At 40.2% G+C, this 130,320-nt stretch overlaps 1 protein-coding gene and 1 long non-coding RNA gene across 5 annotated transcripts; one reads left to right on the forward strand and one right to left on the reverse strand.

Moving 5' to 3' along the window:
• Positions 1 to 632: 632 nt before the first annotated feature.
• On the reverse strand, positions 633 to 65,432 carry LOC146552344 (uncharacterized). 2 transcript variants are annotated; one of them, XR_014889994.1, is made up of 4 exons: positions 65,410 to 65,432; positions 65,211 to 65,277; positions 64,687 to 64,816; positions 633 to 1,003 (listed from the first exon to the last, which is right to left on the reverse strand). It is a non-coding gene; the product is annotated as an uncharacterized LOC146552344 (long non-coding RNA). The 2 variants fall into 2 exon arrangements; XR_014889995.1 differs by lacking the exon at positions 633 to 1,003 and adding an exon at positions 1,234 to 1,380.
• Positions 65,433 to 65,572: 140 nt separating this feature from the next.
• cdin1 (CDAN1 interacting nuclease 1) lies at positions 65,573 to 116,203 on the forward strand. 3 transcript variants are annotated; one of them, XM_085257633.1, is made up of 12 exons: positions 65,573 to 65,656; positions 65,932 to 66,032; positions 75,951 to 75,996; positions 77,012 to 77,076; positions 77,883 to 77,943; positions 80,971 to 81,043; positions 88,179 to 88,258; positions 88,635 to 88,684; positions 90,107 to 90,174; positions 91,432 to 91,497; positions 91,659 to 91,764; positions 114,758 to 116,203. In XM_085257633.1, exons 1-12 carry the CDS (start codon positions 65,654 to 65,656, stop codon positions 114,924 to 114,926), a joined length of 888 nt encoding a protein of 295 aa, XP_085113759.1. In that variant the 5' UTR covers positions 65,573 to 65,653; the 3' UTR covers positions 114,927 to 116,203. The 3 variants fall into 3 exon arrangements, with proteins under 3 accessions (XP_085113759.1, XP_085113761.1, XP_085113760.1); XM_085257634.1 differs by having other exon boundaries at positions 65,579 to 65,636; XM_085257635.1 differs by lacking the exon at positions 75,951 to 75,996.
• The last annotated feature ends 14,117 nt before the right edge of the window (positions 116,204 to 130,320 follow it).

Below are 130,320 nucleotides of genomic sequence, written 5' to 3' on the forward strand. Positions count from 1 at the left end.
AAACAAAAAAAACCAAATAAAGGCTCTAAAGATTCATACTGTAATGCATAATTTACTTTCTGTAGTCATGGCAAGCTACCACTTCTTACATAAAAATTCAATGTTTGATTCACTGTAATGTAAATGGTTGGTGATAGAAAATACTCCACTTTAGTGCCATAGGCTAACTCCCTGTTTATTCTTCAATAAAATTATCACATACCACCTAGCCAGAATTATAGATGACCCTATTATTTACTTTCGACTGCATTGGCAAGACCATCACCATTCTCAAAGTCACAGCTAATGAAAAAAGATAGTTATCAATCTATAGACTAAGTAATAAAGTTGTAGGAATTTCCATTATTGTGCTGAAAGATGTGTATAACTGAACGCTTATTTTTGGTACATAGTTTAATTTTATTTGAAAAAGGTTTTAAATTTATTCATTGGTGTTACCATGTTTGGAAGAGTGTACTGGTACCACTTTTTCAAAAATAAGGATGATGTGCAAAGCTTTAGTAACTACAGAGAAGACATATAAGACGTATCATGAGGCTATGGGAAAGAGTTGCTGAAGCTAAGTTAAGAACTGACGTGATGATCAGCAGGCAGCAGTATGGCTTCATGCCGAGAAAGAGCATTATGGATGTGATGCATGCTTTGGGAGATAGAGAAGTATAGACAAGGTCAAGAGTTGCACTCTGTTTTTGTGGATCAAGAGAAAGCATCTGATAGAGTGCCAAGAGAGGAACTGGTACTGCATAAAGAAGTCAGTAGGGTGGTGCAGGACATGTATGAGGATAGCAAGATACTGGCAGGAGTGAGAGACAGGTTCAAGATAGGGGTGGAATTACATCAGGGATTGACTGTGAGCCCCTTCTTTTTTGCAGTGGTGATGTACAGGTTGTCAGATGAGGTCAAACAGGATTCTCCATGGACTGTGTTGTTTGCAGATGACATTGTAGTCTGCAGTGAGAGTAGGAAGCCGGTGGAAGAGAGTCTGGAGAGGTGGAGGCATGCACTGGAGAAAAGAGGAATGAAAGTCAGTAGAAACAAGACAGATCACATATATGTGAATGAGATTAAGAAAGGTATAACAGTGAAGATGTTAAAGATTTCAGTTAGGAGTGACAAGGATGAATGAGATTAGAAACGAATACATCAGTGGGCCATCACAGGCTGGGCAATTTGTAGAGCAAGTTCGAGAGACAAATCTGAAATTGTTTAGACATGTGCAGAGGAGGGACAGTGTATTCGCTGGGCAAAGGATGTTGCATATGAAGCTACACTATCATACAGAAAGAAAACAGGAAGACCACAAAAAAGACATGCAAAGTCTGCTAGGGATAAGGTGAGACGGAGGCAGATGATCTGCTGCGGTGAGCCTAGTGGGACCATCTGAAAGAAAAAGAAGAAGCAACAATACCCTTGTTTCTTCTGTCCTAGCAAAGACATTGCCAAATGGTAATTACACACTTTCAGAAGTGTGGCATTGCACAGGGGGCACTGAAGAGCAAACATTAACACACACTTCACTCACACATTTACAGTTCTTGCTATCTTGTGTACCAAGTGAAAACTGCAGGAGGCACAAGCACACTTTTGAGTCCAGGAGACTCTTGAACTTGTTTAAAAGGAAATGTATTGTGGAGGGGCCTTGAATTTGGACTTCACAGAGGAGTTGCTCCATATTATTGGTTTTCTCCCTGGACCCTTCAACATTAGAAATATAAGTACACACACACACACTCACTTTTGTAACTGTTACAGATGCTTGATGGGCAAGAATCAGTAAGTTTCAGAGTTGGTTTCAGGCCTCTCTTAGCCATTTTAATTCTTCTGGTCATTTTGCTTGTGTGATTGTGATTGGATGACTTGCACAGAAGGACAGAAGGAGAGAAAGAGTCTGGCCCTAAGCCAACCTATATTTCAAAGCTTTATACAGATTACAGTAGAAGATGTCTAATCTGTCAGTTGTCATTTCCTCCCACTGAGGAAGAAATCTGCCCGGATCAGATCTTATTTATTTCACATGGGGGGTGGAATTCAACCACACATTTGACATAATCTTTATCTTACTTCTTGGCCTCATCATCTCACTGGTAGGACTAGATTGGTGCTTGTCAGAGCTTGGCTGTTTTCCCATAGTTCTATAACCCCCCCAATGTCTGATTGGCTTTTAGGCTTTACTGTAGGGTTGTAATTCTTTCCATCCCACAAGGCTATACAACACTTAGCATGAATGGAACAGTTCCAGAGGAAAGATAGTTCATGTGAACTTGCCTTTGCCAGTTCTAATACTTGGAAGAAAGATTTTGCCATCCAACGTTTAAGCAAAAAAAATGAGAGCGAGGACATACTAGATTAAAGACTTGGTTGATACAAAATGTACTTTTATCTTACAAAATGGGAACTAGTTTCAATAGGTTTGCACCACAATTCAATAGTATGTTTGTTAACCCATTCACACACATGTCCATACAGTGTATCATCTACCACATTCACACACTCACATACCAAATGACATATCGGGGAACGTCTGGGGTTCAGCATCTTGCTTAAGGATGTGAAAAGGAGAAACTACGAAAGACTCACAAGCCTTTAATGCCCTATAACTCCAAAACTACAGCTATCCATTTTCTTGGCAAGGGCATTGTTTTTATTGGTGCTCAATCTAGTTCATCACTATCTTTATTTTATGCTAAAAACTTGACATAGATCCTTCACTGATTCATGAATAGTAGGTGTGATATAGCGATGAGTTATTGACCATATCTAAATACAACAGAACTAGAATTCAGTCTCAAGAGATGGAGCTTTTTTTCTCTGGCGTTTAGAATGAAGAAAGAGATAGCTATGCAAATTGAATCCCAGACACGTGGTCTGAGAGTATGGCTGCTGTGCTCTGACAATACATTATATTGACAAAGCATGACATCTTCATTCATATGATCCTTCCTGTGAGTCTCACAGAATTAGTTAAAATCTCATCAACCACCTCCATCATTTGGGTTTTTGACCATCAAGGACAGTCCCTGAAGGTGAGACCCACCTACCAGGATGTGCACCCAAATACCTTTCCATAGCCACATAATTCCAGGCATTCCCAGTGTTTGGAAGTGAGGGAGCAAGGTCTGTCCCCCAAGGCTGTTTGCCTGCCTGTCTGACATCATAGACTGTGGCATCTTCTGATCCGCCGGCGCAGAGAGACGATCTGACAGGCTTAATTTACAATGTCAGGCCTTTCAAAACCATTTCCCCCTCATGCTGACAGCAATCCTGCATTTATAAATTAGCAGAAACATTAACCTTTAGACTGATTATAACGTGTTCTGAGGGAGGCAAATTAACTTCCATTTGTTAATGTCAGATTTGGGGTTCAAATGGTACCGAAGAAAATGAAGTAAGGAGATTGAGAAGATAATGTGATGCACTACGTGTCCTAGAATGAAATGTTTTGTCAGCTTTTGATGATGAATATGATATTGTTTTTGAGGTAATGTGAAGCGTGTTGCAGATAGGTGAGGCTGGATAATTGCAGTCACGCTCCCATCCCATGCGGCACAAAGGTCTTATTGTTTTTAGAAAACACGCAAATCTTTTTTCATTTGACAAGATTTGACCTTATGCAACCTTAGACTGAAAATGCAGAAATTAAAAATAGAAAATGTGCAAGTTAAAGAAAGACTATAATTCTGCAGATGCGATCCACTTCACGGGAACAATGCCAAATTAGATAAATATGGAATCTTCTGTTCGTTATTAAAATGGTGCATTGCTGTTCAGTTACATCAGTGTAATTGCTAACTTGTGCCTATCAAACCCAGAAAAGTCTTCACACATTGGCATGTAACAGCTTGTCATGAGAAACTGTTGCAGTAATATTTGCGGCTATTACCCTAATTAGAGGAAAGCACACAGATGGTGTTGTTTCACAAACTCACAGACTGAGAATCAAAATGTCATCACTGCCAAAATTAGTGATGGTCTGAGAAAAAAAACGACATCGCTCTTTCTCACAGCCCAGTTTGCATTTTCAAAACTTCTTTCTTCTCTCCAAGTGAAGCTGACATTAAATGGCCTTTCTTCCATGATGAAAAAACAGGGTCTTTAGTGGTGAAACAATGGTACTTTGGTACCATATGCTGCATTTAAACGCTGTAAGACAGCTGTGAATCTGAGTGTTCCTGGATGTGGGCCAGCTCCCAGAAGAAGCCCTCACTGGTTGGAAAATGTTTCCAGTGAGAGCAGGAAGAAGCCACTTTTCATGGAGCAACTTCCAGATGCAGGACACAGAAGATGAGTGTCTCTGTGTGTCTGAAAATTTTTCCATGTGTGCTCCAGTAGTGTACCACATTGTAGAGCACTTCTACGTTGATATCTTTAACGAAGCAAGCAAAAGAGGTCCATTTTTTTGCAGGTGGATAATATAATTGATTTGATTTTACTCATTTACTTCACATTTTTTATTTTTTTTTGGCTGAAGCTTGTGAAATCTGATCTCTTTAAATGTTACTCGGCTTTGCCTATGCTTAAGTATCAATCACTTTTTAAAAACTTTTTTTTTTTTATCAAGAAAGTGCATTTTTCACCTTTCAGAGAAAACTGAAAAAGAATATCTTGTATTTCTGTTCAGCCACACAGGAGGGGGTAGGCAGTTATGCTGCTGTACTGTTTCTGACTCTGACTTTATTACTTACCCCCACAGAAACTGTCTGTCAATCAAATCATGCTCCTTCACAGACTAGCCAAAGGGTAGAGTGCTAGTGCACCTTCACAACAATGTTACATTGTTCACTACATATAGCATATCTACCACAGAGAGGCACAGAATTCAATAAGGAGACCATAAGGTAAGATGATCCCCTTTGTTAAAAAAAATGCTGAGGATTTTATATTGGTGAGGTGAGCTTTTATGTGATGCTTGAAAATGGTTATGATGAGGTGAGAAGTTTCCAATAACTGTATTTTGCCTTCAGCAGGGATTAAACTGAATCTATGCCCAATGCTGGAATCTCAGATTACAAATCCCGCCAAAGGGCTTTTCAACTCATCACTGTCATTCCAGAATAATCTCCTCACATAATACATGTTTTTCAGCGATTTTATGTCTTAAACATAAATACAAGGCCTTTTTTTACTAGACATTTTGCAGTGGCTTGTTCAATAGTTTGGGATTTGTGAGAGGACTTTGTGTGAGATATTATCAAGTTCTGACAATTCTCCTTATCTTGTTTGGAAGACATTTGTGTTTGTTTGTTAGACAACAAAAGGGAGGAATTGAGGCACTTCTACCACCTATGAGCAGAAGGTCTAATAAGTAATGCTGCAGGTAGATGGAGAATTAGAACTGAAAGAGAAAAAAAATGTGTGAAAGAAAGAGAATGGGATATTTTCACTGGGAAACAGGTTGACATCAGATTCACTCCTCAGAGCTTTAATAAAATGTGCTCAGTTAGCCCCTTCTCATTACTATACTATGAGTATTGACTTTGGCCTAGAGTCATGACCAGATAAAATGGTGTAAGGCCTTGTCCTAAGTGATTACTCTGAATTACAAATCTGTCTGCATGTAACCCAATACGACCTGTCTGCTGAGCAGTTTAACTGGCAAAGAACACTTCTTCTACACGTACATAAACACTTACAACTTGAACCCACTTACAAGGGGTGGCTATTTAAGAGCATGCATGGACACGAGGGCGTCATGTACACCTTAGGACACTGAAATACACACATCCTGTATACAAACAAAAACACACAAGTGGCTTGAGGAGAAAAGGGTTTATTCATCAGCTAATGATTGCATGAGCACATGAACACACACACACTTTCTCTCTGCTATCTCACAGTCACACTCAGTCACCCAGTGTTGGTATAGTGTCTGGTCCTGACAGCTGAGTTTTAATTGGCCAGGGTGGTGCAGCATGGGCCGCTGTCATGCAGCTGGCAGTTTGAGGGGTTGTGGGACAGGCCCCACTGTGGGGGCTGTCAAACGGCCCATGGTCTCCACGGGAACCCCCACCGTGGGTGTCCCGCCTCATTTAGGAGCGTGCAGACAAAGCGCCAATTAAGAAGGGCTTTAAACAATCAAACAGAGTTCCTCAGGGCCCACAGACACTCCACAGGGCACTAAGAAAGACAGACAGACACACATTTCCACGGCTGATAGTGCACATACACACCAACATAGACAAAGATTTTTTTTTTTAAAAAAAGGTAAAAATAGACTGATCATGACTTGATCTGAAGACATATTTAATGCTTGTTCACAGGACTGTGCAAGAGAACCTGTGCGCTGGCATTCCTCTGAGGTAAGCTTGAAATGAAATGGGGCTGACAACAAATTAATCGAATTAAACTGAGTATTAAAATAAAACGTAATAGTAGATGTGTTCTGCAGAAGGCCTCATAATAGTCCTTTTTCCTGCTTGTAGAATATTTTTTACATTTTCAAACCCAGTTCATAACTCCAAACAATTATTTTGGCAAGAGAAAACTTGCTCGAATCACAAAAGGACAAACTCTTGCATCTGGTTGTGTTTGTTTGCCTCCACGGAAGGAAGCATCACTGACTGATATTCCCCGCTAAACTGATGAACCCTGCATTTTTAAGAGCAAAACAGTGTCTTTAATGTATATCTCTGTCACTCCCCTCCTTTTGCCCCATCCTCTACTATGAGCTTCCATATGCCACTTCCATATGGCCCTGCACCCTCTCCTGACAAGCCTATGGCTAAAGCCCATCCATCATTCTAGGGAGTGCACTCACTTGTTATCAGCTCAGGCTGGCGCTGGGGAGTAGGTAACACAGATGAGAATGGGGTTGGGAAAAACAGAATTCAGGCAAAATGCCCGAGTCCCTCCTAAAACTATTTTGTCTCTGAACAGAGCATCTATTGGCTGCTGATATTTCATTTAGGATTTTTTTTTCCTGCCCCCTCTGGTGATTTGAAAGACAGATTTCAGAATTTGAGGATGAAGATGGAGAAGGAGATGTTGTGCTCCAACTGCTGCTTTCTCAAGCCTCAGTGTTCAGGGAGAATGGGACCATAATGCAAGTTGTCCTGGAGGGGGAGATACAGGCATGCAATCGAGCTGGAGCGCTACAGAACACTACACCATACTATGGTGGAGAAAAGAGCAGAGACATGGTCTGCACCTCAGTAAAATGAAGCGTATGCTTGCATATTCTTTAAAAAAAAAAAAGAGTTGATATTAAAAATAGATTACGGCTATATTATCGACAACAATAATAACAGTAGGAAGACGAAGAAAAAAAAGAACTAAAGGAATCTGAAAAAAATAGATCACCCTTCCTAAACTGTAGAAAAATAAACACTGTCCTTAAGACCAGATGCTGCCTGAATTCATGATGTTTATCAATGCTAGTATAAACATGGACCACAGACAGTTTACATTTCTATTAGAGAGAGCATGTTCTGCGCTCTCTCAGTATTAGAAGAAAAATATATTTTCAAGTGCAAGTGGGTAGAAATTGAAGCCTGTGTCTGCATCATATTTTAATTATAAAAACATTTCTGGAAAAAGACATCATAGCAAGAGTGGGATGTTTATGAAAAGCACAATATCCAACACACAAAACATTTCTGTATTTTTTTTACATGCGTGAGTAGTATTTTTATTTTTTTTTAACATGAGTCAAGTGGGGCTATAAGTGTGCCTGATGCATATGTTCCAAATGAGAAAAAAAAACATCTGGAAAGAAGATAAAGAAAAAGACATCTCAAGAATATGAGCACTGGTGGCCGCAGGTGTAATGACATTCAAACGCTGATAGAAATCAGCAAACACTCTGCAACATAAAAATGAAAAGCAGCTCTATATACAGGCAAACAGTGGAGGAAAAAAAATCTATCGTTCTATCCTCTGGTGACAAACAAGCACCTTGAAACTACAGAAAAGGTGTGGAAAACAAGGGAAAGGGTGAGGAAGACGATGCAGAGATAACAAAGATGACAAGGACGAGGTGGAAGTGGAGGCATAGTGGCCATTATGTGGTATCAGTGGTGCCAGACATTCTATCTGGAGGACCACGTAGCCTCCATGTGCTTGTATGCCATGTATGTGGTCACACTAGTAGTCTGCAGGGTAGCAAGATGAGTAATTTTAAACCCCATTAACAATCACCATATTTATTTATGAGGCTGGGGTTGGCTTGGTATATATTGTTGCCCACACTTTCTTACTTACAATGAGTCCAGAGGACAGATGATCCTTGTCTGAGGCTTTCTCAAAGGAAGAGAAGCCTCACTTCCTTGTAGACACTGTGATAGCATGAATTATTGAGTGGGTGCAAGGAAAAGAAGGAACTTAAGTGTAATATGTGGCCTTGTTATTGGCTTCCACCTTTTGCAACCTTTCAGCTTTAATTAACATTGTGGGGATAACGTGGGGGCCGGTGTGGAGAGTGCAGGTTGGCAAGTAAGTAGATGCCTGACAATAGCAGTGTTAGCAATGCAAAAAGCATGTTTGTCTATGTGGGTGTCCACGAGGAGTAACGATGTTCTTTTGCTTTTATGTTTATAGGAAAATTGCTGTCAATAAACACACATCTGGGGATATTCTCTCCATATTTTCTGCACGTTCCTGTCACTACTTCATATCAATTATAGGGTCAAAAGGATCATGGATTAGCTCATGTTTTTATGACAAAGGATGGTTCTTATCCCAAACATGTTGTTGAAATACGCCTGTGCCAAATACCTCTGCATCAACCCGATCATAAAACAACAGCCTCATGCTCATCCTCTTCTGCTGTTAAGGTCAAAAACTTTCCCCAGTCAAACACTCTGTGCCTTATTCTGCCCATGTGTCTCCAACAACAAGTGCTCTCAATATGGTCACCTCTCTTCACGCTCCCTGGGTGGGACATTGTACCATCGCCCCCCGATAACTTCAAAAGAACCCATAGCATTGCGCATAACTGACAGTCGGGCAAAGAGGCGGCCTGATGTAAATAAACACGAAGGCATTTTACCATCAAAGAGGCTTAACTATTGTTGTGGTCAGTGTCATCTCACGTGTCATGTCGGATGATGTGAATGGAGTGCGTTGGTTGTTTTGATGTACAGTGGTGCTTTTTATGACCTCTTAAAGGATTGCGGAGAAGGGGGTATGCGCTCAACCACACTGCTGAAACTCAGTCGATCAAAGTCAAGTGTCAAAACAGTTGGGTGATATGGTATCAGTGAGTGTTTCTCTCCTTAAAACCATAGAGAAAAGCTTTCGATATATTTTAGTGGACTTTTATTCCTGAGAACCACAGATAAACAACATACTTATATTTTTTAGCTGGTCCACTGAAGATGTTCAACTGTAAAACAAAGTGTGGTAATATAAAGTACTGAAAATACATGATAAAAGAAGCAAGAATAAAAACGCACTCACTTGGATCTCGAGTCAAAGTAGAGAAACTATAAGATATACACAAAACACATTCTACGGCATTCAAGTTCTGAAAGCACGGTCCGGGCTTCCTGCTTTAGGCTGTCATTCAAAGAGTTTGTATTGTAAGCAATTTTTCTTTTGCCCTCTTCCAGTTTTCTTTGTGCGCCACTGGCGACCATCATAAGAAAACACCTTTGTTTATGTTTTCTCTCGCGCAACCGCCTCTTCTCCCTTTTGCCCCGTTTCTTCAAAAGATGTGTCATCTTTTTTACGTGATAGATCTGGACCTGCAGGAAAGCCCTCCCTGTCCAGCTGTTTTGTTCTGCGGGCAAAGTCTGGGGAGAGTGATGGGGGGTCAACATGGGGGAGAGGGAAAGAGACAGAGGGGAAGTTAGAGCTGTGTTTGAAGGGCTTCTCCTTCTTAGCTCCTATCATGTTAGCCTGTGTGTGTATGGGAGGGAGAAGGAGAAAGAGAGAACCGGGGTCTGAATATTTCCACACGGCCCTCACAGCAAAGGCATTTCCATAGCAGGTGGTCTGGCTCAGCCGCCATCTGGAAGCCTCGATGGCCAGATAACCTTCGCTATTTACAAACCCCAAACTTTGTTTAGACAAACCCTCTAAAAGCCATGTGATGGCCAAAAGAAACTTCAGGCTCACTTTTGTTTTTAACCATTGAGACCTGGGAAAAGAGAAAGTCATGCTGAATTTCCCCAAGACACAAAGAACTGGGAATATGTAAATAAATAGTGAATTAGAATAAGATTCTGTAGATACCTCTCAGATGTCTTGCATACCAGAAATCAAAGCCCATAAAGTGGAAATTCATGGGGCTGCACATGAAGTAGTTTCTTATTATATCCCTGACAAAGAGTAAAAATAATCATTTAATTTACATGCTATTACATATCAGTCTTTCTCTTCCGTGATATGGGAAATGATCCGGCAGGGAAGTTAAACAAAGAAAAATATGTCATTTTTAAGACGGTTTTCCTAAATCTGAATTTCCTTCTGTTCTATTTGCATGTCTTTCTTATTCTGAGACAACCTGGCAAGAATGCAACAGATCATTCCAAATTATGGTTAAAAAAATCTCCACCTCTAATTTCACTGCCAGATCTCCCTACGCAACAAATTATTTTCATAGACTACAGCAGGTGCAGAGCTGGTTCAGGAGTTTTGTTAAAAACTAGGTCATTTGCATTGTAGACAAACCTGAGTTCAACACTCTTTGAATTTAGTTTGCACATTTTTTCCCCCCATGCAGCACTCCTCCTTCCCAGTGATTGGGAGTGTAATACAGGCCGACTGCATTAAAGCCATTTCCGCTAAGTGAAATATGTGTCCCATCAGTGCGGCTCATTCATTATTTATCCGTTTTCTCACATCTGAAACAAACCTGGAAAAAAACAAAGCTGTTTATGGCCCTGTGGGTTGGAGGAACACTCACTGATGTCATCCAGGGGATGTGCTGCATGCTGATTTATTCGGAATGTTATTAACCTTTCCCTCCCTGGAAGGTTTGCATCACCTCGAAGTAAGCAAGAAAGGTAGAATACTGAAAGAGGAAAAGTGAATCGAGGATTGGGTTGCTTCACATTGTTTGGGTCAATCTGGGCAAACCCTGTTTTTTCAAGTTCAAAGCAGATAGCATGTGGTTTTTCACTGTCCTGTGAGTAATTATGGATGGTAAAATAAAGTCACTATGATATTGTCATAACTGAGCAAGCAGCTGTGGATGATTTCCAGATGTCCTTTACGCACAAATGCATTTGCTACAGCAATAAAAATACTTTTGATTATATTTTCATTTTAAGAATAGCTGGAGCTATCATTGCAACTGGAACAAAGGCACATGAAAAGCCAGAGGAAGATCAGAGGGACATGATCAGAGGTCGGGATTCCAGGAAAATGGCATTATTGATAGAATTTTACTACGGGTAAGAGAAAGGGAGAGCTTGAGAGGGAGAGAAGGACTTCGGCTCTCAGTGTGCTCAGAATTTATCGCCTGATTGCAGGAGCAAGCAAGGAAATTAAGCGATAAGAAAATCAATTGAATACTCCTGGATCCATATAAATGTTCCTAATGTTCAAACTTCCCAGTAAAAAGCACAGAATGCAGCAGGAGAGGAGGGGTGGGGTGTGTGTGTGAGGGGGGGACTTGGGAGAAGTAAAGGGTTGCAAGAGAGGATGTGGGTGGGTGGGTGAGTGGGGAGGGGTCGAGGGGCGTGGAAGAGAAGGTCATCAATCACATCTGGGTGACACACAATGAAATCTGACCGCAGCCCAAGATGTTTTAATACGGCATCCATTAGAGCCCTCAAATAAATTGCAATTTGGAAAACAGAACATAATACCAGCCAAGTTTTCCTCATCCATCTTGCAGTGTGTCATGTAATGTAATTGCGTTGTTAATTTATCCAAGAATTTCCTTGGTACACCATTTCATCCGCATTGGTTAATTTCCCTGTAGAGTATATTTTCTCCCTTTCCCTCAGTCAGCCCTCCCCTCCTCTAGCTGTATAGCTAGCGGGGCAGAGTAATGTTTCTGCTTAGCATGGCATTAGTCGAAGGGCTAATCAAAGCACTGAAGTCTGTGACACTTTATCAATGCCTGGCTGTGCGCCGGCCAACCTTGCTGTAGTGCAGATCCAATCAGGCCTCCACTGCCTGTCATTATGTCTCTGTGACAGCAGGATCACTCAAAAATGCCCGTGGATTACATCAATATTATTGACAGAGTCTGGGGCATTTAAAGCTGGGCAGCAGCAGCAAATGCATAGCAGGGGGCTGACACTTCCTGTGTTTGGGCCGAGGCATTACGGCAAGCTTGGGGGACCGCGAGAGTGGGAGAGATGTATGAGCAGAGCCAGAGTAAATACAAAAATCAATGCAATGCCTAAAATGAATCAGAGGAATAAGACAAACAGATGGTATAATGACCCATTGTTAACTTTGATATGTAAAATTGCAACTTCCCAAGCAGATCTGCCATGCTTAAATGTGCCCTTCCCTTTATATTTTGAATAATTCCCAATAACAATGACAAGACAAGCACCTGGGTGGTTTAGCTGTCAGTGGTAATGGGCTAAAGACTTGTTAATGCAACAATAAAACCCTAGAAATTTTCTTCATTCCTAAAATGGTTCAATCTTGATAGGGGATTGGCAAGTTTTGACTTCACTTGACAGATGCGTGTCATAATATCCACAGGTGTGGACCCATGTCTTAGTTAGAAGGATGCCGCGGATGGTGCACGGAGGGAGACTAATATAGGCCTTCTTGTGTCTGAGAAAAAACTTGAGTGTTTTCATACCTCCTGTCACCTGAGTGAGGGTCTTGAGGGGAAGGGGCTGGGAGGTGACAGCAGAAATTGCCCTGTGGGGGGAAAAGGACTGGTGGGAGTGGGATACCTTTGTCTCTCTCCTGGCAGAGTCCTGTATGTATATATCTCTCACATCAGACCTATAAGGGTAGACAGAGAGTAAGGAAGAGAGCACGAAGTCTGATATGATCAAAGGATGACAGGAGAGTTAGAGGAGGAGAGTCGACCAAAACAAAGGCTCATTCTAAAGTTCCCTGGTGCTGGGTTCCTTACTATCTGACAGAGAGGGAGAGACATGGACTCCACCCCTCAGGCAGAACTCATTTCTACTTGGACACATCACAGGCAACCCTTATTTGATTCATCTGCATATTTTACAGACAAGGAGCATTCACTCAGGTCCAAAGTATGCACATATGTTCTGAAGAATTGCAAAGTTCCATGAGTTCAGGAATTTAGACCGTACTTAGAACAAGTAGAAGTTCAGTTATGTACACCCATTCAAATGCTGTAAAGTGACCCATTTGAGTGTAGAGTCCCATTTTGAAGTGTCAGTTTGGCTCATCACCATCTGTTTTAGGTTTTTATTCATATTTTTAGAGTCAGAAATGCCTTAACCATAGGTGGCCGAGTGCCACATTGCTAGCTTACTTAGCAAAGTGCTTTGTATGAGTGCATCACAAAGACCCAGATACCTACTAAGTAGTGATAAGTTACATCAAAATAAAATGTTCATTAATTTCTTGGATGGTCTGTCAGTACATGTAACCACACTGCAAGCCATAAAAATTGCATGAAAACTTCTATAGAAGTGTTTGTAAGTTACTAATAATAATAGAGGGTCTGGCACTTTCAAGATCCAGAGGTTGCTGCTTGTACAGTATATAAAAAATCTTTAGCAGCTATAGATGCATATAATTCTGTCAGGAGAATATTAAGAACAAAACAGGAGGTCAAGGAGGAAGGATTATTGGACTTGCATTAATCGGGTGGATATAAATAAATGCCAACTGCTCACTAGTTTAACACATTATTTAAATAACAAAAATATTTCAGTGAAACTGCATTTACTAACTAACTATGTGGAGGAGTATCGGGTACAAATTGTACCACTTCCTTCTAAAATGTTAAATAGAAATATCAAATAAACAGAATAAAACACTGAAGAAAGTATTACTTTACGACCAGTGGCTGCACAATCAGAAACATGCAAAGAGTGAGTGTGCAGCTGATCTGCTGATGTCTATTTAACTTGAAATTTAAATTCTGTTTCATAACTCACTTCATGGTTTAGCTGAGCTGTCTTCCCCATGTTCTACAAATATATCATTTATACTTCAGTGGTTTACACAGAGAAAGTCCCTATTTTCAGATAAATCAGTGAAATAATGACAAAACCTTGCATGCATGTTGAAAAATTGCAGCCCTCCAACCTTACAAACCTCAAAGCCAAGGCTGCAGAAAGACATATTTATTTTCATGGTTTTGAGACATATAATCTGATGTCATTGTGTGGATTTGGCTTAGCCGAACATATACATTAGAGAAATGGTTAGACTTTTGAAATCAGCACTGAAACACATGGAAGTTTTCCTTCAGAGGCCTACATCTCGGCAAGGAACTGCAATGTTTAGGCAGTAATCATTTGATTCAGTTTTGATTTTGCATTGAACTAATTTCTTCCGGAATTAGATTTTACACATTACTAGAGATCAAATACACATTATACTTTTAAACTGTCACATCCGGAAGATTTAAAGGAAAACCAGAACACCAAACATCTGGTTTCACTGATTTAGAAGGTTGGATGATTTTCTTTAGGTTTTTTTCCCCCCTGTTTGCCAGCCCAGTATTGAACATCATCTTTCCTGAGGTGGAGAACTGTGAGAACTGAGACTTTTATATCCAGCTACAGCTCCGATCACTTTTTCTTCCACATTTTTCTTTATAAGAGTAAATGATGTCTCAGGAGGAAGAAGACAAGGAAGAGTTACTTGGCCCTCCAAATCCCACACTCTCATACGAAGCATACCATTAAGAGGTGTGGGGTCCTTAAAATCTGCTCTCTGTCTATTTCCTCTCACAGCCTATGTGGCTAAAGACGTCAGAGGGGCAAACAAACCCTTGTATGTCCGTTTCCATTCTGACAGGTAAAATAAAAAGTTGACAGCACTGAAATCAAGCTTGGCCCTGAGACAAGGTATCCTCCGCTGTTAGTCCAGTCTAGGGAAAGATGAGACATAAATTAGTAATAGTTCTTTTTGTGTCAACTAGACAATCACTCCTGGTTGTCGACCCATTGGTGTGTTTACAGAAAGCAAGTGAAACACATTCACCGTCAGTCTAAAACTTAACAATATGCTCAAAGTGGTTGGATGAGGAAGGAATCAATAAAACTTGCTCACTTATAAGGCACCAAGGTCAGTGGCAAACTTCACGTGTCTGTCCACTGTTACACTGCTACATCTACTTTCATTTGTCTTCTTCCTCAGTCTGTTAGGTAAAATAAATGTGTCATGGTCCTGGGCCATGTGGGCCCAGTATTCTTAGTTTTCATGTATTTTTGTATTTTGTTCTTTATTTAGGCCATGCTTCCTGGGTTGATCTGTTACGTTGTTCCTTATGTGTTTTCCCGTTGTGACTCTCACCCCCTGTGTGCCCCTCTGTGTATCTGAGCCCTCGTCTCTCCTTATGTTTTATTCCATGTTTCCCCAGCCCGTTATGTCTGTGTTTTCCCCGTGCTCTCTCTCCTCCTGTCTGAACCTCTGTGCACTTCCTGTTTACTTTGTGACTCTCACGCCCGTACATGTCATGTTCAGTTCACCCCGCCCTGTCTCGTTATGATTATCAGCGTCACCTGTGTTCCCCGTGTGTTCAAACTTTCCTCGTTTACCCTCTGTGTATTTCTGTCTGCGTCTCCCTCTGTTCGGCGTCGCGTTCTCCCTCATGCCGTGTGTGGTTCTCCCCGTGTCTTCCGGTATATGTTACTTTAGCTTTTCCCAGTTTAGTGTAGTTTTGCATTGCTTTTGTATCATCGTTATTGTTTATCACCTGTCAGCAATAAAGCTGCATTTTGAGTTTATCCCCCATGTCTGTGAGTTTGCAATTTGGGTCCTCATCCTGCCTGCCACACGGCCGAATCATGACAAAATGGGTCTATGTTCTTCTTAAAAGAATACTTTATAGTTGGACTCGTATAAACTCAACAGTACATTTTGTTTCTCAGCTATCGACTGCTTCATAGATGGAGCTATTTGTAATGCAGCATCCGTGGTACATTTTGTTGGCCTTTTGCAGGCTTCATTTTTAACCATCAGGCTTTCATGACCCCTTAAATCTTTCTGTGGAATTCTACAGGCTGGTAAAATTGTTATGACCTCTTTATCTGTTTTATGGACTCCCTGGTCATTTCAGATGGGTAAAAATCAATGCCATTTTTGACCGAAATCAATCGAATTTACTGGTGGTAATTTGAACATGTAGCCGTGTGATACAACAGAATTGTGGACTAGAAGACCATTGATGGGGCGATTTCAGCCCAATCAATAAATACTATAGTTGAACTTTAGACTTTAGACCTTCTTTACCCTGAAGGTCCCTGTACTGAGAACAGAGACACAACTGCCACTAGCTTTTAAATGTTACCAAGTATGGACAATCAGTGCAAAGGCCATTTGATACTAACTTTGAACTGATTGTGGTGATTTGAAATCTTCAGAAATTTGAGAAAGAAGAACAAGGGCTTAAAACATTTTAAAGGAAAAGATGCTAAAAATAGCTACAACCTTAAAAATCTTCATTAAAAGAATACAATTATAAATATGTCTGAGCTTATATTTAATGATAGTTTGCTGAAAAAGTCATTTAATTTGGATGTACTGCTTCATAGAAGAAGGAATACACCATCTTTTCTTTGACAAGACATCACTGATTGTTTTGTTGTGAACGCCACATCCTGGTAATCCCGCTCTACCTCTTGCCGTCACTGCACTGTCTAATGATGCACAGATTGACACAATAGCCCCTCCTCCTTTCCTTTCCCCCTCTCTGCCATCTGCATGAGAGATCCTAGCACACAGAACTGCTTCTGCATGTTCTCTTAAATGTGTCTTCCAGGCTGGGAGAATAAGGGATTAATGAGATAGATTTATCTTTTCTGGTAATACACTCGCCATTGTTTTCTCCATGCATGTCCTAAATGCATCTCAGAGTGGCTTGGAAGAGAGCTGCATCATTGAGTCCCATAGATCAGCAGTGAGGCTTTCTTTTCCACATTCCCATATCCATTTTTGAGAAATGAATGTATCTACGTATACATATAAAATTCACTTAACATTTAACCTGTTAAAATATAGTGCCTTTTACACAGGGAAGCTAATAATCTACACTTTTATAGTGCATTGAAGTTGATCCAATATGTATAATTACAAGAGACAAATTACATAGTTGTATATATCTATTTGCCAATGTGTTAGTATTAATAATGGAACGTATCCTCTCCTGTTCATTTTGTCAGTCACTGCACTTATTAGAAAGAGCATAAATAATTGGATACAATTATAGAGAAATTAGTTTTGAAATGCTGTTCTGATTACCCTTCAGTCCATGATTGTACAGTTTACTGAGACTACACACATGAACTCATCAAACCGCAATCTGATACAACCTAGAGCTATATACATATAGACAATTATATTGTCCTTTGGAGAGTAGTTAAAAAAGGCTAAGAGTCAATAATGACGTACATGTTCTTATTTGGTTTCATCAGAGCTTTTGCCCTCACTTGGAAATTGTTTTGCTGCACTGCCTCAAGGATGATGTAAATTAGGTAAAATTTTGCATTACTGCCGCACAGATGAATATGCGAAAGCTTTATCTTGGGGGACAATTACAGCATTTATGTAGATTGTCAGTGCAGTGCCCATTTACACTTAGAGGTATTTGTTTTAGAAAAATGGTAAAAATTTTATTTATATTTATCTTTTGGGAATCAAGATTAGCGTTATAAGTATTGCATCAAAATGCAATTAAAATATAAACTCATGTCCACATGTCACAGTCTATCAACAGAAAAGCACAAATCCTTCTTAGGGCACATAGCATCTGTTTGAATGCCGGTAGTCAGCTGCTAATAATAAGAGGACATGCACTGTAATTATCAAGGCATGAATCACACACACTGTCCTCCCACTGAAATGCAATGCTGCCTGGGTGGCAAACCAGAGCAAAATACACAGTGACCCCAGAAACTAGTGGTTGATCTGCTAACAGGTGAAGACCCAGCTTTCAGCACACCACAGATCAAGTTTCTGAAGAAACCTGGGGTGGGTGTGAGAACACTGATGGGTGTTCAGGCTCCACATTCAAAGTGTGAGTATTTTTTTTCCCAAACTGCAGTGACCCAGGCCAGATCAGGCACACATTTAGTCCATGACCTCACAGAATGAATGGCAAATGTTTTGGAAATCCACAGTGGATGATTGGGTCATATTTAAATGCAGCTTTACAGTTAACTTTCTGAACATTTAAAGCAGTGAAGTATGTAGTTGTTGGTATTTTGGTGTCCTACTGGAAGCTTCCTAAGTGAGTAGCTAAGGGTTTTCATAATTATTGAGTTGGAACTTGGCATTTGTTCTTGCCCTTTTTGTCAGACTTTAGAGTAAAATGAATGAGACTGTATAGACTGTATATCATTACAGCCCCCTAGACTTGCAGTCATCTGAAAATCATATTTACAATGTACGTTTTGTTTATTTTGTCTCCTCTTTATGTCCTATAAGCTTGGTGTGGAAAGATAGCCATGTTCCTGTTTAATCCCTTGTCTTATGTTTTGAAGGTGAAGAGAAAAGACAAGGCTAAACCTGCAGAACAAGCAGCTACCACAGAAACAAATGAGCGATCACTCGACTTGATGACTTTAGGCCCAGTGTCACAGTAATGTGCGCGGCTGTCTTAACTTGAAATGGCAAGGCAACTGAAGAGGGCTTCCTCCCATGAATCCCTTGCTCCACTCCACACATGCACAGCCATCAGCAGGTTAATTAACTGTGAAAGCTGCTCACTTGAAACCTTAAATCACTCATTCAGCGTTCTGTCATGAGCCACCAGCTTAGCCACGCTGACAAGGGTTCCGCCTTGTTTACCCAACACTGGAGACAGAAGCGTGGAGATGGGGAGGGTTGAGATTTAGGTGGTGTGGCGAGGTACTGCACGACGGGCATCAAATCTGGATTGTAATGATGGAAGTAAAATGTCAGTGAGTGATCTAAAACCACATGCAGAAATATACCCCTGGGTGTGACAATAAATGTGTTGCTGCTGTTTCTCATACTCTCCCGGGAAACCAGGAATATGTCTTCTAGTTTATTTTTCTTTTTTGTGAGTTCTTGCCTATTGTGGGTAATAAACATGATTATTATTTAGACATTTGTAAATCTGATTTTATTACAGATTTCAGTGCTTGGTTAAGTACTTTGCTGTCAGAATGAATCTAGGAGTTTGTAATTTGCAACATCAAAGAAGTGAGTAATCACACAAAACATCAAATTCTTGCTCCTGTTTGACTCCCTTCTTGCTGTTTGACTTTCTCGTCATTGCTGATTTTTGTACATGGATCTTTTATTTTTGTTTTTTTGTACCAAACATGCCCCATGCAAGGCAGAGGTCATCAGCACTTGACTATTGTTGTAGCATTTAGCAATCTTCCAAGGACTGAAAAGAGTGATGAATGATGAAATGTTTCTGCCAGTGAAAATGCTTTGTCCTGATGACTAGAATCAACTTTCTGGGATTTCCTTACCTGGATTTCTTAACATGCAAAAAATTATTATTGAGCCTCCTTTTTCTTTTTCTTCACATATTGAGATTAGTCTCATCTCTCCAAAGGATAGGATATTTTTATGTACAGTGCAAGTCATAAATAGGGGTACTGCTTTAAAATGCTATAACACTAAGAATTAAATACATAAATACAGTAATAGTAAAAAGAAATTACACCCCCTGTTAGTTCTATTATGTTCTGATTTGCTTATCAGAACATAATAAATAATCTGGTGTTTGATTGGCAGTTATCTTGAAAAAAATGAAGAGGGCTGCCAGTCTTCCCAGGAGTGGACATCCCAGCAGATTTTCCCAAGATCAATCCCCCGAGAAACTGCAAAAACCCCCAAAAGCTACATCTCAGACTCTACAGGCCTCATTTAGCATGTTAAATGTTAAAGTTCATGACAGCACAATAAGAAAAAACGACTGAACAAATATGGCCTGTTTGGATGGACTGACAAATAATCTCTCTAAAAAGAAGACAGCAACTTGACTTAGGTGTGCAAAGTTGAATCTAAACCAAATCACAAGACTTCTGGAATAATTTCCTTTGGACAGATGAGACCAAAGTGGAAATGTCTGGCCATAACGCACAGCACCATGTGAGAACCAAACATGGTAAATCAGCACAAACACCTCATACCAACTGTCAGCACAGCAGTGGAGGGGTGATGATTTAGGCTTGTTTTGCAGCCACATGACCAGGGTACCTAGCAGTCACTGAGTTGACCATGAACTCCTCTGCATTAAGTATTTTAAGCCCATGTCTCACATAGTTGAAGCTTGGACAGAGTTGGGTCTAACTTTAAGACATGTCAAGGGCCAGATTGTCTTTTGTCTTTGGACAGTCTTACAAATAGGTAAATACAACCTGTATGTATAACTTTTCCAAATCATTCTCTTTGTTGCAAAGAATGGTCTGGTAACACAATGTCAAGAACTTCAGAAATACCAAAGTAACTGTAATTTCTTGGGTGGTGTTGGTCTTCTAGGCATCCATCCCCAAGCTGAGCCCTTTCACACCCTTCAGGGTCTGTATTATTCCTGCCTCTATAGGTCATCCATTATATTCAAATGTGTTTGCTTAGGGAAAACTGTGACATACACCTATTTTCCCCCATTAGTCAAATAGCCGTGGCCGTATAGGACGCTCTTTCAGAGCAGACCCAACAGAGAGGTTGTGTTCTTGTCTGCTCATTTCTCCTTTTAACAGGTTGGACATCTCAGAGGCACGGGTTCATTTTGTTCTCACTGCAGGGGTATTGAACTGTAATGGCACCCTGGGGAGGACTGGACTAATATGTAAGAGCTTTCAACAAGAGCAAATATCTGGGACACAGATTTGGATTCACGTGTGCCATGAACAAATTCGTTCATTAATAAAGAATAAGATGAGCACAGAATTACATTTTGAAACGCAGCTTACTGCTGAAGTGATGATAGCACTGACAGGATGACCGGCCCCAGTGTGAGAATTCTTCCCCTCTGTGCATTAGCCTGCCTTTACAATCCTCTGTCCTTTCTTTGAAGCATTACCGTTGAATATGACATCCATAAATCAACTGCCATCCAAATAATCTCATAAACTAGTTTACAGCGTAATTCATGCTCATCAGCATTCTTTGTTTAACATTTATGTTTATTGATAAATGAAGATAGGTTTAAATAATTCAAACCAAACATTAGCTATGAGCAGAGAGATTAATAATTGATGGGGTGTGTGAAGGGCTTGGCCACTCTGGGAATAGATAATATTAGCTTAATGCAGAGCTGTGTGAACAGGGGAAGTGTAATGGACCCGCCGCCTTTAACTGATGATGGTTATTGTGGCCTGAAAGTTGTTACAAAAGGGGAAAAGGGGTCTGCGTCGTGCTGAGGGGGGGAGGGTTGCAGTTTGGCCATAGATTTGGCTCATAGGAGCTGACAGTGCAAATTGTGGTTTTAATAGCAGGAGGTTTACACATTCTACCGAGAGGCCCTAATGGCCAGGCCTGTGCTTTGCGTAAAGGGAGAAAAATGGCCCTGCGCTATTAAAATGAAACTTGAGAAGGTCCTTGCTCTTAGTTTGGTGTTTTCCTTTTTTCCCAGTCATACTCTGTCTCTCCATCACTCATTCTGATCCCCTCCTGTCCATTTCCTGCTCGGGCTCTCTCTTAAGTTTGCCCACACACCCTCAACATGGTGGCTTGCAAAGTGATCTAATGCACTGACCCTGTGTGCGGCAGACAGGCTCATTTTACACAGAAAACTGAGGACCAGACCAGGTTATGTATAAGACAGCCTGAGCCTGTGTGGCAGATGATGCTCAGAGAATGATATCTCATAGATATTGCATTAAATAATAATATATAAATGTCTGAACCACGAATTGGAAACATTCTCTGTCTAAATAAAACCATACAGTACAGCAGTAAAAGGACCCGTTACTGCATATACAATAAAACCATATCATTAAGACACTCTTATCTCTTGTACACAAAAGAAGAATGCAGCAATGTTTGATATTACCCATATGCTTATGTTAATGGCTGCTCAGTGCCTGCAGGTCAGCCTGCAACAAAAGGGCCTTACTCTCCAAGGGATACTATGCTTGTTGTGCCGGGCTAGTAAAAAAAGATGCCGAGAGATAATGTGTATCAAAGGCAGAGGAGGACCCCTTCATTCCATATTGCTATCACAGCAGCATATTAGCATCTAAACAAAGGAAGCAGAATCCCCTGCAGCGCAGCGGTGTTTCATGTGGTCACTCACTGCTTTTATTTATTTCTCAATCCAACACATTTTATGCTGAGTAGCAGAATTCAGCGCACTCCCCTCCCACCCCCCCACCCCTAAAAAAAAAAATCCTCTTGTGTTTTCAGCACAAAAGTGTTGAAGTTGCTGCTTCTTCTCTTTTTCCTCTCTCCTTCTCTCTGCTCTCTCACTCTCTCTCTCTCTCTCGTTTGACTTTATTGCACAGCTATGACAGCTGTCATCACTCCTCAGCAGGCTTCAGATCTGCATTTCAAGGTTTGCAAGTTCACAGGTTCACCAGGTTCTGCTTAGGCAGACAACACAGGCAGCCAGTCTCCTGATGAGTCCCTCCCATAAACAATAGGTCATGCATACACTCACAGCAACAGGAAATGCATATAACATTTGCCCAACTATTTTTGGCTCCGTATTTGCAGTACGCTTTCTATTAGATAAAACAGTTTCTGCAAAAGAAGCTAACATGCATTCATATGGCAGTGATAGGTTGCATTATGTCTATTAATCAGGAAGATACATCAAAGTAGAGTATGAGAGAAGCAGTATATTAATAGAAAAACATCTCATATTGGTAGGAAAAAATACATCTTAAAGGATCTGGATTTGAAAGAGGACAGTGAGAGTGCAACCATTAACAGACAAGATTATGAGTGCTGTATTACCTAAAAAATTATTAAATAACATTTTCTAATCATCAATACTAATTAAAAATAAACTTCATGTCAAATTAAGAGACGGTTAAAGGAATTCCATGCATATTTGCATTTTTTGCATACTGCTGCGGTCTAACAAGAGAAAGATTGGTGATTATGCAGTACAAAATAAAAGATTACTGTGATAACATTAAATGCACCTTTGCATTGCACATCAGTTCTTCAAGTTCTTTAATTTTCTTGTCCCATTTTGCCTTTTTCACAGCCAAAATAGGACAAATACATGATGGTAAACTGCTAAGCTCAGGTTAATTAGATCAATTATGTAACAATGCATCTCTGGTGTTGCTGCAGAAGTAATGTAGCAAGTAGTGTGACAAGTTATTTTTCTTAAAGGTAACAAGTAATACTTTAAATTTCGGGGGAAATGTTCCAAAAACTGGTAACAAAATGTAACGATAAATATAAGAACGAGGCTTTTTGCAGCCATAATCACACAACACTGCTATATTATTGGGGTTTTTTTTATTCTATATAAGAAAGACATGTTCATAGTTATATTTTACCAAGCACAATGGTTTCCTGCAGGCTCTTTTGTTTAAGATCCTAACAGCAAATTGTAGGTTATTGTCATTTCCTTTTCAACATTAATCAGCATCTCTAGCTTACAACAAAAGCTAAAGTGTCTCAAAACTATTTCTAAAAGAAAATGTTGCATGTAGCATACAAACATGACAACCACATTTCCAGTTGTTTTAAATTGTTAGACTATTACTTTAACATACTTATTGATATATCTGTGACTTTAATGCTCACAGTCCATCCTAACCAAACTAAACCATATATCTGTTCAAACTTGTACGAGGAAGTGCTTTAAAAATTGATTCTTCTGGGTTTTGGAATGAGCAATCTGAAGCAGACAAGACTCTGGTCTCTTGTTACAGCCTTGACAGACAGACCTGTTTGTTTTTGACCCTGGCTGCTCTCCTCTAATGCTGTCACTGTCAAAACTGAAATGCCCTTTAAGACAGATATTTGACTGGTCAGCTGGTGACCTGCCTTGCAGCTGCTGGATGGATGGACAGCATGCTAAGACCAACTCTGCAATTTGCCAGATCTAGCTTTGACAGCAAATTGAAAACGATCAATAATAACCTGTCAGGAAGAGGCAGCGTTTCCCTCTCATTTAGTGATAAAGGTGAGTTTGTGTTTGATGAGTTGCAAGTGGATAGACAGGAGAAGAGCGAAACAAGAGATTGGACACAGATGTAGTTGGACAATTTTCCACTAAATTGGTATAAAAAAAACACATAAAAGTAGGCCATTTTGGTTATATTTCTGTGGTAATTCGGTTGTCCAAGCAAAAGCTGTCTGAGTGATGCCATCATTGTCCTAAGGTTGGTGTATGACCTCTGGGCACGAGGATGACTGTGCATATGTAACCAGGCTAATTTAGACAATGCTCTGAGCAAGCTTTACTCCATAATTCACAGGCTTGGGGTTTTTTTTAACCCCTTTTTCCCCCATCAGACAAACCCTAGGTCTGCAGCCATGCACAACTTCTGCTCCCCAGCTCATCTGGATAGCTGGAGGCCTAGTCAGAGACAGATAATGGACCAAAGGTACAAAGGCGCACATATCTCAATACATGCATGAGAGGAAAGTGCTGGGTCGTTATGGTAGTCTGAGATAGCCCCAGTCTCATCACTTTCTCTGATGTGTGTGTACATGAGTGACATGTCATTGTCCTCACATCGGCCTAAAGCAAAGCTCCTTTGTTATCATCTCTGAATGCATAAACCTTTCTAGTCTGGACCTCAAAACAGAGGACAGGGCAATTAAACACCATGGTGTCGCTTGAAAGAATTTTCTGTGCATTTTTTTCCAGTCCCTTTTAAAAATGATGTCCCATAAAGGAGAACGAATTGCTCCATGGAACTGATGCATTTATTTATGTTTTGTTTTGGGGTTGTTGTTTTTTTTAGCTTTTTTAAAAAAATAATAAAAAACATTGATTGTTATAGAAATAACTTCTGAAGCACATTCATTACAAATAAAAATGATAAATTAGACTTCAAGGTAACTATTAATAAAAACCTCTGTACAAAACATGCAAAATACATCAAAGTATTTATTTGGTCTCTCAGCTACAAATGGGAGACTAAAGAAAAAAAAGTCTTGACATGGTATTCCAGACTAAAAGCAAAACTAAAATTTCAGATCACTTCAGCGAGCCTTCAAAACAAACTTCACTGCCATATCGGAGAAATGCTACCACGGTTCCTCTGTTCCTCTGTGATTGTGATGACGAGTCGTTCTCCCAGTTCAGAGCCCTAATGGTGTCTGTGGAAGGAATGTAGAACTGAGTTCCAGGCTGGCAGGGACGTGCTTAGAGCTGCACACTTGTCACAGTATATGATATGAGCACTCCTCTGAACTACAGCCGTTAATAATTTCTTCAAGATCCAAAAGTCTTTTTCTTTTTTTTCTCTCCACACTGTCTTTACAGAACTAGCCACCAAGTCCCTGTAACTATTTCAACACTTGCAGTAGAGAAAGCAAAGAGATGGAACACTCTCTTTGTTTAACTGAAGAAAGTTTGCAGAACCGGTCTCAGAACTTGACATGAAAAGAAGAGCAGTGTGAGCAGTCAGGCAGACAGATAGTCAGGGTGGCAGGCTCTGAAAGGAATTCTGGGTACCAGTTAGCTTATCTAATTGCAAACGAGCACAGAAGTGCATGGACACTCATCACACGCTTGTCAAAACATAGCTGCCCAAGATTTTGCTCTGCTGTTTGCTAAAGATTTTGTTTACATCCAGACAGGCGTTATCTAATTCCACTTTGAGAGGACAATTGTAGCAATTACTCTCAGATAGGTTTGGTACAGCTGGAGAAACAAAAGAATGAAAAGATTTATCAAAAGCATCTCTTAGAATTATTGCGTCATCCCTGGGCTTTATCTGGAGTCTATGTGCATCAGCTTTGAACAAAGACTTGAAGATATGTGTTTTTTTCCTGATAGTTTAACATCTATGGTAAGGATTAACAGGCTATTAAAAGTTGTGTGTTATTGATGGAATATGATAAAAGAAAGTTGTTAAAGGTTCAATTACAAAAATGAGCCTATAAACACTGAGTAAAATCAAATGGTTTCATATGGAGAGAAGTTAATGTGTCTTTGTAGTTGTAGAAAACAAATTTTAGAAAACAACAACTGCTATACCAACCGGTCTGTAAGGCTTCAATCACAGAGACCTAGAAACAAATTGGTGGCTTCAGGGGAAAAATTTGTATTCCTTTGAAATGTGTCTGTGAGTGTTTGTTGGCTGACTCGTCAATCAGAGTGAGTGTACGTGACATCAGTTAGCACTGGGACTTTGGGACCTGCCGGTAAACTTCACCAAATACTTGCAACCAGTGAGGGAACACACATTATTTCCTAGCGTCCCGTGGTTGCTAGGTGCTCGCTAACCATATCTGATGACGGATTCAGTCGTCTGCAGTGAATCTTGGTAGAACCTATGATGTAATCTACGTAAGTGCTCTACACTGTTGCCAGTAGGAGGTGATAATATAAGGTAACATACATGCTAATTATGCATCAGGTTACGCTGAAGTTTAGAGTGCTCTGTGGTTACAATGTAGCTATGGCATAAGTCTCCAGTAAACCTGTGTAACATCAGTCTCCTAGCCTGCTCCCAAGGTCAATACTGACATGCTTTTCGAGCCACTTCAATATTAATACCTTTTTTAAAAAAATTTTTTTTATTGTTTTAGTTTAGCATACTAGCAGGGTAACATGTTCTAGTTATCAAAACTAATTAAAATAATTTTAATGTCACTAGTTTGGAAGTTAGCCTGGTAGCGCTGAGGAAAACATTGCAGAATGGCAATCTGTGGGACCGTTTGAAGAGAATTTTTTCTATTGAAAACTACAAGTGCCACACTCATGGCTGAACTAGAAGAAAAGACAAGGAAAAACCGAAAAATTCCCTGTTATCCTCTGGGTGCTGTGGATAACTGTACCAAAATTCACGGCAAGCCAGTCTAACAGCTGTCAAGACATTTCAGTAAAAGCAGAACATGTCAACCTGCTGGTTAAAAGTTGCTGAAGTATTTCAGTCTGGAGTCTGAAGTGGCCTTCCCTAGAGCAATCCCCTAGCATGGGTAAAAAAAAATGGTGACAGGTGTCTTACTTAAAGGAACACTGCTGGTAGTGAGAACTAGAAGAATTTCTGAAAGAACAGGAAGATTAACACAAACACTGAACTTAAGTTGATCTTATTTTCACAATGCTGAGGGAAAGAGAGAAAAGTCTCCTTACACAAATATTCAGGATCCCCTTCTAACACTGCAACTGAATCACAGCACACGTCTTGTGGTTTTTCCAAACATACAGCGCATTAAGTAGACATGTTCTTTTGAATTCAGTGGAACATCCTCACTCACCAGGTGTCACTAGCTGAACGGGGGTCAAAGTTTAAGGAAGGAAGAGGCCATTTTGTTTTTCACCATAGACCTGAAACTGCTGATGGATGCACTTCCTATGTCTTTGCATCCACACACACATACTGGAACAAATGGTGTGACTGTATGCTAATGTTCTTGCTTGTGGCCATGCATTATCTGCTCAACAGAGCAAAAGATTAAAAACAACCACAGATCACTTGTGTTTTGAAGAAAAAAAAAATATTTGTTCAACAGCATTTTGCACTTCTCTCTTAATGCCACAAGGCATTCGTGTTGAGTAATGAGTCAGACTAATCCCTCATTGGTTTCTGTGGCTTTGAGCATTAAAACATGATGCGTCTCCTCACTTCACTGTAAATGCCTGTGGACCTCTTAATGTAGCCAAATGCCCTGCTGGGTTGGATTGACCGTAATGGATTTGGTCCAATGACAGATATCCCGCTCTCATAAATTGATTTGATCTCAGAGGACATAAAATTAGAGAATTTTTACAATTGAAACATCAATGGGAGATAAACCACAATGGCATGAAGAAAGTCAATGCCTGCTAAACTGGCACTGGAAGAATCAAACATGTTACTCAAGTGACTGGTTATTAAATACTTCTGATCTGCTTTTATCTTAATTTTGTGAGGTCGCTGATTTGTTTAATAGATGAAATACATCTTTCTAATTTAAATCCAAAAGCAGCTGCAACTAGTAAATAAAATTTCTTCCTAACTTCCATTTAAATTATTGTCACTGGAATGTTTTACCTATGATATGTGGACTAAAAATAACATGATGCTAATTCCAACTCCCTTTTTTATTGTTAATGCCGGTATCAACATATTTTAGCATGAAAGATGTGTAATCTATCACAGGGTCTATTTTTAAAATCAGTCACTCAGCCAGAGTCCGATTGCTCATAAATTCAGCATCGAATAAAGTGATCAGATTACATTTAATGCATTTTTTTTGTTTCCGCGGGCCTCGGCTATAAATTAAAACCATCTGAAAGCGTCTAGAGTGCATTTCATTTTGCCTTGATTCATGCGCTGTAATATAACCCCTCTCCGATTCCCTGTGTGGCACAGGACAGCGGGGCGAGTGAGCTGAGTGCGTCAGGAGATTAAAACCTAACCGCGAGATTGGACTCAGGATGTAGGCATCAGATAATATACTAGAGATATAATGAAAGTGCAAACAAAAACCTGGCACAAGAGAAACGCCTGCTCATAAAATCTCTTCTCTCACCATTGTCTTTCTGACAAAAGAGATTCCACAAGCCTGGCGCCCTGCGAGTTATTAACAGTTGACTGAATTACATACTTCAGAAACTTAAGTGATTTGAGTTTTGCCCTAGCTTTTCCATTGCCCGACAGTGTGTCCTTATGAGGGCTAAGTACACAAGGAGCACATTGTATGAATGTGCATGTAATTGAAAAACTGACCCATCAATGGAATAAAGGTGTCAGAATATTGTGTTTCCTACACAGACAGGGAGGTCAATGAAGCAACTTTAGCAAATGCAGTTCTGCGAGAGGAGATCATGACGTGTAAAGCTCTTGCACTCTGTCAGTGCAGTGCTGAGCCCCTCTTCTCGACAGGCTTGGTTTACACCTTTGTGTCCTTGTGTGCCCGGCTGCTGTAGTGATAGATTGGTCGTCGCTTCCACGTTGGGAGCAGCACTGAATGAGACGCCTGCCGGACAGCTGTGCTGGCACACACTGCCATCCTTGCTGCCAAGTCGCAGAGCCTTTTTACCCCCTCTGCTCCCTGAACACTGCTCAGTGCTTACCGTCAGCCTCTTCCCTGTCGTGCTTCAATGACAAAACACACGTCAGGCTTTAACAGCTCACTTTGCACTAGCTTGGCGGATCCAGGCCAGCTTTTGTGTTATTGGCAGGGTCGCTGTCTGAGGTGTGTGCTGGGCCAGTGGAGCATACAAGGTCATATTTGGTCTCTGCTGTTCATGCTAATATATTAGATGACTGAGATGATTAGTGCAGACATACGCAGGCTGCAATTTCCCGGCCTTGTGGGAGCTGTTATCATTTTATTTAAAGTCTAAAACAACTTACATTAAACACCTTCCTGGGAGAGGCATTACAGGAGAATCCTGAAGTACCCATCGCTGTCAGGTTCTGAAGGCCTTGAATTGAGATGTACTTTTAGTTACAGTAATTGAAGAAGTTAACATGGAAGATGTAGAGGGGTGTAATATGTGATTAGCATTTTGCTGTGGCACCAGACTGCATTAATAAGAGATGATGAAAAATCAATAGCAGTCATTACACCACTATGCAGGATAAAATATTAACTAGTTTGGAAACTGACCTGAGGAGATTTCTTTTCCTCCAGCAGAGAAGGCTTGATGTGGTTATTGGTAATAAACACCTACAGGAGTGCAAAAGCTAGCCGAGGAAACATCATATCTACCAAAGAAAGGGATGATGAGCAGTTAACCTTCAGCATAATTAGATCAACCTGGCCTCGTATGTGTTTTTTGCATCAGTCAAGTAAAGGAAGGTGAATGTATTTGAGCAGAGAGAATGATAAGTAATACAAATGCACACTGGCAAATTCAGTTCCTGCATTTGTAGGCATGTATTGACTCCAGACTTCAAAATGTATATCATGGCTTTGTGGAAACATCTGTCAGTGTCATTGTACGGCTTCACAAATGGCTTTGATCTCTCCAAGCTACTTCAAGTGCGAATGCAGAATCTCTTTCTAAGGCATGTTATGATTGTCTGTATTAAAAGCATAAATTTTAAATGGGAAGCAGATGATGTTATTAACCAGATCCTCCATATTGTTGTTACCATTCTCACTGAGGACTGTAGTCTTCCTCTTTCTGTCTTTTCTGAATAGATTCCCAGTGGAGGGATCGACATGGATTTCACAAACAATTTATCCCAAATTGCAGGAAAATTGACTGCAGATCTTACAGAGAGGACAAGAAAAAAAGAGAGGAACGAGCTTACGATGATCCACAGGGTATTTATTCACCAAGGCTCTCATGGTCGTTCCACAGGGTTCTCTCCTTTCAAAATAACCCACGGCCCCCTTTTCAAACCACCCTCCAACAATCACCACCCCCACCCATTCGTTCGCCGTTTCAAATGTATTAATGGGCCGGAACCTTCCTGGATGATCTTGGCCCTCTCCCTAATGAAAACACTCTGTGGCTGGATCCCAGTGCAGTAATCAGGATCTGGCCTCCAGAGCACTGGAGCATGCAACATGCAGAGCAGGAAGAGCCCCCCAGTGACCCCACACTGTGTCCTTCAGTCACCCCATGTTGCCCTGTGCCCTCTCTGGCCTGGGCCTCTTCTCTTCTAAAGCCCTCAATGCCTGAAGCCACAAGCCAGGACCTATACAGTTTGAGGAGTTTGATAGGCTAGAAACAGCGCCCATTACCGAATTTACTGTTTATGTAATGTCAATGAGGTGTAACGCTCTGCAGTATCACAGTTTTGTAGGCAATTAGAGTTTATGGATATTCAAAAGATTTTGAGTATGTGTTGATATATTATTATCCCGTGGTAAGCTGTTCGTTTCGAGCTCATTTCTAGACAAAATGTTAGACAATATTTACTCTGACATGCATTCAAATAATCTCAGTATGTACCTCAGTGAAGAAAAGTTGTTGTTACATGTTTCAAAATATTACATCATCTTTAACTGTGAAAGCTGTGTATACTGTGCACTCTGCTTTGGGCATCTCTGATTCATCATCAAATCAGAGCCCTCAGCTACCATAAACAGAAGCTAGCCGCATATTGTAAACGGTGAAATAAAAGCCTTCCACTTCCAGGGGAGGTGTCATTTTTAAAGGCTGATCGGGACAAAACAGAAGCAGAAACCATGTCTTGGGCTCTCTCTGTGTTTAGCCTGTCGGTAGCCAGAAAGACTTTGTTTGGTCTGCTTTGACAGGCCTCCTTTAGTCTCCACTCTCTGTCCCCCCCAGGCCCCAGCCTTCAGCCTCGAGGTAAGCCCAGCCAGATGTGGCGACCCAGGGTTCTTTACAGCTGCACGTGTAGAGGGGCACTAGAGTGATGGTGCAGTCGCTGGGACGTGCATCATCTGTTTTAACTTGTCTGTCTTCCCTGACAGACCTGCTGAGTGCTGTTTTCATTCCCCTTGGATAATATCTTTTACAGTTTTGCGAAACTGTCAGCAACCTAAAGCGGTGATCCCCACCTACCTGTACTGTTGCCCATCACCCCTAATGACAACCAGACACCCTCAAAGACAGGGCACTAAGGTGCTAACTACCCCACAGAGCTACAGTACATCTCACACACTTCCCAGCTCACATTTTCCAGATAGAATGTAAGGTTCAGTTTATTTAGCTGAAATATCTGTTACGTGATTTTACTGTTGTCTTTTACTTTTTAGTGGGTAGTTTTTCTTTTTTCTACTAGTAAACATGCACCATTTCTAATATTGGCTTTAAAAAGAACTTTGCGCATCGTAGGGGTGTGATAATGTAATAGAGGGTTGATGTCACTCAAACTCAGCGACACTAGATAAATTCTGGGGACCATTTTTGCAAATTGTGAAAAATGCCCCTCTTACTTTGGTTTATGCGAGAGACATTTATGTGTGAGCACTTCTTCAGGGCAATTTATTTGAGAATAAAAGAGGAGCCAGCCTTCACATGTGTTAGTGGAGCGTGTGACAACTACACTATGGTCTGCATTTGTTTTTCTTGGGCTCTTTCATTCTCTCCCTCTGACCTTGGGGGAACAAGGACCAGTGGGCAATTGTCTGGTGTCTCGAATAGTTAAGTCAGACATTTTGCTGCTCTACAAAGAACTGCAGGCCCGCTAACTACTGAAGAAATTATAGAGGAAAAAATAATGAAAGAAAATCTGTCAGATATGAAGAAGTCTCAGCTTTTTAGTGTCAATGCTCAGCCAGGCATAAAATGCTCCATTTAGACCCCTGTTCCAGAAACAAAGCTTTCTGGCACAGCCTCACAGGTAGTGATTGTCTGAGAATGTACAGAAAGATTTCCATGTCTCCCTTGCCCCCTCCTTTCTCCTCCGCTTCCTCCAGCCCTCCCTCTCTCCTCATATAAGACTGTAGCGTTCAGCAGCTCAGCTACGAGTTGTGAAGCAAACTTGGTGAAAAGCAGCAGGAGATGAATCTCTTTAAGTCCCCTTGAACAACATAAAACAGTCTGGGCTTCCATTATTCAGGGGCCTATGCTGCTTGTTTACAGTAGACTGGGCCCCGGTGCACCTGCACTCCGGATGGCCTGACAGCTTGATGGGCCCTTTAATGGTGATTCACTGGCCAGATATATGTGGATAAAAATGGAATTCTGGGAGAGCAATCTAATAAGAAAATAAAGCGCTGAATGGTTGCCATGGCTGTTGGATGAGCTTGTTGGGCCCTGTTCACCAGACCATGCTGGCTGGAAATCAAATCCAAACTTTGATCTTGGGGCTTTATTACATGCTATCACCTCAGCTATGGGTCCCTTCAAATAGAGTGTCACAGGGTCAAGTAGATGGTACTTTAGTTTTACCTTTTAAAACTCAGGCTTTAACCTTGATGCTCTGTAAACAGGAATTCAATCCCAGCGTTGAACATTATTTGGGTGTCTGTGGCAGTGTGCCCATAGTAAACTGTACAGTAAATTCTACACAGAAAAGAAATAAAATATCAGGCTGGTATGGAGCTATGCCAGAAATCTGACTCTAAACATAGCACTCAGAAGAACAGAACAACAAGCCTCACAGAAATCAAAGTTTACTAACTTGATCTCTGGAGGAATATTACTTTCTAAACAAGCAACTTAAAACACAGCCAATTTTATTGTAATTATATTATTATATAATGTATATGATTACATTATAATCTAATTAGTGGATATGATCTTTTGAAGGCATCTGACCCTGCTATTCCCAGCCTTTCGTCAGTGAGATATAAGGTATCCAGAGGCAGTCCAGTCTCTATGATGTTCAACAGCATGTACCCATTAAATACAGAGTGCATGACATGGTGCACGCACACACACATGAAAGGACACACATGAACGCATACAAACGCTCGCACTCACACACAAACACATATCCAGGATTCTAACGTGAGGTGCATTGATCTCCCTTGTCATATATCATTAATGAGGGTATTAAATCCATGTTTAGGAAGCAGAAGGCTGGCTTTAAGCTGGTTTTGCTGGAGTAATGCAAAAGACCCTTGCAGAAATCTCCCCCAAGGAAGTGCCGAGCTCTGGCTCTCTGGCTGAGGAGCACATTAATGGAGTGATGTCATGGTAGCTCATATAACTTGCTCTGTCCAGGGACAGGGAGAAATTTCAAGTCTCTGACCCATAAAGTGACCCTAAATCAGCAAATGATAACGTGCAATTATTGAAAGCATATGTTCATATAAATACCAAGACCAAAAGCTGGAAACGTTTCTTTTTTGTGAGAAAGAATATTCAGATTGATGATAATGTAGGAAGCGAATAGCATATGATGCATCCTTATAAAAACCTTGTCATACTGTATACCAGCTCTATTGATCTGGCTAAAATTCTCCCCTGCGTGCCTCACCCCTGGGTTATCATCGCATCATTACCATCCGGAGTTTGGAGAGATGCTACAGTATGATATGGCAAATGGACTCACTATTGATTTTGTCAGAGAAAGACAGAATGGCAGATGGAGAGGAAATCAAGAAAGAACATCTGGAAGGGGACAGGGAGAAAAGGGTGTACAAAGGGCCTCAGATGAGAGATGATACAGGAGGATGGGGATTCGCATAATCCTGTTGAAATTTGCAACTGTGCAACGCAGAACAATTTCTGTGGAAGAAATATTTAAAGTCAGTGGACCTAAAATAGGCAGGATATGTTTATTTCACACTCTTTGTACTTTCATTACACGTGATTTAGAAAAAAGAAAGTCAATTTTTTATCTTGTATTAAAGGAAAATAGAAGGCTGTAGCACATTAGAAAATAGCAACTTTTCTCTGACTAATCCCATTATAAGAGGGAGTCTTCGCTTTGGAGCAAAGCTGAGGTGTTAATGTGATGAGCAGCATGAATGCTGAAAAAAATGGGACAATCCTTCCTTTCGGGAAAGGGATATCCTGAGGCACAGCTATATAGACCTTAAGTGCTGACAAAGAAGATATTGTATTTTTCCAGTAATCCTTTTAAACACCACAAGGCAGAAGCATACAGTTCATTTCAGAGTAATGCTTTTAAATTTCATTGAGGAAAGACTTCTTTTGTGATTTTATCAATCATTTATTACAAGCCTGGCAGAAAAAGGTGAATATTCATATGCATAAAAGTCACAGTGTGCTTCTACAAAGAGAAATACTAAGAAAATAAAATAATCGCAGCAGTTCCTCCTGAATCAGGTCATCCACACACACACACACACACACACACACACACACACACACACACACACACACACACACACACACACACACACACACACCAAAAGACCAGTATTTTTTTCTCTTTCTTCCCACTGGCTTGGTTTGTTTTGTTCTGCTTGATTAACCGAGAATGCTTGAAACTGTATGTATTGTTTCCGCACCATGAGCAGTGTCTAAAATATTTGCTGTGCATTAAATACTTTAGCAGACAATCAAAATCCTTTCAGCACTCCCCATTACTGTGAATAGGCTTAAGGGAAAATAATGGGCTGGGCATGCTGGTTTCGGAAAACATGTCAACAATTTATCGTCAGTAGAGTTTCTTGCTGTCAGGTGGAGCTTACTAGGGGCTACGATTAGTGCGGATTTGTGTGATGCACCATAACCTTGACACTGAACTGTAAGACAGCTTCACGCAACATTCCAAAGCACCTGTCAATCACCTCACACCTACAAGGATAAATATCCATCTGCTAGGGCAGCGCTTTGAAAGATGTGTTAAAGTGAGTTCTGTGTAGCTGTTTTAGTTACATCGGGAATATGTTTTAAGATACATTCTTGGCTGAACTTTCTGTTTTTGCACAACAGCGGACATTGTGATGTGCAAAGATCCACTAAATACTCAGGAAGACTGTGTGGTATAGTTATACCTTGAGATGGTACAGCCAGTTGCATCGGATGTTGCCAGGTCCCCAAAGCGAGACTTTCTGACCAGACAGTCTTCTCATTATGACCAGCACAGGTGGATCCTTGCTCTAGTCTGCTCTATTGTTCAGGCTTTGGACACTATGAGAGTACCATTAACAGTAGAGGTTATGTGAAATGTGAAGGTGGGAGGAAACACATTTTTCAATACATTAATTTTTAGGAAGCATCTTTCACAAATGTCTCTGCTATTAGCTGACCTGTGGGAAGCTGCTGAATGAGTTTCACCCAGCGTTCAAGGTAGGATGGCAGCTTTTAGGAAGGGCAAAGGTCAGAGAGCATTTGCTTTCATAAAACTGGTTTTAATCACTCCTTTGCATGCATGTGTGTGTGTCTTTCTTCTCTACCTGTTCAAATCTGCTAGCTTCATTTGCCCTTTGAAGATATAAAGAGAACTTAGTTTATTTATTGTAAAGTCACTATCTACAGTAGCCAAGGGGACAGCAAAAAGAGCATAAACCACTTAGCAGCTAGAAGTCTTTTTGAATTTATTGCAGGATTTTTAACTGGTCATTTTCCTTGCCAACAACTGCACATACTTTATGCAACATCTCATGGCTGAGAAATACAGGAAGTCTGGCGGCTTTACCGGGGGAAGCTGGAAGTGTTGCAGGGCATCCCACTGAGAGGAAAGATGGACAGAGGTGTGGTGGAGTGGCCAGGGCACCTCACAGGAGACCAAAAAGGATTTCACACCAGTTGTGGCCAATTGTTTTGGCTTATCTCAGAATTTATCCCAACTCCACCTCAGAGGCAGAAATATGGATATAAGAAACCAATAGTTCTACATAACACATCAGGAAGTAAAAATATGTTAATTATTCAAGCTCGCAGCAAAATAATAATAAATGAATTCTCTGGAATGCTTTTATTATTACACTGATTACCATTTGTGTTGTTAACAATAACGAGATTAATACACCGGCCTCACCCCCTGCCATTCCTCCTGGATTGTGGTATTGGCTGGGTGGTGAAGCTGTCAGTCACCAACATGTCTGGACGCATCAACCCCTAATCATCAGAGTTTTAACAAAGTCCCTCACTTCTAACAGCTTAGGATGACTGATACATCACAGGAGCGGGCACCACTGCCTCAACATGCACCTTAATGCAGTATAAGTCTTTCAAAACCGAAACAGGATGACATGGCCACACTCCTAAAGCATGTTTTAGAGACCAATCCTCCTTTGGGTAGATTAAAGAATATATTTTCCTGGTTTGTACCTTGGATTCACAATGTAGAGTTTGACAAAGGCTGGCATTCCCTTTGACATCCCTTCATTTGGTCTGTGGCTCTGTGCCATCAGGCCTCTTGAGGGTGGGAGATGAGTGGCATGGTGAGGTCCAGTACACGTTTGCCTGCTGGTGTGATGCAAGGGCAGTGTTTATGCGACATCATAAATATGCATGTTGCTTTGTGAAGTGCAGGGGCATTTATGACAGTAGAGTGACAGTATTTGCACTTTCAGAGGTCATTTACCTGTCATCTACTGTGACAGTGGGGATGAACAAGGCAGAGGACAACTACGCATCACAACTGATAGGACAGTTTGAAAGGGTTTAAGTGACTAAGGGGACTTAGTTTTAATTAATTATTATGATGTAATGTAACATTTCCCCTAAATTATAATTGCTACCTTACATGTAGCTGAGCAATGATCTGCATGAGATGAAGTGTACTTTAAGTATTTATAAAAGAAATCGCAGAAGACATATTAAGACATAGTGTTTTTCTTCTTTGGTCTTTGATTGTTCTTTCTAGCTTGAGGATACTTTTCATAAGCTGATTGGGGTTAATACACTAGCCAATAGCACAATGCTGCACTTCTGTTCCACTCTGCTATTTTTGGGGGTGTTGCTACTTTGGAGTGTCTACATCAGCCCTAGCCTCAAAATAATGTTTCCCAGACCTGAACACTGGCCCCAGCATGTGGTATCACTTTGATGGAAGATTAGCAAGGCTGACATCATCAGGCCTTGTGACCTGATGCTTGTCCTGTGGCTGTATAAAAACATTATGAAGATGTCTTGGCTGTGAGGTTGTCCCAGAATTTCTTAAATAATAATAATTTCTTAAAATAAGTAAAATTACAGAATATATTAGGTGAGGCACCCTGAGGTAATTTGGCATAGACACTTGGGCATAGAGACATTTCCATTTACAAAATTCTAATTTCAGACTAGAAGTTGATGAAAAAACATCAACTGTGTGATGTCATCTTATAAGTAAGATTAGGCAGCAATGGTTGAGTCTTTTCCTGGAATGACACGGGGTTGGTCAGAGGAGGTGCTCATCAGCCAGGATAAGCTCTGGATATCTACGCGCCCCCACCTCAGACAGATCACGCGATGTGGAGAGCTATGTCCAAATGAACACAGGTGCTCTGATTCGTCCTGCGTGTTCAAACACAAATCCAGGCCTCTAGGGAACCATGCTATCCTTCCCCAAAGAGCATCTGCCTCGAGGGATCTAATGTCAACAATGAGGGGATGTTTTGGAGCTATGGTGCATTTTATAGTTCTGAGTCAGATGTGTATGGGGTATGTGTATGAGAAAAAAGAGCGCAGGAAAGGGGCATACTGGACACTGGATAAGCATTCCTTTTAAATCACTAAAAAGGTATTTCACAATATTTTTCATGAAGTAAACAAGTAAAAAATAAACAATGTTGACCAAGGGATATTGAAAGTTTTACAAACTGAGTCCTCTAATTTAGACATTGTCTGCATAGATAATGTGTGAAGTTATAACAAGAAAACAGCCAAAAGATTTGCACAAACCACAAAATCATATGTGTCAGTAAGTTGAGAACCTGATAAACCCCATCAAAACCAAACCCTGCTGTGCCGGGACTCACAATAGCTCACTATTTCCCGTCTTAGATACAAGTCTCAACAACCTCCTCTCACTGGGTCAAAGTGCTATATGGCACAAGTCCAAACACAGGCCTACAGTAAATAGAGAGTGTTTCAGAGTGCATAGAGTCTTGCTTCAGAGGGACAGTGTTTGGATAGGCCCTCCTCTGTCTCATGCACATGGACTTAAGTTGAAATAATGTGCTCACATGCTGCATGCTAGATTTATGTACCTGAAAGTGCTGCTCCATCTTCGCAGCTTAGTGCTCTCGGGTCTTTCACCAACATGCAACCTCACATTGATAACTCTGAAGCAACAGCAAACAACTGCTGTGGCACTTGTAACTTGAGTCCATGACAAGTATAAACATACATGATGTTGTTGCCTTTTTTGTCAGTTTTCCTTCCTTCCGTGTTTACCGAGCTATAAGATGAAAAGTGTTAGCCCCTGGCTTTTCCTTGGAGTTTGTCCATTGTCAGTGTGTTATAAGCTCACATGATTAGTTATGTGTGCTTAAATTACTAAAATTCAAGTAATGACAATGCCTATGGCAGAATGAAGTAATATTTATGCATAGTGTTTACTGTACAAAAATATGCAGGGTGGAGGTGGATGCCAAAAAAATCAAAACAAACCTATTTCCTACTTTCCTCTGACTGCTTGGATCTGGGCTGATCTGTCCCTGGCATGAGCCCCAGGCACAGAGACTGAAGATATACTCCCTAAAATGATCGTCCTGTGCAAGTCTTACACGGCTCAGCTAAAAGATTCATTTGGGCTGGAAGGACAGAAGAAAGGCGGAGGAGTCTGGGATGTTGCAAGTTTGTTTGCGTATGAGTATGTGTTTGGGCAGAAAGGGAGTACGTATGATCAAAAGCAATGGGGAGGCAGGAAATGATGCAAGGCTGTAAAAAAGAAAAACTGCTGGTGGTGCTTATTTTCACTACACTCACCACTAAAAATGGACCAAGGTCTGAGGGCCTGAAAGGTTAGGGCCGATGCCTTGGAAGTGACCAAGCTCTACAAATAGCCCCCCTGCCCCTGTCTAAATGTCATTGTTTGAATTCCATCTGGAATATGGATAGTTCCTACAGGGTCAGGATCCCAGGAGATGGATATTTCCCTCTTGTCCAAATCTACAGAGGAAAGGAAATATTAAACAACTCCACTGCACCTTGATGTTTCTGCAGACCAATTTTTTTTCTGACAGAAATCCTTCATATTAAGGAAACAGACAAGATGCAGTGCATGCTCTTACCATCTCTAAATTCTGCACTGCAGCATTAAAATGACACGGAGAAATACAAACTAAGAAAAATAGAGGATAGTGTAGCTGCACTCTCAAACAGGAAGGTAAGGGGCAGTAGACATCAAACTGTCACTGTCAGTCTATATGCGGCATCTCCATAAACTGCTGGATACAGACTGGCTCAGCATGAGGCCAGGGCCCCCATTCAGCAGAGCGTTCCACTAGAGTGAGCCCAGGGGAGCCCTGGGCCAGGTAAAGTACTATCCCAGTGCCTGTCTTCTGCATCTAGAATCACAGCCCATCTAATGAATGAGACAGAGCACTTCCACCACTGACTCTCGGAGTCATTAACAACCTTCACTCACAAAGATTTATAACTTCATGATAAATGCATGTGTGACTAACTACAATAAAGACACTTCCAAGGATAACAGTTTATTTTTGGTCAAGCATGTGTGTGTGTGTGTGTGTGTGTGTGTGTGTGTGTGTGTGTGCGCCTTGTGTTTGGCAACAGCGGAAAAAAAAAAATCGCACCATTTAACAAAATTTGAGACAAAAACAAATTTTGCAGATCATTTCCATTTTATAATGATGTCCTTTGTAGTGTGCACTTTCAAGATAACTTCAACAATTTTCCAAAACTGATATTTCTAAATACATATATTTATATTTATAATATGTCAATCTAATATGAATATATTAAATGTAATCTGTGCTAACATATGAGCTACACCTTGAAATAGAAATAATAGAAATAGCCCTCTACTGACCGTAATAGAAACCCATAAAGTGGATTATATGCAGAATGCATGTGAGGTTTAAGTAATCTGATAAAACCATCAGTTGGAGCAAATCGCCAACAAACTTAAACTGTGCGCAGAAACACACACAGCTGCACACGGGAACAGACGCACGGCACTATCTGGTAAAGAACACAGCAGGTAATCTGAAGCAGTTCCAGGACTGTGCTGCTTAGATGGCTCCATGCCTTGAGGGCCTGCTAAACACTACTCCCTTGGCGAAAGCCCCATAGAGGAAGAATCAAGGAGAAATCAGTGTCTGAGATCATCCAGGCCTACAGCACAGAGAGCTAATAGTAAAGCTAACCCTCACCTGTCCATGAAGACTCCCACCTCCATGTGTGCCGTGAGTGTGTAGTGTGTGTATTTTGCATGATGGAATTGGGAGAATATCTGTGCTTGTGTGTGTGTGTGCCAAGAAAGTCCTTGCCAAAAGCACAGCTGCCTTCATTGTGACGCATGGTTCCATCCCATCTGATCTATCTATCCAGAAAATGAAAAACCCACTTTTTTTTACTCTGATACCACTCCGCTGCTACCTCTCTCTTTCTTTTAATTTTCTCCTCCTTTTTTTTTACTCCATAATTTCTTCCAGTCATGCCGTCTGAATGTTCTCTCCAGACTCACATGGCAGGACAGAACCTGGAGCCCCAGCTCTCCTCTTGGAATGTCATTAATTCCAACATTCCCATCTCTGTCTAAAGTTAGATGATTAGACCGAGTTAAGATATTGTTCTGATGAAAACATTCTGCTGTCTTGTCCTCCTTTCTTTCGCTGCTAGTGTGAGCCAGAGGTTGAGAATGGATCCAATAGAAAGAAGGTAAAACTTGTTTAAAAGCACTCTTTTTATACCCCCAAACATATGCAAACAAATACATTTTTCTGCACATTATATTTCTAATGATACGTATGCTGGACGTTAGTAGAGAATGTTATGATGATACTACTTGAAAAAAAAAACTATTATTGTATAAACTATGATCTTTGGTGCAAGAGATTTGATTGATCATATGCATTTAAGTCTGCAAAGTTGGAAAGAGTGCATACTCAGGATCAAGTGAAGAACAAGTCAGTCACTTTTAAACTCTCACAGGGAAACCAAGGTCAATACAGCATACAAGTCCGATGAATTCGACTCATTGAATATTGATCAGAATGGGGGAAAAGTAAATGATCGATGGGAGAGGTAGAAGACTGCTGAAAATCTGGAGGTCCTCATCTACTGTGAAAAAGATTCCCAGATTATAGAGAAAAGGTGAGAACGTGGTCGGACGGCTCAGGCTACAGATGTTCGCTAATGTATTTCTCAAGCGGCCTTTCATTTTTACTTCTACTACCTTTTTTAAACCTACATAAATTAAAATATGGTTTCAAACAACTTTATTAAGTGCATTCACACAAATTAAACAGTGTCCTTCTGACTAGAGATGGCACGATACCACTTTTTTATGTCCGATACCGATACCGATATCATAAATTTGGATATCTGCCGATACCGATATGAATCCGATATAGTGTTTTTTAATCAACAAAACTGTTTTTTAAATATCTTGCTGCATTTTGTATAAGTTCATACTCAAGTTTAAAACAACAACTACACTAAAGCTATTCTGTTATACCTGTATGCAAAAAAAAATATTTCATATTTCAGCAATACTGATCAATCTAATAAACTTAAACCTACACCATCCTCCCTATTCTGGTATTTTAAAGAGTACTTAGCATAAATATTAAGCAACCTAACTAATAGGGTTCCAACTCCCAGCAACAACAAAAATAAATAAATAAAAAATAGGGAACCACCCCTCACGCTCCACCTCATGATGCTTAATCGCCGTAATCAACCTTAATTTGATGCAGTGTGAAAAAAAATGCACAGAAATCAATTATTTTTCAAGAAATATTAAATAGATTCAACATCTTTCTTCAACAGAATTGCAGACTGCACAGATGGTACCTTCCCAAAGGAAAAAGTACTATAGCTTACTAGGGTATATATATTAGACTTAATAGTTACTATATACAGTAATGGACTTCTATTCATTTTGCATCAAATTAAAACTTTGGGTGTCAGATAATTATTTATTAAAAGCTAGACATTTTAAATGAGAATAAGAAAGAAAAGTATGTCTTTGTGCCCCCTTTTCCCTGTTAATGCCCTATCGGCCCCCCTGGCTAAACTTTGCTAGATCCGCCCCTGCACAGTTACCAGTCGTCAGCTACATAGAAAAAGATCCTGGAGTAGAAAGTAATATTAAATACATTCTAACAACAGCTTATCAAGCTTAAACGTGCTGCTGTTGTTCAGCCGCTGGTTTCCTCTTTCTGGTGCAAAGTGGGCCAAAAGCAAACCAGAGAGACGGACTCGCGACAGAAAAGCCGATCAGCTGATCGTTAAGCAGTTTCATGATTGAAGTAGCAGCAAGAAGAGGCAGTCGTTTGTTAAGCTTAACGCAGGAATGCTTTACAAACATTCAGAGATGGACTTACACACTTGCTTTACTTCTCTCGGGATAACTTTGTCGGAGATGAAATGCCGGGTTGCTAGCGAAGCTCCAAATGCTATCCAGACCACCGACAGGTCCGCATGCCACAGCCACTCTATCACGTGATGCATACTGCTCCGAGTGCTAACGTTCTGAGGTGAGTTACGGCGTGTTGCAAGTTTTGTGAGATGCTTTCGTGATATTTAATGGATCGGATTAAATTTTTTATTTTTCTCCGATATCCGATCCAGTAATTTAGGTCAGTATCGGACCGATACCGATACGTAATATCGGATCGGTCCATCTCTACTTCTGACCAAAGGTTGTTGTGCAATCTGACTCAGGCCAAATGAACAAATAAAAGCCTTTAAAAGAACACCTCGACTCAATTAGGCCTTTTAACCAAACCACGGCAAACAAATCACTTTGTTGATCAATCTCTTCAATAATTAAATGCCGGGCAATAGCTTTTGTGTTTGGCTGCTGTCAATACAACTGAAATTTATTTCTCACTGCCTGTACAGGAAGTCAATTTTTACAACCTTTCGATTTTTGACTGTGAAAGCAAATAATCTGAATGCAGCAGTGAGTGGGGTATTAAACAGTCAGTGGTGTAACTGCAGACGATGATGTCTTTTAAGGGTTTTTTTGGTTTTGTTTTTTCCTGCTGCAACATTAATCAATAGATGAATTTAGATATGCCCTGCAGTGCTAAATCCCATGCACTATGCTCGAGGAATTTTGGTGCACAATGCCAAGATATACAGGATATGAATATGATATAACCATCCAGTAGTGGTACTATCCACTGCAGTAATCTAACATGATGAAATACATCCTCTGAAAGCATTTCACAAAGTTTTCTGCAAGGGTTTGATTGTGTCTCATGCTGTAGTCTCCCTCTGGATGAGACTGTATATCATTATTTTTTCCTAACCTCGGGCTATTTACTACTCTTTACACTGACGAAATAACTTACTTTCAATCGGCAACCCTTGCCCTCTTTGTAAGGTAATTTCCCTGGCTGAGAATGGAGCAACCAGAGGAGGAAGCAAAGGGACAAATTACCCTCTGTGTCTAGACAGGTACATGGGCAACAACAAAGGCTAACCTCTACAGAGAACAGATCTGAAGAAAAGACAGGCACACGGTCAAATCTCTAGGCTGCAACCCAAGGTTTTCAGAATGGCGAAGCAATGTACAGTATTTTTAAGTGCACAAAAGTAAATAATTATAACAAACAGAAATAAATAATAAAGTTGTCAGCCAATGGAAGGAAGAGTACGTGGGGAACATAAATCACACAAGTATCACAATGCAGCACCTCCTTTAGCACAGTCCCTAGAGAGAAGGTCTGGGCAGACTTAGATCCTGGACTCTCTCACAGCTATGTAAATCATACCTGCTGTATTAGACCCTTCAATAGACCCCAACAGCTCCCTCCAGACACTAGTCACAGGTCCCCTGCTCAACTGTTAATTCAACCCAGAAATCACTACAGCCACTGAGCCCGTTGCTCCAAAATAAGTCTCAGAGGAAGTGCTCTAACCCCAACCACAAAGCTCCAGACCTCTAACCTCAGATCCTCCAGGTACATGAGCTCTTAGCTTGAGTCACAGTTGTGATGCTATAGTGGTAAAGTCCATTTTAAAGTTATTCTCAAAACTAAAAATAACATGACGACAACTCTCAGTGCTCAAAAAAATGAGAATAAAGAAACTTGCTGGATTAAAAAAAAGGAATCATAATGATAATGGAAGACATCCATGTGAAGAAAGCCAAAAAAGCTGTTAAAAGCTTCACTTAAGAGGCCATATTTGATCCTTCCAGACACTTCATTGGGAGCCCAGCAGGAGGAAAAAAAAGAGCAGTTGATGGAATGCAGCCATTTGTTTGACCCCGTGGCCGTCTCGGGGAGGAAGGCCGGAGACAGGTAGATATATGGCTAGTTTGTTATTGTGAATTCCAGATCCTGTGATTATCTCTGACTCTCAACCTTCTGGAGTTTTTTAATCTGGGGATTCTTGAGACAGTTCACTTGCAGCCGCTGACGTCGCTTCACGCTCACCTTTTTCTGACCCCCTCTTCACTATTTTAACACTGCACACACAGCACACATATGCAAAAGCTACAGGATTCCCTGTTTAAGAGAGAAGAAAAAAAAAAGAAGTGGGGAAAAAAAGCAGTACCTTACAGAGTCCAGGGCCAGGGTCAGGTTTCGTTTTAATGTCCGTTGCATGAGGATGGGGGCCTGTGGAAGTGGGTTGCTGGGCATAAAATGGGGTTACCATGGAAGAGTGTGGGGTTAACAGGAGTTCCCATTCTGCACATACAAGCCTGCTGATGTCACACACCGCTACTTGGAAGCTGGATGACGAGTCGCAGCTTTTTTGCTGCCACTTAAATCGCTTCTCTTACTGCTGATGGGGAATTGGAAATAATGTTAGCTGTAAAAGATGGTGATAGACAAGACAAACAGGAGACCCCCGATAGCAGAGACTTCTAGACAAAAGGAATCAAGTTTCTGCGCCTTTCTCCAAATGAGAGGTGGCTGATTGAAACCAGATAAGGTTAAAATGGAACTGTTAGGTCCAGTAATGAGATTCCCTGAGTGTATGTTTGGATTAGGTGATTACAGAACTTGCCTTCCTCCTTGCAGTCACTCAGACATGCACACTGACACAGTCTGTATGTACAGACACCTACACGTATGCAGGCGCACACTGAGCACTAGGCTATCATGAGGGTAAGAGTTCATGAAAAAGGTGAAATACAACTCTGTCTTCCTGTTTCTATACTATAAGGAGGTGTAGCAGAACAAAAGGGAAATGGGTTATGAAAATAGACACAGCTGGTAGAGCCTAAACAATGGGCCAGCTGGTTCTTTTTGAAAGTAATGATCCTCATGACTTCTAACACTCGTGACAGGGTGTGCAGAGTTACCAATAAAAGTAAAGCAGAAGATGAAAAGACAAGCAAAACTCAATAGAACCCGAGCGTCAGACTAACACCTGCCTATATGCAGGTTAATGTCAGATTTGGGATAAATCCAATGCAGACTGAAGCTCAAAAAACCCCAAATTAACAAACAAAAAAATCCCAATTTTATTTTTCTCCATCTGTGGAAAAATCTGTTCAAATGATCATTTTTTAAATCGCATTTAAGTTTTCCCCCGAAATTAAATCTTTCATTCTACCGACGCGCCTGTAGTACGCAGGGACTCTAGTGAAGTATACTGACATATGTTGAAAGTTTGTTGGCTTAAGTATTTCGATAAAAAATATGGCGTGCATAATTAGGTGATGTTTCCATTTTTTAACTGCTGGGACAACACTGTCAGACAGGCTTGCAGCCGCTCACTTCAATAACGGTGTGTGTGTGCATTGTTCTTTTGAAAAGTTTGTCACACTGACAGCGTCACCAGGGTTTTTGACATCGCCTGTCATGCTGAAGATCTCTGCTGCCTCTGTTGCTGTCACTCCTTATCAGCACTCATTTCTTAAGTTTATGCTTGCAAATATTCAAAAACCATATTACCATACCTAGAGCTGCCAGGGGGGCAGAAATGAAAGGAGGCAATAATCTCTCTCTTTCTTTATCTGCAAGCTATCCTTCAGCAAAGTATTCTGAGCTAAGAATTTTCAGCAGGCTTATATGACTGAGAAGGATATTAATGTTTTGATTGTCATCTTTTTTTTTTCTAAAATGATCCAGCTTGTGTTCTCTATGGCAAACACTCTAAAGTTATTCTTTTCTAAATTATTCTATTTTACCTCAGGTTAAATGGCAATGTCACAAAAGAGCGTATATAAAATTATTAAATACGGCACACAATAGTTTGGGGAGTGTGGGGGTGGCTTACATGCACATTTAATTGCATTACAAGACAAACACTTAGCACCATAATGCAAAATCACAGCAGTACAATTTCACAGTGCTTCCACACAAAAACATGCTGCCTGGCATGCATTTTGGCATATCCATCACAATGCTCCTATCTGCAAGGTGCAGGGTAACCTGATTTAAGGGCAACTTATTGGATTTGTGGGAGGGACTGAGAGGGGTGGAAGGGAGAAAAGAAAAACAAAAGGGAAGGATTAATCACGATGCAGCGGGATGACAGTGCCTACAAAGGCGGCCATGAAACAGTTGCTTGACGAGAGAATGATTGCAGCATCTGCAAGTAACCGGCTGCCACTGGCGATGTTCTTCCTCCAACTCAACTTGTCAGGTGTAATCATTTTGTTAAGCTTAATGTTTTATGCAAATGCACTTGGGGAGAGTTTTGTCAGGGGGCTGGTTGTTGTTTTTTTTTTGTTTTTTTTCCCTCAGTGTGTGATGTATGTGTGGGTATGTATTGTGGTTAAAAGTGTGTATGATGTGGCGTGTGTATGTGAGCATGGGGAGTGGGGTGGAGGTGGTCCATATTTGGCAATGTGTATGTGTGTGTGGTATTGTTTCTTAAGCACTCTGAAAATATTTGCATTCCTCTGAACCCTGCCTGTGTTGCCCTGATTATTTCCTGTATGCATCAGGGTTTTCTCTCACAGAGATCACACAGCTCAAGTCACATCACACATGACTGAAGAGGAGGGAGCCATTGCTCACGAGTGCCTCTGCACTCTTTCAATAGAGAGGAAACAATAAAAGGATCAATGAGGAAAGGAAAGAACTGATATGTTTATACACTTCCTTGGATGTAGATGGCAGCTGATTTTCCACAATCTATAGACTCAAAGCTGAGTATACTGGCATGATGTCGTTATATTGAGTCACATGACCTATTTTTATATTTTGGAAAAAACAGACTTTCAAGGTCAACAAGACAATTCCAACAAATGTCTCCTTTGTCCTTCGTATTAACTGAGGCAATTTTCCAATCACTTTCCATAAATTCAAATAAGACTTTTCTTCCCCATTTCTGTTTATGACAACAGCAATGACAACTATATTGTACTATACTGTAACAGTTAATAGGTCATACATCTTTCTTAACGGACGCCACTGTAACAGCCTCATGGGACCCGGCAGACACAAACAGCCAGCCACACTAACTCTCCCAAATCAAAAAATGTTTCATCTATAAATAACTAAGTATAATCAGCTCTAAAAACCAGCAGAGGGAGAAGAAATGCATTGGGATGGACCAAACCTAACATGGCCCCCAGGTATGCTTTATGAACTTGCACCTTTTTGTACTTTTATTGAGCTATATCATTTTTTATGGTTCATCACCATCATCAGAGGATCTCATGTGAAGAATCAAAGTCTAATGTCAGTGCAGAGGAAGGAAAGAAGTCGGGCTGAATGCGGTCTTAGCCCGGGGTTTCATTTTCAATCGTCCTTTTTTTTTTCCCCACACATGCCTTAATTCGCTGCCAGATGCAATAAAACGGATGTAGCCTGTGGAAAGCGGGGTGGCTGTCTTATCTACAAGATGATATTCACTGCCTTGCCTTTTTCTCATCACCTTTAAAACTCCCTCACACTTTTACACAGCTGCCTGAATCCTACGGAGCAGGTTCACTCTTCCACGTTCTCTAGTCAAAGACAGAGGAGAGATTGAAATTTACCCATGCTTAAAAACCTCACTGCTGTGAATGAAATTTGACAAATTGCTCATTTTAATTCCCCAAAGAGTATATGCCCCAAAGCTTTCACCCCTCAAGTTTGGGTTACATCTTTTTCATCATTGTCTTGAACTGAAACTGTTTTGGATGGGAAGCTGAATGTTGATGATTCGTGACTTTGAAAATTATTTTTGTGTCCAAAAAGGGAAAAGGCTTTGTGACTTTTAACCTCTGGTTCTGTAGTGCATCTCCCATGTGCATACAAGTCAGAGTGAAAATATTTGAAGATCCTGTTTAAACTGACATGACCTACAATAGGGAATAATAGCACAAAGAGGAAAGGGGGAGATCTAGAAGCTTCGTATAGTTTAGAACTATTTTCACAGCTTTTTTTTTTAAACAGAGAAACTATATCTGGAGCAACCAACTTCCAACTTATAATGCAACTCTACAATAATCCAAATTATGCTAAATGCTAACAGAACAAAAGCTATTTGTTGTTCGGTGAAAATTGATTTAGACATTATTTCTGACGCAGTTTTGACTAACAGCCACTGGACCGAAAGCTCCTGTAAATCTAAATATCGCCAGTGGAAGTTGTGGAGTGCACACTGTTCTGCTTTCTCTTTGAGTTTAGCGATAATATGAGGGTTGTTATGGAGGAAAGGCAACCATGGCAACAACAGATGGCCTCCACGTGCCGTTTGTCTGTCCATTTGTCTTGTCGGCATAGCTCGTGGGGTTTTTCAGAGACTGGACTCAAGGGAAGCAAATCAACCAAGTAAAAAGACATTCAACCTCTGGAATCTTGAATGTGCACTTCTTCTCTAGGCTCCTTGTGTAATCTGTGATGTAACTATAATTGCCTAATGGTTAACTCCACTGATTGTACCACAAACTTTGTATAAAAGATAAATATCGCCACCATTATGTCACAAATTGGTTTGAGGACTGCCGTTTTGAAGTCGCAACTTACCCATTTTTTAATTTTTTTATAAGCACAGAAAAGGAAAGACGGGATTTGACTGAGAACTTAAGGAAAGTGACTATCATGCATTGAAAAAGACCTTAACCTAGAAAACGAGACAAAAACTTTCATAGGAAAGAAGGGTAATTTTTTCAAAGACTTTGACGTAATCAGACTTCTTTTTGCAACCAGACGGTTATTCTTCTATACTGGTAATTAGACAACACAGATTTAAGGCACTGCATTGGATTTAATTTGTAGATGCAGAAGCTAAGCCCATTTCACGATAAAGTCTAAAGATTAATCTAAAGATTAGGACATTAAAGGTGGCTGAAGAACACTGCTGTGAATAATTCTTTTCTAGGCTAAAAATATTGGACAAATTGGACACAGAAAGTCTTCAAAGTGCAATGCAACACTGGACAATTAGTGGCGTTTTGGTTGTTTTTTTTCTAATAAAAAAAAAATGCTAGCAATGTTACAGATCTAACACAGAAAAATAGACAACTTATAACCAATTTAGATCTTCCAATTAACCTAATCCCAGGAATGTTTTTGGATTCTGAGAGGAAGCAGGAGTACCTGAAGAAAACCCATGCAAGCATATGGAGAACATCACACAGAAAGGCCTGGCTAGCTTGTGGATTCAAACCCGGGCCCTTCTTGCTATGAGACAACAGTGCTAAACACTGCACAGCCATTGTGCCGTCTGCTCATAAGTAAGCCAAGGAAAAACTTCAGTTTTCAGTAAACACTGAATAGTGTCTTAAAATACAGTAATGTGTGCATTTGTGCATCTCTATGTGTGAAAGTGGACCACCAAAACAGAGCAGAGAGGACAAGCAATATTGCAAATGACAACAAAGGACTTCAACACTGCTGCACAGGCAACAATAAAGTGGCATCCATGGGTGCAATTACAGAATTACTAGAGTGGTGTAGTAGCTCTTTCTCATTAGAATATTACCTCTGGCTCCCAAAAAACAAGTTGAACCCCATTAAGATGACCTTCACTGGTACAGCGCTCATTAAAGAATGCTGAAATGCTCTTTTTCATCTGTGGCCGTAATGAGGGGACCGGTGTACATATCAATATTGAATTTTATCAAGAAGGACCCAGGCAGCAATTATAAGGACCTTTTTGAAAAGTTCACTTCTATTATGCCCCTCTACCACTGGTAATGACATTGTGGCCATAATCGCTCCCCCATGTAGTTAATATCAAATATGAAACCAGATATCAGGGGCCCCAGAGACTGTGAGTGCATGCTTTGTGTGTGTAAATGTGTGTGTGTGCCCGCATGTAAGCACTATCACAGTGTAAGAAGGTGCGTCCTTCATTGCATTGTGCCTTTAATCTTTTGATATTACAAGCCATTCATCATTTCATCCTGACACCTTCATAAAATAAAACATACAGTAATTAATTTTGGTAGATGCAGAGACAGAAAAAAAACGTAGACGAGAGGAAAGGATGATGAGAAAATGAGGAGAGGGTTATAGAGACAAGGCTTGAGAGTCCAAAATAAAGATTAGATTTATTATATTTTATGTGTCACATTCAGTGCACATTTTGGATGTGTCAAATCAAAGGAATAGAGCTAATGGAGTTTAACAAAAATTTAATCTACTAATTTTATGCTTGAATCCAGAAATACAGGCGATTTCTCTTCATCAGTATGACTGTATAAGGCTGTGTGACTGCTAGATTCAACCACTGATAAATGTCAGTTCAGAACAAAGATACTGCAACATCCACTCTATTACTTTACATCATTCTCCCCAACACACATTTTCAGGTTCATACTGTAGGCATCTGGCTTGTAAGTAGCTTGATACAAATTTTAGATTAACTATATCAACAACCTTACTCCTGGGCATTAAAGCTAGACCTAAATGTAAATACACAAAATTTTAACTTAAACTGACATTTTTGGATTCTGATACACACATGTACAGAAATAAAAAAGATAAATAAAAGAAAAAACTGCCAACAAAATTTACAATGTGGACCCGCACACTGCGTGCAGTATACAGAATTTTTTTTTTCTCCACAAACTCATTACTCCATTGCAACTTGGTTCTCCCTGTCAGTCGTGGTCTACACATCAGCCTCTATTACACACAACTACGCTCTGAACCCTCTAACACTGCTGCAGACAGTGAAGATGGATGCTTACACGGTGGAAAGTATGAAATTAAAAGGAAGAGTCTGATAAATTGACAGCAGGCACCTCAGGATAGAGAAGCATGAGATGGAAAGATCGACATGACTTGAGTGTGGAGCGTCGGGCCGCTGAGGAGAGGCTGATGGATATGCAGTGGGGTAAGATGTTTGGCTGTGAAATTGATGCTGTGTTGTGTGTTCTTTATTTCATTTGAGATTTGCATGTTTTTACTGTATACACTTTCTTTTCCACTAGGCTAGATATTCTTCAATAAATAAATAAAGAAACAAACAAACATAAAACTGAAATGCCTGCAGAAATTGCCCTAACACTTAAGCAAGTTTAACCATTTTTTGTTACAAAAGTAAAGAACACGACAAAAATATTTCATGCCACTTTAACACAGTTTTGTAAGTAAATTATTTACTTTTTATTTATTGTGGTTGTAGTAACTTCTGGAAAGTCCTTCCTTAAGATATTAAAAGAGTGATTTTTGATCAAAAAATTATTTATGGATTAAGTCACATATTTCCCATATTTTTTCCCCCACCATTACAAATTTTTTAATGGTCTTCACTAACTAGTGCTGTGCACACTCTCTTCCAGGCTGAGACTCTGGCTCACTTCCCAGCACATGTGTGTTAAAATTTAAGTGGCAACAACCAAGACATTACTGTAACTAATTTCCTTCGACCTCCACTTCTCAGAAGCAAATGTTGAGGATGTAGTGGCCTTTCGAACTGGCTTTATACCTCCCTCTTGCCTTCCCTTCCTCTTCTAACAGTGGTAAAGTCCCTGCACCCCCCTAACCCTACGCTGCCCGGCTGCTCACCCCAGCACAGGTGTTTCCCATTGCCAGTCACAGTCTCTCGCCCCAACACCAACATTGTTTTAAGGCAGAGGACTCTGGGCTCCTTCCAGAGACATCTGACAAGCCCATGTTTATCTGCACGCATAAAACCGCATGCATCGCAGTGTCTACTCGCTCAGCCTCCAGGGACAACATATGGTTTCAACATTAGTTCATCCCACTGAATGAAGTAAAAGAAAAGCTGTAAGGCCTTTGGTGGAAGAGGGCTGAAACGTGGGAGAGAGGATGAGTGTTAGCATCATCCACTGTATACAGTAGCTCTTTCACAAATGCTATAGAGAGCAAGTGCAGTGCGATTAGGCTGTTACGATACCTGCGTTAATGGGGGCGGCATGCATGCAGTCATCTTGATAATTTAATTTGAGTGTGCCCTGAGGTGGAGCAATCTTTATTTCATCAGCTCAAAGCAGTTTATTTCATTAAAATGTCTTCTTGTCCATCAGTAAGAACCTGTTCCTTTTGAGATAAGCTGGCAGAGTTCATCATAATTGCAAATGTTTGCCCATAATGTAAAGACCTTGTGGGGTCTAGTATTCTTTGAGATGAAAAAGGTTGCCATGCATACAAATCAGGACAAGTGACAGTAATTCCTGCCAACATTTTCGATTAGTTGCAATTCATAAAAAAGTGTCAGAGTTGCTCTCACCTGCGGGGCTTTGTAATTTGGCCGCACAGTTTCCTTTAAAACTCTGCTTTCCTCTCCATATAGTTTTCTCTAAAAACTCCCAAACAAGTCGAGTTCATTTTATTGAACTTAAAACAATTAGGTATGAAAATGAGTCCCTTTGTGCCATCATCTGTAATTTAAGTTTCATACTTTTCCTCACTCCCACGCATTTCCAGTATGTTAATATACACTCGTACGAGCACACGCTCAACTCTTGCCTACACCCCTCCCACACATCCCGGCGTAGCCGCTGAGAGGGACTAACTGACAGAGATTGCTGGTAATTCAAGCCAACATGATTGACTTTGTGATCACTTTAAAGTCCCAACTGGTCTTTATGCTTTCAAGAAATGCCAAAAGTTTCCAGCACAAAAGTGGCAGGGAATCAGGCATGAAGGAAACAAGAGGTAGAGAAACTGTACAACTGCTTTCACTTCAGAGCCCACCTCCCTCATTCCTTCTTCCCTGACTCTTTCCCCCCTTGGTACATTTAATGGCATAAAATTATGGGCCTGCAAGAGCGACAACAACTGTCTAGGTTTAAAGCATAATACGTTGACAGATGTGACACGGCCATTTTCTCCTCCTCCATTAGCGTTGAGACGTGGCCACCTCCTTTTGCTCTTAAAGAACCAACCACCGTGGCAGGCTATAGTTGTCAGACGTCACTTCCTCTGTCATTAACCGCCGACACACTGACTGCTGCTGCTTTCATACTGACAAACAGAAAAAAAATATATCAAGGAGTCTTAAAGTATTTCAAAAGTAGTTTCTCCTTATTGTTACATAAATTCACATTAATCACAAGGGGGACGTGATTTCAAAACCGTGCCCCCTAAATGCACAAAAAAGTATGTTTGTTACTTGGGAGGAGTGCAGAAAGGATCCCGACCATGAAATCTGTCCACAGAACAAAGGATTCAGATTCTAAAAACTGCATATCTCTTATCCAAATATGGCGGCCACATTCTGTACACTGTGCCTCGGAGAGCCAGAGAAGAGAAATATGATTTGGATAAACAGGAAGAGGATTATCATTCATAAGCTTCTGAAGAATCTCAGTGGTGAACGCCAGGTTAGCTGAAACCATAAATAAACAAGATCTGTACAAACAGAGTTTTGGTGTCGACTGTGCCTTACATAATAGCTTCGCTATTCTACAACTGTGTCGAAGCCAAGGTCTTTGTATAACTGATACCCTGTGCTGGTTTCTGACTGGTCTAAATAACCTATGACACCTCATTAGCTCTCAAGTTGGACACTCAGCATCATATTATTAATGGTGACATTCAAAATAGTAGCCATATTAAAGACCTCGCACTTAATGGTGCTGGTTTTGATTAACATCGCCTAAACTAAAGTGGCAGTGAGGTTAATGGGAACTTTGAACACACTTTTAATACACACGCTTTAATACGACATGCTTATTATTGGCCTTGCACACAAACATGTATACACACACACATAGATACGCACATATTTTCTCTATCTTTGCTCATATTGTCTTGGTAGGGGGGGTTGGGTGGTTATCATAGCATATGTATTATAGCACAGAAAATAAGTCTGAGGGACTCATGAAGCTGCCGCTGACTTGTCTGTATGAGCCTCATTAGGGACATTGATGGATGGGCTATTGCCACCACTGGGCTCACCAAGAAAAGCTCTGGGTATTATTAGTGTTTGTGTGTTTCATAAACTGACACTTAATTACAGGTGCAAACTCATACAACATACATTAATGAGTGTATGGCCCACTGAGTTTAATGCAGCCTGGATACTTAAAAGAAAGAACAAATGCAATTTAACACTGTGATGAAGAATTGGCCATATTATACAACATAAGGAAGGACAAATTATTGGTTTTATAAAATTGTAAAATTATTAAAAGAGGAAATTAACCTAAAATGCTTACACTGGAAAAATGAATAGCGCATAACTAGTTGTTTTTAAATATATGATAAGGGTTCACCTTGTGTCTTGTGTCTTGCTTTTACCTTCCAAAAACCACAGAAAAACTGTATAATTTAATTAATTCTATTAAAAATCACAGTTTAAAAACTAGATCACTGCGAATATGTAAGAAAGCATTAACTTAAAAATAGAATTAACTTCATAAAACAGTTTTTTTTCATTTACTTATGTTGCAGTGAACTCAATTCTCTTCTTTTTCACACACGCAAAACTGTAGTTGTGTATCAGATTTACAGCTGATAGTTTACTTTTATACCAGAGGAGGTCATACGATATGATATTTTCTGTTTCCCAAAATGGCTTCAGCCAAGAGCCCAGACATATAAAACATACTCCTGACAGCGATACATTTCATGTGATGACACTACTCTGAAACAATCCTGATATTGCCTTTCTCTGTCATAAACAAAACCTGACCACAGTTCTGCTTGCTGGTGTGTGTTTGTGCACTGCTGTCAATTTGTCCATCTGGTGTACGAATGTGTGGAAGGGGAGGAAGAATAGAGGAAGAATGGCAGAAGGACATGGAAGGGAAAACTCTTATTCTCAGTGGCAGAGTAAGTAGATGGGTTCACTCTGGGGAGAGCAGTGCGGATGGTTGTAAAATGCACAACTCCATGGTAACTGAAGGAGATGGTGGCTCTTCTGAGAAAAGAAACAAAGCGAGAGAAAGGGAGGGAGACAGGAGTGAGCGAGGAGCGCTAAGAAAGAAAGGAGGAAGGAAGAGTGAAAGAAGAAAAAAGAAAGCAGGAGGAAGGGAAGTGAGCAGACAGACAGAAGGGGATGGAACAGACATGGCGGGGGGGGGGGGCACTCTGGCAGGTGCTTCATCATCTGCTGAGGCATTGTCAGGCCGCCCGTAAACAGTCATTGGGCTTCTCGAGGGAGCAACCTTCTTCATAACTAGCACAGGTATAAATCTGCCTCTTAGCCACTAAATTAGACACATTCTTGAGAGAGTCTCACTCTGCAAGTGCTCCACAAACCTGAGGGAAAAGGGAAGACAGAAAATTAAGGTAATCCACCGAGAGCAGTAAACGAGGTGCATGAATAAGGTATAGCCTGTGTGAATTTAACCAGATGGCCACTTTGATCCATATGAAAAATTGTTAATGTTTTCTCAAGCAAAAGCTGTTATGAATAGATTCTTTACACTGAGCAAGAATTAATTTCCCCACCAACTCAAAGAGCTGTCACTGCATCACATGTAAGTACCTGCTGAGGCTCAAAGCCCAGTGCCAAGTCCAAGTCTGCACTCTGTCACTTCTTCACTGTTTATCCTTCATTAAAACTCTAAAAACAGTGACACACCTTTTTTTTTTTTTTTTTTTGGATCAATGAACTTTTTTAACCTGTAACGTGGTGACACTTGGATATCACTGGCAGGGATTAGTAATGGGGGGAAAGGTCAAGACAAATGAGCCTTCTGACCATATAAAGTGTCTACTCGTCTGTGAGAATCCCTGTCATTCATCCTAAAAATAGCGGGATAATATTTATATATGCCCATATTTCATTTGATAAAAGGCAATATTATTAAAGTCTTTATCGAGAACAATAATATCCTTTAACATAACATGTAATGCTCCCAGCTAAAAGGAGTTTGTTGACATGGTGTACACTTACATACCACGTCTCCTCATCGGCTGCTTTGAATGAGTTTTCTGAAGTTCAAATTTGTCATTGGGAAAAACCCTGCAAACACGAAACTAAAGTGTGTTGCTATGTGTTGTAACAGGATACTAATCTCCAAAACACTCCATATATATATTTGCTAAAACATTGCCTCACTCGCAACGTGTTTGCTTAAATAGCACTTCACTTAGTCATGTTTTCAAAGGGTATTCTATGAGTCAGATGAAGGGGAAAGTAGGTTAATGTTAAGACATTTCAGTACAAAATAATGAAAATGTCATTTTAATAATCATGTAATTTACTATAAATTTGATAAGGAAAATTAACTTTTTTGTAAAATGAGTATAAACAGGAAATTAAACAACAAATGAATAGCTTAATAAAAATTTGGGGTATAAAATTTTTTTTTATACATTAAAAAAAGGCTTAATGCATGATGTAATTAACACTTTAACTGCAAAACAATGCATGAGTCTGTGTTTGCAGTCTCAGCCAAGGCTTTGTCAATCGTCCAGTTTAGGGTAACTGTTTTACTAGTTCCCCTCTCACTGAGCTCTCTAAAAAAATAAAATCCCCGCAGGACTTTTTAACATTCTAATAAAACGATTTTACAGAGTGGCGTGGGTGTGAATTTTGGGGATGATGCCACGAAAAAAACATGTGAGCACAGGATTGTTAGTGACTGAAAGGAAGAATAAAGGGAAGGTGTTGAGCATATTTAACTCATAAATCATGACGACACCGTATCACACAAGCAAGTTACATTTAGTTCAATTATGCAGGGCAATGTGAAAGTGATGCACTCTCTATATGTTAAAACTGCTCTGCATTTGGTTAAAATCATTAAATATATTGTTGTGAAAGTTTTATATATATTTATATAAACTCTAGAATTAAGTGAAAAAATTGTATTTGATGTTTTTTTTTTAATTCACATTTCGTTTTTAAGATTTATCCTTTTGACAAATCACACAAACAAAAGTGCATGCTAAATTAACACAGCCATAATCAACCTTTGATACAATAAGCCTTGTGCTGACAGAAATAATCCACTGGCCACTTTCTCAATGAATAATTGATGCCCATCTTAACGGACTAATGAATGAATGTGGTTTGGTTTTGAGTGATAGCCCACTCATTGGAAAGCTATCCCAGGAGGGACGGGGCACTGGAGACGGAGGTGCCATCCTCTATAACCTGTATAATTGGTCATTTGACATGAGTGACTTGACTGTGTGTGTCCATGCACTGCCAGTGGAGGCTGACCCCTTTACCCTATTGTTTATTAGCACTGTTCCAGGTTATCACACCAATTAGAGCTGGAATAACAGTGATCAAGAAAGCAAAAACAAAAAGTATAAAAATGCATACTATTATCTGCGGGAATAGGAGATCAACTCGGTGATGGCAGGCATAAGAGAGTACTCTTTTGACCTGACTAAAAATAATTCTAAAACAAATAAATAATCGAGGAGTAATTTTAGAATCATGAAATAAGCGACAGATGCAAAAAAGGGTTTTTGTTCTATAAAGGTTCCCGCTGCGTTGCTCACTTTAAAAACAACAGCGTGGAAAGGTGACAAAGCTCCAAGGCTGTTCCCTGTATGCATTTGTGCTGGGCTTGTCCAAACAATCATACTTACATTTTAGCACTATTATACGCACACCCGATTTCCACAGGTCTGATAACATTCTCACTGCCGTTTTGGTGTGGCACTCTGACTAAACAATACCTTATTGACACGAGCTCTGGCCTCACAATAGCCACAAAACATCAGGGTTCCTGTTTTTGTTGACACTGTTTGAGCCCTCCATTGAAAGCAAAGTCACTGTGGACACAGCAATGCATAATTGGAGCTCCCTGTCATACAATACTGCAAATCAACCCTTTAAATGTTTGAGCATGATAAGGCAGAGAGAAGGCACACAGAAGGGGAGCAGGACAAAGACAGGGGGAAGTCAGGTGAATGGAAGTGTGGAAAGTTGATAGAAATGGAGAGTTAAGGGATTGTGGACTCGAGCACCACTAGGGGACAGTAGTAAGTCATGGACGGCAGCAGAAGCGCGCGTGTATGTGTGTGTGTGTGTGTGTTTGTGTATGCATGTTAGTGTGTGTGTGGCAAACAGTGAACAAAAGACTTTCTTTGTTGCACTCTCAAATAATAAAAGAATTCAGAAATAGCTACTTGACTGCTTTAGAAAAGATCTTGACAATGCATTGGCCCATAATGCACAGGAACAGCTCCAGATTTACATAATCATATGTAATGTAAACCACTACGAGGCTCCACAGCCAATAAACAAACTGACTGGGGAGAGGGTGAAACAGAGAGAGAGGGATCCACTTTCCCCTATGGACTTATATACTCACTTAAAGTACATTTTGCTTCATGCGCTCACAACAGTAGCACAACGTTTGCAAATTTTGTGGACACGTGCGCTGATGACAACAGAAAATACGCTTCTTGGGTAAAAATCACAGACAGCGAGGCAGCTATTTTGTTTGCATTTTACTTAAAACTATTTAATCATTGCAGTTTGCTAAGAAAAGAAAGACAGTTGAGTGTTTTTTAATCCACTGCAATAACAGTTAAAATAACACAAATTATATCTGGTTAAAAAAAGTCTGTGTTTTAAAGGCACATAAAAATTGTGGAACCTTTTCTTTGATCACGTATCCAGATGAATGGCCAAATGACTCGATGTCATTACTTGTGGTATACCTACTTATATCTGGTTTCTTTGTGTGTTAAAAGTCATTTGTTTGGTAGCTGGTTTAAACTGGAGAAGTTAACACCTCCACGTACCTCTGACGTTAGATATAACTGTCAAGAGGGAGCCTGTGTTTCTTTTTTGCTATGGTAACCGAAGACGTATATTCAAAACACGCTGCCTCCTCCTCCTTCTTCTCCTCCTCCTCCTCCTCCAGCAATTAAAAGCAGAACAATAACAATATTCACAGATGACAGTGGCGTCTGTACAGTAGTTATGCCCTTCGTTAGTCTCAAAATGTTCCTCATGAATTAGTTAAGTCTGTTAATTGCACATTTATTGCACTCAAGGCCACGGAGAGAAACACTAAACCGCTCTCGAAAAAAAATAGCAGTTAAACACGTATATAAATCATGAAAAATGAATCAAGCTTTTAAATTAAAGCTTAACATTGTGTGTGTTTGTATTTTGTTTTTTTAGTCCTACAAATTTAATTTACTTGCTATTTTATCTTTCAGGATAAAATGGAAAATTCTCATTGATCTAATCAAAGGGGCTACATTCACAGTTATCATATTTTACTTTATTAAAGTTAATGACGTTATTAAAAAACAAGCATGCTTCACTGCTTGAAAATTAGCGATGGATAAACAATAAAAGGGAAATTCTGGAAACTTTATTTTGAAAGAAAAACAAACAAAAGTAACAGGCCTAATTATTCCAGTGCCTACATTTTGTGTTAAGTGCTTCCAAAACATCACGGTTACGATCATATTTCTTCAGAGACAAGAAAATAAGGCAAATATCAGAATCATCCGGCAGCATAATCTCTTTGTGTTTACACTTTATCATCGCCTTTTCTGATCTCTGGCGTGTTTCATTATGGAGTGATGTTTGAGTGACACTGTGCCGGCTGTCACAGCCATGTGCTGAGGTTCCCTCTCATTTCCAGCAGCAACAATAATAATGACTATTCTAGTGCTAGCCCCACTGTTTGTGTTATTGTTGTGGGGTGTCAGACACAGGCCCTGACGTTTGCTATGCTATCAGCAGGAGTGTACAAATACAAACACATTTGCCTGAGTTATTGACCTTTATCTCCCCACTTTCTTGACAGCCTTCTCCAGTTATTGACAATACAAACACATGGGACGGCGCATAACCTTTCATTTACAGAGCACTTTCTCTCTTTTTGTCTCTCTCTCTGTCTCCCTTGTTCTTCCTTTCCCTCAGTCTGCGCCTCTCTGCACTTGCAATTTGTTTAAATAAAATGGGGGCAGACAATGGTACTGCTCATTTCTGCCATTTTTCTTTCACTCCAAATTTCAGAGGATAATATCATTAGACTGATACAATGGCTGCTATTCAGCCTTAGATACACAGATATTTCAAGTATTCAATATAGTTTTGACATGCTGACATTAGGGGAGATTGTTGTTTCCCTATTTGTTTGCTTACAATGATGTTGATTCCATCATAAATCTTGGGTACCTAAAGCAAGATGTTTGTCTTTATGATGTTCAAATTATCAGTGAAATATATGTGGTCGGTAAAGTGAAAACACAAGGAATAAGCAAAAAGATGTACAAAAATAAAAACTGGATTTGAGAAACAAATATTTACACTGTAAATAAGGAACGTTAAGTTTTTACACTGAAAAGTATACAGTGAGCAGTTTTATTAATGCAAAATAAAAAACAACATAATTATTCTGAAAATTGAACTGAATCCACTAACCCATAATAAACAGTACAATTTACTGCATCTCAATACAGCATTGAATAACAATGGTCATAAAACCACTAGTATTCCACTAATGATTCTCCTCCAGGATTTATTGTGTTTTTCAATGTGTGTCCTCTTGCATTTCAGCGTGAAAAATAGCGTACATAAAATACGGGTGTCCCCACCAGTCGGCCCTCTGCAGGTACTTCAGAGCCCCAAAATTAAATTTTAAACAATCCAGACCAGTGTTTGGTGACCATGGTTAATCATCAAGAAACAAAGACATCAAACAATATTTGATAATGAGAAAAATGCCTCCAGGATATTAGGGGATGGGGGGAGAGCACAGCATGAGCCTCGTCAGCAGAGCTAGGTAGAGAGGCCAGACCAGACACAAGCCGCATTCACGTGTCTGTGTGTGGTGATGGTGGGTGTCTGTGTGTGCGTGTGTGTGTGTGTGCCTCATACACAAAAAAACACTTATGCACGCACGCACACATCATGGTGTGTCGCACACACCAACGCTTGTACACACACACCTCGTATGGACTAGAAATAAAAATTTAAAAAGCCACTTTTTTTTTTTCAAAGTTCCTGACGAGATAATTAGAATTCAGTGTATGGAGCCATTGGTGAGATTAGAGCGTTGTGAAATTGTGCTTCATTTTGAACTTCACTGCATCACGCCTCAACCCAATTATCTACAGTTAAAATGGCTTAGTGAGGCTCCAAACTGTGACTGACAAAAATACAGAGCAACCTAAAAAGTTTTCTTTATAGATAAAAGTAATTACGTTGCACCATAAAAAAGCTAAATAGCTAGACTTCTATTTTCTCTGAAAATACATGCAACGTTCAAATCACACTTTGACATCTATTAATATACATTAAGAGGTTAGTGATGGAAAAATATTTTATTATTTTAAATATTCAAGTTTTTTTAAATCGTATATATTTTTTTAAATTAGGAATTTATGCTTTCAGTAATAGATGCAGATCCAGAATGGCTTCATTTTCATCAGGCCAGTATAATTAGTCCTAACTAAAATAAGAAGTTGGGTAGCCAGGAAGAGGGAGGGAGGGGAAGTGGTGTTGGGTAATGAGAAGAAAATGTTTTTTCCCCTCTTCCTCTGTCATACTGTTATTGGGTTATCCTTGATTGACGCAGCGTTAACGGCCGGGCCAAATCAAGGCAGATCCAGCAACCTAGGCCGAACGGCAGCATGTGCAGCCACCTCGGTCATGCAAATTGCACTCGGGCAGCCCGTTGACTATGATTAATGAGTTTGGGCTGCAGCCTTTGTTTCCGCATGCAGCCGTTTAGAGTGAAATACAATCCCAAAATATTATGAATCTCCTATTAATCCAGTAAATTTGCTCACATTGCACATGTTGTTTTGGGCGATTTACAGATTTACAGCCAAATGTGTGTGTGTATGTTTGCACATATGTGTGTGTGTTTGTGTTAAGGGGATGAGCACAATTGTATTTAATTACATGTCCTCTAATTAAATTCATTAAAAGATAATAAAATAAATGAAAGAAACAGCTTTGAAAGCTTAGGTGAAACACATGTGTCTTGTCTCCCATGATGTAAAATATGGATGTGGGATTTTCAGGGGCAGTCATGCTGTACAGGGGGGATGTATGAATCCGATACCTTGCTAATACTACAGGCATTTCCTGGTTATGGTTTGCCTCATGTTTAAACTGTGATTTTTAGAGCTAAGATCCCAGACTCCCTGAAGATTGGAGAGCAATTCTGTGTTGCAGGGGAGTGAAGTCACTGGCTTCAGTAATGGAAAAAAAGGAACATTATGACAGTAATGCTGACGATCTAGTGTAACAAAATGCTCTCTTTGTAACGTGAGTAATATCACTAGATATGGTAAGGAGGGACTATGTGTAAGACATGGGAGGGCTTGCAATTTCCTTAAACTATGTGATGAGTAAAGGAAATTACACAGCCTCACAAATCTTCAATTCATTGTCAGATACTGTTGATAAAAAACACTTCTTATGCATGCACGCATTTTCCTCTTCTCCACAGATACACACTTTCCCTCTGCTGCCAGCAAAATGTAAATGTTTTCCAGGCATTAAGGTATATAAGTGCCATTAGTGGAACAGTGCTTAGCACTACAATGGTGTGCCGAGAGCAGTGGAGCAGAGATCAGTGCAGCATCTCCTGGATATCAGAGGGAGACATCCTTTGTAAATTCATCTCCTACTGTGAGACGGCTTCACAGCTGGTTAGCGACACTGGGTGTACAACTGCCCTGTTTACACGCAGTCTCCAAAGCACTCATCTTTCACCCGGTATCTTTTCCCTGCATCCTCTCCATCACCTCGCTCTCTCTTTCAGCTCTAATCACAGCCTGCTGTGGCTTTCTTAGCCATCAGTAAATGCATACAGATATAAACTTATTCAATACAAAAATGTGTGCTTACACACACACATAGGAGTACATAGAAGGGCAAGAGTAGACACCTGCAAACAACAAAATCTCTGATCCCCTAGCTTTTGAAGCCATTACAATACACAGCCTTCCAACCCCTTCTCTGATTTTTATCATTTTATACCATTGCATTACACTGGTCCTTTTATACCTATTACACACACGGCTCCCCACCAAAACCCCTGATCCTCTGATACCTAGATGGGTAAACTGCTCCTCCTGCCCCTGACCTCAGCCCTTTGTAGCAATCAGACCAGACTTCCTCAGTTGCCCTGATCTTATCTAGCTATACCAATCCCACTACACAGCTCCCTTTTGTAACAGCTACAGAGCGCTGAGCCCTTTCAGACCCAGGCACTATGCCGGTGAACACAGAGCCTAAGACCTCAGCTCATCTCAGACATCATACTACACTGCCCAACAACAATGACTGCTATTTTCTGACACAGCACAGGTCAGATAGAGCCTTTCTGCTCACTGATGCATTGTTCACTCAGAATGCAGAAAACCAAAAGAATGTTTGACTCAGCCATAGAAGAGACTAATATAATTATACAGGCATACAGGTGATAATACAGATTAAAAATAAATAAATAAATAAATAAAAAATACACATTTTGAGTCCTGTTATTTGTGACAGCGATCATCTTTCATTTTTTATTTTTTTAGGAAAATAAAAATCAAACAAAAATGAACTGAAGAAGACAAAAGATTTAAAAGAAAATCTATTAGTGAATGAGCTTTAGCACTATTCCACAGAGACTAATTATACAGTAATGCCATTGTAAAATTATATTGATCTCAAGGGATGTATTTGGTCTTAAAGAATTACTCCAATCTTACTGTTGTTTAAAACAACCAATTTTTAACTGTTAGATTCATAATCATTAAAAGACACACAGCTTCAAGTTAGAAATGTTACAGAAAGCAAATGTTTATCCTTCAAAGTTTCACAGTTGTTTCTTCTATACAGCAATCCATTTGAATTTTTTACGTCTAATTTATGTCGTGCAAATTGAACCAATATACCTTTACTGCTGAGAGAGGATGCTGGTGGATACTGGGGGAGCCCAAGACTGGAGATGACCCACAACATTTCCCATAGGAGGTAATTGTGGAGTCAAGGGGTAACAGATGTCATATGACTCTCATTGAACCACTATAAAAAGGTGAGAAAATATATTTAGACACTTTAATTTCAATTACTGCGCTAAATACGGAAAATAAGAATTTTTGAAAAACGATGGACTCAGCTATAAAGATACTGCGTCTTCAGTTCTTTAAAATGTAAATAACTATTTTTAAAAATAAATCAGAAGTACAAACAAAAGAGCCATGTGTCTGAAATCGCTGCATGAACCCTTCGCTTTACATGAGACTGAGTGTTGCGTTACAAAATATAAACTTTATGGTCAAAGCTAAAAACTATTTGTTTCAGCCATCGTTTTTTTTTTCATCCCCAGTGAGTGCCATAAATGTAAACGCAGAACCAAAACCATGGCTAGAAATGTGTTAAATCTGTCACGCTATTAGTGAAACTGTAGTTCACATACGCATTAGGGAGGCGTTCCCTTATTTCTCCCAGTCACCGTGCCTCTATTTCTCCATTACAACCTTTCCCTTAAAACAAAAGAACAAAAAACATAAGCGTTTTCCCTAACAGCACAGTTCATGTATTCCAGAGCCGCTGGACTGCAAAATACTTGAAGAATGTAACAGGAGAGCCTGTATCTTATCATTACTAATACCTACTCGTTTTTGCGTGCGTCGTTAACAGCCGACGAGAAGGCAGTTCCAGTGACCAACACGTCTTAGCTAGGCACCGCCTTCGCGCTACAAAGTAACCAATCATCTGTCGGCATACTCAGCTCCTTGGATTCTTCTACCAATCAACTCGGTGTTCACATGAAAGTAACCCCCTTCAACTTCCTAGCGGGAAGCAGCTATCGGGGACGGTACTAGGACTGCAGGAATTAAGAGTAAAGATCCCTTTTTCATGGTATTTATTGCTTTTGAGCTATTTTTTGCAGCATGTTGCACACAATAGACATGAAGCCGACTAATACCTTGGTGAGACCGAAGGTTTTACGTTATGATATGCCCTTAGTGTTTCGCAGGTGTAACATAAAGCTAGGTTTGGTTAGCGGTGCAGCTACTAAAACAGTAAAACAGCTGTTTTTGACAGCTGTCAATGACCTGACACCCTCGCAGGTCGCGTTGTCACAACTTTGTGCAGAAGCATGTGTTGATCAGATTCTCTTCCCCTCTTCAAAGATGAGACTGTCCCGAGCAGAATATAAAGAGATAGTGCGATGGACTGAAAAACTGAGACCTACACGCCGATGCATGAAGATACTGAAGGACAAGTTTCCAAGGTGAGTGTGTACACACTGGATTGCATTCAGTGTGTGTTTCCGTTGCATTTGCCAATTGACTGTTACTGTACTCCAAGTGCATATTAATGTCTGACATAGAAAGTAAACACCAAACTGCTGCGTATGAGCATCAGTTACCACACATTATAAAACAATGAGTCAAGACCAAAAGAAGCCCAAACAAGATGTCTTTGGATTATTGGAAATTAATTAATGTATCAGAAAGCTTGTTAATTTAAATTATATTGTTATCATCTGAGTACAGCTCCCCATAGCCAAGTAATCCCCCTCCCCCCCTCAGTTTTATCTCCTATTTTTCAGCATTTGTGATCCTATTTAATTCACTTGTTAAGATCACTAATTAATTCCACACAGGTTTCTGTATTGGCTTCCACCACAGCATTAGCCAGCGTTTTGCCATGCAGGTCCTGCACATCCAGAAATCGAAGAGAGAGGTTAATGGTTGTATTTGCCTTTCTCCTTGACACTGAAGGCCCTCCTGTTATTGACTGTAACATGTGTAATCCCCCAAGGCCTCCAGGACAGCATGGCTGATCCCGTCGAGGTCACTTACAAAGTCGCATGTATTTGGAGCTTCCTACTTCCATTGTGCCCTAATCACCAATCTAGAAGAAGGTATCAGGTCCCCAAAGGGGATGCCATGGAGTTTCAGTTTGCCTTTGTTCTCACTGTCAGCATTTTACGGAATATGTCATGCATATAAAATGCATCCAATATTGCTCATGTTTAAGCACTGAAACACTGAAGTCTGTCTAGCGTTTATTTCTTTTTTGTATTCTCACTCAAACTGCCTTTAACAAACATACCAAATGCCATCTTTTGTACTGGAGTGTAATAATTAAATGAAAACACTGCACCGTTTTCATTCCAGTAATTCTTCACAGTCTTCCTCTCCCAGAGGTGCTTGCTCTTTTGTTTAGTCTTGCTGGTTATTATTTTTACGTTCACTATAACCAATCTCGGGGAGGCCCTTGCTCTTTAAATCCCTGAGTCTCGTCACTGGGCCTGACAGACAGGCACGGCAGCAGTGTTTTCACAGTCTGCGAAATTATTCTGGTTGTCCAATCAGCTGAGCTGGGCTCTGGAGGGTTAGTGATTGGACTGGCAGGAAATCAGGCTCTTAAGACATAACATATCGACTAGGCCATCCATCATCTCTTAGCATGCGCTCAGGCACAGCAGTCAGCCACCCCCACCCCACACACCCCCTGTCCCCTTAGACTGTGTGGGAGCCCTGCCATTGCGTAAATATTGGCCAGGCTGGGCCTGGCAGTGGTTGGGTTGGAGGGGGTTTGGGCCTTTATTGTGGACAGGCTTGGACTAAGGGGATGGGCAAGAGAATTGGTTATTACAGTCAGGAGAATAGACAGTTGCATTGATACCAAATCATTTTGCAATATACTATACCTGTTTTCCAGGGGATGGAAACTGTTGAATAAATTGTAAATTCATGTGTTGTTTACAAGTATAATAGCAGAGGCATGAAGTTTATTTAGATAGTGATATTATTTTGCTACCCTGTAATTGTATTTTATTCAGGGTTTCTCTTTGGCCAACATAGCCAGAGCCAGCACTGTAATAAATATATATATTTTCAAACCTCATTTTGTTAATTGCAATATTATTTACTCAGTTAAAATCAATATTGAGTAGAAATGGCATGAAATGCACATATTTCTGTCAAAGAAAGTAGCACAGTCAGTGCCTTAATTGTATGCATGTAGTTAACCACTAAAGGCTGACTTTGAGTCAGTAAACACCATATAGTTTTCTTTTATGCTACATTAATCTGATTTATCCAATAAGTATATGAAAATACTTCACAGGTGAGCGTAAAGGCATCCTACTGATGTAATATATTTAGGTCTAGGGAGTTATTAGTTACTGACTTTAGGTGAAATCATAAATGATTTGATGGTCCTCTGTGGTCATTTTACAGTTCTGCTCTGGCTGAATTCATTTTTTTATGCAATTAAAGTTAAAATGTATTAATAAAAGGAGTTGATATAAAAAGGATCTTTCATCATATATTATAGCTACAGATCTACAGTAGATAGATGTTGACTAGGTTGAAAAAAATCTTTATTTGTTAAATTTCTTACAGTTCTTTCCCCTTTAGTTGTTTTTTTTTTTTTTTAATTCTGTTAAAATAATCATTACCCCAAAGGATCTGAATGCTGTATAGAGTTCAAAATCATTTCATAGTCATTGCTTTTGATTGGGAACTTAAATGGAAGAGAATTTAAACTTGGAACAAAAAGATTGTTATAGGCCATTTCAAGGTAATTTCCACAGAGAGTCTGTCGGTCTTTTGCTTGTATTATGAAAAGCGTTTGTGGGAGGAGAGAGGGAGTGTCCTATAGACAGACAGAAAGAGAAAGATTGTGATGTGGAGTCCCTCATCTGTAACGGCTGCATAACACAGATGTTGGGAGTCATCTGTCAGCCTGGCCTCTCTTGCTGGGCCCGAGCTGCTCTGGGGGGAAAAGAATTGGACACGGTGCTGTCACTTTTTACCCCCACTCACAATGGAGGGACATGCAAATATCAACCCCCGTTCTTGCCCTCTCTTCTTTGCCCTCCTCTTAGCCAGTCGTGGTGTCCTGTCTACTATCTGGACTGTGGCTAGGCAGAAAAGGGGGATGGGGGGCCGATCGCAGGCTGGTGTGGGGGGAAATGTGACATCAGTCCCATCAGGTCCTTCTCTTGCCACATATTAGAATTGGAAATGATGGGCTGCTCTCTCAGGCCTTGCCTGTCTTCCCATGGGTCTAGAGGGGACCCCAGTCCTTCTACCACTTGTCCCCCGAGAGAGTTGGTGCAAGAAGGGCAAGATAAAGAGGGAGGGAATGTGAGAGTCCTCTGTGTCCTTCTGTGCTATATTATGAATGAATTGGGATGTAATGATCACCCCCCTCTTTAAAATGCCATTCAGCTCCTTATATGGCTTTCACAGTGATGAAAGTAAAAGAATGAGCAAAACGGGGCAGATGCGGCTGATTTGCAAAAAAGAAAAGCTTAAACAGTAAAGTGTGAAGCATCTTTCCCCACTAAACACAATCAGCACCTCTCTTTTATTCACACACACACATACACACACGCACAGACACAGTTCCCTGGTGAGGAGTCCCTGAACGTTTTTCGAATCGGGCCCTAATGTGCCGTTTTCATCAGCACTGAGGCGGGCTGCAATATGGTGCTGGAGCTCGCTCTGGGAATATGAATGTTGATTAAGCATGCGTTCAGCCTTTTGAAATTCTGAAGAAGTGTCAGAATAATGGATGTTGAGCAAATGTCAAGCATTTGTTAATTTCTCTGTTATTTGGGGTTTATCTAGCATGATCTTTGGAAGGAAAGCGCAGGGCAGGGTTGTTGTGGCATGTGCCATTGATATGATGATTTCTTGGCTACACTTTGTTTTTGATGGTAATATCTCAGCTCAGCATGAAGCTCAGGGAATTGCTCATTGATTATTTATTGTAGTCATATTGTTTACCTCTTTACATGGCGGTTAAAGTTAAGGATTTGATAACAGGTATAATATGGTGGAGAAAAAAAACATTAAATATCGCTTTTTTTTCCCAGTGTGTGGTATTTATTATTTGTTCACAGCTTTCAAGGGCTCATTGCCCACATTTTAGGTATATCAAATTCTTGGCATATATGTATTAAATTCCTGGCTTGTTTCTCAGTTTTAACTTTGATTTCTACGATTGTCCCTGTGGAATCAATTGATTTTCTCTTTCCAGCTGCTGTGCTGTGAAGGTAGAACTCCACAAGTATTTTGTAGGCTGGAAGTGGCAATGACATTACCCAGAGACTGATCAAGTGCAGAGCCTGTGGGGCCAGCCCCGACAGCTTCCAGTGCATGGCCTCACACTTCTGGCTGCCCATATTGAACAAAACACAAACTGGCAGTTGGGGCTTAGGGGTACAACCCTTGAAGGCTGGCTAAATAATTCCACGCCTTTATGTGGTTAGATGAGCACTGGAAGGGTGAAGGGATGAATGAAGTGTTAGCAGAGAGAAGGTGTGGAAAGAAGAGAAGCTGAGTATACAACTTCATGTCAGGCTAAGGAGTTCATGAATAATAGATGTAATCAATTACTTGATTAGGAAGCAAAGGAATGGCTACTTCCTTCTCATATCAGAGGGATGTTGTCCAAGCACATTCCATAGAGTGCAAAGCCTTTTTGGCTCATTGGTCTAAAAACAAAGAGGTAAGCAGCTTGTTTTTGAGTTAGGCCTGATAGAAATTACATGGTCCCTTATCGTGAAGGTTAAAAACTGCATTTACTGGAGCGATAGACTGAGTAGGTCAATATTAGTAGAGTAAAACTATTGATATGGTACTCTAAGAATAAGAGCAGCATCTGCTGTACTGTATGCTAGTGTCAGTAGTAGTGTTGTCACTGAACCCCCCCAAAAAACATATGTACTCTGAGGGAAACCTACAGTTCAGCTGGGCAGTTATATCAGAGTCTCTAGCCTGGGGTTCTCTTTGCATACTGGAATCAATTGCAGACGAAGAATGAAACAAAATTGCCCAGAATGGTACAAGTTCCCCAGCTGCGCTTGGGGGAATAGGCAATTGGTCAGTGTAATGTGTTTCTTTGCCAGACCAGTGGACACTCGCCACTTGACGGATAGCATGAACCTCATTTTCTGTTTTCCATGAGAGCTTGCAGAAGCAGCAGTGACAGTAATTATGCTTTAACAATGGCAAAATACTATAGTTATAGCACGTCTTTGCACAGACGGAGTGGTGAAGATCCCTTGCTTTCAGGAGGAATCACAATTAGAGTGGTGATTGTAAAGGTTTTCTTGCTCTTTTTACCGCCATTATATAACAGCTCTGACAACTCAGGGCACCTCAACAGACAGAAATTTTAAAGATTGTAATAAAGTAAAGGAAGCTCAGTAGGGGTCATATTGTGCCTCTGCTAAAACCATTTCTGTCCATGGTCCCCTACAGCCTTGTAGGTTTGTATGGCCTGCTGCGGTAAGATTGTTGGGGGTGGGGGTTTCTTCACAGTACAAACTGGTGAGTCTTCCTTCAGATGGAGAAATATCTTGAAAATATTGTTTAAAAGTGACAAAAAAATTGCACAAAAATTTCTATAGCTTTCTAAAATGCAACAGTCATTATGTTAATTGTGCTTAAAAGGAAAAAAAAGCCTTTATACTTGTTTTTGCAGAACAAAAATTGCAAATATTTAAACTCTAAACACGTGCGCTCATTGTGCAAGTATTTGTTTGAAGCTAAATGACACACTGAGATTTGTGTTTGTTTCTATCCGTTGTCAGAATATATCACATTTATACATTAATGTATAAAGATTTTTTTTTCAACTCATTTGTTTGGCTGCTGATGACGCTAGGCTTAGCTGAGAAACAGATGTTAGCATTTTGCCTATCAGCATGTGTAATTAACAACATTTGCATATCCAGCGTTTTAGCCCGTATTCAGCTGTATAAAATACTGATCTATAGCAAAGTAAGTGCTTCATATAGTATTGTCAGCACTCTTGTCTGAATGAGGTGTTTTGATGGTAAATAAACCTAAATATGTGAAAAAATAATGGAATTAAACTTCAATAATAATGTAATGTAGTATAGGTGTAGAATTTAAACTAAGCCTTATCCTCTCAGATTTCCTTGCACAAAATATTTCTTCCATGTCATTCCCTTCTGAAAATTGTTTCATCGCCAGCAGTAAAAATATGTGCTATTAGACAGTTCCATGCCCTGAAGAGTCACACCATTCAACACACTCTGCATGCAGATCCACCAAATGCTAAATACTGTCGCAGCATATGATACCAATGCCATTAGCCAGGTGGCTTTCATTACCCAAATTACAGCTATTGTTTATAATTAATTATTTGTAAATAGGAAGTTTCCAAATATAATTGATAGTTTGAATTTCCCTCATCTCCTATTAATTAGGTTGATGGGAATTTCAAGGCTTTTCACTGTGTTCGTGTTTAAGGCAATGATACAGCCTGAATGCACAAGAAAATAAGTTAATGCAGCACTCAAACTTGAATTTATCAGATTCACAGCCACTGGGTAACCTAGCTTAATAGAGCCTGAAGTACTGACCAGACAGCCATACCAGTTCAGTGACAAAGTGAAAGTCCCTAATTGTTTTTAATTTAATCTGCTGCTTTACTATTTTGGGTGCCAGTGCATATTAATGCTCTGTCTTATGTTGTAAGGAAGGGTAATTAGGTTGAGAGTGAATGATTCCCTAACCACTCTTCTGTCTCCCAACCTTCTGTTTCCCCATGTTCTAAATTATATCCGAAAGGGCAGATTTTTTATTTTCTGCTTTTTACATAAAAGCCACTGTAAGTGTGCACTGCAGTGTCACAGACTCTTGTCCGTGGCTCTTCAAATTATATTTTGTGTGTTCTTTGTTTGATGAGATTGATTTTTTTTTTTTTTTAAGTAAGTGAAACAGCGATCAATGAACCCATATGTTGACCTTGGCAAGTGCATTAAAAAATAGCTTTCTTTATTTACACAATTCACAAAGGGCTCACGACTTCCTAGCTTTAGTCACAGAACTGTTTTAGGCTTCACTTTAGGAAGACAAGTGTCTAATATATGTTATTTTAAATATTCGTAGTCATTGTCAGTTACAACCACATCACCAAGAGATATTTAAATATTAGAAAAGGTGGAAAACCTTGTTACCTTATCATCTTATTTCAAAAAAATGTTCAAAGCTGTTTTATCATATCCTAACATTTCCATGTGTTGCATATTGACACTAAGCATTTGGCTGTGCGTATCATGTGTGCAATTCATAATAAAATGCAAGCTACAGGATTTGTTTAAGGCTAACAAAATACAGTCAGAAATGCAGCTGGTTTTAGAATAGTTAACAAATTGGGTTCATTTTTATAACCACTGAGACAGGACAGAGTTTCACAAACGCTTGTACTGTGTGGCAATGGGATACATGAATTATAGTAAAAATGTAATACTCCTGTTCAGTAGGCAGATCAAATCCTCGCTGTAAGACGGCAATTGGCTACATATTTTAGCATAAGGTGAGCTTACTGCGCCCAAGAGAGGACAGGCTGGATATACATTAATGTAAAGTCTGCAAAAACTTATTGTTAATGTCTGTTAAATAAAAAAAGGGGGATTATAGCAGCATAAAACTTGACAGACTCTATAAAATGCAAACAAGTCTTGGTTTTAATCCAGATATCTGCATTCAGCTCTTCATTTTGCCCCTTTTTAATGTTTTTCCTTTTTTTTTTAACTATTTCTTCACATCTCTAATTAGTTTAGTTCGAGTCTTGTTTTTGTGTCAATCTGCTTGAGGTAAAAATGAAAACACAAGTCCCCAAAGTTCTTAGTGTTTTTGAAACAGATATGTTTTCATAGATATTAAGCGTCGTTTATGTCCCTTTAAAGTTAACAGGCTATAGATTTAGCAATTAAGCAGTAATCATGCTCATTATAGAGAGTAATCCATTTAAAACGTAACAGATGTCTGGTCCGACAGGGGGATCATGATGGTCCCATGCCAACAATAAGGCTGTAATACTGTCGAAATGCTCAGGTGCAAGGTTGAAGTGTGGAAGAAATTTTTTCCCTCCCTTAAGTGTCCACATGTTGACAGTTGACCATTTAATGGCCCACTTAATTGCGGTGGCCCCTTCACCCCTAAGCATCATTATAAATTAATGCTGAGGGGGTAGACAATTTTTCCCCTCACACTCTGAGAACTTCCTTTGTCGTCTTCTTTACTTTTGTAACTTTGTGTGTGATGAGAATCGGGCTGCTTTAACATGTGGTGCTCGATTACACCAAAGTCTAGTATGTTTGATATGTGTGAACACTATATACTGCCCCACGGGCATGGTACGATGATTTGTGTCCTGCTTCTTGATGAAGAGCCAAACTTGGGAGTGCACGAGACATACTTGAGTATCGTGTGCATCAGATGAAAAAATCTGTATCAAACACATGAGATGAGGTTTGAAGGATTGCACGACTGTGTGGACCGTCTTCATTTGCACACCCAAAACAAAACCACCAGTGACGTGAAATACTGCTCAACTTCGGAATACTTCAATAACATTATCAAGTTGTTAGAACTGTTGTGTCAGTAAGATTTGGTGCATGTTTTATTTTGCATATGGTGGTTGGGAAATAAGCAGGGAATTGGGGGGGGGGGTCGCAGTTGTTCTTGGACAGTGTACAAATTAATTGTACCTAATGTGGAAGTATCCTTAGCTGTTCTTCAGCTACAGGATTAAAATTGTTTAAAAGTGGTGTCTAGGGATCCCAAGAGGACTTCTTTGGTTCATCATAACAGGCTGAACTATTCTAATGGTTAAGATGCTTTCTTTAAAAAATGGTCACAGACAGACATTCCAGACAGAAATCAGGATTTGACATTCTTCTGGCTTTGTTTGCATGTCACAAGGGTATTTTACGGTTTCTAGTGATTGATGTCGGTGTCCTGTGTAGACTCAATATTTTAATACAGATTGGAAGCTTCAGCTTCTCATGAGTATTTACATACCATTCCCAGGTGACTTGTAATGAAAAGTCCATTAAATTTAACAATCAAGTGTACTGAGTGCAGTATATGGAGACATAAAACCACTTGTGAAAATTACGGAGCAGTTTGTGGGTGTGTGTGTATGAGAGCACACATGTTTCTTTTCTTTTTTTTTTTGTGATATGCAACCTGAAGACGTGCACAGTCCAACTCCTATAATTTGTGTCACTCATTTAAATATCTGTAACTCTAAGGACACAATGGCAGCTAAGGTGGGTATCGAATGGGCTGCAAGTCCCTGTTGGAACTGTCTGTTTTCCGGGTTTGCCTCTTTGCCAGGTGTTTGACATTGACTGGAGCTGGAGATAAATGTAGCTTATGGCAACCCATGGAATTGACTGACTCTCGGGAGTCACATATAGTGAAAGTTTCCATTTCAAAGCCCATCCGTTGCAGTGGGAATGATATAGAACGGTCCATATGCTATCAAAGAAAGTACTTTTTTTTTCTTATGCGTGTCTACATGTTGTCATACACAAAAAAAGACACTCACAGTAGTCATCCACTTTGCAGATTAAAGTAAAAAGCATACACTTGGGTCAACATGTTTCTTGGAGAAGAAGAAGATTTTCATAAAAAATGTTTTTACACCACAACAATGGATTCACAATAAGACAATCCAGATATGATTGTGTAGCATTTCAGCTTTAATTTCATGGGTTTACCTAAAGTATTATATAGGAATTACATCCACCATTTCCACAATTGGTCATTTTTCACAAGCTCAGAAATCTAGCATTTGGTTATGTCCAACTGTTCCAGCTTCCACATATTTATAGTCATGCTAGTTTATCCACTTACTTTTAAACCTATGAAAACTATGACTGTAATTGCTAGTGAATACCACGCTTTACTCACTAGTTAAATATTGAACTGTGTCAATTATTTGCATAGATATAAATTTCTCTTCAATTTTGTTATCTTTAGGTTGGTTGGAGTTTTCTTGCCATCGTGTTACTTTATAATAGCAGACTCTGCACTTGAATTAAGATTAGTTTAGCACTTTCCTGGAGAGACAAAGGATAGAGGAAGATGCTACGTATTAATGACTAAATGAAAAAAACAAAAATGAGCTATATTTTTCTCATCTTTCATACCCCACACAGCCTCCCTTTTTTTCTTCCCCCACACCATCGTAGCAGGAATCCTTTTGTCAGAGGTGTTCATCTGGAACAACTTTGCCACACTTGTTTTCATGTTCTTTTAGATTACAGGGCAGCTGGCCCTAGCTTTGAAGCTCCCTTCTCCCTTTGTCTCTGTGCAATGCACTCTGGTAATTAACTTTGTCCTTCTTTTATTTGTTCCAGTCACTCGCAGTCCACTCTTCTGAGCATCTTCTCCCTGGAGTACCAGGTTAGAAGTTTTCTTCCTTTGTGAGCCCTGACAGGTGCCTAATTGAATGATGAATGTCCCTTTATTTCTTTGTAATTGAACTGCCAGCTTTCTGATTGGTTTGGAGGATGTCCCCCCCTCACCATACCCCCGTTTATTTCGCCCCACACCACCACCCCCTCCTCCTTCTCACGTTCACGTTGAGGGCCTTTGCCTGCCTGAGCCTCAGTGGATGTCTGCCAAGCCTTCCCATCCATCTGTCTAATAACATCTAGCCCCTGCTTATTTGGTGGACCTGTAATAAATTATGCTAAACCATTATTATTCTGACAATAATAATTTCCCCGTGTAGTGCGGCTGTGTGTGCTAAATGTTTGCTGACTCGCACTGTCACTGCTGCTTTCCACGGCTGACAGTGGATGATGATAAATGGCCACTGCCGCCAGTGGCAGAAGGCAGCACAAGCAGAAAATGGAGTCATTTATCATCCCACTGACAGGTGTCAGTCACACTGCCCGTCTCTGTGGAATTACATTTTTTTGTGTGTAGTAGTTTTTAAACAAGTTGTTTTTAACCAGTGCTCTTCCGCTATATCCCCTGTTGTCCTTCTTCTCGGCAACGATGGCAATTGAATTGCATAGAAATGTCAGGGTGTGAAATGTGGAATAATGTCATTGTTTGATCAAAAAAGGAGAAGTGAATACAGGGTTTGAATCAAGAAGGTAGATGGAGATAGCTGGTTTGAACGAGAGTGCCTTGGCACAGTTTGACCCTTACCAATATCATTGAAATTAAATTGCTGCTGCAATTGTTCATAAAGAATAGAGCATGGAAGAGAAGCCAAGGGTGAACAAGTTAGCATTTTAGTCAGGTCAACCGGAAATGGAAAGCACTTTGTGCCTAAAAATAGTACTAACTTAAGAGCTGTATCTATGCCTATGTGTATGTATCTGTGTGTATGTGTTAATTGTTTTAGCTATTATGATTATTATGCCATTAATCTTCATTTTTCTTCATATTATTATTACATTTAAAGAAATGGATCAAAAGGACATTCTCAAGACACCATGTGCCGGATGTTATTGAAAGCTACTACCAAAGGTATTGTGTTTCCGTGCTTTATATTGTTTTGTTTTCTTCTGTTTTCTTTCTAGATCGTTCTCCTTCTTTATCGTTTTCTCATCTCTCTTACTGTTTTTCTTCTTCCTTTAAATCGTTCACCGACCCCTGTGTGTGGCCTCCATGACAATTATAATCTCTTACAAACAAATCACCACCCACAGGATTCATTCCCGACCCCCACTTGCACCTGCTAGGCTAAAGCTCTGTTCTCCGTGTCAAACTGAAAGCAGGAAAGTAAATAAATAAACCAACCATTGGACATTTGCCTTACACACAGGCTTATGATGGGATGATTATCTGTAATTCAATGAGCATGGTTAAATTTAAAAAAAGAAAAGAAAGAAAGAAAGAACTGAAAACAGACTGTATTGGGAAAAGCCTCTTTGCATATTGCAATTAGCCTTTATCTAGCTTATTAGGCCACTGTTCTGGAGAAAATAAAGCTGGATAATGCACTTCTAATCTACTTACAACAACAAACCTCTGAGATGATCTGGGTAAGATCTGAAGTGTGTTGCAGGTTTAGCTGGCGAGGGAAAAAAGGCTTTTTGGGCGGCAGGGGTTAACTAACTATCATATGCTTGTCTGGCTTCTTGGAAATTTGAAGCCCTTCAAGCAGTGCTGTTTTAACCACACGGAGCCTGCCATATGCCACCCAGGGCAAAGTCATCTGGGACATTAGCATGTCTTGGCTAGCCCGATCTAGCCCCCTTCTACCCTTCTGTCTGCCTTTGTGGGTCATGTTTTTTTTTTCACTACTCTTGTTATTCTTTGTTATAATGAAGGTATCTGAGTGAAGCCAAGGCACAGCCTACTGCTCCTGTCCTGCTTGAATTGGCCAATGAGGTAATGGCATAACTTTTTTTTTTCCTGTCTTTTTACTTGCCAATGAAAAACACATCTGAGTTTATCCTTTATTTTTTCTATAAATGGATAGATAGCAGTTGGCTGCAGTTTTTGATTTTCTTCCTTGTCTGTTAGTCATTATCAAAATTGGTAAAATGGTTGGCTCAATTATCAATTATTTAATGTAATTAGCGCTCGGCTCCATTAAGCAGATGTGAAAATACTTTTTCTGTTTTATTATGTAATTTTCCAAATTGCAGTTGAGGCAGAGTTGATACAAACTGCGGACAGGTGAGACTGGGGTCATTAGTTAATTCCTCTCTTTATTATTTGATCTGTTATTTTCTTTGCGAGTTCAGTGAAGAATTTGTAGTCTTGTTGATGTAGCAGCAATTGTTTATGTGCAGCTTAAATCCATGTCATTCAGTGGTACAAAACTCAGGTAGGTTGGAAATTCATGCTGTAAGAAACCTGTTTCTTTCAGAATTTAAGTGATCACTTATATTTATTATATTTTAAACCTAGTTAGTAAATGTTTGCTATTTTTAGGGTAATGCCAAACTCTTGTTAAGTGTTCCAAAATATAAATCCAACTATACTATAGTCTCAATACACTACATCTTAGATGGTTACATTACTTCTTACTGAATGAATGAAAATCTTTGCATTCATTTTTTGTAAGTTCACGACATTTTTCGTCTTACAGATTATAAAGGAAGAGAAAAGGCCCGATAACCTTTTTAAACATTTAAATTTGCATTTGAATTTTGATTGGCGCGTGCACTAGGCAATGAAATTCGAGGGTCTCTTAATCTAAAATCACAGTAGTTCACATGCATCAGTGGTACCTCAAAGCCAACTGCCATTATTCATTCTCCGTTTAATTGACGCTTGATTTTTTTTTTTTTCTTGAAAGGATCCAATTCAGCTAAGAGATAACTGTCTATGAACCATTTAACTGTCATCTTAATATGCTACTTAACATCTAAACCAAGCACTCATGGTCTCCCAGACTGCTAATTGATGTAGTTTCATGTCTTTATGAGACAATATATCTCCAACAGAGGAAAATGATTAACAGTGATGAAAACTATTCATAGATATTTTTTTGCCCTTAGAAGAAGCTCATGAAACAGAGATGGACTCAACATTCACTGTTTCTATCTTTATGGGAATTTTATGCAAATATTACTTGAATATGGCATTAGAACAGGTGCAGTTGTGCTGCACTGTGCGACCCATTTTGGTTTACAGTTTGATAAAACCAGAGTTTTAATAAAAACGAATTCTTTTTAGGCTCTGTGATTCTTAGTCACATGTTAAACTCATGAAGGTATGTGTTATGACCAGGGAATGAAGATGGACTCATGATTAATATGAAAATTAGGGAGATGCATGTACCTCAACTAATCAGGTAGTCTTTATTCAGGCTGAGCCTGCATTGGTAATGTTGCCATTTTTCATGTGTCAGCTCTGATGCAGGTTACCAAGAATCTGATTTTCTCTGGTTATTCAGGGTTCGATGGTTTGAGTTGTGAGCCGGCCAGGAAGCACAGAGAGAAAGGAGGGAAGGGAGAAAAGATAGTGAGGGGAAATTAGAAGAATTAGAGAGAAGAAAGAAAGCTACTGTAACTGCAGGTTACAAATGCTAAGTCAGAGTCAGTACTATCAGAGGTCTTAATGAAGATGTAAACTCTTTGCTCACCCCTTAATTATTATAGACATGTTAAGCTTTTTTTTTTTTTACTAGCTGCCTTCTTAGTGCAATATTATGGAGATGTTAACAAATACTACTGTGGGTAAAAAGACATTGTTTAGACAGAAGCATCTCTGCTCCCAGCGTTACAAGGAAGCATCACAGAAAAGATGAAACACTCCATTCTCACTGCAAGCTGAGGGCAAATTCACTTTTGGTCCCCAATTATGCTAACAAGAGGAAAAATGATCTTTGGCTGGAAGAATGTTGTTTCGTAATGAGCTGGCTAGGAATGGCAAAGTCTTCAAGCAATGTTTTAATTCCCTCTATACTGAGTAAGCTGTGAATTTTAGTAGTGAATGACTTAATGCATCTTCTTTTATTCGCCGTATATTGTTTCAGCATTAGCCAAATGTAGACCTTGGAAAAATATATCTTATGCTAATGCACCCATATATATTTTTTGTCATGCTGTTCTTTATAATAACTGTTGTATTTTTTTAATATGTTAATAAAACATTGTAATAATAACAACAATTTTAGTATGTAGGAATGTATTGCACTGATCAGAGAGACACATTCACCATCAGTCGTTCGTGCTCTCTTACCTGTCAACTTTTCTCCTTGCACTCGACCATAAACACTGCTCACCTCTAAGGTGTGTTTGTGTTCAAAGAGTGCTGCTGCCATAGGTTCTTTCCTTCCTATTAAGGACTACATTCCCACCATCCCTCAGGTGTGTCCTATTGGTTCCTATAGTTTTGCCTTGGTGATCATTCTATGATTAAAGCTCTCCATTGTCTCTTGCCTGGGCACAGTATGTGCTGCTTTTTCTTTCAAGATGAGAGACTCAGGTTGTCTGTTTGACAGAAGGAAAGGCAATTCAGCCAGGTAGCTTGGCTGTGTAATAAGCGATCTCTTGTTCCTGTGGGAAAGGTTGATGCAAAGCAATGCTTTCAAAGACCAATTTGCACGCGGATTGTCAAAAGTAAGGTCAAGGTTTTGAAACGCAATAATATAATTTAGAGCCATTACGATCATTATTATCTATGTGACATCAGCCAAAGGTAAACTGGCTGTTCAATTTCAATGTCGTAAGTCTTAGGCTCTTTAAAATATGTTTGCACTTCCAGCTGGATATATGGGATTTTTTTTCTCAAGCAATTCTTCAGAGAGGAATATAAATTCCACCATCTTTTAAGTGAATATTAATTCCTCATTGATAGTAAAGTCTGTTTTTATTTAAGCTGCTTGTCTTTTCTGTTGATTTTTTTCTTTCCTTTTATGTTTTTTTTTTTTTTTTTTTTTTTTTTTTTTAAATCTGTGTAAAGGTGGATCTGTCTCCTGCGCTGATGGCTCGTATCATCCTGGACAGGTTTCTTCAGGGCCAGGATGGTGGAATGCGTGAGTAACACTTTTCCATTTCTCACTCTGTCCTTTCTATCATTCTCCCCATCAGTCTTAATTGTAGCACTTTGTCTTTTTAATCCCTTTCTGTTTGAGTCCCAATTCCAGTCTAGCTGCTGTATTTTCAGCCTGTCAAACCCTAATGAGAGATAGACCACATTTAGTAGTAGCTGCATCCCAGGGCACATGACTGGCAATTAAGTACTAGGAGGACCACCCACCTCTCAACTGCAGTGTGGATCAATGGTAGCTCACCTCATCAGTGTTATTTATAACACCCCTGATTTCTTCCCTCAGCCTCCTTCATCCCCCAATGCATCCATCTATCGCTAGCATTCTCCTCTTCTCTCATTCCCTTCTCTTCCTCGCTGCCTGCTGGGGTCTGCAGAGGAAATTGAGTTGAGGGAAGACTGTGGCAGAAAAAGCAAACCATTTCTAGGTAGTGCTGATGGACACACTGTGGGAGAACAAAATTACAGACACAAATATTGTTGTTGAATGTGTCAAAGATCTTTTCCAGAAATTGTGGGAATTGTTGCCCATGTGTAGTCTGGTTAGTGTCTTTCTCCTGTATTTGTCCAAAATTCCTGCGTTTTACCAGTTTTAGTCACATTGTTAATTTATAACAAAAAATAAACAACTCCCCCTCCTCTCCCCTCCCATCCCCACACTCTGGAACTTCCAGTATCACACATATGCATATTATTTTAGTGGGTCTATCCCGAGGACTTTCTGTCTGTGCAGTAGTCACTACTTTGAGAGCGAATCACATGATGTCAAAAAGACGTGCTTCCAATTTAATCAAGAAAGAGATTAAAGTGGATGTGTGTTATTTTCAACTTCGCCACAGCACAGCCATTTGTCAAAGTCAAAGATGTGATTGCTTTGGACCCACCGTTATCCGCTGCCTGTCAAAATACTAGTCTGAGCTGCTTGTAGAACAGGGCATTCATCCACAAGCACTATGTCTCAGATAATGGCACACTGCATCTGTCCATCTCCATACAGTGAAAAAATGTTTTATTATTGCTCAGAATAGATTTGTACCAGATGAAATGTTCTAGAAAATCCTTGTTTAATTTTGAGCAGAGTTACAGGTGTACAGCATCTCACTTTTTTGGATGCTAGCAAATAATATCATGCTCCTTCAAAGAATAATTTCACATGCAATGCATGTTGTAAATATTTGCATAATATATTATCTAGTGAAATAGATAATATATATATTTAATATATATATATATATATATATATATATATATATATATATATATATATATATATATAGTGCAGTAATTTGTTTCCACAAAGAAACAATGCAAGGATAATTGTCTTTCCTGACAATTAGCTAACAGGTTGGTTCAGTGCTATTGGCAGGCATATCTTTCATCCTCCCTCCAGCCTCGGACAGATCTCCAGTGTGCTTGTGTGTATTTGTGTGTTTTAGTCAGACTCTAGAGGAAGGGCAGGCAGGCTCACTGCAAAGATCAATAGACTTCTAAATAAGGGACATTACCTCCAACAGGGTGAGTGGCTTGCCTTTGCCTACCATTGTCGTTGTTTTTTTTTTTTTTTTATTCCTCTTCTCTTTCCCCTTGCATTTAAGAGACACATGAATGGGGCCTTTGGGACTATGGAATATATGTACAATCACTAGTGCCGGATCAATACAGAGTTTTAAATTGTTTTTGTACCTTCCTAGTGTGTGGGGGTTTTTTTTGGTTTGCTTTTTGCTTGCTTGTTGCAACCCCCTATCCCCCACCAATCCCACATCGTCCTTCCCACTAGCTACCCACACTGCCACACCTCAACATGACAACAGCACCAGCAAACTCCATCCCCCTTCCTTGAAGCAGAAATATTGGAGAGTGTTTCAGTCAAGCAAAGTGAAAGACTATCTGGTGATGCTTGTACATGAATCAATACAGTCAAAGCAGTTTTATTATGTATTGAATGCAATATCAACATCCATAATGGTCTTTGCTTCTTGTCTTTTGAAGCTGGGCAATAGGGAGGGTCACTTGTTCACCCAAATGACACAGCTTTAGTATATACACCAGAATTCCTTGCAGGGTAGTACTTTCTTTGTTTTTCTTTCCAGACTTGTATCCAGCTTATGTGTCAGGGTTGTGAATATGATAGAAAAGTTTTATGAAACTATTAATAAATTTAAAAAAAAACTTTTTTTAAGTCAAGTGGTTATTATAAGTCTTTTTATTGGTTAAATCTATGTCTGTGTTGTTTATATAAATATACTGGATACTATATTTCATTTTATGAAAGTATACATAATGATAATAAAGCAAAATTGTATTGTTTTTAAATATTCAGTAACCTTGAGGAATACATTTTTAAATGATTACATTTTTTGTAAATATTTATACATTTTCAAATATTTCAAATAAGTGATTGAAAAAAAAAATGAAGATAATAATTTCACTGAATTTCAGTGAGCATGAATGTGCCAGCTCCACACAGAGAATCCCTCGCTGGCTGATGGATTCAAGTCGAGGACCTTCTTGTGAGGTCACAAGGGGTCATGCCTGCCAGTGCATGGGTCCTCTCATGTACTCCAGCTTCCTCTTACAATCCAAAGATGTGCATCTTAGAGTAACTGGTGATTGTAAATCGGGTATACATGAGAATATGAGCATGAATGGTCATCTGTCGCTGAGTTAGCCCTACGACTGACTGTCAACCTGTCTAGGGTGTGCCTCATTTCACGCCCTGATACCTGGGATAGGCTCCAGTCCCATCGCAACCCTGAATTGAATAAGCAGAAGAAGATAAATGAATGTGTGGATGGATGGAATTGCAGTGAATCCCAATAACGACAATTACTAGAGCTGAACTAACAATTGTGCATTTTAAAAGGTTTGCATTAACAGGAGTGGTAGGGACAGATCTCATGAAAACATTATTATAGGCACAGCTAACACATCTCAGCCCAATGAAAAGTTCTGTAAATGAAAGTATAACACTGCAGAGAGCTATACTGTCATTCCTATTCTGTATCATTAGATACAGGATGGTCGTATCTAGTAGTAGATTCAAAGTCACAGCAAAAACACTGGGGGAGCCAATGCTCTGTCTTCTCCCCCTCCTGCTATCTCTTCATCTTTCTTTCTATTCCTCCTTTGACAGGAGTTGATGTGCCTCTAGATTTAGACATACTTTTTGAGGAGGCAATTTTGCTAGCTATTTGACCTTTTCCATTTTCCCAAGGCCCAGCTCCAGATTAGATTGCTACTCCATGTTTTGTAACTATGTGATTCGACCGCCTTTAAGATTTATTGTCACATTCCTTTACAGAAGCCTTGTACGCAAGGTTATAAATGTCCCGTGTTTGATGTTAACACTGTGAGAATCTTAGTGTCTACTATGATCCTTTGGTTACTTGACAGGATTTATAATAACTTTAATGTTTCTCAGATAAAACGTGTTGATAACTGAATATTGTACTGGGTCTTATCGGAGCAAATTTTCAACGTGGTCGCTATGACTGTTATGGTCCCTTCCCTCTTGTGTTCAAGTGCTCCTCTCTTCTCTGTTACACCTCTCCAATGTGCAGAGATGGGGTGTGTATATGAAGCCTTTTTTTTTCCAAATAATGAGAGCAAGGGCACTTCATTAGCAAGACGGGAGGGAGTAAGGAGGCAAAGACAGCATGAGTGTTAGTGTGTGCATGTGTGTATGCAAGGGGGCGGTTGCGAGGGAGGTAAGCAGCACCGTGGTACTTCACTTGACATGTATACTAATTACTCCTTTTCAGCAGAGAAGCTCCAGTCAGCCTCTGCCACAGTCTAATGGCCTGACCTGGGAAGCCTTTCTCCATAGCAGTGCCTCCCCAGATCTACTATTACTACACACACACGCACACATACACAGAGAAATGTGGAGTCTCATCTCACCGCTATCAGAAGGAATCAGGTGGAAGCAGATCAGTTCTGCCCCAGTAACCTCTTCAGGGACCGAGTTCCTCTTGCACAGGAGATACCACCTCATATCATCAACTAGCACCTACACACCACCACAGATAGTTTAAAAAGAAACACATACCCCCCACCCCCTATCTCCCACTCTCTCTCTTTCCCATCTTCTGTTTTTTTTCTTTTTTCTTTTTTCTCAGTGCGGGGGGATAAATTTAAAAGGAGTAAATTGGAAAATCAAATGAGGGCTTTAGGCAACCGCAGAGATTTGCAGAGCTGTCGGCCAGTGTTGGAGAGCCTCATCCATCATGTCCCACAAGTAGTCAATTCCTCTAGTATCTGTAAATGTTTTCAGATATTAGCCAATTTATATGCTCCGAGATTCATCATGGAAAATCAGCTTTAGCGGTGCACATTATCAGGACCTGTCTCTCCCTTGCTCCATGAAGTTTGATGAACGAGTGCCCCTCCACAGCTCAATGGCTTGCGCATGGGGAGTATGCGGGGGTGTGGGCATATAGAGGAAATGGGTAACTGCCCACCCCCACCCCGTGGAAAATAGTGGGTTTTTTAATTAATAAACAAACTTACAAAGGAGCTCATCAGTGTCAGGGGTAATAACAATCGTCATCCGTTATTGTTTATTACAGTCCTCCCTCAACAAATGTTGCTATTTAATGAGGTTTCTCTCTGTTTTTTTGTGTTTGCGATAATGACTTTTTCACCCTAGTGGAGAAAAGAGGAGTCCCAGTAGTTACAAATGAAAGAAAGTAAGCAATGAGAAAACATGCCAAGGTTCTGTTGCCGTTACCTTGCCTTATATAGTTTATCTTGTTTTGGAGTTGCATATGAAAACAGGCCTGCGATTTGTTTACACTGGTTGTTTTCTTTAGCAAATCCCTATGGAGGTGTAGCGTTTCACATCTATTATTCCCCTCTTCTCTGTTCCTTTTGTTCAGATGTTGACGGTGTGATATGGTGCCTTAGTCAGAATTTATACCAGCATGGGACAATTACAGTAAATTTGGTGAATGTTTACAAGGTGCAAAGTTGTGCTGCAGGGCTTTGTTCTCCGTGTCTAGTGTTCTACAGATTGTGCTTTTTATTTTTCTGCACGCATTTTTATGTGTGCCTCTGTATGTGCTTTGAGCGTGTGTATTTAAAGAGCATTGCTTGTGTGTTTTTGTTTCTGTGTGTGTATGTTTGCATATAGCAGAAAGGAGCTCAGGGTGTTCTAGAGGTGTGCTGCCGTGCAAGGCGGGGGCGTCTTTAATAAATGTATGCTGATGTTGGAGGCTGCAACGATGCGAAGGATGCAAGGGCCCTGTTGTTATTTACTGCTGTGTTTGTGCACAGCAGCGAATCCTGGGCCTGCAAATGGCATTACAGCCCGTGATGAATGAGCATTAGGGTAAACTCATTTTAAAAGCATCCTGATTTATTAGCAGCCTGGCCTTCCATTTTCATCAGGTCAATGCTTGGCTGAAATTCCACAATGTCAGCGCCAAGGTCACCTCTTTATGGCTATTTTTAACCCCATCCCTCAAAAAGCGCAGACGAAAGAGATCCTGGCACTTATTATGGCCGTCGACAAAAAAATATCAAAGAGCTTGAGAGACAGGGAGAATTCTAGTCCTGAAAGTGTGTGTTATGTGAGAGACCAAAATGTGGTGGTGGTCAACCTCCAATTATGAGTGCTAGTAAGACAAGAGCTTTAATGGCTAACGTTTGCCTTCAGGGAGGTTTATTACACACTACTGTTTTGCAGAAACAGCGTCAAATCTATAAAAAGACCATTAGGAAGAGGGAAAAAATCAATCAAAATGCCATTAAAGTGGAATACGTTGCCAATATTGCTGATGTGGTTGCGGGTCCTTTGATTTTCCTTCAGATTATTAGGCACAGTCGAGTAGTGACTTTGTTAAGGGAAACCAGTGTTGTTGGGGAGTAATATGTCTCCTGGCTTCATAAAGTTTGCTGCCTCATATTTCCCACTTTATTGATTATCCATTATCATTTGTCATGAGGTGTCCTAACTCAAGGGGAAAATATAACCCTCTTTCTTCACCACCGCCCGCATTGCACAGGAGCATGGTATGGATCTGCGTGTGAAGGTACCAATCTCTGAGAAAAATGAGCAGAGAAATAAAGCACTGCCCTGTGCCTTGCAGCTCTAAGAGGGAGTGTGGGGTTATGGGATGGGCTGGGGGAGCACTGTAGCTGGCTGGGAGAGACTAAAACAGAAAGCAGGTTGCACAAAACAAGAAAAAAAAGCCTATGCAGGAAAAGATAGAGACGAAGAAAGGAGGAGGCGCTTTTGTTCTTCTTCCACCTCCTCTACTTTTTATTTCATCATAAGGTAGATGAGGGATCATAGCAATGGCTATCTTGTTTGTGGTAGTTTCCCTAAGTGTGTAGGGGATGAGAGCATAGAAAAGAACAGCCCGCCTTTCTGTGGGTGAAATTTATCTAACAGAGGCCTAATGATCCAGATGGCTATCAATTGATTTATTACATTTTTTTCTAACTTTTTTTTTCAAAATTGTATTAATTTTTAAATAAGCCATCGTGTCTATAACCGTTATATACTGTGTGCAGTTTCCTAGATGCGCTTGAGAACTTCTGCGATGTTGGTATAGGCACCATCCATGCCTGAAATGTGAATAGAAACATTCCATGTATTGTCTCTAATGCGCCAAATCTGTCAGGCGCATGTGTACATATATATCACTAAAATGGTGTGCCTCAACCATTTCGTCACACGGTGATACAATCCATTTAATCCAAATCTTTTTTAAGAAATGATTTAAGGAATTTTTTGCTGTTGCAGTAACAGCGAGTCGATTCGCAGGCCTCCCTTTCTGATTTATAATGTTAGTAGAGCAAGAATAGGGATGAGAGATGCAGAATAGTCAGCGTTCATAACATAGATAAACTACATGAAGCGCCTGTGCTTTGGACTGAAACATTTATCTATAGAAAATCTGTACAGACACCAAGCAACCATCTAATAGGCTAGTGCAGAAATACTGTACACAGGTTGGTGGGTTAGAGGCTGTCCGGGCTGGTTTTGTTTATAACACTAACTGTTTTGCTTGGTTAAATCCAGCAGTTAGACATTTTCTTGAATAAAATTATGTGGTCATTATTTTTTTTCCTTTTTCTGTCTGTCTCCCTCTCTTCTTTTGCTGTCTTATTCTCAGCATCTAAATCAGTCCTCAACAGCATGCTGAAGGAGCCATCTTTAATTCCAGACCAAATTTTGGCCAGTAATGTCTACCAAGTAAGGGTTTTAAGTTTTGTACTTAATTAACATTTTCCAGAGAACTGTTTAATTGCCTGAGAGAGAGAATTCTATTTAATTATATGAAATGTTATTATTTTAAGGCATTTGCTGTGTCTCTACTTAACAAATCGAAAATTGCTTGTGCACAGTGAGTTTTCAAAAAAAAATGGTACTCTACACCTGGCTGACAGACGGCATCAGCGGCTCATGTTTGCTGATGAGGTCACGTGAGAGCCGGCGGTCATGCCTGCCAGTCTGCCAGCATCTCCTGTGTTTTCTCCTTTTTTTTCCAGCAGTGTATGGGCTTCCCTCACCTCCCTTACACCCACCCACCCTTTTGGCACGCCATAATATTTCTTCCCCCTCTTTTCAGTGCACAATAAATGACTGCTGTTATGGACCGCTGGTAGACTGCATCAAACAGTATCCTATCCCATAAAATTTTAAGCCTGAAATTGACGAGGAGCTATTGAAGGGGATGAGATGTGTCTGGCTTCACCTGACATAAAAGTTCTGCTTCACAGAGGAAGTGTTTCATCCTGCCTGCCATCCCAGTATCATCCATACAGGGGCTGGAAGGCGATGGAGGGAAGAGGAGGAGAGGATAGGCTGATCTAAATGCATCTCTATGTGCATGCTGTGAATCAGACCCAATGTTCTATGATACAAGAAAAGAAATATAATTCAAAAGCTTTTTGGAACAGGAAAAAGAGCTAATACTGTTACATACATATTTTTAAATGCATTTTAATTCATTACTATTTACTTCTGATCATTTTATTCAGATGTGCACTACAGAAAGTTTTTACTACATTTGTCTAACTTAAGGTAATGATTTATTATTCATTTATAATTAATTTGTCCACCTCATTACTATTCTTCCCACACACTTTCCCCACCTACACACACCCCTACTCGTCTAGTAGGACCTTGGCTGTAGGGGCAGAATGGAGCTCGGGCTTTTTTAGGGGCAACCAGCTGGGTAGCAGATCAGCTATTTTCAAGGGGAGGAGAATTATTTGAGTCGGTGTACACGTGCACGTCCGTATGTTATTGTGTCTGTCCAGGCTTTCTTGCCCGTGGTGGGGCTGTGTTGTTCTGTTCATAGCCAGTCAACCTTGTCCCTATACCCTCCTTCCACATCCCCCCCTTTTTTAACATTCTGTGGCAGTCCTCTCAGTGTCAACTTAAAATCAGTTACTCTGCCACAGAGAGTTCATTATAACCACCGCACTGCTATGTTCTTTCAAAGAAGTCATCCACACATTGAATCAGTTGCGTGGCTACTAGTTACAGTATGTATAAATATATATATATTTATGTAATTAGAAACCATTTTGGTTGTTTTAGTTTTTAGAGGGTAATATATTTCTATAAGAGCTTCTTTTTCTCTTTCAAAAATAAAACCATCATCATTGCATATTTCCTTTTATGTGCCTTCAAGCTTTGCACATCCTTAATACAATATGGCATTTATTCTAAAAGTATTTTTTCTTCAAATATTATAAAGTACTAGGCAGAGTATCTCATCTATGCACTTTATGCATTTTGTCAAATTGGCATTTGTTTTTTCTTTCTTATTTAGATAATGCACTTCAGAGATTTGTTGTGAAAGCAGATTTAACTTGACCCGAACTCTGATTATGCTTTACTGTATGTTAGCATGAGGAGAAATGGCTTTTGCTTTGCATAGTAAATCAATAATGGAGAAGAGCAGATTCTTAACTGTAACTGATGGTAAACATGTGCATGTAGTCGAGCACTGAATTTTCTGGTTTCCAGAGAATTTAAATTTAAAAGTCAAATGTATCGTAGTATTGTTGGAATCCTTGACTTGATTCTCAGTGCCATAGGCCATGAGCATGAAGTGCTGCTCCGGGAAAAACTGAAGGAGAAGAACCTTTCCTTTCTGGGTAAGCCATCCTTTGACCTTCTCATTACATTTTAACATGAAAATGAAAACAACTCATAAGTCATATTGGAACCATATGGACATTCTTGACTGCAAATATTTTTTATTTATTTATATTTCTCTCTGCGTAAAGCTGTTTTGGGGGATTTGATGTTTACAGAAAATCAAACAGATTGTTCTCTGAATATCATCTATTTTTCTGATGCTATTGCCATATTCAGATCAAATTAAATGAAGATGGAATGTTCAGGTATGGAACTATAGAATCCCCCCATCCTCATATCACCCCATCCCATCATCATTTACTAGGTCAGATGAGTGATGAAGAATAAGAATCATTCCCACTGTCATTACGGCCGTATCATTTATTTGGACATGGAGTGCTGACCTTTCTTCAGGGCTGTACAGAAGACTGTTCTAAAGCTGTCAGAGTTCGAGGGGCACGAGGGCCACTGAAGCAGCCTCACCCCATCTGATAAATGGATTGGAAATAAGCTACCCAACAGCAGGAATGGACCATTAATTTTAATCAAAGCTGATCTAAAAAAGGCGATCAGAGCCACATGAGAATGTCAACAGCCCAGTGGGTGTGTACAGAGGTTCCCATCCTTATACACACAAACACATTTCTACACCGACATTACAACATCTTGGATGCCTGGATATCTACCACAGTCCTCTGGTAGCCTCGGTGACCTCTCTCTGCTCTCTTTCTTCATCCGTGGCTGATGCTACCTCCTCACCAGCACTAACCGCCACCCTCCATCTAGCCACAATTCTCTTCCATGCCCCATTAGTTGAGCTTGGCTGAAGACAAAGAGGCAGGCCTTCGGAACTGAATGACCTGGTCAGTGAGATTTAATGGAGAAATCAGGTGTTGGAGGGATAATGGCTAGAGCACGCCAGAAGTCAAGGACAATGGCTACAGCTTGTGCAGGCAAGGGTCAGGCTTGCAGAGACTATAATGCCAGCCTTGTCTCCTTTCTGTATATTTTATAAAGCACTGCCAAAGAGAGCAATACTGTAACTGGAGTTTAGAGTATTTTGTGCAGTGACAGCAAATACGTGGCAGATGTAGATAATGGTTTAACTACACTGGCTGTGCTCTACTGCTGTTTTTCTGCTTTGCTCACGCTGAGCGGTTTGTTACCAGCATCTTTGTGAAAGCAGTTAGATCAGCAGCCTGTGACTGATTGTTCATATCGAAGGTTACTGCAAAACAGCAAGCATAACATTTCTAAACTTTTATTTTCAATAGATGAAAACCACCTGAGAACTATGGGCTACGACAAAACACCTGATATCATCCTGGAGGTTCCAGTTGGTTAGTATTTACATTATGAATGTAACCTCACTTCAACCTTAGGCATCTCTATTGTCAAAAAGTTTTGGGATTTTTTGTATATGACTGAAGAAACAAACAAAACAAATGACCTCGTCTAACTAGTTTTCTTAGATTTGCTGTGTTTTGTTATTTATGAAAAGCTGTGGAAGGACACATTGTACACTGGATTGAGAGCAAAGCCTCTTTTGGAGATGATCAAAGCCATCAAACCTATCTCAATGAACAATTCTGGAGCTATTGGAACAGGTGAGCCCTCTCTTTTTTTTATCTGTTTTGTTTACTTTATTGGCCATCAAAAATTTGCCAATGTTATTTTATCAGTTTTCATATTCTTTATAACTTCTCCTTTTTCACTAGAAACTATGATCAGGTATTCTCAGTTGTATAAAGAACTCCTATCTCTGTCCGCCAATGCTTACCACTTCCTCTCTGGCAAAGGCCACTTTAACCACAGGATTCCACATGCTACAGCTGCACATTACACTACTTCCACATTCACTCATGTTCTCTGAGACCTTTAGAGCCTGAATGGTCTGCCTGTGAGCTTGATTGTTTTGTTGAATAAACACATTGTGTTGGAAGGGAAGCAAGGAAATGGGTGACTAATGCCTGGCCTCTGTAGCATGAGAACTTTTGGACAGGAGCAGGTCCTGACGGTGGCGGGACAGAGGTATATGTGCGCAAATACATTTTTCAATGAATCTTAGAAGTGATAACCTGTAGAACATACTGACCTATTTAATATTTAATTTGAAACCTGAATAGAGTGGACACAAACAAGTGGAGTCCACATCTTAGCCTTGGCTGACACCAGGTTCCCATATCACACTATAGCCCTGATCCTCCACTAATGGTTAGCTGACATGGTGGTGCAGGTTCTCGTCATTGATGCTGTGTTCAGTGAATTATGATAACTTTATTTGTATGGCACTTTTCAAAACACAGAGTAACAAAGTACTCAACAACGGTCACCTTAAGGTGCTTTATATTGTAAGGTAAAGACTCTACAATAATAGAGAGAAACCCCAACAAGTAAACTGCCCCCTTTGAGCAAGCACTTGGTGACAGTGAGAAGGAAAAACTCCCTTTTAATACAAACAAACTTAAACCAGGCTTGGGAGGGGCAACCATCTGCCATGACCAGTTGGAGGTTTCTCTCATGTCTGTATGTTTTATTAGAATGTGTGCAGTACGTGATATAATGAGATTAGTTTGAGATTTGATGTATTCATAGAATTAGGTCTAAAAGTATTTGGACAAGGACACAGTTTTTGTAATCTTACCTGTGAACACCACCACACTGGATTTTAAATCAAACAGTCAAGATGTGACTAAAGTCCAGGCTTTCAGCTTTGATTCAAGAGGTTTTTAAAGTGTTGCATTGGACTGGACTGGTTCTTATATAGGGATATTATATAAGGATATTTGGCATGCAGACTGGAGAAGCCTGGGATTGAACCACCAAACTTCCGGTTAGTAGCTGATCTGCTCTACCACCTGAGCTCATCGACACTGTGAAATGCTATCTGATCAGTGTTGCAGCCAAATGCTGATCTTTCTGGAATACTTGCAGCTTGGTTGGATAGTTTGTGTTAGTCTGAGCCTTATATATTTGCTCATATGTGTCTTTCATTTATATTCACAAGGCTAGCCTTGTCCAAGTATATTAAGGTACTGACAAAGTAGATCCTATCACGTCAACCAGCAGCCAGTCAGACAAACATTCTGTGTCAAAAAAAAGAGAAAGGAAAAAATGTCAGACCCCACCTTTTTCAGCACCCCTGTAAATTTTATTTGACATTTACAACTGACATTTCAAAATGTGCCCTAATCTTTCTGTTAGACCATACGCATGATCATTTGAAGTACAAGTGTAGTCCCTGATGTTCATGTTTGTGTTTGGAAACGCAATGACACAAAACTATAACCTGTTAAGAGCAGCAGGTGAAAAGAGAACGGTATCATTACCAGCTGAAGGCAAGGCTGTTTTTTTTTTCTTCCTCTGATTCTGTTAACATGTCAAATGCGGTCTTGGAGACTTTTGTTTAAGCAGTGGCAACAACAAAGACAATGTTATAACAGTCCTCTGTTAGTCGGTCTGGATGTGTGATGTTGACCGTGTGTTAGTACTGCAGCATGTACAGAATTAGGTGTTTTGTTGAGATCCAAAAGAAGGTTGAATTTAGCCATAGGTGTGGGCTGTTTAAATCTTTATCTGTAAGTCCCTACTCCATATACATGATATAATGTCTCGTGTTTTTGGTTTAAGAACTCATTCGCTTTGGGCTAGATAGTGTCTACTTCACTTTTCACTTCATCTCTCGTTAGTTGGTCTCAGTTTCAAACATCAACCAACAGGTTGATGTTTGAAATATTTGTCCATTCCTTCATTGCTCAGTCCGATTTCAAAGTCTAAACTGTTCAGTTTCCTTTTTGACCACCCTAAGAAGGGCACACCAGTGTTTGTAATTACTTCATTGCCTCTGATTGACATTTCCAGTGATTTGCTTATTTTTCATGAATTCCTTCTTTGCTTTAACTGAGCTGGGTTACCCAGAACTGTGTTAATTGTTCTTCACTTGCCCTCAAGCATTACAGAGTAAGGATGTGTTTTTGTAGACGGATAGAAAAAACATAACTAATTTTCCCTCCAAAGCCCTCACCAACTGCATTTATCATCCAAACAATAGTCTTGCCAACACAGTAACCCCATAATGAACCCCTCTTCAGTGGAGTGAGGGGTAATGACGCTTCACCTACAATGCTCCCAAGAAAAAAAGGGAGAGGACAGAAAAAAATGGAGAGAAAAAGACAGTCTTCTGCAGAATCAGACAGCGTGTTCAGGCCCAGTGCCTGGATGAGATCGTGAAACAGCAGCTATTGGTGTCTTCCAGCCATCAATCTTAGCTGGTGGCGTTCCAGAGCCAGTGAGCCCTCTGCTCTGACGGATGTTCAGATAATTGAGTGATCCATCTCGCGCAACTATCAGAGTTGCATAAAAATTATTCACCTGCTGGTGAATATTAAACACATAATGAGCCTCTTGTGTGTTTTAGGAGAAGTGGATAAGGTTAAACACAGCATGTAATGAAATATGGACTCTTATGTGGTAGCACCTTAACTGCCCCTAGTTGATTATGGTGTACTTATATCAATTACGCTTGGCAAAGTTCCTTCCATAACTCTGCAAGCAGCAATTCAAATTCTGCTCATGCATTTGTCTGTCTAGGTGATCTCATACTTTAATCCAGAGACCATGGAGATAATTATTATTTGCTGACTTCTTGATTATTTTTGCACTCAAATATTGTTGAAACATTTGCCTAAGTTATGTAGCAATAGAGATTTGGGTTTTTACCATTTGACTGAATAATAGTTGACATAATTGGATAATTAAAAAAAAAAAAGATTATAGTTGCTTATTAAACCACTTGTAAAGGCTACTTTTTTAGAATGAAGGACAAAAAAAACTAAATAAGTTTTTATACTTGATGGAGCTAAAGTTTAATGACTGGTCCTTATTATCAGGAGAGCAGAAAACTGTCAAAACTACAATATATCCAGGCTCAGAAACCTTATTGCATGCTTATTGTTAACCCGCCAGACTTTTTAGGTTCATTGAGGTAGCTAATTGCCTTTATTGCAGCATTTGTGTACCAAAAATAATCAATCAGGTAAATCAGAAAATGCAGCAACCAAGAAAATAACTTTTTTATTGTGTTTTAGTAGATTAAACATGTAAATGTGGGTATAAACGAGTGTAATTCAGAGCTCATTCATCACTTTTCAGCTCTTTCCCTTCGTTCCCTTTCCCTATTCCACCCAGCCGAACACAATGAAAAGCCTGTGTGACAATGAGCGTGGACGCCAGCTCCCCTCCTCCCAAAGTAAATCAGCTGTGCGATTCGTAAACTGCAAATGTGTCAGACTTGAAAATGTTAGCACTCTTAATGGAGGCTTGAAAAGGTTAGATCTGATAAAAAGCTGTCAGACGTCCACAAAAAATGATTTATAGCAAAATAATGGGACAGTATGCCTCATTTCTCCCTCATATGAAATGGGGGTTAAGACTTTTGGGTTTGCTATTATACATCATCTGGCTTGACCACTTGCAAATTTAGTGAGACTTGAATGCACACACACGCATTATGTTTCATCTGGCTCCTTTGTTTCAGTAATTTTGAAGGCCTTGTTGTAATGCTGATAATTTATGTCCCCACATAATTAGTAGCATAAAATTCTCATGCACCAAAAGCACTCATTGATCTCCATTCTTATCTGCTTATGTGCGTCCTTTGTTACACTTTTGTGATGGAGGAAATGGTAAAACTAATGAGAAAGTCATAATTCCAAAGTCTCACCAGACCGTTCCTATAACATCAATAATCTGCTTGCTGACACATTATCTCATAAATAGACATACCTAAGATTTTTGTGATGTTTTATATTAGTTGACACGACCACAATTAGAAATCTCCAGTTCTTTGTGAACTTTTTCTAGTTATATCAAGGGCTGCATGCTGTAGGTTTTACAGATGAAATTGCGCATTAAGCCTGTTAGTCTCAGAATGTCAATCCATTTGCGACATCAAATTAATTTCTCGATTCATGATATTGAACATTGCCATCCATTTTTAATGGACATGTCCATCATTTTTGTTGAACTTTCTAAAGCCTTGATAACAGGAATGCCTAATTAGTGGAGTGGAGTGTAAGGTTACAGTGGGTGTTTGATATGCCCTATTGAATTCATCAGCTGGTACTTTTAGCTTTAAAATATGTAAGGCCTTCTTCTAGATATTTGGATCCATAAATGTAGTTTGTGTTCACTTAAATAACTGTTTATATATGACTGAAGCTGCTCATATTTAGAAATAATGTTTTGACCTTGTGTGCTTCTGCACATGTTTTCTCGTATAGTCCCAGTTAATGCAGTGGCATAAGAGTATTAAAGGCCTCAGCATCTAGGACATCACAAAGGAAGAGCAGATAGGGGATGTCACCTGAGCGAGGGAGCCCAAAGGCCGTGGCTGCCACTGATTCAATGAGGCTGGACATTACAAGGCCATCCCTGAGGACAGGTACTGGCGCTTCTGGGGTGACAGTGTGACACCTCCAAGACCTGTGCCCTGCCATACCTTACCTCAGGTTCTTGTCATAAATGTGCAAGACAAAGAAAGGGGGTGAAAAATAAATAAATAAAAAAGTATCCATGGCAATATTAGCCTTTAATGAATAGCTGATAGTCACTAAAGTGACAGAAACAATATTTGAATAGATTCATTATAGCACCAGCCAGCAGTCTTTTAGTTTCTCAATTAATCTATTCTCTTGTGATGTTTAAGAAAGAGCTTTTTTTTTCTGGCTTACAGTTTTTCTTCTGTTGTGTAGTTTTGGGCACTTAATATCAATAGAAAATTCTAGTTGTTTTGTGGGGGGAGGGTTTTCTGATAAAGCATAACTGTCTCCGCATAGCCTTCCTGCTATTTATAGTTATGGATGCCCCATGCAGTGCAGGAACGTGGCCTCTTTTATTGTTTCCTTTGTTATGACATCCTCACGTAGAATATTCCACAGCAAGAAAAATAGCCATCCACAGTGGTGGTTCCTTTAGGGCTTCGCAAGTGTTTGTTTTGGGGAACGTCAGCCCACAGAAGTGCAATGCTATAGCCCTCACAGAGCAAGCTACTTGGAATATTAATGGTAAATGACAAGTCGGCCGTGATGCTTCAAGGATTTCATACTTTTAAGGATGCACATTTGGGTGCATTGTTTAAGACGTCTGGGGTGTAATCCGCACTCTCAGGTCTCTGGCAGCCTCAGGATTTAGCTCTGGTTAAGCCCCATGTCTCCTATTTATGTTGGTAGGGTTGTATGTGTGCATTATCCAAATTTGTCATTTACCATTGAATGTGAGAGCAGCTTTGACATCGCGCTGTGTGTATAAACGAAGAGCAGGACAGAAAGCGGCACCCCAGCGATATATACCCCTCCTCCTGTCTTGCCGCTTGCCTGTGACACTGTGAGATGGAGAGGAAAGCCTGAAGTAAAATGAGGTGCAAGCATGTCTGCTCCATGAATTCCTGTTTTGGTATGGAACTTTTTGAAGATGAACGTACATTTTTTTTGTCAGCTTTCACGATGTATGTCATCACACTTAAAAAGACTCACTCCTCCCCCCCTCATTTTCTCAGTCTCGCCGCCTTCTTCTCCTTCTTTTTTCCTCTACATTGACCTTCTGGGTTTCAATCCAGGAAGAAGCCAGCAGCATTTGTCAAAAGCACAGAGAGACTAGTGGGCAAGGAATCGAAAGGCTTTTTGTAAAAGTCAGTCTAACAGGAGAATTTTAATGGCTGTCTGACCTCTAAAGGACATTCAAATCTACATTACCCTCGATGTGATGTTAAACCTGCAGTAATATTTTCTTGACAGCGGGACAAATAGATTTGTCACACACTACATGATGCTTTATATGCATCACACAAAGGCCTGCACACTCACAGGTGCTAAATAGCTTCACTTCTATCTAGATAAGTTCTAGAGATAATGCGAGTACGTGTGAGTAGTATCTGTTATATTGATCTAGTTTTTTCATTTAAAGACCTGCGAGTTCTGCTATAAATCGGTCATGGCGAGAAATTAATGGTTCAATTAGGCTAATTTAGCATTAATTTATGTTGGTCAGCATTGTCTTTGTGTATTTGCTGGCACGGAAACGGTAAACACTTTTTTTTTATTCCAGTCCAAAAATAAAAGAATTATTTTTTAACAAATGACAACCAAGGAAACAATGCTTCATATTTCTGCCTTTTGTGTTTAAAGAGCAGCACTGTGTGTACCAGATAATGTGCTGGTACTCGTGGTCTGTAGAGGCCCATCAGTCACTGTGTGAAGCTGGTCGCTTGTGATAAGTGGTTCCTTATAGATAACCTAGACAGTAGGCTTCTTTTTATAGACACACTGTCCCTCACATAACCTTGTTTTTTATTGTTGTTGTTTTTTCCCCGCTCATTCTTGTTTCCTTTTCCCCTCCACACTGACTTCAGCCTCTTATTTAGCTTCCACGCTTTTAGCTTTGTATCTTTTTTTCTCGCTTAATCAAACAAGTAATGATTGGATTTCTGTAACTAATATTACCAGCAGAATTCTGATCATATACAGTGAAGAAACACACACACACACACACACACACACACACACACACACACACACACACACACACACACACAAAACCGTACACTTGCAATACATGTGCATGTGTGTACTGCAGTTTTAAGTGCTTTCCTGGCTCACATTCATCTGTGTGTGTATGAAAGTTAAAAAGATCCTGACAAAAGGCTCTTGGTGATTTATACCTATAAAAAGCTTTTGATATTCTAAACCAGGAGGCAAAGTTCTTCCTGTTTTCGTTATATCTCACAAACTCTTCTCTGATAATGCAGCAAGTAACAGAAAGGATTTTAAAGAATAAAATAAATTATATTTAAAAAAAAAAAACACCAGTTGGCCTCCAAATGACTTCAAAAGCAGCCATGCTATTTTAAATGTACTCTAAGCATTCTCAACTGCAGTTAAGAAGAGATTTCTATTTTTTATCATTTGTCATATGACCTAATTTCTATTCAAAAGTACATTTGAATTGCTTGTTCTCATATTTAAATCCTATATCCGATTGTATCCAGTAGCAGTCATTGTGACTGATGTACCAAAAGTAATTTAGTTTAAATACCATATGAAGAGATATTTATTTTTGAGAACAATGTTTTATATTTCAGTATTAATTCACTTCTTTGCATTGTTGCCAGAAACACTGAAAGAGATATAAGCACATTTGAGTTTTTCCCCTCACTGGCCTGGCATTTGTTAAAGAGCTTCGTCAGAACCCTCTTCCCCCATCTTTGTTCCCAGGCAGCCCTTTCCTTCTCCTGTCTCTGGTTTGAGTTTCACGTCTCTCGGCGGTCTGATTGCCTGATAGCTTAAACATCTCTGCCTGCCTATCCTTTAGTGGGAGTGTGTAATCAAAGACACATGAGGAGCCTGTGTCCAAGTGCTGACCTTCTGCTTTCGCTCATCAATTCTTGGGGTTAATGTACAGGATCTATCAGGTCAGCAGATTTGTCTGCACAAACTCTGTCAGGTCTATAAACGATTGGAAGAAAAAAATGCGTCTGGCTGCTGGCTCTTATGAAAACTGTGTAGAATAAAATGAACACAAGAAAATTTCTGCTTATATATTTTTCACCACATCTTTGATGGTATCAGTATTTCTGTTCGGTGTTTGTTTTTTTATGACTGTTTTGAAATAAACTTCGTTGAGGAGGTCTATATGTGATTTTGGAACAAAAATTCCTGTAACATTTGTTGATGTGATTTTTCACCATAAGCCGAAACAGATGGCACGCAATCCTTTTCCTCTAGACTGATGCAAGTTAACAGGGGCATATATTTCTGAACAAGTGAAATCTAAACTCTTAACAGAGTTTGAGGCTTTGACCCCACCCCCTTTGAATGGCCGCCATAGAGATGTCAAAGAAATCTATTTCTCATTTTGAGTGATATCTCTATCAGTTGGCACATTCGCACCATGAGTCTATCCCAATGTTAAACCCCGAATCTGTCTCTTCAATGACGAGTGCGCACGTCTTAAATGACCACTCGTATCTTTTTGTTATGTGTCTGTGAGGTTAAAAGTGAACGGGCAGAATAGAGCTGTCTGGTGAAAGGCCTCTGATAGAAAGTGCCACTTCCATTTGAGCGCAGCTGCAGCAAAGCCTCTGCTGGCTCACTGTCCAGCCCGACACTTCACATTCTCTTCTCCTGCGATTGGAATGGATTTGAAAACTGTTAACTTCAGACAGAGTTTTGGCTTGACCATTTCTGATCTCTTCCCATTTTTTTCATTGCTTATCTCCCACTTGTTTTGTCAGAACCAATGACTGTCTCAGACGCTGTTTTCTTTTTGTTTACTTAAGTTTTCTGACTGCGTTCCTTTTTTTAAAACTTGGACTCAAAGTTGATTCCAAACCAAAGTTGGTACTCCTAAACCCATGTAATAAATATTTCATATACAGTTTATATTTAAATATATACTGTCATGCACTGTTAAATTACATCTTGCATAACTTTTTATTCAACTTTCCATTGGACATACCATTAAGCTCCAGAATACACCTCCTAATTTGGTGATGAGGGGGTTTAACGGTTTGAGGAACTCTATTCTCAGACATGCTGACAGTCTTCACCCCCTTGGGTCCCTGCTAAGGATGGAGTTCGTGGTCGGAGGGAATAAAGTGAAAAAACCCTGGCTGCGTTTTAAATTCTCATTGTGGTTTGAATTAGAAAGGGGATAAATGCTCTGAATAATGATCAGAAAACATTTAGCTTCAGCTGCCCGGGTGAAACAAAACGCACTCGAGTGAAACTTTTGAACTTTTTTTTTCCTTCCCCCAGCCGTTTTGTTTTCAAATTTTAGCACTGAGTTCATGGGAAACTCACTCGGAGGTTACCTGCGCCTCTGCAAAGTGATGGAAAAAAGGATTACGTCTGCAAGAATGTTTTTACAGTTAGTTGAAATATTACTAACCTTGTCAAATGTCATTTTGAATGAGAGCGCAAACATATTTTAATCAGGGTTTTAAAGGCACGGCTTTTCAAACTGTGACTCTAAGAGAAAGGGGTCAGTTAATTGCAATGTTTGATGTCATATTTGGTCTCTGGCTCCATTTTGATGCAACTGCCTGGAAGCATGCTCGCTCTCCTGCCTGGCTCTGTGTCTTTCTCTGTCTCACACACATACTTCATCAGACACAGTCAAATGGAAAACTATTGAAAGGTCTCAGAGTTTGTAGTGCTATAATCTTCATAAAGTCGACTTCTTGTCAGCCTTTCTTTCAACTTTAACCTTTAGCCTCTCACTGTGTACATCACCAGAGTTTGGCCACTTTCCATGGATCTGGCACTGCTGACATATAAGAGTGTTATTCATATTTTTGTGAATGAAACCATGAGTGTACAACAGAACAGCAAAAGTTACAGCAGCCTGACTTTTTCACTTTTCTTGTGAAAATATGAGCCCTGCTCTGACTTGTACTCAAACCTCTCCCAGCATACTATAATGGGCTAATCATCCAAACTCAGTCCCAAATCTCTTTGGTTCCCATAATTACTCTTTAACAGCAGTGGGAGGTAGGGGGTGGGGGGTGAGGAGGTAAAGGGATATACATTGTAAATTATGTTTGACAAGGTGGGGTTAGTGGTTTTGTCGTAGCTTGTCTTTAGTTATTACTCATACTTCCTCCTGCCATAGATAAGGCCTGCTGCTGAACATACCAAGGTGAGCACTGGCGCAGGGCTCTTATCGCCAGCATTGATTTAGGGCAAGAACTTAGTGACAGAGGTCATTGTGTAGTAAAGCTATCCGTCATTCAGGTTTGATTTCTGTTCAAACTTGTCTCCAAGTTGTCTACGCATAGGTTTGTAGCTCACAAGAGGTAGAGGCCACAGGAGGGTTGGACTTGGGTGGCTAAAGCTAAGTGCGTGTTAAGAGATCACAAAAATGTAGCATTTTGCAACAGTGACTACTGGTTCAAACTGCTATTTAAAACATAGCTAATATTGTAAATCTAATTCAAACCTCTTATTATCGTATGAAATCTGAATCCACAATCATTCGTCTTATGTTTAAAGCAGACATTACAAAAAAAAAGTAGACACATTTTTTTCTCCAGCAGCAATCTGATAGCCTTACTTATAGAGACATACTTACAGAAATTCCCCTTGTATTCTGTTTTCTTAGTATGTGTGTAAAACTATTAAATTTTCCCTCATTTAAAATTCAAGGTAGTTCTCAGCCTGTGGTATATACATTTGCAATCATAAACAGAGGAGATGAGTGTTTTCCCCTGTGCAGGGGTGTTTTTTTAGATGTCTGGTGATGGGTATTTAGTACCGTTAATGTTGTTCATGGCCTTCATTTCTAGACTTGTAACTTTTGGCTTAAATGTTCTGTTTATTCTGGCAACCAAGTGAGGAACTCATACTTTCAAATATGCTCTGAGTCATATTATTGATTGGTCACGAAGATTATTTATTGCACTTTCTCTCTAACTTTTGCAAAAGTTGGAAGGCGACTGAGATTCTCCTGGAGTGCTTGCGTGTAAATGGCTATAAACTGGCTGTGCTGAATCCTGAGAGGAAAGGTACTCCCGTAGAATGTAAAGGTCTCTTTAGTTATGCTAAAATATCTAGCAAGGATGGTGGTGCTGCTCACTCCAACCTTCTACGGGATAACTGAAGTGGCTAATTACACTTCAGTCTGTAATCAAACCCATGTCAGGTTGTCTGAGAACCTGGATTTATATGGTGGATTTCGGTTAAATACAGGAGCAGCTTAAACATTTTATGGTTCTCTCCTCAAATTAAAGTTTTTTTTTTCCCCGCAATCCCCTCTAAAATATGTCATATCCCATTACGCAAATTTGGATATGGTAAATTAGTGAGGAGTGTGCTTACACTATGAATATGTTGACTTTTTTTGTGCCGTATGCAGAGGGTTAGCTTGCTGGGGGTTGGGGGTGTCTTTAACTCTAAAAAGTTGTCTTGAATTTTCTCCCCTTGGAATATGATGTGTTTTTGCAATTCAAATATTTGCTCATTCTCTTCTCCATTGCAAAGCTCCCTTTGAAGCAAGGAGTTCTATCAGGACCAATGACAGTGTGAGTGTGCAGCGTGACAGCGCAAGAGGCAGTGCTGGACTATTTCTAACTGCATATTTAAATAGCACGGAAATCCAAAATCCAAAATGTATGCAAATGACGGCATGTTTTGCATGCTGATATTTTCATGATTTGGGGCTTGCATATTCAGGTGGTGCTCAGTACGTGCCTAGCTTTAGCAACATTAATCAGAATTACTTCGTGTCTTCCCCATATCCTTGATCTCTTTTTAACCAACATTTCTGTGGGTGGAAGGCCTGCAATTTGGTAGATTTACTTGATTTATTTTTCATGAAAGCTCTGCTGAAGGTTTTAAGACTGTTTTTAAGTGAAAGGACATACTAAAAGTCTTATATTTCATAGGAAAGTGTGTAACCCAGAAATGCTTAATATTTACTTCTTAAGAGTTTTTTTATTTTTTCCCCCATTTACATCCTGACTGCTATGTTTACTCCCCCTTTGTGTTATGTGCACATGGTTGAATGAAATTTTTAGATAATGTTCATTAAATCGAGAGCATATGGAATCTGAAGCTGCCTTTTAGGTTTTTTTTATGTAGCTCTTTATGCAATAAGCACCATATCAAGACAAAACCCTTGAAATGGGCCTGAGGCCTGTCTGCACTTCTTAAGGTATAGAAAATACAATATAAAATAATTAATTGAATTGTCATCTGTATGAACGGTTCTTGCTCTTTGCACCCTATAATTCCCAACCTCTTTCTCCCCATTCCCCTCACCACATTCCCCCCCCCCCCTTTTTTTTCCTTCTAAACAGCAATTAATCTCATTTTTAGTCCAATTTCCAGCCCTCTGCTAGTGTCAGAGCGAGTCCCCTGTTTTGTTCCTATTTGGCTTGGTTCCTCTGCATAGTCATTAAGGGCCCAATTAATGTCACCCTTTAGCTGAAGAGTGCTCATTTTTATTGGGGAGCTGACAGTCACCGCCATGAGTGCCGCAGTGTAATATGCATTAATTGCCCCGTAACACTGGTAATTACCAGTTCTTCAAGCCTCTCAGTAAACTGTCATGCCCAGACACGACTGCTTTGAAATAGATTACTCATTAGGGGGACCTGCCCTGTTTTCCAATGGGGGCTCACTGGGTTGGCATAAAGACGAAAAAAATCTGGTGCTTGAACAAATAGTTGCCAAGAGCAATTTCCTATTACAACTTCCCGGTGAAGGCTTTTCTCTCTTTCTCTCTTTCTTTCTGCCTTTTTTTTTTTTCCTTGGATGGTTTTCCAGCCGTCACTTGAGTTAAGGATCAGAAGTAGAGTTAAAGGTCCATCACAGATCTTGCTGATAGCAGTTGGTTTGTCTTCATGTCCCAGTTTGACTCCTTGAATGAAAATGTGCCTTGGGATTTCACCATTCAGATCACTGCGTTGTTTTAACTTTGTTACATTTGTATTTTGTTCATTTCTTTTCTTGCCTTAAATTTAAAGAAAAAAATGCCCCGAGACCAGTGCTGCATTGAAAATGTCAGAGTTTTGCTTGACGGGGGGCATTTCAAGGCCTCTGCACATAAGATCAAGGCAGTGTTGATGTGAAGTTCTTGTTCAAATATTGATGCTAACTTTGCACAACGCTCGTGTTTGCAAACTGTGGAATCTCCGTTTTAAACATAAGCTTGTGCTTCACAGCCCCTTCAACATGTTCCACGTCCCTGCAGAAACTTGTATTGATAGAGAATGCAAATAGATAAAGAAACGTATAGAGGACAAAAGGCGAGGATGCAGTGTGGGTGCCACCTTTGCTCGGCGATAAGATATTATAAAGGAAAGACCAAATCAAACAGCATTAGCTAGCACACATCCTCTGCACAGAAAGGTGTTGGCCTGTTTAGTCACGCTTCAAATAATATTTAGATTTCACCACGGCCTTGTAAATGCTCCGAGTGTGCTGGGCCGATTCCTCTCTGGTACCTTTCCTTTTTTGTCAAAAGCACTTTTGTGTCATTACCCATTTACCGCAGCAAGGAAAAGAACAGAATTTGAAGACCAGGGAAAATTCTCTCACATACACACACAGATGGAAAACACACGCAGCCATGTGCACACCGAGCCTCACAAAGGTGCTGCTTTTGTTTTATCTCCCTTATAGCACCTGCTTCAGGCAATCTGCTCCCACTCGTCTCAAATGAATTTTGTCACGGCCTTTCAGATTCTCAGTCGGCGATGTGCTAATGAAAGGAGATGGTACAATTTGAACTGACCAGGTAGCAGCCAGCAGTGCACAGCTGAGAGCAAAGGATGGGGACACACCCCTCTTTGAAACAAAAGACAAGTCAACCGTCCACTGATATACCCATTACCCTTCTCATTAATACCCTGCAGACCTTGGTGTGTGAGCGTGTGTACTTTGGTGCGCTTGTGCGTGCGTTTATCTGTTTGCGTTGGTTGAACACTTATCGAATTGTTTATGACAGGCCTAATTGGGCTAATTGAAGACATTAAGATTACCTGTCAGCTGTGTGTATCCAGTCTCCCTATCTGTCTGACAACTTCTGACAAGTGAGGGACCCCGTAGCATCCGTGATGATGGAGCATTGCCGGGCCGTAATAGGGACAATAGGGGCCTCTCTAATTTGATGTGGGCAGCATTAGTTGTGACTATCCTTTGTGTGTGTGTGTGTGTGTGTGTGTGTGTGTGTGTGTGTGTTAAGTATAAGTGAGAGTTAGCTAGGGTAATGGAGTCCCCTTTGGCAATGTGACAAAACGATGAGGTAGTCTGAGGGAAAGAGTGGAAGGGTCTTCGAGTGTTTAAGGACATGAGAAGGAAGGTGCTTGAGGGTGATGGCCTTCACAGACTGACAAGAGACGAGCACTGACATCTGAGTGTCTGTGTGATTGTGGACCATTACCAGTACTGCTATATCAGGGATACCCATACTTTTTGACATGGAAAATGATCAAAATAGGTCCTGAAGTTCCACTTTGGTCTGATCTAATGTCTGCCATCATAACATAAACAGGTTTATAAGAAAAACCATACACAGAAGTATTTAGTTGATAAGTTACTGTATTTATTTTTGATTTTCATAACATTAAATTAAACCCAGACTAAAGACTCAGTTGAATGGTCCTTTTTTTGTCCTCCTGAATTTTTATTTTAAGGTGAGCGGAGCATAGTCCTATCTTCTGAGTCTTAAGGAATGTGCCTGTGCATATCTGTATCAGCTCACCCTCCCTCCTTTTTTCCTCCTCACTCGCCTCTCCTGTGTGGCCATTCTGTGGGGCTTTGCAGTGTCATCGCTATGACAGATCAACACTGTCAGCCCAAGAGATCCCTCTGTTTGTTTGTTCTTCTCCAAAAGGGGTTAAACTGTCAAGTTGACAACTCACGAGACCCTTAGACTGCCCTACTGCCTCTCCTCGTCTCCCTCCCTCCCGTCCACATTCATCCCCAAACGAGTGAAAATCAATACCAGATTGCCTGAGGACCACTGTTTGGTGTGGGCTTGACCCCTAGATGTCCCCCACTCTGCTTCTTTCATTACATGTAGCCCAGTATTTAACTTCCATCCTGATCCCTTGCCTAATTAGTTTCGATAAGCTCAGAGTCTCTCTTTCCCTCCCTCCTTCTCTGTATCTCCCTGTCCTACTCTTACAATTGCATTCACACACAAACACAGCAAACACATGGACTTTTTGCTTTCTTTCACTTTGAAGGGACACTGTGGGCTGGGAGTAATAAAAAGACAAATCCCGACAGGCACACAGAAGCCCTAAGCTATTCTTGAGCTAGGATTATTGTTTTGTTTGCTTAGCAAATTTTTTAAAACTACAGTGAAATTAGATTTGCACCCCAGATTGTCAGTACAAACACTGGGGATATCCTGTGTTGTCCAAAACTAATGGCACTCTGCTGTGTTGGGCCTGTTGGCTAGTCCTGTGGTTTTCAGAAGGCCTCGTTGATATCGCGTAGCTCTGTTTAATCATTTTACAAAGCAGCTATTGATATTGTGTGGAAAATGCAACTTCACCTTTAGAATTCCCTAATAATAACCTTAACCTTGATAAGTGATGCAAGCAGGTATCCAGTGGTTTTTCTGCAGGAGGTATATCTGTGTGTATATGTATATTTACCACCCAGATGTCCAGGTGCCGCCACTGTGCCGGCTGGCCCGTGGAACACTGACAAGCCCCAACAACATGTCGGCCCCCCCTGCTTTACTCCCCCCAGGGGCTAAAATTACCCTCAGGAATGTAAACAGACTGCCGAGTAAGCACACAGATTTCTGTGGCCCTTCGCCTGCATCCCTCTCCACACTTGCCCCCCCTAAAGTGGGACAGTTCCATTTTGGACACAGAAGCCAAGGTTGATGCGGAGGCTACGGTAACCCGGCGCTGGCTGGTTTGCTACAGTAGTTTTCTGATTGAGTAACAGGACAGTGATAATCATTTTTCCTAACTGCAAATATTTTTTGTAACACCTGAAAGACAAATCTACTTTTTTCCCACCCTTGTACTCCTCATATCTCCTTTCCCCCATTTCATTTTAGCAGACAGATAGGCATTCACACCAATTCATTAGTGTGTGGGGTCGCTGTAAGCAGTGGAGTTTGGGTGAAGAAGTTCACTGGGCTGGGCGCTGACATGTTGATTTAGTGGTGGTAACACGACTGCACTTCCAAAGGTGCTGACTTGGACGAAAGCCAGGCCTCTTTCTCTCACAGGGAGACAATAGAGACCACACTCTAATTTTGGGGCAGGGTTGTACTCATGGACGCAGAGGCCAAGAGGCCTACACAACAAACATTCGCACCTGCCTTTCCATGACTTTTGATTCACTGAACTGGTAACAGAACTTACAATGAAGTACTTATTCTTGAACCTGATGGAGACCTTGGGCCAATGGATAGCATGGCTTTTTCAGAATGGAAGAACAATGAGGAGCAGCCATACGAATTTACAAAGTCTCATTTAAAAAATATACTTGTGGCTTACATATTATATATTTCATGCAACTTGTTTGTGTTTCTGTGGTTTTAAGTACAGTTGCATGTGGATATTAAATGTTTTATTTCAACAGCTTATGTCGATTAAAAAACAGCTGAGTGCATGGCACACATCCCATGACCTCATATGCAAACATGATATCCATAAGTACACACGCATGACATTGTTCCTCCGCTGGATGCATTAGATGTGCTGGCGCTCGTTCAGACTGATGTTGCCCTAGCAAGGGTGGATAGGGTTACAGTACAAAATGTTGTTGATTAGGGGCTGTGCCTGTAGTGGGGGATCATCCTAAATTGAAGACACATTAGCTACAGGGGTTAAAGGCAGGATTAGGTCCAGATCTGTGTGGCATAAGGAGCAATGGTCAAAGAAAAATGCCTGTCCCAATGCTTGTCTTTGACTGTTTCCCCAGGGACAGGTGGCAATTATCGGCCAGGGCTGCTGGGAGTTCACAATAACAGGTTAAAGGAGCATGTATCCCCTTGACAATGTGGTTTTCTCTGTCTGCACAGCCTCCCAGCCCCCAGCCTTCTTGCCCACTACCATGGGGAGCTTCTTGTCTCTAGGCAGAACTCATAGACACGAGGACTCATCAAAGGCCCGAGGGGCTTTCAACTGATCTCCAAATTAGCACTATGGTCAATGTTTAGTTTTTAGAACTTGGAGCATTATCTAAAAAAAGGGAAAACCTCAGATGTTTATTTTTTTAAATCATATTTTTACTTAGATTATCTTAAACATGTATAGGAACTCGATTAAAACCGATAACAAACAAAATACTGGCACTCACTGATAAGTATACCCTTTGTTAAAAGGTAAAACAAACTTATTCTAGCTATAAGCCGGCATCAGCTTCACTGGCATTCCAGATGACAGCTTGTACCTGAAACTATATATACTCAATGTTTGCTAAAACATTAAGTATATTCATCCCCGAGCGCCGCTATTTTGTTTGTTCTTATAACTACATTTAAAATGTATTTACATAAATCAAGATTCCCAGACAAAATTACTACCCGCTCAAGATTTCAGTTCAATATGGTAGAGACACTATGTGCTGTCATCACCATGAAAGAATTCATTAATATCAGCATTAACTGTTAATGAATATCCACTCAGTGTGTCATAACTGAAGAGATCAAGCCATTTTCATGATGTACAGTGTCATTAAGGAGTGTGAGGAGTCGATATCTGCGAACAAAAAAAAAAGATCAGGTGTGCTCTTAGTTCCTGGACGTTAACCCTTTAAAAGCCGGAGAGACCGAGACGGACATTTATTTTTCTTGCATTTATGTTAACAAGCCTGTTCAAAACAATCCTTTTTGCAAAACACTAACACACAGGACACTTTTGTCTGAAGGACAAGTTTTGGGGGTTTTTTTTATGATTATGGTGCCACCACAGAGCTGTCGTCATTAGGCCGCTTTGTTGTATGTAGTGTACTCTGCGCTGCTTGGGCCAAATTCTGAACACTGGAAAGACAAATCTAGAGCCAGACCACACCTTGTTTAGTTTTGCTTCACATCCAATACAGACCAGAGTGTGTCAAAGCGTGTTGGACCGTGACACCGTAGATCTGAGAGGGAACCCGCACACATTACACACACAGTGCACACTTGTTTCTCAGATATGTGTTGCTAATGTGGTAGGCGACATGCTCAGTTAAGGGACTTAACGAGTTCAAAACACTGATTAAGTCTCCTCCCTTCAGCTGGAGGATGTTTTGGAAGCATGATATTGAGCGAATGGTTTCTAACTGGGACCAAATGTAATTAAGTTGGATATCTGTAAGTTACTATTGAGCCAGCAAATAAATATAAGGTTAATGCTTATTTGCTCATTCACATAATCATGTGTTAGTCAAGGTATCAGTCGGATGTCAGATTGTGTATCTGTACGGTGATAAGGTTTTGGTTATTGTGAGAAAGTAGCTGAAGTGATAGGAGCTTGTGGGAAATTTGAAGCCAGAAAGTGATAACTGATCAAATAATTAACGGGAGAAAAAAAAACATTTTACAATTATGGATGCATATGTTTAAAAATAAGCAGTTTTCTCTATTTATCATATAGAAAAAGCTCTAACCTTAGTTTTTTGTGTGCACAAATCTCTCCAGAATCTTTAAATTCCCAAATTCTTTGCAGTATTACACTTTGTTCTCAAATTGCTGAACCATTTGTCCATATAATCTTTTAGTAGCATTATTGGTGAATTGAAAATATAAAATATTAGTATATTATTTTCCCTATTTTACATTTATAGTTAATGAGCACAAAGTTCACCTTTTGCATTTGTAGGACGGGACTGAAATGTTGCTAAAGCTGAATCGGGTTGACCATCAACTAATTTTGTGATCCCTTAAAGGGCACAGGCTACATCCTGCTCCAGAAGTGGTTGCTGTGTTTACCAAGTAAAGCTCTGGAATCCTCTTGTCTCTGTTTTGGTATTGTTATCTTGCATTAGTGAGCATAAATTATCTCCTACTACAACATAAAACTGACAACAAACTACATATGCATATGAATATGACATGCTCTTCACTGGTGACAAAGATTAACCGCATTCTTCTCTGTTCCTCCTTAATTACGACGCTTGCGTAGGTTTTGGTGATAATAATGTACAATCGTGTGCTGCGGTTGCTTTATAATTGTGTTTTAAGTACCTAAGTTGAATTAAGTTTTTTTTCACCGCTCAATGAGACAAAGTAGGGGGTGGAGAAAGTAAAAAAAACCAAAACAATGTTTTCTATTCTTAGCTATGGTCATGTTAATAACTTGTCTGTGGGAGGTTAACTCTTCCATTCAGTTCCTGTTATTTATGGACAGTCGGATGTATAGTTTGTAGCAAGGGATTATTTACCTCCCTGTTCGAGGACGCCCCTCTGGGTAGAACCAGCCTTAAAATATCCTACTTGTGCACAGCAGTTTTACTTGTCAGGGGTGTCTTCATCATCAGTCTGGCTGAATTGCAGCAAAATGCACTACAAAGTCATTAAAATACACAAGCTGGGTACAGTATTCATGCAAAACTGTATCACCTGCTGACATGCAGGCTCTGGGTCACTGCCGTCCCTGTAAATTTTCGCAAATAATAACACATCACAACACCAGTATCTAACCTTTTTTTGTTTTTGTTTTTATAAAGAAAACTCTTATAACTCTTTGATAGGTGAACATCTATCAAAGGGATCTCAAAAGAATAGTCTTACTTTTACACATTTATTCTCTGTCTTTTACTACATACGCAGTTCGTCAGACTTCAACACAGACATTTTTATGCCTCTGTACTTCTCTCACAATCAGTCTGAATGCTTTTTGTCTTAAAAGAAGTTGAGCGGGTTCCATTACGACATTTGGGAAAACTGAGAAAAGACTGACTAACACTAATGTTTGGCAGTGCTTTAGCTGCCTACCTTGTGACCTGATGTATGGATGCTGAAAACAAAGAGGTCTTTGTGGAGAGACCTCAGAGACATAGACTTCACCCTCAGGTGAAGGCTTGCACTGTCTAAATCATTGCTGGGGTGTTTGTTTAAAGTGGACCTGTGCGGTGTGTAAAATGAAGTGAGGGCATTTTAAAGTCGAGCATAAATTCATCTCAATTTTATTGATAATTCGTCATGTCATGTAATGTACTTTGGAAAAAGTGATTGAACCCGAGTTGTGCTTGAAGCTTCTTCTTTTTTTTTCCACCAAATGTAGCAAAGGAAGTTAACCTTGATCTGCGTGTTGAGCAGAAATGTTCAACTCAGAGATTTTTGAAAAGATTACACTACCTGACCTCCCATGCATGGATTACGGGCTTTCAGCCATGCTTTCATTTCCCCCCCAAAATGAGAAAAGCAAGAACTAAAATCAAGAAATAAGTCTGCAAATTATTTGAAGGGTAGAGTTGGTATATTTTTACGCATGTGTTTATTATATTCCGTATTGCTGGCTTCATGGCATGTTGTGTGTGCACAGGCAGATACTAATAACACTCCCTCTTCTCCATTCATGTTTTTTTTTCTATTTCTTACTGCCTCGCTCTCATTAAGCTGTTGTAGTAAGCTGCTTGGCACCTGCTTTAAAATGCGACCACCAGCAGCTCATTAACACTAACGAAAGCACGGCTGGCAGCCCGCAATCCACGCCCAGGCTCGTCAAGTGGCCCTCTTGCTGAAATTAGCTACATTTCACAAACAATTTCACCAACTCGTTACATAGCGAGGTGTTTATTGGAAGTTGGTTGACTCTGACTTCGAGGTGGTGTGCGTAATAAGCACATGCCAGCTTAAAATGAGCCAGCCCACATAATAAACCATAATTTTACCTACAAATTTAAACTGAACTTCCACTCACTTCCTCCGGCGTTCCAACACACAAACTTCAGAGGAAGTATATATATATATATATATATATATATATATATATATATATATATATATATATATATATATATATATATATATATATATATATATGCAGTAGTAGTGCCTAAAGCACCCTGCTGTGTATTTTTACTTGCTTTCTACTTAGTTTTAGACTTTTTCACAAGAAAATCATGCTGGAACCATCAGACTTAGTCTTGACCCCCTGACCGTTCCCTTCCCCCTTCAGTGTTATTGTTACTATTCCCAGTCCAAGATTTTTACCTCAAGGTCCCAGTAGTATTGACTTGTATTAATCCTGAGAAGGATTCAAACTCCATTTATTTTCTTTACGGTATGGAAAGGCCTTGGTGACATGGCTCCCCAGTGTTTATAATTTTGCTTGTTTCAATTTGTACTCAGCCTCCCTTGACAGACCTGGGACATGATGAATCGTGCACGGCTGCCTTATCTGTTGATGTGCAGTTTTAACCTTTTCAGAAGGTTGCCTCTTTCCAGTGTGTGCCGACCAGTCTGCCCGTTCTACGCTTCTCACCCTCCCCAAACACACGCATACATCCAGAACACAGGAAATACAAAGAGAACGGCGGCAGAATAAAAAGAAGCACATAAGCCCTTTTCTGAAGCCACCTAATGTAAATGTTTAGGTTTTGTTTCCAAAACATTTCCATATTAAGAGTTGACGGCCATGTGCAGCAGTGGAGCGTGGAAATGGCGAGAATTTGAGGGTTTGAGTTTTGTGCAGTGTTGAGAGGGTGAGCTACGTGTGTGACACTGTGGTGAACTTAGAGCGTGCATCTGCAGGCTTTCTTCGGGGCTGTTGGCTTTGGCCTGTTTGCTCACAGATACAGCACCATAAATCACGCGCTGTAAAACGCAGAATGCAGGGATGGGGTGTAGGAGCATGTACACTACTGCGAGGGCTGCTTAGAAGGAGGTGCACATATCTTCATGTACATGCGTCTGTCTGCACACGGGAACTGTATGTAGCATGCGCACTGCCTCGAGACCAGTCATTATAACAAGACATATGTAACAGCTGGAAAAAGAACAAAGGCTGAGAATTTATTGTTTCTGTGGTCACAATGCAATCTGTGTGTTTACAGTAAATTCTTAAATTGCAAACTAAAGATTTCTGTAAATACAGCATCTATAATAGTTCTTATAGTCTAACCAAAATGTCAAAAGATTTTATGAACTTTACCTTGAAGCTGAACTTGTACTGCTCTCTGTGGCCCTTTAGCTAGCTTCCTGTCTTGGCCTCCAGAGGCCCCACAACAGCGTTAACTGTCCAAGGATGAAGAGCAGTACTGTCAGCCCCCTGAATCTGCTCTAGCATCTAGCAGCTACAGTGCTCTCCACTCAAGAGTTCAACTGTGACACGTCTTTATGCGTGGCAGCTAAGGTTCAAAGAAGAGAGGGGCCACTGGTGGCTCTTTGGGGGTTAATAAATATCTTGAAAGCTGCTTTATTTCCTTTTTGAAAAGAAATAATAAAATGTAGTTGCACATTCCAAGTGACGAGTTCCTCTGTTTAAAGCGTTACTGCATCTTTCACATCTTTAGGGATACAGTTGCTACAGGTTCTACAAGGAAATAAACAAAAACATCCTATATCTAAACACTCCTAATTTGAGCTCACATTTGCTTGGAAAGTCAATCTTTATTGCCGCAGTGCAGATTGCTTTCCCCCTCAAAATGAAGGTAAATGAAACAGCTGGACACTGTTTGACTAGCTAACCTTAACCACCATATGCAGTGTGTTGAACTCTGCATGCTCTCTTATGCACCAAAGGCTTCTGATGTCAGGATCCGGAGGCCTTGGTGTAGTGCTTTGTTATAGATAGATTATTGTTATTTCACTGCCATTGTAATGTGATTGAGTGTGTATCACCCTGTCAGAAAGATCTTTATCTTCCTGGCGGTGTTTTTGTTTGATTCAGCACAAGTTTCCTGGATGTGATCAAAGGAAAAATACCTAAGCCATCTTATCGCTCATAGATCCATCTCACTAGTGTCCCATCTTTCTATCTCTTTACTAACCTATTCCTGATGCTTTCTGTATTTCCTATCCAAAGTCAATAGCATTTTCAGATATGAATTTGAAAGTCTATCTCAGTATTTGCACACTGAGAACTCTTGAAAACAGCAGCGGTAATGTACTAACAGTCTGTTTTGTTTTTGTGCACTGCAGGTTTGGTCCAGGCCTTGTGATCTACTGGTATGGCTTTATTGGAGAGCTGGATTGCCAGAGAGACAGAGGTATCCTACTCAAAGACTGCTTCCCTACAGACATTGTCACCCTGTGCCATGCCACGCAACAAGACCGATCACCTGAGAGCCAGAATAAAGACAAAGAATGAGAAAAGATCAGAAGCAAGAATAAAACCAAAGTACAGATGAAAGAATGAATGGGAGGAAAGAGGGATGACAACAAGGAGGTGGGAAGGGTACGAACACTGAATTTTGCAGGGGTGGATACCTAGATCCGGAAGCAATTTGGCTTTCCTGCAGTGTGAGACTACTGGCAAAAAATCTGCCCTGAACTTCACCTGACCCTCATTCTCTCTCTCTGTCGCTCTCTCTCTCCCTTTCTTCCTCTCATTCACTGCTCCAAAGCGGCCGCATGTAAATGCACACCAGCATTCTCTATATATCTGACGTCACTCATAGTCATACCTGTAAATGAAAAACATGATCTGGGAGGCTGCTCTGGTCGTGGTCAACACCTGGCCCTTGGATGGCCTCTTGCACTGGAGGCTACGGTGCAAGCCAGGGCCGAAGCAGGACATAAGGGCCTTCCTTATCATGCTCAGGCCCTGGCCTTTGTCACTCCTTCCTCCTCCGTTCCATAGGCAGATAAGAGAGGTGCGGTCTAGGGGCTGGGTGACGCCTGTCTCTCACCTGCGTCACTCAGTGCCCTCTCAGTCACTCTCCAGCGGGATAAACAGGATAGTTTCTGATTAAGGTTGGCCCCTCAGTGACCCTTTTCACATTATAAAATCTTTTTTTTTTTTGTTAGCACATATGCTTGACAGAACTGTTCATGCTGCTGTCAGTGTTTATTTCTTAACTGCGCAACTAATATTCAAATTCAAAGTTCCACTAACCTAATTAAGCGCAAATTTTGATACATTTACAAAAAAGGAATTTTTTTTTTTTACATTTGTTGGCTTCATGTTTACTGTAGAGTTAAAGTTATTGATAGAATTTCCAATAGGTGTGAACAAAATTGAATAATTTTCTATTTTTTTACGTTGAATATATTAATAATTTTTCACTGCATAATGTCATAAAATAATGAGCATAGCCGTGACAGTTTGCCTAAAGCAAAGCCATATTGAAATTGGGAGTAATGTGGTAGCCTAACAGTATTCACTTTAAAAGGATATAAAATAAGTGAAGAGCTTATCCTCGCATTTGTGAACCTACGTTTGCTTGACCAGTGTGTTTACTTAGTAAAATATCAAAACCAGGAGCTTTTTTACTTGTTTCACAGTAATAAAAAATAAATAAAAAGTCTATTAGAATCAGCATTTGTTGCATTCTGTCCCACATTTAACCTGTAACAATTTAAAGTAAAACTACTGTACTTCCATGTGTTATTTTGTACATGTAAATATTAATAAATGTGTTGTGTAAACTATTTTTAATATGTTCCCACGTTACTGTCAAAATCATAAACTTTATATATCAGGCACGTTTAGGCAAGTGAGGTAAAAGACAGGTACGTAGAAACACCTGATTACCATGTAAAGGTAAGTGACTGTCTAGTAGTCGTCTATTGCACATCTTTATAACCGTGGTACATTTTATGAGTGGATACTAATGGAAGAAACACAGCCGGGCTAGGAGAACCAGAAGTGAACATAAAGTTGAGTGATGGCTTTAGAGGCAGATACAGTGGGGCAAAAAAGTATTTAGTCAGCCACCGATTGTGCAAGTTCCCCCACCTAAAATGATGACAGAGGTCAGTAATTTGCACCAGAGGTACACTTCAACTGTGAGAGACAGAATGTGAAAAAAAAATCCATGAATCCACATGGTAGGATTTGTAAAGAATTTATTCGTAAATTAGGGTGGAAAATAAGTATTTGGTCACCTCAAACAAGGAAAATCTCTGGCTCTCACAGACCTGTAACGTCTTCTGTAAGAAGCTTTTCTGTCCCCCACTCGTTACCTGTATGAATGGCACCTGTTTGAACTCATCATCTGTATGAAAGACACCTGTCCACAGCCTCAAACAGTCAGACTCCAAACTCCGCCATGGCCAAGACCAAAGAGCTTTCGAAGGACACCAGGAAAAGTATTGTAGACCTGCACCAGACTGGGAAGAGTGAATCTACAATAGGCAAGCAGCTTGGTGTGAAAAAATCAACTGTGGGAGCAATCATCAGAAAATGGAAGACATACAAGACCACTGATAATCTCCCTCGATCTGGGGCTCCACGCAAGATCTCATCCCGTGGGGTCAAAATGATCATGAGAACGGTGAGCAAAGATCCCAGAACCACACGGGGGGACCTGGTGAATGACCTGCAGAGAGCTGGGACCAAAGTAACAAAGGTCACCATCAGTAACACACTACAACGGCAGGGAATCAAATCCCGCAGTGCCAGACGTGTTCCGCTGCTGAAGCCAGTGCATGTCCAGGCCCGTCTGAAGTTTGCCAGAGAGCACATGGATGATACAGCAGAGGATTGGGAGAATGTCATGTGGTCAGATGAAACCAAAGTAGAACTTTTTGGTATAAACTCAACTCGTCGTGTTTGGAGGAAGAAGAATACTGAGTTGCATCCCAAGAACACCATACCTACTGTGAAGCATGGGGGTGGAAACATCATGCTATGGGGCTGTTTTTCTGCCAAGGGGACAGGACGACTGATCCGTGTTAAGGACAGAATGAATGGGGCCATGTATCGTGAGATTTTGAGCCAAAACCTCCTTCCATCAGTGAGAACTTTGAAGATGAAACGAGGCTGGGTCTTCCAACATGACAATGATCCAAAACACACCGCCCGGGCAACAAAGGAGTGGCTCTGTAAGAAGCATTTGAAAGTCCTGGAGTGGCCTAGCCAGTCTCCAGACCTCAACCCCATAGAAAATCTGTGGCGGGAGTTGAAAATCCATGTTGCTCGGCGACAGCCCCAAAACATCACTGCTCTCGGGAAGATCTGCATGGAGGAATGGGCCAAAATACCAGCTACTGTGTGTGCAAACCTGGTAAAGACCTATAGTAAACGTTTGATCTCTGTTATTGCCAACAAAGGTTATGTTACAAAGTATTGAGTTGTATTTTTGTTATTGACCAAATACTTATTTTCCACCCTGATTTACGAATAAATTCTTTACAAATCCTACCATGTGAATTCATGGATTTTTTTTTCACATTCTGTCTCTCACAGTTGAAGTGTACCTCTGGTGCAAATTACTGACCTCTGTCATCATTTTAAGTGGGGGAACTTGCACAATCGGTGGCTGACTAAATACTTTTTTGCCCCACTGTATGCACTGCCTATAGGGGATCCCTGTCCTGCCCCTTTCTTTATGGCACACAAAACGATAAGAGGAAAGAAAGTGAAAGGGTGAAGAACATGCTGTCACCTCAGAAAGTACATTCACAAAGAACTATTTTTGTTCATAGTGTGCTTTCAAACTGCAGGCTTCACGTGTTCTTGTGCATAGAAATGAGTCAAAACAGACCTCAGGTGCAAAGTTAGTGGAAAGCTTTTGTCTTCAGTCTATTAATCACCAAATCCGACCGCCTCATTTTCTGTTATTTAAGACAACTTCCCCATATGAAACAAAAATATGTGTTCCTATGTTTGGCCTGCATTTATGCACTGTTCAAACAGTTGGAGAGATATGGTATGTAGGGGTTAAATACCATTAAAGTGCTGCTTGATTTGTTACCCTTAAACCTCTAACCTTAAGCCGACTCCCTATCTAGGCCCTGATCCCCTCCATGAGGAGGCCACTGGGTCACCACTGGGTCGCCAGGCGTCCATGGCTTCCTCTGTGCCCCCCCGCCTCTCTGCACACTGTGGTACAAAACAACTGTCCCCATGTGTCCAGTTAAACTCGGCGCGAATGCCTGGTCATGGTATGCTTAGACATCACTTTATGGCTCCTGTTGGACAAAAAAAACAGAGCTATTTTACTCGGGGAGGGAAAATTCTCCATTCAATAAGAGCAGAAAAAAAATTGAAAAGAGCAGATTCAGTTCCTCTCAAGTTTCAAGCCTTCCTGCCATTGTTTTCCAAGGTGGTTGTTGCACAAAAGAGTAGCCAGGGTCAGCTCCTATAAATTAGGTTCTGCACACAATGTGCACTAAATAAAGCTTTTTTTTAAAACGGACTTCAAAGGCGAGCCACGGCATCAGTGTCAGGTGACCAGATTTCCATGATGTGAGTGCAAATATAGAAAAACTAGTTTCCATCTGATGATTTTTAAGAGCCAGACGTCTGTATTTTGTGTTTTCTCTCCCACCCCTGTTAGAGTCATTGTTCCTGTCACAACAATGGGGCACTCGAGTGCTCTCCAAATAAGGCCAGTTTGGAGAGGTCACTTCCAGGGGCTGGTAACACCCGTGTTCTGGAGAAATTTGATCCTCAAGTGGCATACAGCAAAAACAAAACTACACATTCTTTATTTTTTGCACTGGAAAAAACCCCATTGACAATATATAGATTATTCAAAAAGTTGTAAGTTGTAAGTTTCCAAATTTTCTTAAAATTAAAATTAATAGTTACTAGTTACTTATTTATTTGGGGAGGGGATGGGGGGGTCTCTTCTTCCTGTACTCCAAGGTAAGGTAATACGAAGTTTTCAAAGTAATTTGTTAATTTGTGAAAATAAAAGACAAAAATACTCCATTAGCATAGTAAACTGGAACTGTAATACATCAGCCTCTATGAGGGGTCTTTGAGATGCTCCTAAACCTGACTGGAATCCACCTAACGCCTCACAGAACTCTAATTCACCAAAATGAAAAGCACACCTGTTTATATAAAGTCCCCCAGTTGACTGTGTGTGTCAGAGTGAGAGCCAAGTGATCCAAAGAATTATCAATGGGGTGATACATTCTAAAGTGTGTAGAGCAATTTGCCATAGAAATATTTGACATGATTATGTCAAGTGCCCAGGAGCTCGGTGGAAGAAGTTTGTAACCACCAACAGTCTCCCCAGACCTTTCCACCCATTTGCTTTTTGAAGATGGGAGTAGCTTAGTGCAGAACAGCTCTCAGTGCAGCACTTTATCAATTATGGCTTTGTGGTAGAGTGGCATGATGAAATCCATGCTTCACTAAAAGACACATGACAGCCCACTGGGAGTTTTCTAAAAGATAATCACCAGGATGAGATTCTGCATATGAATATGTAGAATCTGTAGGTAAAAGTCAAGCAGTTCAGGAAGTTTTCTGGTAGTCCAGGGGCTATTGACTAGACACATTTGAGCAGGTTTTGCTTTCAAAGAGGCTAGTGGTCCATGTGAAAAGTAAAAGGGTCAGCATTTGTAACAATTTATGCAAAAACCATCACTTGTTTATACTGGTATTGCTTGTTTTTTGCATTTCTAAACAGTGATCAAAGGATACAAACATTTCCCTCAGAGGCTAAGCCAGCACACTTTGTGTTCCCAGATTTGCCAAAAGGCAGTTCGACTTCCAGACCATGAAAAAAATTTTGATCTTTCTGTTCTCAGTTCTCAATGGCATAGAGGAGACAGGCCACTGAGCATAACCTCATTAATATCATCTTACAGTCAAACACAGTAGTGGTGGAATTGTGCTATGAGCGACTAGTCACGATAGAGGGAAACAGGGAAACCGAAATATATAGCTCGATCCCGAGTGCTCAGGGTCTCAGGTTACCAAAGGTTTCATTTCAAGAAGATGACCCAAAGCATAGCACAGAGAAAAACACAGCAGTGGTTTTGGGAAAACTGTGTGAAGTCTGCACCTGAACCCCAAAGGAGCATTTATAGACCTGGAAATGGCTGCATAACAGCACTCCCAACCCAACATAATTGACTTTAAACAATTCTGTCAAGAAAGGGAGAAAAGAGATTCCAAGTTTGTAGGATCTTTCCCACGAAGAACGGTGGCTGCAGTTGCTTCCAGTGGTGCTTTAATCAAGCACTGAGCGAAGAATCTGAATACCTAATAAAGATTTTTTTTTTCTTTTAATAAATTAACAAAACACACTTAATGCTCTCAACACACTAAAAAAAATAATTAAATGCATTATGAGAAGACCATAAAATGTGGAAACCTCAAAAGTTTAAAAACCTGAATACAATATATGCACATGTTAATAAAAAGTTTAAGAGGAAAATTGAGATCATATTATTCATCATTTTTTGCTGTTGCAACATTAAAAAGAAATGATGTGTAAGGTGATTTAGTTACACCTTATTATAATACTGGTTACAGTTCTTAAATCTGGGACTCCCATGTGTCAGATTAGTTTGATGCAGTTCACAGCATCCACTCTGTCTGGTCTCAGCCTGCAGGCTATTGGAAGTCCACTATCCACTCAGATGTACATCTTGGACCAATCTCTTCCACATCCTGCTGTTTTATGCTTCTTCATCCAAGCTCATAGATAGACCACTGAGACACAGAGAATGAAAAAAGGAGAGAACCTGGAAGAGCTGGTTCTATCCCTCTAGCAGACCACCAAAAGGACTTTCTCCACACTCCTGTGTTATTTATGTGAAGAGAGCTCTGGTCTGTTTCTGCCGCAGGCAGCATAGTGCTTTTAGTAAGGATCCTCTCAGCCTCCCTCAGCCAGCCAGACATCACAGCATGGAAATAAATAAAATTATATCCAGGAAGAGTCCAAACAGCCAGTATGAAATGTAAAAAAAAAAAAGAAGGAAAGAAAGAAAAGAGAAAACAACAACAACAAAAAAGATTTTACATTTTTTATTTATTTTTTGTTGTGAGGGCTTGAATAACAGCACTGGGAAAAAGCGGTCTCTCTTCTCTGAGCCGAGGAAGACGCGAACAGACTTCATTTTTATTTTTAGGAAGCTCTACCCGCTAATCAGAGGCTGTTATTTAAAAACAACAATAGATCATGAGAAAAATGGTTGGGGGGATTTTAAATGGCAACGCGGTGGATTTTTGATTGACATGATGGAGGACAGATGGTATGTTTGAGGGAAACTGAACAACTATGACAAATAAATCCACACTGAAGGGTGGGGGAGGATAATTTAGTTTCCTATGACTCATTGGCTTTATGGGACAAGACACGAACGGGAGCTTTAAAAAAAAAACAACAACAACAACATTTTAAAGCTCTGCACTGCCTGCAAAAATCAAAGATCACATGCAACCAAGGTCTGGCCAGTAGCTTTAAATGAGCAACTCAACATGCTCTTAGTTGAAATGAGCAGCTTGGCAATAGAAATGGTATGCAACAGTATTTTAAAGAGAAAGCTGTTGACTTGGCTTCTTGCTGATTGACGTATTTCATTTAGAGCTAAGCTCCCATTTGTGAAAACAGTGGCACTTGCTGCATAACCCGCTGCATTCAAATAAATCCAGGAAGCATATCTGGAGTTCCTTCTACTGAGATCTGATATACCATGTGTCTGCAGCTAGCACTTAGGCCTGTCACAGTCCTGAGCTTAGCCAAGATGTCATACATCAGCTATTTTTGTTCCAGCTACATTCATGCGTATTATTTTAACATGTATAGCAATGAATAAAAGAGACAACGGGAATACAACCGAATGTGCGTTTGTGGTTGGAACCACAGGGGTGACAACCCGCATGGAGTATGCCTGCTCCAGCATCAGCCACTAGAAAGGTCAGCCCCCCCCTTGAATGGCATTTGGTTTGTGACAGAAGTGACCCAGAAACTGTGATATCTCCTGATCACAGCGAGGGTCCAGAGGAAGCCCGGTAACAACCCCAAAATCAGGTTCAGGCCAGCATGGCGATGAGCAGGGGTGAGGAAAGCAGCAGGGTAGAGGAAAGGTAGAAGAGGAGCAGACAGCAGAAAGGCAGCAGTAGATGTATGATCACAAGTGACATCCTAAAAGATTAGAGCTGCGTGGTCGGAAAATACGACTAGAGCTAGTCAGGGGGAAAAGGTTAGTTGCATGAGGTGGAGAGAAAAAAATGATTCGGTCAAAACAACCTTGGCTCACCCTCTCCCTTGTCTTCTATTTGTGAGCATTATGGCCTGATGAGAGCTGTGGCAAGCTTGTTATTATGAAATAAGTGCACTTGGGAGGAGGTGGGGCTACTGTACGGATGAACGTGGCTATTATGGGATGCACGGACCGCAGGTTTTGATTGGTGCTGAGAGCAAAAGCTTCCAGGGCATAATCAGAGCCACTAATCCAGCTGATAACAGTGGGTCTGGCCCTGCACACTGTGCCAACCCCTCGCTCATTCAAAAGTAGCATTGCATTTGTCAAAACAAGCCTTATTGTCATTTATCACCCTGCAGTAAATCCTGGCTTGAAATCCTAGCACACAGATGAGAAGACTTCTCTATTATGTACAGACTTAGCTTAATTTGGGAAATATATGAAAGAACAGATGTGATTGGGTATTTTATTGAATTGTTGCCACAGGCAACATAATATTTTTGCGCTGGGAAATTATGAAGAGCAGGGATGGAAGCAGTCGTTTGCACGGTGAAGACAAGAACAGAAGAAGGCACTGGCTTTTTTTTTGTGATGTTTTATGAGTGTTTCATCGAGCCTTTGCTGCGCTGAGCAATTAACTGTTTTGCTTAAAACACAGTGCCAACTGCAGTGCTGCTTCAGTTAGAGAATTGTAGGCCATTTGTCATTTTTACAACTCATTTTCACCCCAAAACACTCCACGATGTGGCTGGATATAACCTTGCTGGAACCATGTCCTTGAGTTCCCACTGGCAGGTAAATATACACTTCCATCTAAACACACGTCTCACATTGTCTGCCTTTGACTTATGGGAGGTCAGCCTGAGAGGGATCGATGTTGCAATTCAGTTTTAGAGGCCTGATGATGTCACGTTGCAGTGTACTGTGGCTTATGGGACCAGGAACCTGTTGATACAAGAAAACCACATCACCTCAACGGTCTTGACTCACATTTAGTGACAAAGGATGAGGGCCGCATGTGTGCTGGAGTGGGTTTTTATGCACACTTGCATGGGCCAAATCTTGCACATGCTCTACTGTAACTTCAACACATCACTCCACTGACAACATCCCAATCCCACAGGGATCATCATCAGGTCACACAAGAGGGAAGAATGAATAGAGCGATGTGATGTTGTCATTCAAATGCAATGGATCACTTGAACTCCACTGCCCTGTTGTAATGACCCTGTGTAAAGACCTGTAATGTGGTTTTCCCATTGGGTTTGAGGGAAACCCTATTCCAGGCCATTCAGGTGTGCAATAAAGTGCTTTTCACTTTCTGAGGACTTCCTGTCTCCAGTGGCGTTCTCCATTAACTCCTCACAGACAGACAAGAGCCTTTCTATTGGCCCAGGCACTCTTTATCGCAGCAGTTATTCCCCTCAGGTATGGCGCTACCTGACCCACAGATAAGATAGAAAGCCGGCTGCCTGTCATTATTGGTAGATGAAGGCTATCTGAATATTGACAACAGTTTACACTCCTTGTTGTGAAACAAAGTTGAACTTGTAAGACAGTTGAACACAAGGCTTTTATTGTGTTGAGGAGATATGAAAGCTCCCTGTGGCCACATACCCAAATACCCTTATGTCATGGCTTGCAACCCCTCCTCTTCAGTTGACTATTTATTCCCACCAGCTGTAGTGACGTGCTAAAAAAGTTCTTGACACCAGCTATTGCTTTTCATCACTGAAGCTTCCCTGCTAACAGGGAACAAGTTAGCGTTTCTTGTCTCCCCTGTATTCTGTGTGCTTGTGAAAATGCTCACAGCGACCGATTTTAATGCAAGACACCGCATAAAATGGGTCCTTGAATCACCTGCTATTAGAGTGTTGTGCAGAAAAACATGACTAATAATAATAATAATAATACGCTGACGTGGATGTTGTGTGAAAAAATTTTTCGCACATGCACATTCCATGTTTTTTGCAAGTAAACTCATCTTGATAGTTTAAAATAATTAGTTTCGCCCGATTATATAGTTTAAAATGACCAAAATAATGTTGTTTGCGACTGAAAAAAAGTAATGTAAATTTAAGACGTCATTTTCCGCTTTTCACTGGATAAAATGATGATTATCCGAAGTTGTTGGGCTATTTGTAATTTGAATAAGAGCAACTTATCCGGTCTTAAAGTTTGTGGAAAATATTTTAAATAATATAAAGCCATTTCCACTTTCCACTATTGTAAAGGCAATAAAACGCATTTCAGTTCATATTTAAACGAAATTAAATGATTACTTATTTCAATAACAATGTGATGCTATTAAAATAAGAAATCATCAATGATCAATTCTGTGTGAAAAGTTATTATTATTATAAATTATTATTATTAATAATAATAATAATAATAATAATAATAATAATAATAATAATTAAATAAATTGCGGTTGGCTGTGCTTGGAGTCTGTCGTCGCTATGTTTTATAATCATATTAAACCAGTCTGGGCTAATTACGTGGAGCACCGTTGACTCGCGTTGACGCACAGCCTGGAACTCCATCCCAGTGTCACCAGACTCCCTCTCCTCTTTTTGCCTTCACTTGTCTTCGCTCCTTTTTCTTCTTCTTTTTTTCTCTTTCGTATAGATGCCTGCATGCCATTGAATTGTCGAGGTTTTAACTGCCATCCGAGACGATAATGGTTACCGATTCTATACTTTCAGCCATAATCTTCAAGTGGGCCGTGATTAATGATGTCAGAGTTAGCAGGGTCCTTCGGGTCCCCGGCTGGATGACTTCAGCCCTGCTGCCCTGCTCTTCAAACCTCCTCTCTTTTCTTTAAACACAGACGCACAGCCACCGGCGTACACAGAGCTTGCAGAGATGGTCGCGTATGAATTGCTCATTTCTCTCTCTCTTTTTCTCTGTCACATACACACACACACTCAGGAATGGGAGCCGGGCAACAAGTCCCCAGGTGCAAAGCATTATATTGACCCTACAATCCATCTTTATTGATTTTACCATCAACGTGCTCTCCTAATACATGCATAAGGAGCCTTTTACCTGTGAGTAAATATGAAACGAGAGTCTCTGAGGTCACATTTACGGCAGCAGGTCAGGGTCTCTCTCATATGTTGAAATAGCCAAGGTGGAATCCCAGTATGTAAACTTTTGAGGTAAAGGAAGAAAAAAAGTAGGATATCCGTATTTGTATATGTACATAAATATACACGTCTGAGTATAAACTTCAATGTTATTTGCAATTTTTAACACAGAAATGGAAATGAACGAATGAACGCTGATGTCTCTCAAAGAGAAAGACATAGAAACCGCTTCTTCTTCCTCTCTTTCCATAAATACATTTACTCTGGCCCCCAGAAGGGGTCGCCATCATGTAATAACACTGCGCCCAAGGGTGTGGTGGGGAGGGGGTCTCCAGATCGCGCTCCTTCCCTCTCCCTCTCCCTCTCTTTCTCTCTCGCTTGAGAACATCTACATTATATTGAAGTTATTTAATGGATTTGAAATGCGCATCGTGCCTTTAGAAATATGCACATTAATCAATAACCCGGAGAAATTTCATATTTTACAAAATCCACTATGTGTGCGCATCCACGCTTCTCTCCCCCTGCTTCTCCCTCAGCCCTCTTCTGTTATTTACAGTTCTTGTGAAATGTCTCACTTTGCTGCCCTCGGCCTCCCGCAAGATATTTCTAACCATTTTTTTAAGCTCTCAAAATAACCGAAGGAAATTAGGAATAAAAAAAATCTACTTACGAAAACAACCCATAAATTAAGAGAATCGATATTTGCGCCACTCAGTGTTAGGACTTTCGTTTCATAATGGAATAATGCCATATTTATACCCCAATCTTATGGGCTCTCAAGCCATAAACCGTGATTATTTCACTGAAAAACCGGTCAAACGTTGACAACCTTGGGGCCATTGTAACACGGTGCTGGAAAAGGGAATATAATGAGGAGGAGGAGGAGGGAAAAAAGGAGGCCAGCGGCTTGCCTAATTAAATCTTAACTGATTGAAATGAAGGTTTGAGTACCTCAAGGCTTGACTAAACTTCGGCTATTTCCCTTTATATTGCGCCTTATTTATTCTGCACTAACATGCCGTCTTTTCTGCCTCTCCAGCAGCCTCAGCACTGGCCATTGCAATTTTCAGTTTCTGCTAATTCCAACCCCCCATAGCTATGTTATTTGACTATTTATAACATTCGCATCATTAAGATTTCCTTTTTGCAGGGTGAGTGTGCATTGGAGAGGGGTTGTGAATGTGTGTTGAGGGGAGTGGCAGTCATTCTTTTTTAAGAAGACAAGTATCATTGAAGTGTGAAAAAAATCGCCTCTTATTCCTGTAGCGGGCAAGCAAACAATCGTGAATATCACCCGGACAGTTGAAGATTTTTTTAAGGTGGTCCTCATAAAAATATAAGCCATGATGCTCTTTTTTTATTTGCATTTTTTTTTTGCAGCAAAAAATATATTTATATAAAATGCTATGTTTAATTTCAATATTCCAGAGATTTTTATTTATTATTTATTTATTTATTTATTTTTATTTAAGACAAAAATCCAAATTTTCTATTGATCAAAAATGCCGTCGAGTAAATATCGCAGAAGGCCAGTGAGGAGTCATCAGTGGGACTATCTGCGGGCGCGTTTCTTCTCCTATTGTCTGAGGAAATAGTATCATAAATGATAAATAGATAATGGAGCTGTCTCCTGCAGACACGTTCATCAGCGGTAAATGGGAGCTGGCGCAGAGCACCACGGAGAATTAAGGCGAAAGAGTTTGCAACATTCCTGCAGGGGATAAGTTGTTGACAATTAAAGAACACACACATATACACACACACACACACGAGGAGAGAGAGAAGGAGAGAGAAAGAGTGGTGGGGCGGAGAGATGGGGACGGGGAAAGAGGTCAGAAATGCATTTACTGGTTGTCTTTGTTGGTTATTTCTGTTTGGTTCCGTGTGCTAATTTTTTTTCTCTTTTGTTTGCTTTTCATTTGAAGACTTTCTCCTCAAGGCCGGCTTGACTTTTACGCCATATCAGGTGTTGCTGCCATTTGAGCGCGTGTTTTGCTTATCCAACACCCAGACAAAATGCATTACACGAAAAGGGAGGTGTATGTGAAATCACAGCTCAGTTCAGGTAGATGGGAGCATTTGGTTCTTAACGCAGCCTGACTTTTGATTAATCGCGTAAGATATGAATGCATGCGTCTTTATGCGCCATTCCCCTGCTAGTTGGCTTGAAAATTGAGTGGTTTCTACATGGTGAGCTATTTCCTGGTGTGCAAATTCGTGTATTTTTTTATTTATTTATTTTATGCCAAAAGGAAATGCTTCACGTATAGGAAAATAAAATGTGAAAGTATATCACATCTCAGTACTGAGAAAAAGGGGGCAATAAGCATTAGAAGTTAAAAACACAATGTGAACTCGACGGATAGATGAAGTTTGGACTCACACAGTTGCCTTTGCTGAGTTTGGATTGCAAAAAACAACCAAGTCTTCTTTAAAAAAAAAGGGGGGGGGGGAAAGCCACTGCCGTGAGACTGGGTTGTCCAGAAAGCCTTTTCGGTGGTGCTATAATAAACCATTTTCCCTGGGCTTTATTGATCAGTCACTCTGAGCTAATGTAATTATCCTCATCAATAGGGGGACTGCAGGGAGAATCATTATGCGGTTGACATTGATAAATGATCAGCCAAATGCGGTCCTTTTCTCCCAGGGACCCCCGCCTCTGACCCGCCTCGCACAGGCCTACATAACGTAGTCATAGAAACACCTTATGGCAAGAGGAGAGAAAACTGCTGAAATGTTAAAAAAAAAAAAAAAAAAAGGAGGGCAACACACAGACACACACATGCGTACACACACTCATGGGCCTACACACACAGAAAACTGAAACTTAAAAAAAACAAAAAAACAAAAAAAAAACCTGTCCCTGTCCCCCAGAGCAAGCCATTTTGGGGAGAGCCAGCTGCACAGCGAAGGACACTCAGTCCCTGCGTAAGCGTTCATTTTTACGACCACTATCCAAATCAGCAATTTGAAAGAACAACAAAGAAGAAGCAAAACTTTTCTAACGCGCTCCCCCCCGTCGCTGCCAGCAGATCCACTTGTGTATCTAAAAATATATATTTGCAGTCGTCTCTCTTAGATCATAAACCCCACTTTACCAGATGCTCTGCAAGAAACGCGCACGCACACATATACAAACACACACACACACACACACACACACACACACACACACACGCACACGCAAACATATCCAATAACATGAGTATTATTAACATGTTGCCTCTGTAACGCACTCAGTGTTTCTAGCGGGTGAACTGGGTGTGTGGACTTTTAATATTGTTGCACGGGAGGAGAGTGTCTTCCAGAGGAACGGGCTGCATTGTGCAGCAGTGCAGAGGGAATATATTCCTTATTTTATTCCTGCAGCAGCGGCCCGGACTGGCTTTGACAGGGAGGAGATGAAGGGGTGGAGTTGTTTAGCTCGGCTGGATCATCCATCATCCCTGTCACACCGAATCGGCAAAAGGAAAGCAGCAGAGGCAATCTACCTTCTGTCTCATCGGGGAAGAGGGGAGGGAGGAGGAGGAGGAGGACGAGGGGGGGGGGGGGGGGGGGGGGGAGGAGGGGTCGGGACGAGGGGGGGGGAGAAAAGAAAAAAAACTATTAATATTAAAATCCTCTCCATCCACAGTAATCCTCACGTTTTCTCTCTTTTTCATCTGATAATCTCCGCACAAAACGAAGGGTTTCTTCCTTCCGTTTTATCCACAGAATAATAGACCACTAAAAAAAACAAAAAGGGCTTTTAGGTTTTAAATAGTCGACAAAAGAAGATACACCAAACTAGACTTTGGTGTAAAACTAATAATTTTTTTTCTTCTGCCTGGTTAAGGCCCAGCATTCCGAATTGGAAAAAAAATATTGTTAAATAACGATTATCTCTTCAGGTATGGTGTCTGCAATTAAAACAATTTTTCACCGACAACCTGGGAATCGTTTAAACCAATTAAAAGAGGGGGGAAATACCTAAAAGGAAATATTGCTTTTGGATTGTCGTGCAGGCCAAAATATATGAACGATAAATAGCTAAACAATAATAATCTGTCAATGCTGGATTTAAATAAAAAAAAAAGGACTTTCCATGCAGAGAGTGGAAATATGCGATGTGCAAAACCGGAGAAAATACATAATAAAAAACTAAAGTCAACAGTTAAAAACCTGTTTAGGCCTGCAAATGCGTCACAAACAAACAAATTTAAGCAATAATGTATAAAAAAAGACCCATCATTTTTTTTACGATAAATTATAATGTCTGAATAAAAATAAAACGCAAAAAAAGGCTCGGTTAATATTTAAACCCACAAAAAATAAATCGAAAATCTTAAAAAAAAGAAAAATCTCTATAACAACGACAACACAAGAAGAAATAAAGAATTAAAAATTTAAAAAGAAAAAAGAGAATCCTAAGCCAGTTTGGTTAGTGTGCAAAATAAACAGTAAAATTCAATAATAATAATAATAATACCTATAATTTTCCATACACTATATTTGTTGCTTCACACATAATAACAAGATTAAAAAATAGTTTGCAATGATAATTAAGAGAAAAAA

Source organism: Mchenga conophoros, linkage group LG19, assembly GCF_057382185.1.
Source record: "Mchenga conophoros isolate Kocher_MC1m ecotype Shallow Benthic linkage group LG19, M_conophoros_male_GT1.1, whole genome shotgun sequence".
Lineage (NCBI taxonomy): Eukaryota > Metazoa > Chordata > Actinopteri > Cichliformes > Cichlidae > Mchenga > Mchenga conophoros.

Coding starts and splice junctions, on each gene's coding strand:
- cdin1 (XM_085257633.1), top strand. Junction 66,033..75,950: donor CTGAAGGACAAGTTTCCAAG/GTGAGTGTGTAC, acceptor TATTTGTTCCAG/TCACTCGCAGTCCACTCTTC. Junction 75,997..77,011: donor TCTTCTCCCTGGAGTACCAG/GTTAGAAGTTTT, acceptor TTACATTTAAAG/AAATGGATCAAAAGGACATT.